The sequence below is a fragment of the Macrotis lagotis genome, chromosome 5, assembly GCF_037893015.1.
Source record: "Macrotis lagotis isolate mMagLag1 chromosome 5, bilby.v1.9.chrom.fasta, whole genome shotgun sequence".
Classification (NCBI taxonomy): domain Eukaryota; kingdom Metazoa; phylum Chordata; class Mammalia; order Peramelemorphia; family Peramelidae; genus Macrotis; species Macrotis lagotis.
In genome coordinates this window covers 85,066,919-85,211,097 of record NC_133662.1, presented here as the reverse complement: position 1 = coordinate 85,211,097, position 144,179 = coordinate 85,066,919, and the positions used below count along the sequence as shown (strand labels likewise).

General features: G+C 35.0%; 1 pseudogene; it reads right to left on the bottom strand.

Moving 5' to 3' along the window:
• Window positions 1-88,242: 88,242 nt before the first annotated feature.
• Window positions 88,243-133,553, bottom strand: LOC141489326 (G-rich sequence factor 1 pseudogene; annotated as a pseudogene).
• Between the last annotated feature and the right edge of the window lie 10,626 nt (window positions 133,554-144,179).

Sequence of the window (144,179 nt, the reverse complement as noted above, 5' to 3'; positions counted from 1 at the left end):
TACAAAATTTCCTTCCACCCATTCTTCCCACCCCCTTCCTCTCAGCAACAGTCTGGTTAGCATATACAAATATAATTGATAAACATGCTTACAGATTATTCATTTTCCATATGAGAAAATTTGATTAAAGGAAAAGAGATACATAAGAGATAATTTTTGTAAAATATTCATCAGATTCTGAAGGGTTGTTTTTTTTGCTTTTGTTTTGTTTTGTTTTTCTTCCTCTATTTGAGAATAACATTGTCCATAGCCAGTCTCATAGTTGTCCTAGCTCTTTGACCTGCTCAGAGGAGTTGCTTCCTTCAACATTGATCTTCTCACAATGTTTTTATTAATGTGTACATTGTTCTCTTGGTTCTGTTCCCTTCAATCAACATCACATCCAATAACTCACTCCATGTTTCTCTAGAGGATGACCATTTATGGTGTCCTACAGAACAGTAATATTTCATAGTATTCATATACCATAATTTATTTACACATCCCCCAATTGATTTGCATCCACTCAATTTCAAATCTTTTGCTTCTACAAAATGAACTTCTATGAATATTTTGGAACATGTGGAACTTTTCCTATTTTTTTATGATTTCTTCAGGATATAGACTTAGAATTGGAATTACTGGGTCGAAGGGAATGAACATTTTTATTGCCCTTTGGGCATAGTTTCATATTGCTCTCGAGTATGTTCGATCCATTTATGACTTCACCAGGAAAGCATCAATGTCCGAATCCTCCACAACCTCTGCGACATTTATCATTTCCCCTTTTTTCTCATCTTCCCAATCTGATAGACATGAGGTGATAACTAAGAGTTGTTTTAATTTACATTTCTCTAATCAGTAATGATTTGGAACATTTTTTCATATGATTATATATCGCTTTAATTTCTTCATTTGAAAACTGTTCAGATTTTTTGTCTATTTATCAATTGGGAAATTGCTTATAACCTAATAAATTTGATGCAATAGAAAATTGAAATAAGACCTTTATCAGAATTCCTTGTTGTCAAGATTGTTTCACAACTCTCTGCTTTCTTTTTGTTTTGGCAGCATTTATTGAATTATTGAAAAAACTTCCTAATTTAATATAGTCAAAATCATTCATTTTGCTATTTATAATTCTTGTTTGGTCATAAATATATCCCCTTTCCAAAGATCTAATAGATGCCCTTTACGTCTAAATCCTGAGCCCATTTTGACCTTATTTTATTATAGGGTGTGAGATGTGGGTGGACACTGTTACTTAGTGAATATGAGACAATGCTTCTTCTCAATGAAACAAGCAATCAATCAAACTTTGATTGATTGTAATTTGATTAACAGTATTTCTTTCAGGTCAGACAAAAGGAGTATAAATTGACACATTATAAAGTGACTTTTTGATAAAAAATTGATTTGAGTACAAGACACAGAAAAAACAATAAAATCATAAAAAGGAGAACCCAAGGCATTAGTGTATAAATACCAGATGAAGAGGTACAAAAGCCTAATATAGTAGAGGGAAAGAAGGGAAGATTGGAAAACTGAATAAATCTTATTCAAAAGATTTGATCAGAGCAGAACTAACATACATTCCCAATAAGGATTAAACATCTATTCTAGTCTACAGAGAAAAAAAAAAGGGAGGGGGATGAAGGGAAATAAAAAGGAAGAAGTGCCTGATAAAAGGGAAAGTGAAGGTGAAAGTGAAAGTAAGCAAAGTTAAAATTTAAAAGAAAAGTTAAGGGGAATGGAAGCAAAACATTTCTGAGAAGAAACCAAAGGAAAGTAAAGAGAAAATTATCAATTTTCCTTTTCTTTTTTTTTTTTTTTTAGATTTTGCAAGGCAATTGGGTTAAGTGGCTTGCCCAAGGCCACATGGCTAGGTAATTATTAAGTGTCTGAGGCTGGATTTGAACCCAGGTATTCCTGACTCCAAGGCCAGTAAGTGCATTATTCACTGCACCACCTAGCTGCCCCTAATTTAATCTTAACTGTAAATATGAATGGAATAAACTCTCCAATAAAACAAAATTGGCTAGCAGAATGTATTAAACACCATAATCATAAAATATATTGTTTACAAGTACCACATGAAGCAGAGAGATACACACAGGAAAAAAGGCAAATGACTGGAACAAAATCTTTTATGCTTCAGTAGAAGTAAAAGAAAAATTAAGTCACAGGTAGCAAATCTGAACTCAGAGCCAAAATGAAAATAGATGCCATTAAGAGGAATAATGAAGGAAACTATATCTTCTAAAAGGTACTATAGGCAATGAAATAATATCATTATTAAACATATTTGCATCTAGCATTAAAGCATCCAAATTCTTAGAGGAGAAGCTGAATTACATGGAGACATAGACAGCAAAACTATAATAATGGGAATCCTTAGTGACCCTCTCTAAGAACTACTAACCACAAACTAAATAAGAAAGATGTATAGAATGTCAATAAAATCTTAGAAAATTTAGCTGTCATAGACCACTGGGAGAAAACTGAATGGGGATAGAAAAGAATATACCTTTTCCATTAAGTTCCTGGCACCTACACCAAAAATGACCATATACTGGGTCACAAAAACATTACAATCAAATGCAGAAAGGCAGACATAATAGAAAGCTATTTTTTCATATCACGATGAAATAAAAAGTACATGTAATAAACAACCCAGTAAAGATTAATCAAAATTAATTGAAAACTATATAATTTTAATTAATGACTGGATCAAAAAAATAGAAATAATCAATTGTTTCATCCAAGAAAATGAAAATATTGAGACATCATACTAAAATTTATGGAATGCAGCCAAAACAATTTTAGAGGAGATTTTATATCTCTAAATGATTATATGAATAGAATAGAGAAAGAGAAGATCAATGAATTGGGTATAAATCTAAAAAAAACTAGAAAAAGAATAAATAAAGATATCTGATTCAATATCAAATTAGAAATTGTGAAAATCAAGGGAGAGATTAATAAAATTGAAAACAGGAAAAATATTTACTTAAAACAAAGTAGGTTTTATGAAACAAACCAATAAATAGATGAACCTTTGGTTAATCTGATTTTCAAAAAAGTGACAGAAGAAAGGCATGGATGATTCAATCTTAGTAAAATTCTCAGCTAAGGTATATCAATATTAAAAATAACAGAAATTCTATGATTACCTCAATAGATACTGAACAGGTGGGCAGAGCCAAGATGGTGACAGGAGATCTTCTCTAAGGTGCTCTCTCCTAAAACTTATAAACTAAGGACTCTAACTAAATTTTAAAGAGACAGAATCCAGAGGAATCCAGTGATGCAGTTTTCCAACACAAGGTAACCTGGAAATGAGCTGAAAGACTCTGCTCCACGGGGTTGGAGGGGTAGCCTACCAGAGCAAAGGAATTTCAGCCTCCTGGAGAGAGCCCCAGTGCACTGGGAGCCACAGCTCACAGCAGCGAGGGTAGTTTCTTGATCTACACTCAGGGAGCACCTGGCACAACTTGGGGGGATGGGGGGGACCTCTTCCAGAGCAAGCGTGTAAAGCCCAGCCCTCAGTGCATTCAGTGAGCAGCGTGGCTGCAAAAGGCCAGATCCATGAACCAGAAGCAGGAGCAAAGGGAGGCAAATGGAGATCGATGGCTGAATTCTGTTCTCTGTCCCTGGAAAAGGACTCTGGGGCTCTGAACACATTCAGACGTCTAGACCTGGCATAGAAAAGCAGCCCCACCCCCCCACCTCAGCCCTGTGGCAGGGGGGTGCACTTATGGTCATTCACAGACCAGGAGGGAAGACAGAGCCTCATACATGGAGATCCTTGTTGGGGGGGGTGTCCCAATAATACTCAAAAACTCAGTAAGCACCCCCAAACCAGGCACAGGCTGGAGAAATGAGTAAGCAGAGAAAAAAAGAGGAACATGATTGAGGAATACTTTGCCTATGATCCCAAGAAGGATCAAAAAAACTCAATCTGAAGATGAAGAAGTACAAGCTCTTGCATCTAAAGTCTACAAGAAAAACAGAAATTGGACTCAGGCTAGGACAGAGCTCAAAAATATTTTGAAAATGAAGTGAGGGAGATAGAAGAAAAATTGGGAAAAGAAATGAGAGAGATGCAGGAAAAACATGAAAATGAAGTCAGTAGCTTAGTCAAGGAGATCCAAAGAAATACTGAAGAAAATAATATGTTGAAAACCAGTATAGGCCAAATGGATAAAACAGTTCAAAAAGTTATTGAGGAGAAGAATGCTTTAAAAAGCAGAATTGGCCAGATCTAAAAAGAGATCAGAAAGCTCTACTGCATGACCTAGCTGTCCCCAAATCCTTCAGATGTAGAATGGAATGGAGGGAGGCTACCGATTTTATGAGAAATCAGCACACAATACTTCAAAACCAAAAGAATGAAAAATTAGAAGAAAATGTGAAACATCTCATTGAAAAAACAACTGATATGGAAAACAGATTTAGGAAAGATAATTTAAAAAATTATTGGAATACCTGAAAGTCATGATCAGGAAAAGAGCCTTGACATCATTTTCAAAGAATTACTATGGAAAAAGTGCCCTGATATCCTAGAGGCAGAGGGCAAAATAGAAATGGAGAGAATACACCGATCTTACAAGTAGCCAGAATGACACAATTCCAATATCATGGAGCTGCAGTCAGGATCACACAGGGCTTAGCAACAAATACATTAAAAGCTCATAGGGCTTGGAATATAATATTCCAGAAGGTAAAATAGCTCAGAATGCAACCAAGAAACAAATACCCAGCAAAACTGGACATCCTCTTGCAGGGAAAAAAACAGACTTTCAATGAACCAGTGGAATTTCAAATGTTCCTGTTGGATTGTCCAGAGCTAAACAGAAAGTTTGATCTTCAAATACAGGACTCAGGTGAAGCATAGAGAGTGAAGGAGAAGGGAAAAATATGAAGGACTTAATGATGATGATCTACATTTATTCCTGCATAGAAAATGATATTGATAATACTCATATGAACCTTCTCAGTTAATAGAGCAGTTAGAAGGAGCTTTTATAGATGAAGCATGGGAGAGAGCTGAATTTGAAGATATAATGTGGTGTAAAAATGGAGTCAATAGCTAAAAGGGAAATGTAATTCAAGAAAGAAAAAGCAGAGGTGGAATAAGCTAATATATTTCATATAATAATATTTTTATTACAATGAGCTATTGCAATGATATGGAAAGTGGGAAGGCAAGGGGGAATGAGGTAATCTTCACTCTCATCAGAGGTGGCTAGGAGAGGAAACAGCATATATACTCAATGGAGTATAGAAATATGGGGGTATAGAAATCTGGAGTAAGAAGCAAAGAAGGGGATAGGGGGAAGGTGGGGATGTGAGTGATGTAGGAGAGGATGGACCATGGGGGGAGAGTGGTCAGATATAGCACATTTTCTTTTTTACTTCTTGCAAGGAGCTGGGATTGGATGGCCTCTCTGGGACCATAGGGCCAGGTGGATGCTGGGCCTAAAGGGTGGTATGTTGGATCAGGGCTTCTTGGCCCCAGGGTCAGGAATCTGTCTGCTGCACCACTCAGCTACCCTACAGCAGAGACAGAGTGAAAGGAGAAAGAAAATATAGTATATAGTAGTGGAGAAGTATGAATGGAGTTGCGATCAGCAATGGCAACAGTAGAAAAATATGGAAGTAACTTTTGTGATGGACTTATCTTAAAGAATGTGATCCATCTGTGACAGAGCTGGAGTTGTTGGAACACAGACTGAAGCAAATTTTTTATTATTATTACTTTGAGAGGGCTTTGCAGGTCAAATAGGGTTGGGTGACTTGCCTGGGTCCACACAGCTGGATGATTATTGGGTTTATGAGGCTGGATTTGGACCCAGGTCCTCCTGACACTAGAGCCAGTGCTCTGTTTGCCACCCAGCTGCCCCTATTATTATTATTATTATTATTATTATTATTATTATTATTGCTATTTTATTTTATTTTGGGTCATTTTTTTTGGTTTTTGCAGAGGCATGGTGTTGGGGTGGCTTATGCGGGGTCACACATTTGGGTGATTTTCAGGAGGTGGCACAGTGGATAAAGCACCGGCCCTGGAGTCAACAGTACCTGGGTTCAAATCCAGCCTCAGACACTTAATAATTACCTAGCTGTGTGGCCTTGGGCAAGCCACTTAACCCCATTTGCCTTGCAAAAAAATAAACCTAAAAAAATTAATTGCAAAATAAATGTTTTTGACTATATTAAATTAAAAACATTTTGTACTAGTAAAATCATGGTCACCAAGATTAGAAGGAAAACTGAAAGATGGAAAATAATTTCACAGTCGGGCTTTTGAAAAAGATCTTATTTCTAAAATATATAGAGGATTAAATCAAATTTATAAGGTTGCAAGTCACTCCCCAAATGATAAATGTTCAAGGGATATGAACAGACAGTTTTCCAATGAAGAAATTAAAGGTATATGTATATATATATATATATATATATATATATATACATATATATATATTCATATGAAAAATGTTCTAAATCATTACTGATTAAAGAAATGAAAATTAAAATAGCTATGAGAAACTACCATTCACCTATCCAATTAACTAAGACTACATAAAGGGAAAATGATCAATATTAGAAAGGTTGTGGGAGGATCTGGACAATAATACTTTGTTAGTGGAGTTGTGAATTGATCCAGCCATTCTGGGCAAGAGCAAGAAAACTTATCATACCGTTGGTCCTAGTAATTCCAATACTAGACCTTTATTCAGATGAAATCATAGGAAAATAGGAAAAGTTCCACAAGTTCCAAAATATCCATAGTAGCCCTATTTTGTAGTGTTCAAGAATTAGAAATTGAGGGGATGTCCATCAATTGGGGAATGGTTGAACAAGTTTTAGTATATGAATGTTATGGAGTACAATTGTTGTATAAGAAAACATGAAAGATCTGACTCTTGAAAAGGATGTAAAAAACATACAGGGACTGATGCTGAGCAAAAGGAGCAAAACTAAGAGAATATTGTTATGTTAACAAAAACATTGTGATTTGATCAATCCTGTTGGACATACCACCCCTCCATAGTTCAGAGATCTAGGATAACCCTGGGAAACTTATTGTGGACAATACTATTCACATACAGAGGAAGAAAGGCCAAACAAAACAAAACAAAAGCTGCAGAATCTAAATGAAAGTTATGTCTACTTTTTAAAAATTACTCTTATGATTTTCCTCCCTATCCCATGGTTTTCTTTCTTTTCCTTTTGTCCTAATTCCTCATACAGAAACTAATTAATTTATCCATGTTAAACAAATGGATCTGTTCAATGTTCATCAGATTGTTTGCTGAGGGGTTGGGTGTGGGTGGTAAGGGAGGTTGGAAGGATATCATGTAACAAAAATATGCCTATGTGTGTAAATAAATGTTCAAAAATTTTCAACCTTGTAATTGGAATAAGAAAATAAATTATCATTTGGGAATCAAAATGTTCATAAGAGGTGCTAATCTGAAAATCACTGATTAAATCACAGATTTGACTTTACTATTTTATATTAACAAATTGATCATTGTTTTCCTGCATATTATCAAATATATTGGAAGATTATTAAAAGATATTTAAGTAGACAAAATATTGTAATAATAAATGTTAATTAGACTCTTCCCCATCTCTCTAAAAGATCCTCTTGTTCTCCCTTTCCGAAGAATAGTTTTCTAAATAATTCCATTGGTGGGGCGGCTAGGTGGCGCAGTGGATAAAGCACCAGTCAGGAGTACCTGGGTTCAAATCCGGTCTCAGACACTTAATAATTACCTAGATGTGTGGCCTTGGGCAAGCCACTTAACCCCATTTGCCTTGCAAAAAAAAATCCATTGGAAAGCGTAAATCACAGGGCTAAGAGAGGGGACAGAAAATCTGCTAGAACTCCAGAAAGTTTCAAGTTTCAATGATTTTATATATATATGTGTGTGTGTGTGTGTGTGTGTGTGTGTGTGTGTGTTTATGTCTGTGTGTGTGTATATGCCTGTGTGTATACACATATATGTATATATGTATGCATATATATGCAGATAGAAAGATACCTACATATATAAATATATAGACCTATCTATAGATAGATACTATATATATGTATTCATATATAATTTTTAAAATTCTGAATTTCCAGAGGAAAGTATGTAATCAATTTAATATATACCATTCTTTTATTAATCCCATGTACCTCAAGGATCTTTCCTGAAATAATTTAAGGAATTGATGAAGAGATCTCATTTATCTTCTTATTCAAATAAGAGAAGAAATGAGGAAATGACTAAATGGCCATTTAAACTTCCAAAATTGAGTTCAATTCCAGTTTCCCAGAAGATCATTTAAGTGACTCACATGTTTCTTAATTTATTTGCATGTAAAACATCCATGCTAAAGTGACCATTATCACAATATATACACAAACACACACACACACACACACACAATCTATAAGAAAATGTGAAGTTTGAAACCATTTGATCCTTCACCTCAGTGGTTAGTACTACCATCAATCATAACCCATCATTTTTTGAGAAAATCCAATCCAGGTACAAATCAAGAGAACTTATATACTCTACATTATCTCAATCATTTTTTTCTCTCTCTCTGGATCAAGCATTCTTAGATCTATAGAATTTGAATATTCATCATCCTCTGAGCTCTCAGCTTTGTAATACAAATCATCATTCACCCCAATTAAGAAAATGTTTTAGTGGGGCGACTAGGTGGCACAGTGGATAGAGCACTGGCCTTGGAGTCAAGAGCACCTGAGTTCAAATGTGACCTCAGACACTTAATAATTACCTAGCCATGTGGCCTTGGGCAAGCAACTTAACCACGTTGCCTTGAAAACTCTAAAAAAAAAGTTTTTAGTAAACATTTAGCCTCAATGAAACAAAGAGGGAAAAAAGAGTAATTTTTATCAGTGACAAAAATGTTCATTGATTTAATACTTGGAGTGGAAATATTGCTTTTAAAAAATCCAGTTAAATCTTATTTTAGTGCATCAGAGAATTCATTTGTAAATATTCTGGTTACCTAACTATTCTCCAAACTTTTAAATGTAGAAAGAACTATCCATGGATCTTCACAGACACAAGTAATATAAGGATTACCTATGGTAGTCTTACCAAAAGGACAGGTTCTACTGGATTTCCTACCCAATGGTAATTTATTTGTCTTTATTTTTATATTGTCTTGTTTAATGAAAGAGGAGGATCATATACTATCAGTTACATGTGGGAAGAGTCAGTTCCCACAGAGTTAAACAAGGGTTTCTTCTACATCTGTGACTGACTACATTGCTAAAATGTTTCAAATGATGGGCACAGCTAGCACCATATGTGCTTTCAAGCTCACAAAAAGCTGTATGACTGATAAATTCCTTCTAAAACCATTCTTATTCATTGAAGGGTGCTCGTAGAGGCTAATAATGTGGCAACTATCTGCCCCGTCTCCCTTCAAGAGTTATTGAGATAATAGAATATCAGTGTTGGTGGAGAATGGAGAGGTCATATCATGTAATCACCTTTCTCCATATGAAATAATGTATGTTGAAGTAGTTTGTAAATTTGAAAGTGCTTTAGAAGTGTAAAGTATCAAACAGTGTAATAATATATTAGTTCACTCATGATTGCTACTTAATATAAACATTTCAGATCTTCATTATTGAAAGATAGTAATTATTTTGAGAAAAGATATCATTTGTATTTTATTACTGATAACTTATTTAACATGGATAGCCTCCTTTTCTTGTAGCCCAGTGCTTTGCCAGCATTTTCTTTAATCTTATCAGATCTCTCTGATTTAATTGAAAAGTCAATTCAGAAGAATGTCATTTTTCTTGCATCTCTTCAAAAAAGTAATATAATTAATATTATGCAAAATAGAGAAGATTCCCAGAGTGCTAGGCACTCTGTATGAGAAATCCCAAAATTAGGAATTGTAGTCAACATAAATAATTGACATCTATATGACCTAATTAAAATTGATTAAATTTCTTTGGGGGGGAATAACTATAACAAATATAGGATTTCATAGCCATACAATTACCAAGATATCTTTGGATAGTCAAGGCATTTTGCTTTTTTTCCACCAAAGAAAATGTTAATATGTGAATGGGAAATTGTGAAATGGCTCCATAATTGATGCTGTATTTTTATTAAGAAAACTACAGCATATGAAACAGCATGAGAGTAATAGGAAAGATGAGGATTTGAAATGTAAATGAATTTGCATAGATTTAAATTCTCTGGGAATGTAAAGAGATAACTGTTAATAATTGAGGATTTTAAATTTGTTTAAAAAAGTTTTTAAAGAGATTAATATCTATTTTTAAAGTAAAACTACTTTAGCATTTATAGAAAGACAAAAATTTAGAGACTAATTAGTACAAAGATATGTGTCAGATTGATTTAATGTGAAATATCCCCAAAAGAGAAAATATCCATTATATTCAGGTCTTTCCATAAATGTTGAAAGACAATGAAATCAGTTGGAAATTATATTTGTTAGCCATCTGGTCAGAGGTGAGTGCCTATATTCCCCATGGAAATTCAAGTTCTTTAAGGAAGTAGACAAGTCCACTGACCTTTGTGAAAAGTATACCCTCTTGATAATGGAAATAGTTTTAGACATGCCTACCCATGCCCTCCTCATAATGAGTCTGGAACCCTAAATCATCATAGAACTTTTCACCAATTATTTCTCAGTTCAATATAATTCAAGCAACAGTTACCAAATATCAAATACCATTGTATCTGTCTTGTTAGTTAGGAAAGCAAATATAGAGAAATTCCAGTACTTCTCCTAAAGTCATAAAGACGTCTTGTAGGGAAACATGGTTCATGTACAATTGACTCTAATAAATCAGAGGAGTAAATAATCACAGAGGAAAAAAAACAAAGAATTAAATATTATATAAAAGAATAAGATCATTGATTGGGAGATTTCTGAAAGATTCACTGAGAAGTTAGAATTTAAACTAAGTGTTAAAAGATATATACCAATTCAACAGCAAAGTTGAAAAAAAGTAAAAAATAAATTATTTTATTAAAAAGAAATGTGACTAGGATACCAACTTACAAACTATCCAAGAATTTTCATTTAAGAACAGAAGAAATGAGGTGAAAGGGGGATATTCCAATCATGAACAACAGTTTTCAGATGCTATGTGAATATAAGATCTGGGTCAAGCTCATATACTAATCAGCTCTTTTTAATGAGAATCAAGTGATACTAGTAAAGGAGAAAAATAAAGATTTAGGTTGCAAATCTATTTCCTACTCTTCTTCTTCCTCCTCTTCATCCTCCTCCTCCTGCTACCACTTCTAGCTTAAGGTTATATAATATTCATTCTGTGTTGTTTAGTGTGCTAATATCCTCACAATAACCCTGGGATATGGTGCTTTTATCAAACCCATTCTATATATGTGGAAACTGAGACAAACAGAGGTTTACTGAGTTACCCAAGTTCACAAAGACAAAAAATGTGTGGAGCTGGGTTTTGAATTCTGGTCTTTCTGACTCCAGGCCTAGTGCTATACACAAATGACTAGCTAGCTGTATTACTCTCTACATCACTTAAGAAAAAGTCACTTTTTCCTTCAAGTTTTTAATATCTCCCCTAGTAAAATAAAAATGTACTTAAGAACTTCTGAGGCTTTTTTAGTAATTCTAAATCTGCATAAATTCCCCTTATAACAGTCCTAGACCAGCAAATTTAATGTACCTATTTGGTTCTAATTTCCCAAGTGATTTTGCAGCATGGGGCTTACATACATGCACACAAACAAACACACAGAAAGTGAAAATGCAATTTGAAAATGCAACTGCACTGGTTTTACTAAACTGAAATCCAACATTTCTTTCTTTCCCTTTCTTTCTTAATACTTGCTTGTCATTTGAAGATGGCTACACAGAGCAAGTCCAAAAGTCAGTGCAAATAACCTCAAGTTCTTATAACTACTTAAATTCTCAGAGAAATGGCCACTGTTGCTAAAAATTATAGCACCTACACACATGCCTATGCCACAGTTATACCTATAAGAAAGAAAGAGAATGCTAACACCTGGGGGAATCAGAAAAGTCCTTAAGTACAAGACAGGTCTTTAAGAAAGCTAGGGAATTTATACAGTAGCAGGGAAAAGGAAATGAATCTCTGATAAGAAATATCCTAGCTAAGTGGAAATGAAAAGTAAAATGTTGTATCTAGGGACTAGTTTAACTGAAAAACAAAATGATAGGTGGAGGAGAGCATTATGGTATAAGATTGGCAAGTTAAGTAGGACTCATATTGTAGTTACCTTAAATCACCACTAAAGAGTTTGTAATTTGTCTGAGAGATAATTGAGAGATTAATGAACTAGATTTGGGAAGTGGGGGCAATGACATGGTCAGATAGGCATTTTAAGAATGTAAAGACAAAAATGAAAGACTGCTAAAATTAAATAAATGGAAAGAAATGATTTGTTGTAAAAGACGATGTGGAAGAGGAATCAGCAAGTCTTTGCAATGGATTAGACATGAAGATCATAGGACAACCAAGGATATCGCTAAGTATATAAAATTTGGTAACTAAAAGTACTGAGATACTAAAAAGAGTAAAGTTTAGAGGATGACTAGATTTGGGGAAAAGAATTGACATGAGCTTAAACTCATGTCAGTGTCTATACACAGCAACAGAGCTGAAATTATCTAGTAGACAAGCAAAATTATGAAAATTGAATTCCAATGAGATATTAGATATTACATATAAAATGTCTGAATTACATTTAATCATGGCTAAGTGTAATTGAAAGGCAAAATGTTGTGCCTAAGGACTAGTTTAACTGATAAAACCATGAATACAACTAAGAGGATTGGCAATGAGTGTCCAGAGTAAAGAAGTTAGTCTTATCAAAGGTGGTCTACAAAACATGGTCAAATAATATTGGAGTATTGTATTTTTTTTCAGGAGTCACATTTTAGGAAAGAATTTAATAGCACTTAGATAATATAAATTAGATTGATCCACATGCTGAAAGGCATTTACATATTGCAAAATGATCATCTGAAAGAATAGGGGATATTTAATATAGAGAAGAGCAGATTTAAGGAAGATATGATAGTTTTCTCCAAGAATTTGAAGGGCTGTCTTATAAGAAAATGTATTAGTTCTGTTCTGCTTGATTCCAGAGGAAAGAATTTGGGGCAATAAATCAAAATTACAGAGATGGTGAGTTCAGCCCAATATAAAAATTAGATATTTATTCAAATGGAGCAGAGGTAGTAATGTTCCATTAATGAGTAATCTTCAAGCAGATTGGCAACTTGTGTTGTATGTGTTAAAATGACCTTTCTAGAAAGGATTTTAGATGGTCCACAGTCTGCTGATTATCTGCAATTCTGTATTTCAAAAATAGTAATTTTATTCTAACCCTGATAGTAAATGGATTTGACTCCATCCAGACTTTCAACTCATAAAAAAGAGAACAACCAGCAAGCTTGAAGGTCAGATGAACTACTCTGGAGATTCTTTTACTTTGCCAGTATAAGCCAAGGGGTGCTAAGCTGTTCCACTTCTCTTGCCACTAAAATCGCATGTATGTATGTACATGTGTTCCACTATTAAAATGTGAAAGAGGGCAGAGCCAAGAACACTGCATAAAGGTAGAGACTCATCTGAACTCTCTCCCAAAACCATCCAAATATCATTAAATAATGACTCTAAAGAAATTCTGGAATGGCAGAATCCACAAAAAGATGGAACAAAGACAACTTGAAAGATTGGCAGGAAAGGTCTGCTGCACTGGGGTAAGAAAAGAACCGCAGTCAGTAGGTACTAGCCCAGCAATTCAGGAAGAGATAGTGGAGCAATTGAGTCAGGGCAAATGGTGATGATTTCCATATCTTTTAGTCCAGAGACTGCTAGGAACAACTTAGGAATTCAGCAAGAAAAGTCTCACAGAAGAATGAGAGTGGAGTACAGTCTTCCTGGAAGAAAAATTATTAAAGAAAGATATCATATCTCCCTTAAATCTGCTCTTCTCTATATTAAGTATCTCCTATTCCTTCAGATGAACATTTTGCAATTCACAAATGATTTTCAGCATGTGGGTCAATCTCATTTAAATTATCTAAATGTTACTGATGTCTTTACTAAAATGTGACTTCTTAAAAAATACATTCCTCTCAATATCATTTGACCATATTTGTAGAACACCTGTGATAAGACTAATAACTTCTTCACTATGGATACTCATTGACAATCCTCTCTAAGTTGTCTTCATGGTTTTTTTTAGTTAAACTAGTCCCTATGAACATCATTTTACCTTTCAACTCCAGTTAGCTATGCTTAAATGCAATTCAAACATATTTATATGTGATATCTAATATCTCAGTGAAACTCCATTTTCATGTTTTTGCCTGCCTACTAGATATTCCAGCTCTTTTGTTGTGTGTAGACACTTTAAACTCATGTCAATTGTTTTCCCCTAATCTAGTCATTCTCTAAACTTTTCTATTTTGTGAATATTTCAAACCTGGCCCCATCAAAACAGGAGCAGTCCTTGAAAGCCATTGAATCAGCACAGGTAGTAGCATCTTCCAAAACTCTCAGTTCACAGATGATAATGGGGTAGGAAGGAGATTATAAGGATATCTTTGCTATCACTGATAGACCCCTGTTGCTTTGTCTATGCCTGGATCTGGATCACATTCCTGGGTTCCAGTGCCAGGAAGAGGTGAATCAGAAACACATAAGACCTTGCTGTCTCAGGGATGCCAAGGCCCTCATCACAGGTGCAGGAGAGAAGGGATTGTTTGCAGCCCCCCACAGATCACAGCATAGACATAGATAGAAGTAAAAACCATTCCTTAGATCATAATACCTTGAAAAAACTAAAAGCTTGAAAATCCCTTTAAGTATCTATTAAAATAAGTGCAAAAACACATAACCAAATACAAGAACAAACACCTAGAAGGTTGGGAAGGTTCAGTCTCCAGCTTGGAAGAACCTTAACAAAGAGTTAAAATCAAATTATAGCCCCCAAGAAGTTAACAAACAATAGAAGAAAAAATTTAACACAGAAAGTAACTATGCAGATAACAAAGATTAAAATACATACAGAGAAGAAGGTAAAAATGTCAAAGCTCCTCTATTCAAAGACTTCAAGAAATATATAAAATGGTCTCCGGTCAGGAAGAGCTCCAAAAGCATTTTGAAAATCAAGTAAGGGAGGAAAAGGGAAAATTGGAAAGAAAAATAAGAGTACACAACCTATTCCAAGATAAGATCAAAATGGATACAGGATTCAGACATAAAGGACAAGATTATACTAAAACTAGTAGATCAAGGAATAGTTTGCCTGTCAGATTTATGGAAAAGGAAGCAGTTTATGACCAAGGAAGACATGGAGAACATCATTAAAAAATAGATAATTGTGATTACATTAAATTTAAAAAAAATGCCCAGACAGAACCACTACAACAAAATCAAAAGAAACGTAGTAAATTGGGAAACAATTTTTACAACTAGTATTTCTGACAAAGGACTCATTTCTAAATATATAGAGAGAACTGAGTCAAATTGATTAAAAAAAATACCAAGCCATTCTTCAATTGACAAATGGTCAGAGGATATGTGGAGGTAATTTAAAGATAGGGAAATCAAAGGAAATCCATAGTCATATGAAAAATTGTACTAAATCATTACTTATTAGAGAAATGCAAACTAAAGCATCTCTGAGCTAACAACTCACACCACTCAGACTGTCCAATATGACACTAAAGGAAAATGATCAATGTTGGAAGGGATGTGGGAAATCTGGGACACTAATACATTGTTGGTGGAGCTGTGAACTCATCCAAACTTTCTGGAGAGCAATTTGAAATTATGCCCAAAGGGCAATAAAAATGTGCATACCCTTTGATTCATCAATGCCTGTACAGGGTCTATACCCTGAAGAGATGATGAAAAAGGGTAAAAGCATCACTTATACAAAAATGTTCATAGCAACCCTTTTTGTGCTGGCAAAGAATTGGAAACTGAGTGAATGTCCATCAACTGGAAAATGGCTGAACAAATTGTTGTATATTTATATTACGGAACACTATTGTTGTATTAGAAACCAGGAGGACTGGGAATTCAGGGAAGCCTGGCAGGATTTGCATGAACTAATGTTGAGCAAGACTAGTAGAACCTGAAGAACATTCTACAATATAATAGCGAAATGTGTTTGATGATCAATCTTAATGGACTTGCTTATTTCATAAGTGCAACAATCAGGGACAATTTGGGGTTAGCTGTGATGAAGAATACCATCTGTATGCAGAGAAAGAATTGTGGAGTTTGGACAAAGACTCTTATTGTTAATTAATAAAAACAATGTTATCTCATTATGTAATTTTGCTATCTCTTATATTTTATTTTATTTTTCTAAAGGATATGATTTCTCTCTCACCAGATTCAATTTGCATCACTGTATACCATGGAAATAATATAAAGACTATCAGACTGCCTTTTGTGGGGGCGGGTGGGAGGGAGGAGGGAAACAAGATTGGGGGGAAATTGTAAAATTAAAAAAATAAATAAATACAAATAAATAAGTAAAAAAAGAAAAATGAGAGTAAATTCAGAAAATTATGAAAAATGAGTCAGCAGCTTGGTGAAGGAGACACCAAAAAATACTAAAGAAAATATCATCTTATATACTACTCTGGGCCAAAATAGAAAAAGAAGTGCAAACATCCAATGAGAAGAAAAATGTCTTAAAAGGCAGCTTTGACCAAATGGAAAAGGAGATATATAAAACTCACTAATGAAAAACATGCCTTAAATTTAGAATGAAGCAAAGGGAACCTCATGACTTTGTGAGAAATCAAGAAACAGTACAACAAAACTAAAAAAAAAAAAATAAAAAAAAGAAAAGTTAGAAGACAGTGTGAAATATCTCTCAAGGAAAATAGCTGACCTGGAAAAATAGATCCAGGAAAAATAATTTAAAATTGTTGGACTAACTGAAAGTTAAGATAATAAACAAATTCTATACATCATCTTTCTAGAAATTATCAAGGAAAAATACACCGTAAGGCAAAATAGAAATTGAAAGAATCTACTTCTGAAAGAGACCCCCCAAATGAAAACTCCTAGGAATATTATAGACAAATGACAGTGTTCCCAGGTCAAGGAGAAAATTTAGCAAGCAGTCAGAAGCAATTTAATTATTATGGAACCATAGTCATGATAGCACAAAATTTAGCAGCTTCTACATTAAAGGACCCTAGAACTTAGAATATAGTATTCCAGAAGGCAAAAGAGCTTAGATTACAACCAAGAATAAACCACTCAGCAAAACTGAACGTATTCTTTCAGGGGAAAGATGAACATTCATTGAAATAGGTAACTTTCACTCTTTCCTGATGAAAAGATCAGTGCTGAACAGAAAATTTATTTTCAAAAATGAGATTCGAGAGAAGTAGAACAGGTAAACAAGAAAGGCAAATCATAAGGTTTGATGTTGACCTACTTTTTTCCTTCATATGAAGATAATACTGTTAATTCATGCAGATTTTCTTATATATTATGGAATTAATGAGCATGTATAGACAGGGTAAAGTTATGATTTCAATATAAAATGAAATACATTAAACAGACGGACTTAAGGTATCACATAGGAATGTTCTGGAAGAAAAGGAAAAAGGAAGAGAGAAAGGGAAAATTATTACACACAAAAGAGGCAAGAAAAACTTTACTTCTAAAATGGAAGAGGAGAGGGGAGGGGGAGGGAGGAGGAGGGAGGGAGCTTTACTCTTAGTAGAATTGGTTCAGAGAGGGAATAACATACTCACTAAATGTGGTATCTACCTTATGCTTTAGAAAGTATCAGAGAAAGGGGATGAGGGAAAGGGGATGTGATAAAAGAGAGGACAGAACTTCTTTGGACAGACTGTGAAAGGAGAGAGAAAATAGAATATATATTATAGTGAAGGGAATATAAGGGAGGGAAATAGCAATAGTAACTGTGGGGAAATAATAATTGACCAGGTTTCTCTGATAAAGGTTAAATGTCTTAAACATAGAAAACTAAGAAAAAATTTTAAACACTTCTAACATAATAGCTCTGGTTATCAGCTCTGACATACTCTCAAGATGTTCTTTTAATACATAGAACATTTTGTTGGAAGAAAACCTAGTATAACCATTTGTTCTTAATCATTCTTCCTTATGAGGGAATTTTTTTACCTAGCTATTGCTTATAATAATAATGCAGTTCTCCCAAATTCCTGAAGGCAACAGCTCTTAGAATTATTCCATTTGCCCTATGTGTTCTAAAAATAGCGCCAACCTCACAGGGCTGTGAGGTTGTGATGATCAAATAAGATATTTTAATGTACATAATACCATTCCTGACACATGCTTGGTTTTTAATAAATTACTAATTCACTTCTCCAAATCCATGATCATATTTGTTCAAATAAAGAGGTTGCTTTATATTATGCTAGAATCTAGATCTACTATGCATTTGTGTCTCTGTTTCCATAGAAATATATCTTGCATATGAGAACACTGAGTGTATCAGTTTCCAAAATTTTCAGTCCTCATAGCCAGACACTTAAGCGAAAGTGGGCTCAATATATCTTCCAATTTTTAATATTTTAGAAAGATGAGGACAATTTGAATTAGAATGACTAGAATGACTCAAAAGAAGAAACTAATGATGGGATAACTGATGATAGAGTAACTGCTATCTCTATGCCCTTTGTCTATAACAAGGAAATATTGATGAAAGTAAATATGACACCAGAGGAGGAGAAGAGAGAGATAGAGAATGAAAATAATTACTGATCACTGTGAACTTACATAGAATTGGTAATAAAGATCAATTTATGAAACATAAAAGCTGAAGTACTTAACTGGGTGGACATTATCTAAAATTCAGAGATAAAGGCTGCTTATAGTTTGTTGATATATACATTAATATACCGAAAGTTTTTGTTTGTTTGTGCTTCCTGTCTAAATTAGTAGATATGTATGTTGATGAGCACCATTTACTAGAGTTCAAAGATCGATAACAATTATAAGGGATAGTGAGTGGGATCAGAGGTGAAATGAATACTTTCTGGGAGCTAAAGGGAACTTGCAAAATGGGGAGAAAAAGCTGTGGATAGGGCGTGACAAAGCAATTACCACTGGCTATGTGATGATGGGAGTTATTTCAACCTGGGGAATCCAACAATAGAAGTAAATTACAGAGCTCAGCAATATATATGATGACTGATTTGAATAATAGTGGGAAAGCTGGAACTATACAATAATAATAATATGAAGAGTGAAACACCATTGTTGGATATAGAAAACTTGAAGCTATCAGTGAGGTCTGGGGTTTAGGGTGGCAATTTAGCTCACTGGTGGCATTTTATGGCTTTTCCAGCAAAAATTCTACCTCTTTTTCTCTATGTGTAAATAAATAAACGCATACTTTGTGCTTTCTAAATATGGATACTTATAATTTAAGCTGTTAACTATACTTGGAGTATAAGAAAGTAAGTCTCTACATTATCTGCTTAATGGCAACCATACAGACAATTAAGAGGTCCTTTGAAATGACCAATTTCTTGTTAGAAATAAGCATTTGATAAAAGAAAAACAGGTGCCATAAATAACTTATTAAATTTGGGGTCCATTTTTTTGAAGAGGTTCACATAATAGTTAACTAAAAGAAAAACTGAGGTGAAGAAAGATGTTTCCCTGGTATTTAAGAAGGTATTTATTGTGCAATGGAAGTTCAGTTAATATGCCACATCTCCAATAGTGGATGGTAAATAAATATAGATCTCTCCCAGTTTAGATTCAACAGGAAAATGAACTCTCTTTGATGCATGCTACATTCCAATTAAGGAACTGAAAAACTCTGAAATACCAATGCAGAAGTAAATAATGCTTGAATGACATTAATTAGTTGGATATGGAGCCAATGTATAAGCAAGGATGATCCACTGAATATGTACATATGATTTTCCTATCAAGGAGAACCACTGGAAGAAAATAGCTGGAGTAGTTTTATCATCTTATTTACATTTTGCTTCCTATCAACCATTTCCTGGGGAAGAATTTTATGCAAATGCAAGTGTCCAAATTTAATAGCAAACAGATCACAGAAGTGTGCACTAGCTATATAGGAGAAAATTCTTTTAAAAATATTTGGATTGTGAAAATTAGAAATGAATGAAAATTTTAGGGAAATTATTTTCCCAATATGTATAGGGAATGTGTTTTATGGGAAAAATAATGAAAATAATGGTAATGTTTATAGAATTTTGAAGTTTTAAAAGAAATGCAGTCTGGAAAATTGAGTAGAATCTGACTTCCAGTTCAAGAACTTCTGCATCCAATTTCTGCCTCTGGCATATATTACCCAGACCAAGTCTTTTCACTTCTCCCTATTCAAAGCACCTCTTTCAGGTTCTAGGTTAAAGATAAGTAAAGAAAGTTTTTTTTTCTCAATGAAGTAATTCCTAAATGAAAGAAACCACAAAGATCAAACTTTAGTTGATTAGGTTTACAAAGTATTTTACATACATAAGCTCATTTGGGATAAATGGAATTTACATATAAGTTAATACCTCCATTATATAATAATAATAATAATAATATTAGTAAAACTGACAATTCTGAAGTAAATGAAGAGGCTATATTGATCCATACTACTTGTTTAATCTTGGATAAATTGCCAATCTCTCAGGGATAACATTTTAAATTAAAGAATAGTTGTGTAACTGTATTGGTAGAGGGAATTTTTTTCACCAGATATTTCCCTTATTCAGCTAAAATTATAGGGTTGGGAAAAATTGTTGTTGATAATATTTCATGAAATATCAAAGTAAATGACTAAAAACTTTTTCTTTCCTAGATCAGATACATTCCATATCATCAAGCTTTAGAAATATAGAGGCTATAAGATTGTATAATTGAGAAATTTTTGTACCTGTAGTCAGGAAGATATGAATTCAGCTATAACTTTAGACAGGTATTATCTATGTGACCCTGGAGAAGACACTTTGCCTCAGTTTTGCCTATTTCCTTACCTCTAAAATGAGAAAAACATTGGCAGCTATTTCCTTGGACTGTGAAGATAAAATAATATATGCAAAACATTTTGAAAACATTAGAGTACAATATGTTTTCTAGGTGGTCAGTCATTCTTTTAAGTCCAACCCTTCTTGACCTTATGAAGGGTTTTATTGACAAAGGGCAGTTTGTCATTTGCTTCTCCAGAAAGCACTATATACATGCTAACGAATACTAAGATTCATATTATTTAGACTAAGATTTAAGTAGTTTATTAAGAGTCCTCTGGTCTTCCCTACCCCCCCTGCATTTTAAAGTTGAGAAAACTGAGGTCCAAAATTCAAATCCAGATCATTTTTGCTCTAAATTCATTACTTTTGAGTTTGCTATTCAATATTTTACCATATTATTTTGAATTTCAGACATTTCTTTTTTTTTCCTGGATTTGCCTGCATTTATCATTTTCTTTGTTTACCTGTTTGGATAGTTTGGATAGATAGATATTTTACTCTGAGTTACATATTTTTTCTCTCTAACCCAGATCATAAATTCTGAATATTAAATAAAACCAAGGCATTTCTGGCAACATGAGATTCTTTTGCATACTCAAATCATCTCCAGCAAACTAAATTACTACATCATACAAGTTTTTAAAATGGACTTTCAGAAGATGTCTATATATAAATGGAATTGTTGCAACTGTTTTCCCCAATAATTCACTTTTTTCTGGTACTACCCAGGTTTCTGCTTTACATGGTCAGGAAGAGTTGTAAGCTTTAAAAGATGCTATCATTACCTGTTCCTTAAGTGTTCTATGTTCCATCACTTCATAACTTCATCATTCTTTAAGTTGTCAAATAATAATTCTTAAAGAAATTCATCAAAACAGTGAAGGAGCAGCAGTCATGTGCCTCAGTAAACTCAGAAACAGTCTGACAATTCAGGGACCATGAACACTAATCCTACTTTTGTCGACATTAACTTGTCATTTGACCTTATCACGTAGCCTCATCTGGCCCCTTTTTTCCCAACTTTATATAATTGGAGATGAAAACATTGATGTTATTTCCCAAAGAGATTATAAAAAGCAAAAAATCAACAAACTTTGTGCCTGTAAAATACATTGCAAGTTAGAAAATGCTACATAAATGCTTAATAATAAAAGTTACAGATGCCCATGGTTAAATAAACTAAACCACTATCAATGGCAACTCAGATGAGAAAAAGAAATACTCTATTCACATGTTGAGTGAATTCAGTAATCTCTTCTAGTAAATATAAAGGACCATTCAGGCATCACATATAGTCATAAAGGCGTTGTAATGGATTTCATCATGCAATTACTCACTGTATGACCTGGGTAAGTCACAATCACTTATAACTTCTTTGAGCCTCACTTTCCTCATCTGTAAAATGGGAATCATAAGAATACCTTCCAAAAAGAGTTGATTCATACTATAAAGATGATAAAGTTTTGAGTTGGTTATTGTTAAATTTTATGAGGAGGATGAAGAGGGAAGCTACCTGATAGAACAGTGAGTGTCAGTCAGTCCTTCCACAATCATTTATATCATGGTCAATTAGTCTCAGACCTTGTAGGAGTGGGGGGATGGAAAGAGGAAGGCAGAACAGTGTATACCTTCAAGGAGCTTATATTCCTAAAGGAGAAAAAAAATTCTCTCTTTTTTTTTGGACAGATCATTCCCCTCTGAATTTTTTGTGCTTATGTTCCCTGCTGAGTGCCAATGGAATAACAACAATAATTGTTAGTTAACAGCAATAACTAACATTTATTTAGCACTATTCAAAACACCACATAGATTATCTCATATGAATCTAGTAATAACCTGGGGAGGAGAAAGAGGATATTTTAAAATTGTTTTAAGAGTTGAAGTAATCTAGTGTCAGATGTAGTGACTTGCCTAAGGTCACACAGCTACTAGGTAAAGTATAAATGCTTGCTATTTAGTCTCAATTTGACTTTTGTTGCTGCATATCAATATAGTTAATTTTCTCAAGTAATCCTGCTGTCTTGATTACAAATGCTATTTAAAATCTTTGATCATCTCTTCAAGATATCTCTACTCCAACTGAGTTGAAGACATTATATCCTTATCTGAAAGAAGTCAGCTGTTTATTACCAGCAAACTTTTAGTCCATTGAAAATAGCATTAAAATCATCATCAATTCTCTAGTGTTTTGGCCCTATCCTTATTCAGGAGATCACCATGCCAAAACAGGGCCCTCTACGTGTCCTCCAAGTCCCAATTCCTTCTGACTCCTCCAAGAAGTTCTCCTTGCTATCTTCTCTCCCTAATGAATTTCAGCATTTCCTTAAAAACTTGGTCCTTTTGAATAACCTACTAAAATGCCCAATACTTCAAATTCTCAAAACATCTTCAAACCATGCTCTCAACTATTGTTCCTTCCAACAAACTTATAGCAAAAGTACTCTTTAATCAGTAGCTCCACTTCTCACCTCCCTCTTTTGCCACCAATATAATCTAACATTCATTGTCACTATTCAACTGAAAATGCTTTCTTCAAAGGTATCTTTATTCTTAAAATTAATTACTTTTTCTCAGAATAAAGTGTCTGGAATGCTGGAACACTTATCCACCTCATTCTTCTGAATATTCTCTTGTTTGGGGGTTTTCTTAAGATTGCTTGCCAGGATTCTCTTCTTACTTTTAAAAATTGATCCTTCTAATCCAAAGGCTCTAGATTCTGGGATAAGAACTCACTCTTTAATAAAAACTGCTGGGAAAATCGAAAAGTAGTATGGTGGAAACTAGGAAAAGTCCCACATCTCAAACCCTATATCATGATAAGGTTGAAATGGGTACAGGATTTAACCATAAAACGGGACACCATAAGCCACCTATGAGAATAAAGAATAGTTTATCTGAGGGATCCATGAAAAAGGAGGGGGAATTTATTACTAAAGGAAATATAGAGAACATTATAAAATGCAAAATGGATAATTCTAATTACACTAAATTGAAAGGTTTTGTGCAAATGAAACCAATGCAACCAAGATTAAAAAAAGAATGCAATAAATTTGGAAACAATGTTTACCACTAGTGTTTCTCATGTAAGACTCATTTCTAAAATTTAAATAGAACTGAGGTAAATTCATAAGAATATAAGCCATTCCCCAACTGAAAAATACTCAAAGGATATAAAAAGGCGATTCTCAGATAAAGAAATTGAAGCTATCTATAGTCATCTGAAAAAAATGCACTAAATCATTATTGATAAGCAAAAGAAAAATTGAAATAACTGAGGTTTCAACTCATACCTATCAAATTTTCCAAAATAACAAAAAAAGGAAAATGGTCAATGTTGGAGGGGTTGGGGGGATGAGTAGGACACTAATGCATTTTTGGCAAAGTTGAGAACTGATCCCTCCATTCTGGGGAGCAATTTGGAACTATGTCCAAAGGGAAATAAAATGATGTATACCCTTTGACCCATATACTTTGTCTCGTGAAAAAAACATAAGAAAAGGAAAATAACTCAACTACACAAAATCATTTACAGTAGTTCTTTTTGTAGGAGCAAGGAATTGGAAATTAAAGGGAAGTCCATCAATTGGGGATTGAGCGAATTGTGATATATTAATGTGCTTAAGTACTGCTGTTCTGTAAGAAATCATGCGTGATCAAACTTCAGAAAAGCATGAAAAAACTTGCATATACTAATAATGAGTGAATTGAACAGAAACAAAATAAAATTATAAACATTAACAACAGCAATGGGTGTTGATGGACTTATCCTTCTTAATAATACAGTGATCAAAAACAATTCTAAAGGACTTGTGATGGAAAATACCACTGAAATATGGATCAGAATTCTGGAGTCTAAATGCAGAAAAAAGAATAGTATTTTAAATTTTATAATTTTGTTTTAGGGTTCTTGCCTCTTACAGTTTTTTTTCCCTTTTATACTGATTCTTTTTTCACAATGCCTTAATATGCAAATATGTTTAACATAGTTATACATATATTACCTATATTAGATTACTCACTGTCAAGGGGAGGACATATGAAAAGGAGGGATGAATAAAAATATAGATCATAAAACCTTACCAAAAACTGAATATTGAAAACCATTTTTGAATGTAGTTGGAAAATTAAATGGGTTAATTTTAAAAATATATATTAAAATTACCATTTTTGTAATTTATTTATTTTTGAATTTAACAATTTTTCCATAATGTCACTTCCCTTCACCCCCTCAACTCCCACAGAAGGCAGTCTTATAGTCTTTATATTGCTTCCATGCTATACATTGACAAAAATTGAATGTGTTGAGAGAGAAATCAAAGCCTCAAAGAAAAAAAAAAGGATAGCAAGATTACATAATAAAACATTTTTTTTAAGTTAAAGGTAATAGTCCTTGGTCTTTGTTGAAACTCTATATTCTTTCTCTGGAAATAGATAGGATTCTCCATTGCAGATAACCCCAAATTGCTCCTGATTGTTGCACTGATGAAATGAGCAAGTCCATGAAGATTGATCATCATAGGGGCAGCTAGGTGGCATAGTGGATAAAGCACCAGTCCTGGAGTCAGGAGTACCTGGGTTCAAATCCGGTCTCAGACATTTAATAATCACCTAGGTGTGTGGCCTTGGGCAAGCCACTTAACCCCGTTTGCCTTGCAAAAACCTAAAAAAAAAAAAAAAAAAGACTGATCAGCAACCCTATGTCACTATTACATTGCACAATGTTCTTCTGGTTCTGCTTGTCTCACTCAGCATCAGTTCTTTCAAGTCTTTCGAGGCTTCTTTGAATTTTCATCCCTCCTGGTTTCTAATAGAACAATAATGTTGCATAATGTTCATATACCACATTTTTTTCAGCCATTCCTGATTGATGGATATTCACTCAATTTCCAATTCTTTGCCACCACAAACAAGGCTGCCATGAATATTTTTGTACAAGTGAGGTTTTCCCCTTTTGCATGACCTTGTCTGGGTATAGACCCAGTAATGGTATTGTTGGATCAAAGAGTAAATATATTTTAATGCCCTTTGGGTGTAATTCCAAATTTTTCTCCAAAAAGGTTGGATGAGTTCACAGATCCACCAGCAATGCATTAGTGTCTCAGATTTCACAAATCCCTTCCATCATTGATCATTCTCCATTCTGGTCAGATCGACCAGTCTGAGAGGTGTGAAGTGGTATCTCAGAGATGTTTTTATTTGCATTTTATTAATCAGTAAAGATTTAGAACAATATTTCATATTACTATGGATTGCTTTGATTTCCTCATCTGTAAATTGTCTCCACAGATCCTTTGACCATTTGTCATTGGGGAATGGCTTGCTTTTTTAATATAAATATGATTAGCTCTCCAAATATTTTAGAAATGAGTCCTTTGTTAGAAATACTAGTTGTAAAAATTGGTTGCCAATTTACTATATTTATTTTGATCTTGTGTACAGTGGTTCTATCTGTGCAAAATCTTTTTAATTGGGGTGGCTAGGTGGTGCAGTGGATAGAGCACTGGCCCTGGAGTCAGGAGTACCTGAGTTCAAATCTGGCCTCAGACACTTAATAATTACCTAACTCCATTTGCCTTGAAAAAATCCTATAAAAAAGCTTTTTAATTTGATGTAATCAAAATTATCTAGTTTGTTTTTAATAATGTTCTCCATCTCTTCCTTAGTCATAAACTGCTTACCTTTCCATAGATCCTTGATCTCTTAGTTTGCTTATAATATTGTCTTTTATGTCTAGTTCCTGTACCCATTTTCATCTTATCTTGGAATATGGTGAATGATATTAGTCTCATCCAAGTTTCTGCCATACTAACTTCCAATTTTCCTGACAGATTTTAATGAAGAGTGAGTTTTTATACCAGAAGCTGGACACCTTGGGTTCATTAAACAGCAGATTATTATAATCATTTCCTGTTACCTCTTTTGCACCTCATCTATTCCACTGATCTGCCACCCTTCTTAGCCAACACCAGATAGTTTTGATGACTTATGCTTTATAATATGATTTTTCATCTGGTAGTGCTAAACCACCTTCTTTTACACTTTTTTTCCCCTAAATCTCTGGAAATTCTTCAGTTTCCAAAGGAATTTACTTACTTTTTTTCTAGTAATTTTTTGGAATTTTGATTGGTAGGGCACTATATATCAGTAGTTTAATTTAGGTGGTATTTTCATTTTTATCACATTAGCTTGTCCTATCCATGAGCGGTTAATATTTGCCCAGTTATTTAAATCTGATTTTATTTGTGTGAGAAATGTTTTGTAGTTGTTTTCAAAGAGTTTGTGTGTCTGTCTTGGCAGGTAGACTCCCAAGTGCTTTATATTGTCTGAAATAACTTTAAATGTGATTTATCTTTCTAGCTCTTGCTGTTGTATCTTACCAGTAATCTATAGAAAACTTGAAGATTTATGAGGGTTTATTTTATATTCCATGACTTTGTTACAGTTGCTTAGTCTTTCTAATAGTTTTTTAGATGATTTTTTATTTTTTTTTAATTTTTTTAGGTTTATGCAAGACAAATGTGGTTAAGTGGCTTGCCCAAAGCCACACAGCTATGTAATTATTAAGTGTCTGAGAGCAGATTTGAACCTAGGTACTCCTGACTCCAGGGCCCATGCTTTATCTACTGTGCCACCTAGCTGCCCGCTTTTAGATGATTTTTAAAGGATTTTTTAGGTATACCATCATGTTATTTGCAAAAAGTGTGAATTTTGTTTCTTCCTTCCCAAATCTAATTTTTTTTTCAATTTATTTTTCTTCTCTTATTCCTGAAGCTAACATTTCTAACAGCATAGAATAGCAATGGTGATAGCAGGCATTCCTTGTTTTACCCCTGATCTTATGGGGAATGCCTCTAGCATATCACCATTGCATATAATGTTTGTGGATGGTTTGAGATAGTTACTGCTAATCATTCTAGGAAACAATCCCTTTATTCATATGTTGTCAAATGTTTTTAGTAGGAATGATTGTTGTGTTTTGTCAAAGGCATTTATAGCATTTATTGATAGAAATCATATGATTTCTGATAGGTTTGCTATTGATATAATTAATTATACTGAGAGTTTTCCTAATATTTAACAAACTCTGCATTCCTGGGATAAATCCTACTTGATTATAATGTATTATGCTAGTTGTAATCATGCTGCTAAGATTTTATTTAATATTTTTGCATCTATATTCATCACGGAGGTTGGTCTATAATTTTCCTTCTCTGTTATGACTCTTCTTGGTTTAGGTATCAACCCCATAATGGTGTCATAGAAAGAGTTAAACAGTGTTCCGTCTTCACCTATTTTTATAAAGAGTTTATAGAGAATTGGCACCATTTATTCCTTAAGTGTTTGGTAGAATTCACATGTGAATTCATTTGGCCCTAGGGATTTTTTTGTTAGGGAGTTCAAGAATGGCTTGTTGAATTTCTTTTTCTAAGATTGCTGTATTTAGGCATTTAAATTCCTTTTCATTTAACCTTGGGCAACTTATAATTTTGTAAATATTAATACATTTCACTTAGAGTAAAACATTTATTGGTATATAGTTGGGCAAAATAATTGCAAATTATTACTCAAATTTTCTCTTCATTGGTAGTGAGTTCAGCTTTTTCACTTATGATACTAGCAATTAGGTTTTGTTTTTTTATATTTTTAATCAAATTAACTAGATGTTTATCAATTTAATTGTTTTTTCATGAAACCAACTCTTTGTTTTATTTATTAGTTGAATAGTTTTCTTGCTTTTGATTTTATTAATTTCTCCTTTAATTTTTTGAATTTCTAATTCGGTATTTAATTGGAAGTTTTTAATTTGTCTTCTCTAATTTTTTAGTTGTATGTTTAGTTCATTGGTTTCCTCTTTCTCAAATTTATTCATGTAAGTATTTAAAGATATAATATAACCCCTGACAACTGCCTTGGCAGTTTCCCATAAATTTTGGTATGTTGTCTGGTTATTGTCATTATCTAGAATGAAATCATTAATTCTTTCTATAATTTGCTGTTTGTTCCACTCATTCTTTAAAATGAGGTTATTTATTTAGTTTCTAATTAGTTTTAGGCCTATTTCTTCATAGCCTAATATTGCATGTGATTTTTATTGCATTATGATCGGAGAAAGATGTGTCCACTATTTCTGCCTTTTTTGCATTTGATTATAAGGTTTTTATGCAAGTTCCCTGTACTGCAGGGAAAAAAAAGTATATTCCTTTCTATTCCCATTCAATTTCCTCCACAGAGCTATCATGTCTAAGTTTTCTAAAATTCTATGTACCTCTTTAACTTCATTCTTGTTTATTTTATGGTTAGATTTATCTAAAACTGAGAGTGGGAGGTTGAGATCTTCCACCATCTCCTCCAAGAATTTTGATGCTATACCACTTGGTGCATACATATTTTGTACCAAAATTGTTTCATTGTCTATGGTACCTTTTAGAAGGAAATAGTTTCCTTCCTTATCTCTTTTTTATTGTTTGCTTTATGTTTTAAGTTTTTGGAAGTCAATAGGGTTAAGTGGCTTGCCCAAAGCCACACAGCTAGGTAATTATTAAGGGTCTGAGATCAGATTTGAACTCAGGTACTCCTGACTCCAGGCTCGATGCTCTATCCACTGCACCTCCTACCTGCCCTTCCTTCCTTGTCTCTTAATGAGATATCTAAAAGTATGAAAATTTTTCACCCATGTTTTCACCTTATTGGATAGTGATTTTTTTTTCTTTTCCTTTTTTATCTTTTCATGTGTCTCTTGATTTTCTTGTCTGAAGTACAGATTTTCTATTTAGTTCTGATCTTTTCCTCAAGAAAAATTGGAACTCTCTTATTTTGTTAAATGTCCATCTTTTACCCTGAAAGAGAAGGTTCGATTTTTCCAGATAGAGGATTCTTGACTGAATTACAAGCTGCTTTGCTCTTTGGAATATTACATTCCAGGACCTTTGTTTCCTTAATGTTGATGCAGACAGGTCCTGTGTAATCCTTACTAGGGCTCCTTGGTATTTAAATTGTTTTTTTTTTTTTCTGGCTCCTTCCAGATTTTTTTCTTTTATCTCATAGTTCTGGAATTTGTGCATAATAGAGAAGCTTTTCTGGAAGATATCAATGTATTCTTTCAATAACTATTATTCCCTCTGGTTCCATGATATGAGGGTCATTTTCCTTCAAAAGATTTTGAAATATTGAGTATCCTCAATGAGTTCAGGAAGCCCATTGATTCTTATGTTGTCTTTTCCAGGTCTATTCTTTAGATCAGTATTTATGTTGATGAAGTATTTTACATTTTCTTCTATTTTTTTCCAATATTTTGGTTTGTTTAACAGAATCTTATGGTCTCATGAAGTCATTAGCTTCCACAAACTCCATTCTTTTTTAGAGAAGAATTTTCATCATTTACCTTTTGCAATTCCGTTTTCCAATTGGTCAATTCTATTTTTGAAGGAGTTTTCCATTTGCCAGTTGAGGTTTTGAGAGAATCATTTTCTTTTTTGCATTTGCCCAATTGAAGATTTGAGAGAGCCATTTTCTCTTTGAAGATATCCAATTGTATTTTCTAAGGATTTGTTTTCTTATTGCAAACTAATAATTTTCTCTTTTGCCTTCCTGATCTCTTCTAAGAAGTCTTTCTGGGCTGGAGGTAAATTCATATTTTCCATGGAAGTTCTCTCTGAGTTAAGGTCTTTGTCTTCAAAGTAGCTTTCAGTGGGCCTCCCCTTCTGCTGGCCTTTCTTCATTTTCCCAGGATCTTGTATTGGGGGTGGGGCTGGTTCAGGGACCTCTGGTTTTGAAAATCCTATAGTAACTTAGTAACTCCAAGTGGGCCAGCCAATAGGTGATGCTAGAAGCTTTATCTGGAGTGTCTGTGAACTTGATTTGTGACCCACTCCCTAGGCCTGGGTGGTGGGGGGAACAGCAGGGTCTAAATTATCCCTGTATAATGTGGACTGTGTCCTTGAACTATTCAATTAGTCTCGGTATTGAGAGAGATCTGCTGTCCTCACCTGAGCCTTGGGTGGGGAAGAAGGGCGGCTGGGGAGGTTATTAATGTATTTGTTCTGGGAAAAGTCCCTTTATCTCACAGGGACTGGTGTGGGGAGGGGGCTCAAATGGAAACATGAGAACTCTGTTGAAAATACTAGGCTTGAAGTTCTGGTCTTCCAGGTCAGTGGAGCTGACCAGATTATGTCTAGCCACTATGCTGGAGCTCTCCCACCCACTGCACTGCTCTCAAAATTTGACTGATCACAAAGCTAAAGCTTCTGAGGCTGCTCTGACGTTAGTATGGGTCTCATTCCACTGACCCTGTGCTAGCTCTCTGCCCCAGCCCCCCAGCTCAACCACATTCACCTGAGACAGATCTTGTTGGTAGATATTTATCTCATTTCCTCTTTCTGAATTTTGTGGATTTGAATTCTGTTAAGAGGCATGATTCATATTAATTTTGAGGGAAAGGCAGGAGACCTTAGCACAGTTCCTAGCTTCTCACTGGCCAAAAATGATCCCTCTTAGTTTTATCAAATCATCACTGAAGTCTCAGATTCCTGTGTAGTACCACATCTCCTAAAACCTGTGTGGTTGTATTCTATATTTATATTCTATTTTTTCATTCATCAAGTGTTTTCATCACCTCAGAAATTAACTATTATTGCAGCAAATGGGAACCCTAAATCTCTATATTCCATGTATATCTCTTTTGAATTTCATTTCCACATTTATCTACTAGATATTTTAATCTAGTTACACAAATTCTATTCAACCTGTCTTACCAAACTTCTAAGCTATCTTGAGCTGAAAAATTGTTTTACTTCATCTTTTTGTGACTTCTGTTACTCTAGAATTTTTTAAAATCTTTATTTAAAGGGATTTCAGGGGTTTAGGGGAGATCTCAGGTGATATTCACCATCTTGGCTCCTTGCTTTGAGTTTCTTAGAAGTCAAATTTTTCTATTTAGCTCAAATCTTTCCATTAAGAATGTTTTATACTTCTTTACATGATTTGATATATATTTTCCCCCCTCAAGGATTATATTCAATTTAATTGGGTACATTTTTCTTGATTGCAATCCAAGCTTATTTGTCTTCCAGAATATCATACATAATACTTAACCTTGTGACACTTGAATAAAAAAATTTCTAAATATTGTATGTTTCTCAATGTGACTCCATAATATTTTAATTGTTTCTTACTGGCTGTTTGTGATAATTTCTCCTTGACCTGGGAGCTATGGAATATGGCCAAAAACATTTCTGGGACTTTTCATTTTCAAATCTCTTTTTGGAAAGCAGTTGCTGAGCTATTATTGTCAATTTCTAATTTATTCTCTTGTTCTCATATATCAGGGAAGTGTTCCTTGATCATTTCTTGAAAGTCCCTTTTATACCATGGCTTTTATGTAGTCCAATAAAGCTTAAATAATCTCTCCTTAAATCTATTTTTAGGTCAATTATTTTTTTCCAAAGAGATATTTCACATTTTTTCTTTTTCCTTCTTTTAGCATTGATTATTAGGCTTGTGGCATTATTAGATTACAGTTAATTTCTAGTTTTTAAAGAATTATTTTTAGTGGCCTTTTGTACCATTTCCTCTATCCTACTTTTTATTTTCTTCTCTGAATTTCTATATGTCTTTTAGTAATTGACTAATTCTTTTTTAAATTATATTTTCTGTATTGTTGTGTCTCTTTTACAAATTTATAGATTCACTTTTCAAAATGTCTTATATCGACTTCTGGCCAAGATGGCAGAGAGAAGATTGGCACTGTGATAAGTGCTCTCTCTATAACCTCAGAAATTACATGAGAGAAACCTCTTAATAGAAATTTGATCAATAAAACCAAGAAAGAGAAGCTATGAAAAGAAAACCTACAAAGAAGGTCTGTCTCACAGGAATGTGGGTGAACTGGGAGAGGAGAGCAAAGGATCAGCTCGGGAAGGAAGCTGAGGGAAGCCTGAGGGCCAGCCTCAACCATGGAGACTTCGGTGAGTTGTGGTGCGAGATCCAACTTTAGCTTCAGAGTCTTTGGGGAGGGAGGGGCTACAGAAGGGTGAGTTCCAGCACAGAGTGTCACACTACACCTGTAAAACAACCAGCTGGACAAGGGGCCTGAGCTCCATATTTTTAGCAGAGCCCTTTGCCCAGAACAAACAACAAACAACCTCTCCCACCAGCAGCACCCCCTCAAGGTAACAGAGTTCACTCAGCAGAAATAGATTAACTGCCTCCCCCAGGGCCCTGCTGCTGAGGACCTCAAACACTCCAGAGAAAGCACTCAGTTCCCCCTACTGGTTGTACATTGAAATTACTATGCCAAGTGAACAAAGCCTCAAGAATCTTCAAAAGCAAACTTGTGGGAGCCAGCCCCCCCCCAACTAAAGATCCTAGAAAGATGGAAAAAAGGCCAGAGAAAGGGGGGCACATGGAGAAATACTTAGAAGAGACAGATTATAACCAAGAGAGACCTAGCACTGCTGAGGAGAATATGAATTGATCTCCAGCCCAGAAACACTTCCTTGAAGAAATCAGGAAAGAGTTTAAAAAGCAATTGAAAAAACTGGGAAAAGAAACTCAAGAGAAAATTAACATCTCGGCGGCCCTGGGCCCTCTGGCCACCGGCGTGCAGCTGTTGCGCACGAGGCTCGCTGAGGTCCCTCTTCTCCGATGCACCCAGAGGACATTGGCCTCCCAGACCTCAGGGGAACTCAAAGTGAAGAACGTCTTAAAGGAGAAGTTTCCTCGGGCCTTGACCATCAAGGTGGCTGTGGGGCCATGTATGAAATCCATATGGAGTCAGAAGAATTCAAAGACAAGCGAAATGTACAACAACATCAGATGGTTAACAAGGCACTAAAAGAAGAGATTAAAGAGATGCACGGACTGAGAATATTCACTTCAGTTCCAAAGCACTGAAGCTGAGGCTGGAGTGGGGCCCTGCTGCTGACGCTGCTGGATCTGTATCCCAGGAGGCCACAGAGGCTGTTCTCCCCAGAGTATTTTCCCTCGAATGTCTCTTGTGGTTTCCCAGCCATCTCTCTGAGTTCTCATGGTCGAGAAGCCTTTGGGTTGTTAAGATATTCATTAAAGGAAAAAGACTCCATAACCTTGGAAACCTTCTTTTTCTGCCCAAAGTCATTGGCTCTCTCTGGAAGCCAGGCAGTTTTCCACCTTCTGCTGGCTTGGAGGTTTCCATCCCTTCCAGGGTCACACACACTGGTACCACAGATCAGAACCAACTTGTCCATCAGACTCTTGGCATCATCATGTTAATACCCAAGGGAAGGCTGCATCCCAGCTACTTTTAGGTGGGCACCTATTGCCTGGGGGGGGGAACTAATTTAAGCTTATTTAATAAAACATTGAATGGCAAAAAAAAAAAGAAAATTAACATCTCACAAAAAGAAAAGAAGTCCTTGGAAAATACAATTGGGCAAATACAAAACGAGAGTAACTCTCAGATCTTCAATTGGGCAATGCAAAAAGAAAATGATTCTTTCAAAAGTACACTTGGACAAATAGAAAAGTCCTTCAAAAATAGAATGGATAAATAAAGAAAAATCTTCTCCAAAAAGGAGTGGAATAAGCAGAAACTAATGACTTCATGAGACAACAAAATTGTGTTTAAAAAAAACCCAAAAGATCGAAAAATAGAAAAGAAAATGTAAAATACCTCATCAGCAAAACCACTGACATCAAAAACAGATTGACAGGAGAACCTGAGAATTACCAGAATTCCTGAATACATTAAAGAGAAAGCAAGCCTGTACTTAGTATTACAGGATTTAGTGATGAAAAACTGCCCTGATATCGTGGAAACAGAAGGCAAAATACTTAGTGAAAGAATACATTGATACCCTCCAGAAAGAGATGCTAAAATTAGATCACCTAGGAATGTTGTGGCCAAATTCCAGAGCTACCAGGCAAAAGAAAAAAATCCTACAAGCAGCCAGAAAGAAAAAATATTAAGTACAAAGGAGCCACAGTAAGCATTACACAGGACCTTGGCCACAGCAAAATTAAGGGATTGAAGGGCCTGGAATGAGATATTCCAAAAGAGCAAAGTAGCTTGGAATGTAACCAAGAATCCACTATTTGGCAAAGCTGAGCCTGCTGTTCCAGGGGAAAAGTTGGACATTAATGAAATGGGAGACTTCCAAAATCTCATGATGAAAATACCAGAGCTAAATAGAAAATTTGTACATCAAGCAGGAGGCTCAAGAGACACATGAAAAGGTTAAAAAAACTGCTGTCCAATAAGATGAAACTAGCTATATATACAAACACACTTGGGAGAAAGAGACTCATAACTCTTGAGAATTTTAACTCTAATTGAGAGAATATATAGAAGTGATGGATACTCTTAACTTTTCTGTGACTCAGATAAAAAGATTTAAAAACAATACCTCCTTAAAAAGGGGGGTAGGAAGGAGAAGGGAGGAAGGAGGGAGACTGCATGGGGTAAATCTCATTACATCAAGAGGTGAAAAAAACCTATTGCAATTGAGGGGAAGAAGAGAGGAGGTGAGAACCACCTGTGTCTTCATCTCATTAGACTTGGGTTAAAGTTAACTCAGAAACTCTTAGTTAAGAAACTTATCTTACCATTCAAGCATTAAAAGGGGAAAAAGGTGGGGGAGGAAGGGAAGAGGAAGAAAAGGGGTACTAACAGAAGGAAGGTAAGAAGGGGAAAAGGGAAAAGAGAAAGCAATTGGAAGAGGGTTGATATAGGAGGACAAACACTCTAAAGGTGGCTGTATTCAAAAACAAAACACTGAGGAATATGGATAAAGTGAAAAAAGAGGAAAAATAAAAACAGAAGGAAGATAGCATGGAAAGCAATAGTTAGTAATTGTAACTTCGAATGTGAATGGAATTAACTCTCCTTTAAAACATAAGCAGATAGCAGAGTGGATTACAAACTATTATCCTACAATATGCTGCTTACAAGAAACTCATTTGAAGCAGAGAGGTACATATAGTGTAAAGGCTAAAAGGTTGGAAAAAAATATATTTTTCTTCAGCTGAAGTGAAAAAAGCAGGGGTAGCAATCATTATTTCAGACAAAACAGCTTCAAAAATATATAGTGTGAAAAGAGATAAGGAATGAAACTATATCCTCCTAAAAAGTACCATAGACAATAAAATAATTTCAATACTAAATATGTATGCACCAATGGGACAGCATCCAAATTCTTAGAAAAGAATTTGAAAGAGCTACAGAAAGACATAGACAGCAAAACTCTACTAGTGGGAGAGACCTCAACCGCCAGATCTCAGCTTTAGATAAATTGAAATAAAATAAAGAAGAAGGAAGTTAAAGAAGTAAATAGATCTAGATATGATAGACCTATGGAGGAAATTGAATGGGGATAGAAAGGAATATACTTTTTTTTTTCTGCAGTACATGGAACTTACACAACAATTGAACATGTACTAGGACATAAATACCTAATGAGCAATTACAGAAAGGTACAAATAGTGAATACATCTTTCTCAGATAATAAAGCAATAAAAGTCACATGCAAAACTTGGACAGGGAGATATAGACCCAGAACTAATTGGAAACTAAATAACTTCATTTCAAAGAATGAGTGGATCAAGCACCAAATTATAGAAAGAATCAATTATTTCATCCTAGATAATGACAAAAATGGAACAACATACCATAAGTTATGGAATACACTCAAGGCGGCTGTCAGGGGTTATATTACATCTTTAAATGCTTACATGAATAAATTAGAGAAAGAAAAATCAATGAACTAAATATGCAACTAAAAGAAATAGAGAAAGAATACATTTAAAAACCACAATAAAATACCAAATCTTTAAAGGAGAAATTTATAAAATTGAAAGCAAAAGACTATTAAACTAATAAATAAATCCATGAACTAGTTTTATGAAAAAAATCAATAAAATTCATAAACTCTGGTCAATTTGATTAAAAAATAAAGAAGAAAACCAAATTGCTAGTATAATAAATGAAAAAAGATGAATTCACCACCAATAAGAAGGAAATTAAAGTAAAATTCAGAATTATTTTGTCCAACTATATGCCAATGAATTTGACAATCTAACTGAAATCAATGAATATTTACAAAAATATAAATTGCCCAGATTAAATGAAGAGTACATTAAAAACCTAAGTAATCCTATCTCAGAAAAAGAACTTCAACAAGTAATTATTGAACTACCTAAGAAAAATTCTCCAGGGCCAGATGCAATCACAAGTCAAGTCTATCAAACATTTAAGGAATAATTGGTTCCAATTCTATATAAACTCTTTGGAAAAATAGGTGATGACAGAACTCTGTCTAACTCTTTCTATGATACCAATATCATTCTGATACCTAAACCAGGAAGAGTTAAAAAAAGAGAAAGGAAAATTTTGACCTATCTCCATGAATATAGATGCAAAAACTTAAATAAATCTTAGCAAAATGATGAGAACAAGTTATCACTCAGATAATATATAATAATCAAGTAGGATCTATCACAGTAATGTAGAGTTGGTTCAATATTAGGAAAACTGTCAGTATAACTAATTATATCAATAACATACCTATCAGAAATCATATGATCAGATCAATAGATGATGAAAAAAGCTTTTCACAAAATGCAACAACCATTCCTGATAAAAAACACTAGAGTGTATGAATAAATGGTTTGTTTCTTAGAATAATAAGCATTATCTACTGAAACCATCAACAAGCATTATATGCATTGGAGATAGGCGTTCCCAATGAAATCAGTAGAAAAACAAGAGTGTTCATTATCACCACTACTGTTCAATATCATATTAGAAATGTTAGCCTCAGCAATAAGAAAAGATAAAGAACTTGAAGGAATTAGAATAGAGAAGGAAGAGACAATATTCTCACTCTTTGCAGATGACAAGATGGTATACCAAGAGAATCCCAAAAAGTCATCTAAAAAGCTACCAAAAATAATTTGCAACTTTAACATAGTAGCTGGATATAAAATAAGCCCTCATAAATCCTCAACATTTCTATATATAATTAGCAAGACATAGTAGAAAGAGCTTGAAAGAGAAATTCCATTCAAAGTAATTTGAGACAAAATCAAAACCTGGGAGTCTACCTGTCAAGTCAGACTCAAAAACTTTTAGAAAACAATTGCAAAATTCTTCTCACGCAAATAAAATCAGATTTAAATACGTGGGGAAACATCAACTGTTCATGGATAGGTTGAGGTAATAATAAAAATGACAATTCTACCAAAACTAAGCTACTTCTTTAGCACCTTACTAATCAAAATTTCAAAAAAAAAATTCTTTAATGAGTTAGGAAATGTTGTAAGTAAATTTATATGCAGAAATAAAAAGTCAAGAATTTCCAGGGAATCAATAAAAAAAGTACAAAAGAAGGTGAGCCTAGCCTTACCAGATCTCAAATTATATTACCAAGCATCATTCTTCAAGACTGTCTGGTATAGTCTAAGAAATAGAGTCATGGATCAATGGAGTAGACTAGGTACAATAGGAGAAAATGATTATAGTAATCTGCTGTTTGATAAACCCGAAGAGTCCAGCTATTGGGATAAAAATTCTCTATTCGATAAAATCTGTTGAGAAAATTGGAATTTAGTATGAAAGAAACTTAGATTAGACCAACATATCACACCCTATACCAAGATAATATCGAAATGGGTACAAGATTTAGACATAAAAAACGATACAATATTATCAGCAAACTAGAACATCAAGGAGTAGTCTGCCTGTCACATCTATAAAAGGGCAACAATTTATGACAAAAGAAGAGATAAAGAACATCATTCAAAGCAAACAAGATAATTTTGATTAGCATTAAATTAAAAAGCTTTTGCACACACAAAACTATTCTAAACAAGATCAAAAGAAATGTATTAAATTGGGAGAAAATTTTTGCAACTAGTATTTCTGACAAAAAACTCATTTCTAAAATATACAGAGGACTGACTCAAATTTTCAAAAAACAAGCCATTACCTAATTGACAAATGGTCGAAGGATATGCAAAGGCAATTTACAGCTGAGGAAATCAAAGTAATGAAAAGTTGTTCCAACTCATTACTATTAGAGAAATGCAAATACCACCTCACACCTCTCAGACTGACCAATATGACCAGAAAGGACAATGATCAATGTTGGAAGTGATGTAGGAAATCTGGGACACTAATACATTGTTGGTGGAGCCTTAAACTCATTCAACCATTCTGGAGAGCAATTAGGGATTATGCCCAAAGGGCAACAAAAATTTGCATACCCTTTGATCCAACAATAACACTACTTGACCTATACCCTGAAGAGATTATGGAAAAGGATAAAACATCACTTGTACAAAAATATTTATAGCAGCCCTGTTTGTGGTGGCAAAAAATTGGAAACTAAGTGGATGTCCTTCAATTGGGGAATGTCTTAACAAACTGTGGTATATGTATGTCATGGAACACTATTGTTCTTCCCTGAATTCCTGTCCTTCCTGCTTTAAACCAGCCTGGAAGCATTTGCCTGAACTGGTGCTGAATGAGATGAGCAGAACCAGAAAAACATTGTATACCCTAACAACAACATGGGGATGATTATCTACCTTAATGGACTTGCTCATTGCTTCAATTCAACAACCAGAGAAAATTTTGGGGTATCTGCAATGGAGAATTCCTTCTGTATCCAGAGAATTATTTACTTTGAACAAAGACCAAATGCTATTTCCATCAAATTAGAAAAAACCCTATGCTATATTATTATGTAATTTTACTATCTTGTAATTTATTTTTCTTCCTTAAGGATATGATTTCTCGGTCATTCAAATGATATAAGTGTATAACATGGAACCAATGTAAAGACTAGCAGAATGATTTCTGTGGGGGGGTGGGGGGAGGGAAGCAAGAATGGGGGGAAAATTATAGAACTCAAATTAAATAAAATCTTTCCTATTAAATAAATCTTTCCTATTAAATAAAATCTTTCTTATATCTCATTACCCCAATTACTTTATGTGTTTTCTAGAAATTCTTGTCTTGTGTCCAAGTCACACTTTTACTAGTTGCTTTGGTTATGGCTGTTTGAATTTATTTTTTTCTGAGTTTGTTTCTTAATTTCCCCTGTCACCCTAATATTTAAGCTCAAGTTCTTTTTGTTTTTTATTTGCTCATTTTTTCCTAGTTTATTTATTTATTTTTTTGGTTTGTTTGTTTTGGCTTCATTTTTACAAGTCAATGGGGTTAAGTGACTTGCCCAAGGTCAGAAAACTATGTAACTATTAAGTGACTGAGGTCAGATTTGGTCAAATTTGAACTCAGGTCCACCTGACTCCAAGGTGGTCAGTGCTCTTTTCACTGTGCCCCCTGGTTTCTCCTCTCAAGTTCATTTCTAAAATTTTACCATTATGTCAAAGTTGGAACTTCCCAAACTTCAGTCATTTCTTCCTCAAAGATAGCTACAGGGGTCCATAAAGTTTCAGTGTTCCAGGACAGTGTGATATAAAGAGAGGTGTGGTCACTGTTCTTCTGGCCTTAGCTCTGACCTTTAACCAGGAAGAGACTTTTTAACTGCCTGTAGGTACAAGTCTTGCTACTCTTCTTGACCTTGGAACTGCAATCAGATCTTCTGCTCTTCCATATCTATTGGTTCAACTGCTCCTTTCTGTTGTGGAAATGAAACTGTTTGTGGTGCAAAGTGCTAGTATATCTCTTTGAACCAGAACTGAAAGTAGATAATGCAACAAGTTCCTGAACCCAATGCCTGCAAAGAACACACTGTAATCTTTTTCTGATTAGTTTTCTGACCTCCTTACTAAATGTTGGCTGAAAACTCATAAAACTGCTACTGTACTTATTGCCATGGAAGCCCAAGCTACTGCTTGGGTTGCTAGGTGTGGTTTACTCTGAATTCTGGGCAGATCAACATTCCTTGTGAGACTCCTTTCCTTCTTACCTCCTATGCATTGTTGGGACTGGAAAACTTTTTCACTCTGACATTTTATTGACTCTGCCATTCAGAAATCAGTTGGAGGTAATTTTTAAGGTTTTTCAGAGGGGAATGTTGAGGGAATTCAGGTGAGTTCCTGCTTCTCCCCCACCATCTTGGATTCCAATATTCACATTTTCTAATCACAATGCTATCACTTTTTCAGAAGCCTGAAGGATATTTGCTCATTTTTCTGTATACTATTGATAATGGGAAAAAAAACAGGCCAAATAATCTATTCTTCAATCTATGTCAATGTCTTTAAAGGATTTGATCCCCCTCTGGATAACAGATATCAAATCAATCAATTTTAATCTACAATCATTTAATAAGTAGGTGCCATATGCTAGGTATTGTACTAGTCATTGGGGGGAAAATACAAAAGTAAAGCATTTCCTGCTCTCAGTGGGTTTATGTAATGATAATTATGATGATGATGATAATTTATAGAGGATTTATTCTGTACTACATATTGTTAAGTAGTCTAGAAATAGTATGTAGCTCGATTCTCACAATAATGATAGAAAGTAAATATTATCCCTATTTTACAGAAGGAGAAACTGAGACAAAGTTTAAGTAACTTGCCCAGGGTCACATAGCTAGCAAGTATCTGAGACTGAATCTCAGATGTTCCAAACACCAGACTAAGAACTCTATGCACTGTAACACCTGGCTGTTCCCTTTTCCCTATGGAATATTGCTAGTTCACATATAAATTGATCCAAAATAAGTTTGCATAAAGTATATATGAAATAATTACTAGGTCTTTTGATGGAGAATGGGTGACATAATGGAGAGAATGATAGGACTAGAGTCAGGAGAATGCATCTTCCTAATCGGAAACTGAGATTCTGACACTTACTTACTGTGTTACTCTGGACAAGTCACTTAATCCTGTTTGTCTCATTTTTCTCTTCTGTAAAAATGAGTTGCAGAAGGAAATGACAAACCATTGCACTATCTTTGCCAAGAATACCCCCAAATGGATTCACAAAGAATTGAACACAACAGAAATACTGAAAAACCCAAATTTTGTGGGGAAAACACTAGTAGTTAGAACTTGACCTGAATAGACATCATATAGGAAAATCAGGTTTTTCCACATAGGGAAAAGTGATGGAATTGGAAACAGAGGGATTATGCAGGTTTGAAACTCATTTCTTCAGTTTTACTTCCTTTGAGATTTTGGGTAGTGCTATATGGATGATTCTGGCATACAGAATGAGTCAGTTTTCAGGACCAAAATAGGGAGATCAGTGATGAAGTATTGTGCCTGCTGTATGTAATACTTGATTTCAAATGCAATCTCAGATACTTACTGGCTGAGTAATCCTAGTCAAGTCACATAACCTATTGCCTACCTCAGTTTCTTCAACTCTAAATTTAGGATTATAGTAAAACCTAACTCAAAGGGTTATTGTGTATATGAAATGAGATTATATTTAAAAAGCACTTAACACAATTCCTAACAAAATAGATAATTATTAATATTTATTCCATTTCCAGTCCTGTTAAATAACTCCTAAAATATTTATCTTCAGTGGGAATATTCTTTGGTAGTAAATTCTTTGGTCATTCCTATCTATGAAATAAATAATTTTAAAATTATGCAACTATAGAAATCTTCAATTTGGAAAACTTGAAAGAGCTATACTTGGAAAAAAAGGAAAACCTCATTTGAGTTTTGCTTCAGACACGTACTAATAGATATTGACTTGTACTTTGGCAAAAATATAACCTCTCAGTTCTTCCAAACAACTCTCAAAGTGTACACAATGTAGAGAAGATGATAATACTCATAGCTAAAAGGAGTTTTCTCCTTGAGATTTTCTGGGACCAATGAAATAAGAGGTATGACTGAACAAATAACTATCAAATGAGGCCATGAATTTGCGTGTGTGCCTTAAGAACATTCTTCAACTATCTAAGGAGGATTTCTCAAATGCACACACTGCATTCCTAGATAGGAAACTTGCTTGAAATGTAAGCCAGGCTTGTCTGGGTATTTGCAGTTTGCTAAACCTAGAGGTGTACTGAGGGACCTTTGGAGCATATCCTGCTTGTCTAAAATGTAGGTCTCTTTTTTCTTCACCATGTGGTTGGGTGTAACCACCATTGGTTGGTGATTTCCATCTTTGAATTTGGTAAAACTGAGAAGTTCACATTTTCTGCTCCTCTTTTCACCCATTCTTTGCTGCTTTGATCAGAGAAGCCACAGTAGTTAGAACTCAAGGCCTAAGGAAGTTTTAGATTAGACCTGGGACTGTGCTATTTAAGAACAAAGTTAAAATATTACTTTAATAGGTATATTCATAAACTTTAAAGTCTTTACCCTCCCCAAAGAATGAGATGGTATGTAGATGTGGGAGTGTCTAGTAGATATTATACTTCCTACATATTGGATGTGTAAGTGTGTAAAATTGTGATTCTATCTTCTGAGTCAGTAGTTAATCTGAATGTATTTGGCTAAATATAACTGGAGTAAAGGGGAGCCTTTCCTGCATTTAGGAGAAGTCGTTATAGAAGTTGGAGCCATGAGGAGAGAATCAAGATGTTTACCCTCAATCCCCTTACACAGATAGAAAAACAATGGAAGAATGGTGAAAATGGAATCTAACTGTACCTTCCACAAGTGAAAGTCAGTGAAAGGTCAGGTAATCTGAATTATAAGTAGAAAGAGGAATTTCACTTTTAGAAGGGAACCATTGGGGGAATAATATAACAATATCACATACCTGACGAAAGTTTGAATTCAGATTTCAACTCATTTCTTTCCTATTCCTGGACCAGTGCTAAACATGGAGGTACCTGGAGGGTTCTTTGGAGGATGTCCATATTGACTTACATGGAGAACGCTTCATCCTATATTAATGGGTATAGTTGTCTCTTTCATATGTTGAGGAAAGATAAAAACTCGTTTGATGTCCTAAAGAAAAGAAACAGGAAAGCCTGCTTTGGCCTGTCATGCAGGTAATCTGAGGTTTCCATAAATTAAATTAAATCACCATAGTACTAGAAATTTCATTCATCTTACAATCTGTCCCAATGTTCAAATGCTGCTTATGACCACAATATGTTTCATTCATAATAAGATAATAGCAGGCAGGCCAATGGATAAACAATAACCAAGGGAAAACAAAAATTAATGGAATTAATATTTGAACTTAAAAATCCTATTATAGTTTGCTAAAGTTTCCATTTAGTCATTGAGGAAAGCTACTCTTAAAATAAGACTAACCATAACCAATTTGGAAGTCTATACACAACTTAAACACCTATTTTAGATAAAGAAAAAATTGAGAAACTATTACATTAATGGGACTGTCAGAGCTCAATTACATGATCTCTCCATCTATAGCCATTGAGAAATAGAAGGGGAAATACCAAAATATATCTAAGTTATTACTATTTTCAAAGAAATGAGATACATTCTTGAAAAATTCTGATCTAGGAAATTATTCTAATTAATTTAAAATTTGATATTCCCAGAAATACAAACCTAACTCCTCTCTACAACCAAACTTAGCTATAAGGGTGGGTGATAAGGAATTGTCCTTGAGCCACATTGAGGATACAGTCCTTTAATGAAAAAATGTTCCTCCTTATTCTCTTAGCATAGAGTTCATCAACACCCAGATGTTCTGTCAGACAGGTCCTCTTTGCAATGTGTGTTTTTAAGAGGTATCACATATTATCACATCTTATAACTATTTGCAATTTGTCAAGATATTAATGTGTCTCTCATTTCTATATCTTTGTATAACTTGTCCCTAATGCCTAGAAAATATTTCATTCCTTATCTCCATATCTTATGAATTCCCAGATTCCTTCCAGCTTAGCTTATAAGTTCTCACTGAATGAATTTACAACCACAAATCCAATGCTGGTGATTTGGGAGTTTTCTTTAAATGGAGATTCTGAAAGAAGTAATCCTATTAAAAGGAAGAAGCAGCAAGGGCTGAAGAAACTTCCTATATGTGAATCCCAAATCTGTAGTGAGCTTCCAGAATGAAGAGGTTTCTGGATCATAGCAGGGAAAATCTAAAACAACCTAGAATGAAATGACATATAATAGGCCCTTAGCATGTTGATTTATTAGACTGATGAATGTCAAGGGACCTAGTCAGATAATTTCTTATGAAAGTCAGCCGGGGTACCTAGGTATTTCTTCCATTCTCTTTTCCAATATGTGCTCTACTGTCTCTATGACAAACTTCTTTATGTAAGGGACATTTTATCCATATCAGCTGAATAAATAATGCATGGATTTTAATTATATTTGTTCCCCTGCGCACATTTGGTTTTTAATTGTCTATGATAATAAGAACCTTAACTATACATTTTAGTATTAAATTGTTCTATGTATTAGCTTTTTCTTTCCAACTAGAGAGCTCTAGGTACCAAAGATTGGGTACCCTACTTGTTTAGTATGCACTAGATTAGCTACTAGTGTCAAACAAATTGTTGTCAAGAATTCAGATTAGCAATTTAATCAATTCAGGAGATTCTAATCAGTTCAGAGACTCTCTTGAGGCTTCTGAAGTCTATACATCCATGTTCATATAGGTAATATGTTCAAATGTTGGACTTGAACCAAGGTATTCGCATCTTTAATTCCATTGTCAGCAATAATCTATCATACTGCCTATCAGGACAAATAGATGCTTAACCATTTTTGATACTGTACCATAAAATACAGTAACCATCTTGAAAATATTTACAAACTACATCTTTTTGCTGAAGTTTTTATAAGGAATCCACACTGAGAAAGCAGGGTAAATTCTTTTCTGATAAAAGCATTTATGCTGATTCTAATTACAAACTATATAGAAAATAACAGTGAAATAAACTCCACATACTTTACAATTAAAAGTTTCATTTGAAAGATGAAAGATTTCAGAAAAGTTATTCTACATCAAATCTACCATGGAAAAAAAAGCACACTATTGTATCTAAATGTAATTGGGTCTATATTTCCCTTTCAAAAACAGTATCATTCTCTCATATTATGATTCTTTCTGATCAGCTGATCCATAGCAAATTTATTAGCTTTTTAATTTCAAGCTTTAATTTCTCTATTTGTCTGAGCTTCTTAGAATTTTAGATCAGTAGTTCCAAGCATTAACTTTATTTTTTTGTATTTTTTCCCATTTGGATTAAAAAAATAGGTTTCATCATTTTTCTCCCTCTTTTTTTCTCCTCTCCTCCCTAAAACAGCAAGTAATCTTATATAGGTTATACATGTACAGTCACAAACATTGTTGTTCGATGATTGTCTCCTCTCTTTTGTCTTTTCATAATTCTTAAGAGGAAATTTGTTTAAAGACCTGTAAAGTTTAAGTCTTTCATTTTCACTTTTTAACTGAATTTGGGTTATGTGAAAGATTTTTTTTAGGTTTTTGCAAGGCAAATGGGGTTAAGTGTCTTGCCCAAGGCCACACAGCTAGGTAATTATTAAGTGTCCAAGGCCTGATACTTTCAAAACTTCTCTCTCTCTCTCTCTCTCTCTCTCTCTCTCTCTCTCTCTCTCTCTCTCTCATATTTTAAGTTTTGCACTATTCATAGGACTTGAAATGACCTCATTTTTTCCTTATGATTGGGGAAAAAATATTTCCAATCAATTACTTCATCATGAGTAATTCAAGTTGATGTTCAGTTGTTTTCAACTGTGTCCAATTCAATTTGGGGTTTTCTTGACAAAGACACATGAATGGGTTATCATTTTCTTCCTTAGATCATTTTGTGGATGAGGAAGTGTGGATAATAACTAGCCCAAGATCACAAGCTAATTAGTATCTATAGTCAGATTTGAACTCAACAAGATATCTTCTGATTCCAGGTCCACAATTCTATCCAGTACATCACCCAACTGACCCAGAATAATGCAAGTGAGGAAAGCAAAATGCTGAGGTTTTTAGAAAACTCATTTATTGGAAGTACATAATCATGGATTAACTTTATTTACTGCATTGCCACAATAAAGCTACAGTAAATTATAAAGCATATTAAATAACATCCAACTTTGTGGTTATAATACTATAAACAGTTGCAATGATAGAGCAAAATTAAAATAAATTAAAATAAATAGCAACTGTCAAAGTAGAAATTGTCCATCTGAGCTCATAGAAGAAAACATCAATATAAATACTGACCAAATAATCTAAACAGAAGCCCTATGTCAACCTTTCAATCATCTCTTTTGATTGCAGTAGTAAATTTGGTCACATAAAACCTGATGATTTGTAGCAATTGTGAGTCCTTTTTCATCTAAACAATCAATTGTATTGACTCACTGTGAATGATTTAATCACAAATTGATTTGATATAAAGCCTAAAAAGATCTGTTTGCCAGTTTTGTTTCATAATTTAAAAGAAAAGAATTATAATGAAAATTTTATTTATCTTCAAATTTTTCAAAGAGATAATGCTATTCAATAATTCCTACTAGAAAAATGCTTTAAAATGGTATAAATCTCAATATCTCCTTATTGTCTCCAAATAGATAAAAAAAACAGCACTGTCATCCTCTAGTGGGGACATTCTGCATAATAGTCATTTATTCCCACTCGTACATAAATTGTTAACTAAAAAGTGAAACTTACACCTGAATTTACTCCCTAAATTTAAGTATGTCCTAGCATTTTTTCTAGAATGAGGTTGAAGAAAAGTAAAAATTTATACCCACACACATTCACAATATCTATAGGTAAGTATGCACTTGCACATTCATGTATGTGTATACAGATAAATATATTCACATATGTATATATATATATTATATATATGTTATGAAATAATAAAACAAAAGACAATCCCCAAATAACAAGGAGAGAAGGCCATTAAAGTGAAAACACTGTTTGTTTCAATATGAAAATTTATCTCTTAGAACATAAACTAGAAGATTTGAATTCTAATAATAATTTTCCAACTATCTTTATGACCTTGGAAAAGTCACTCACTCCACATTCTGTCAGTTTGCTCAATAACAAAATATGAAAGCCATATTTGCTGATTTTTCTGTACTATTCAGGTCAAAAATATTTTTTTCATAGATATTGTCTGACTTATACTGTCAGCATGTGTTTCAAATGAGTTCAGAGAGAATAAATTTCCAATATGGGGTGTTTCTGTTTGTTCTATCAGTTGCATTCATTAATACAGTCTGACAAGAGAAAATCCACAAAGAAAAAATATTTAAAAGGGAAGGTAGACAGGCCATGCAAACGAGAGCTCAATTACAGAAGTGCTATCTTCAGGAGGCTGGAGTCATGCTCTTTAACATTCTAAGTGATTGGTTTGTGCAGTGAACTAAATCTGAGCAGTTCTAATGTTTGAAAATGTAATGACTTAAATAGAAATACTAACGTCTCCTTCAAGGTCATGAAACAGTTCCTTGGTCTTGGAAAACATATAGTTTCTGTGAGTTCCTATAGGTCATGCTTAGAATCCTCATGAAAACATAGGGCTAGGAACCATCAGGGCAGCTCCTTGCATCCTAAACTATTAATAGCTATTGCTAATCAAACAGATTAATTAAAAACAGAAAACCCACCTTTTGATTTTCCTGTGCATTTGCATTTGCAGAATTTACTTTGAGTCAATTCAAGGGTTACCTTCCTGATCTTTAACACTGCATAAAATTATGCCAAAATGTCTAGGACTGAAATTCAAAAGGTCTTCATAACAGAAGGTTAATTAGAAATCTGGAAATAGCTAAAGGTTGTCAAGCATAACCCAGGTTACCATTAAAGGAGTTTTTAAAAAGCTGCTACCATTAAGAACAGAGCTACTCTTACTAGTTACCTATATTAAGATTTTTAAAGGAAGATTCTAAATCATGCATTTGGAATCTTTCCAATAAAATAAAAATAAAACATAAGGGTCCAAGCTATCTAATGTCCAGTTGTCTGTCCCTTTTGGAGGTTTGAGAGCAAGCTATCAAAAACATAAGGACACATTTGTGAAGCATATTCTGGTCACTCTCTTGTCTATGAATTGCCCCTAGATTGGTTATGTGGAATAAAAGGAAACTACCAAAGGCCCAACTGAAGAGATATTTTTCCAACAATTACTGGACCTTTATCTCGTTTTTTTCAGAGTGGAAAATCTTCATCTATTAAATGTGAAAGGAAGGAGTCTCTTTGAGAGGAGAATGGGAATATGATGCCCCAAAAGGTCTCACATCAGCAAAACAAAAATGACATCTTATATGAATAGATAACTGAATAGATAAAATAACTTACAGGGTTATTTTAATCACTTGCAAAAATGTCTCCCAGACATGAAACATTAAAGAATAATAGCATCAAAAAATGTATCTAAAAGCCAGAGAAGGATGAGACAATAAGAGAAACAAAAAGTTACTCAAGAAGATTTAACAATACCTGCATATAATCTTTTTAGGTTTGGAAGGCTTAACTCATTCAATATTACCTCATTCTGATTAGCAAATTGGCAGGGTAACATTTAGCCCAAAAAAGTAAAGCTTTGCCTAATCAGTTTTACAGTATAATATATGGAAGGAATAGGAGAGAAGCTAGAGAACTCCAAGTAAAATTTTAGCCAAAAACTGAAACTTTATTGAGTAATTTTAAATGGAAGATGGAAATGCAAATACCCAATAAGAGACTATGATCATATATTCTAATTACCCTGGGGAAATGAATGTCCTCATGAATGTATGATCATCTCATTGTCTCCCAATAGAAGTGGAAAGCTTTGCATGACTGTCAAAGACATGGGCTTGAAATATCAGCAGGGTCCCTTAAATGGCAGATGGAGTGATCCTGTGGAGAATGTGAGGGTAGCAGAAATTGTTAAATAGAAATTCAGCTACCCCCAAGGCAGGATCAGCTTAACACAGCAGGCTACAAAGGTCCAGTAGTTGACAAAGGTGGGAATTCTTAGGACATGACAAATATGGTAGAAATCTTAATGGGCATTTGACTTTCTGACATCTATCCACAGGACTACAGATACTATGAAGTGTAAGAGTGATTCCAGAATGGATGAATAAGGTATCCAATTTAATGTAATAAACATTATTAAGTACCTACTATGTTCCAGACCCTCTATTAAACTCTGGTAATATAATAAAAAGATAGATATTCCTCACACTCAAAGAGTTTAAAATTTAAAGGAGAAGACAATATACAAAAGAAGGAAGGTGGAGATATGGTGTGGTTGACAGAGACATTAAGAGATACCTAGTGTTAGAGAATATAGTCTGCGGAATTGAAAACAGGCAAAGGATTAGATGCATTGTGGAATAAACTGTGAATTCAAATTTCTGTCCTTTATAAAGGAAAGTCATTAGAAGAAGATTGATGAACTGTCTTCTAAACCACCAATCAGAAGAATGAGGTGACTGAGAAGATGATCAATCAAGGCTAGAGTAAGGGGCTAGATGGTGAGTTTAGAATTAATAACCTGTTTTTGGCAGCATCATTATATTTCTTGAAGCTAAGTTCAGGAAGGGAAGCAAAGTGGAGTGAGGCATTAAAATATTAGTTCAAAAAATCTTAGCATAACTGAGTTATTACCCAAAATATGGACCAAAAGGGAAAATGTAAGAAGGAAGAAAAAGTAAAGATAGTGAAGAAGGAATTAAAATGAAATTAAGAAATATGTATATATGGATTATATATATATATATATATATATATACACACACACACACACACACACATATATGCGTGTGTTGCGTGTATTTCGTTTAAAAGTTTCATTTGAACTTTCTTCTGAAAGTTATTCACTTCTGATACCCAGAATTCTCTTCTACATAAATGAAGGAAAAGAATGCCAGAAAGACTCCTGTCACTAAGATGACATAGTGCAGAGAGCAAATTTCAATCAATAGAAGATAGGGTGTTAAATTTAGAAAGCTATTCTCTGCTTCTGTTCTATATCATTTTTAAAAGATTTTATTTATACTGAGTTTAATAATTTTTCCCCTAATCTTACTTCCTACCCTCCACCTCCCACAGAAGGCAATTTGCCAGTCTTTACATTGTTTCCATGGTTTACATATCTAAGTTGAATGTGATGAGAGAGAAAGCATTTCCTTAAGGAAGAAAGTTAACGTATAAGAGATAGTACAATTACATAATAAAATAATGGGTTTTTTCCCCTAAATTAAAGGTAATAGTCTTTGGTCTTTGTTCAAATTCCACAATTCTTTCTCTAGATTCAATGGTATTCTTTATCACAAATACCCCCAAATTTTCCCTGATTGTTGTACTGATGGAATGAGAAAGTTCTTCAGGGTTGGTCATCACCCCCATGTTGCTGTTAGGGTGTACAATGCTTTCTGATTCTGCTCATCTCATTCATCATCAGTTCATGCAAATACCTCCAGACTTCCCTGAATTCCCATCCCTCCTGGTTTCTAATAGAACAACAGTGCTCCATGATATACATATACCACAGTTTGCTAAGCCATTCCCCAATGGAAACACATTTATTTGATCCCCAATTCTTTGCCACCACAGATAGGTTTGCTATGAATATTTTTGAACGAGTGATGTTTTTACCCTTTTTCATCATCTCTTCAGGGTATAGACCCAGGAGAGGAATTGCTGGATCAAAGGGTATGCACATTTTTGTTGACCTTTGGGTGTAGTTCCAGACTGCTCTGCAGAAAGGATGGATGAGGTCACAGCTCCACCAACAATGTATTAGTGTCCCATATTTCCCACAACCCTTCCAACAATGATCATTGTCCTTTCTGGTCATATTGACCAGTCTGAGAGATGTGAGGTGGAACCATTTCTCTAATAGGATTTTCATGAGACTATGGATTGCTTTGATCTCCTTATCTCTAAATTTCCTTTGCATGTCCTTTGGCCATTTGTCAATTGGGTAATGGCTTTTTTTAAAAAAAAATTTGACTCAGTTCTCTGTATATTTTATAAAAGTGTCCTTTGTCAGAAATACTAGCAGTAAAGATTTTTACATTTCTTTTGATCTTGGTTACAGTGGTTCTGTCTGTGTAAAAACATTTTAATTTAATGTTATCAAAATTCATCTAGTTTGTTTTTAGTTATGTTCTCCATCTCTTTCTTGGTCATTAACTGATAACCTTTCCAAAGATACTTGATCTCCAATTTTTATTATAATATTGTCTTTTATATCTAGATCTTGTAACCATTTTGATTTTATCTTGGTATAAGGTAAGAGATATTGGTCTCATTCAAGTTTCTGCCGTACTAATTTCCAATTTTCCTGAGTTTTTAATGAAGAGAGAGTTTTTATACCATAAGCTGGACTTTTGGCATTTATCAAAGAGCAGATTACTATAATCATTTCCTTCTATGTCTTTTGCACCTCATCTATTCCCCTGATCTACCACTCTATTTCTTAGGCAATAGCTGACAGTTTCAATGACTGATGCATTATAATATAATTTTAGATCTGGTAAGGTTAAGCTACCTTCTTTTGCACTTTTTTTCCATTGAATCCCTGGAAATTCTTAACTTTTTGTTCTCCATATTAATTTACTTACAAATTTTTCTAACTCATTAAATTATATTTTTGGAATTGTGATTGGTAGGGCACTACCAATTTAAATCTGATTTTATTTGCGTGAAAAGTGTTTTGTAATTGTTTTGAAAAAGGTTTTCAGTCTTCCTTGGCAGGTAGACTCCCAGGAATTTTAGATTGTCTGAAGTTACTATGAATGGGATTTCTCTTTCTAGCTCTTTCTGCTGTGTCTTGCTAGTTATATATATACATATATAAATCTTGAGGAATTATGAGGGCTTATTTTATATCCTACAACTTTGCAAAAATTGTTAATTACTTCTAGTAAGTTTTTAAAGGATTTTTTGGATTTCCATAGGTATACCATCATGACATCTTCAAAGAGAGAGAGTTTTGTCTCTTCTTTCCCAATTCTAATTCCTTCAATTTCTTTTTCTTCTCTTATTCCTTAAGATAATATTTCTAATACAATATTGAATAGTTGTGGTTATAATGGGCATCCTTGTTTCACTACTTATCTTATTGGGAATGCCTCTAGCCTATCCACATTCCAAATAATCCTTGCTGATGGTTTCAGATAGATACTGCTTAGAGGAACAATCCATTTATTCTTAAAGTCCCTAAATTTTTTTGTAGGAAACAGTGCTGTATTTTGACAAAAGCTTTTTCAGCATCTATTGATATGATCATATGATTTCTGATAGGTTTGGTATTGATATAATTAATTATACTAAGAGTTTTCCTAATAGTGAATCAATCCTGTATTCCTGGGATAAGTCCTAATTGATTAAAATATATTATCCTAGTGATAATTTGCATTAATTGTTTTGTTAAAATTTTATTTAAGATTTTTTCATCTATATTCACCAGGGAGATAGGTCTTTAATTTTCATTATCCATTTTAACTCTGTTATAGGTATCAGCACCATATTGGTGTCATACAAAGACTTAAGCAGAGTTCAGTCTTAACCTATTTTTCCAAAGAGTTTATATAGAATTGGAACCAATTGTTCCTTAAATGTTTGATAGAATTCACTTGTGAATCCAGCAGTCCCTGGAGACTTTTTCTTAGGGAGTTCAATAATGACTTGTTGAATTTCTTTTTCTGGAATAGGGCTATTTATGTTTTTTAAATTCATCTTTATTTAAACTATGTAACTTATATTTTCATAAATATTTATCTATTTAACTTAGATTGTCAAATTCATTGGCATATGGTTGGGCAAAATAATTCCAAATTATTACTTTAATTTTTTTCTCATTGGTGGTGAATTCTCCTTTTTCATTCATGATTCTAGCAAATTGATTTTCTTCTTTCATTTTTTTAATCAAATTGACCAGAGATTTATCAATTTTATTTTTTTTTCACAAAACCAGTTCTTCTTGGTTTCATTTATTAGTTCAATGGCTATCTTGCTTTATATTTTATTAATTTCTCTTTGAAATTTTAGAATTTAGAATTTGGTATCTAATTGGAGGGTTTTAATTTGTTCTTTCTCTAATTTTTTTAGTTTCATATTTAGACCATTGATTTCTTCTTCTCTCTCTAATTTATTCATGTAAACATTTAAAATTATAATATATGCCCTGACAGCAGCCTGAGTGAATCCCATAGGTTTTGAGATGTTGTTTTCTTATTTTCATTATGTAGGATGAAATAAGTAATTCTTTATATAATTTGTTGCTTGATCCACTCATTCTTTAAAATGAGGTTATTTAGTTTCCAATTAGTTCATCTATATCTTCCTGGCCCAATACTGAATATGATTTTCATTATATTATGATCTGAGAAAGATGACTTCACAATTGCTTTTATCAAAATGATAATTAGCTTTTTATGGTCTAGTTTATGTTCAATTTTTGTGTAAGTGCCATATACTGAAAAAATACATGTTTATTTCTATCCCTTTTCAATTCCCTCCATAAGTCTATCATATCTAGGTTTTCTAACAATCTATTTACCTCCTTAACTTCCTTCTTGTTTATTTTATGATTACATTCATCTAAATCTGAGAGCAAGAAGTTGAGGTCTCCAACTAGTAGAGATTTGCTGTCTATGTCTTCCTGTAGCTCTTTCAACTTCTCCTCTAAAAACAATGTATACGATAGCATTGGGTGCACACATATTAAGTATTGAAATTACTTTTTTGTCTATGGTACATTTTAGGAGGATAGAATTTCCTTCCTTAACTATTTTAAAGTTATCTATTTTTCAGCTGCTTTGTCTGAGATAAGGATTGCTACCCCTGATATTTTTTCTCTTCAACTGAAGAAAATAAATTTTTCTGCCCCTCTCCATCTCCCCTTCCCTCTTCCCCTTTTAATCATTCTTCCCTTAAATTTCAATTTCTCTTAACATTTGAAAGGTTAGATAAATTTCTTAACTGAGTGTAAGTTAACTTTGAGCCATGTCTCATAAGATGAAGATTCAAGTGGTTCTCACCTCTTCCCTTCTTCCCCTCTATTACAATAGGTCATTTGTACCTCTTAATGTAATGAGATTTACCCCATTCTATTTCCTCTGTCTTCCCATCTCCTTAATGTCCCCCCTTTTAAGGAAATATTGTTTTTAAATCATTCTATCTGAATCACAGAAAAGTTATGAGTGTCCATCACTTCTGGCTAAGTATATTCTCTGTAATAGAGTTACAAATCTCAAGAGTTATGAGAATTTCACTCCTAAATGTATATATAGCCAGTTTCATCTTATTGGTTAGCAGTTTTTTTACCTTTTCATGTGTCACTTGTGTCTCCTATTTGATGTTCAAAATTACTATTTAGCTTTGGTCTTTTCATTAGGAAATGTTGGAAGTCTCCCATTTCATTAAATGTCCATATTTCCCCTGGAAGAAAAGGCTCAGCTTTGCTGGATACTGGATTCTTGGGTGTATTTCAATCTCTCTTGCACTTCAGATTATTTCGTTCCAGGCCCTTCAATCCCTTAATGTTGACGCAGCAAGGTCCTTTGCAAACCTTTCTGTGGTTCCTTGGTATTTAAATTGTTTCTTTCTGTCCGGTTGCAAGATTTTCCCTTTTATCTGATAGTTCTAGTATTTGGTCACAACATTCCCTTATGTTTTCATTTTTGGATATCTTTCCAGTGGGGATCAATGTATTCTTTCAAAATCTATTTTGACTGCTGGTTCCATGATATCAGGGCAGTTTTCTATCACTAAATCCTGCAATATTGAGTCCAAGCTTTTTTGCTCTTCAATGTTTTCAGTAAGTCCTATGATTCTCAGGTTCTCCATTCCTGATCTGCTTCTTGAGGTTAGTAGTTTTGCTGATGAGGTATTTGATATTTTTTTTCTGTTTTTTTTCGATCTTTTGCTTTTTTTTAACAGAATCTTTTTTTTTTTCATGAAGTGATCAGTTTCCATAGATTCAATTCTTTCCTTTTAGAGTAGAATTTTCTTCATTTACCATTTGCAACTACTTTTCCAGTTGGTCAATTCTATTTTTGAAGTAGTTTTCCATTTGTTCAAGTGTAGGTTTTAGAAAATCATTTCCTTTTTGGATTTGCACAACTGAAGATCTGAGAGAGTTATTCTCATTTTGTACGTGTCCAATTGTAATTTTCAAAGGATTTGTTTTCTTCTTTCAAGGTGTTCATTTTCTCTTGAGTTTATTTTCCCAATTTTTACAATTGCTTTTTAAACTCCTTCCTGATTTCTTCAAGGAAGTCTTTCTGTGCTGGAGACCAATTCATATTCTCCTAGGTTGTGTTAGATGTTGCTGCATTAAAAACTATTTCTTACACATATTTCTCCATCAGCCCCCATTTTTCACTGGGCTTCCTTTGTCTTTCTAGGATCTTTTGTTGGGGGGGGTGTCTCTCATCAGTTTGCTTTAGAAGACCCTAGAGGCTTTGTTCACTTGGTTTAGTAATTCCCAATGCCAGACAGTAGGGAGCACTGGTTGCTTTCGCTGGAGTGTTTGAGGCCCTCAACAGCAAGGTATGAGTTGATGTTGAACAGTGTGCTGAGCCCTCAGGGAGGTAGTTAATCTCCCTCTCAGTTCAGTGAACACTGTTTCCCACACCTGAGGCTGAGGGAGTGGGCTGTTGTTTATTGTTTGTTTTGGGAAAATTGATTCATTGAAAGTATGGAGCTCAGGTCCCTGGCCCAGCTGATTTTTCTCCAGGCATGCTCTGAAACTCTCTCTGCTGGAACTTGCCTTCCTGTAGCTCCACTCCTCCCAGCCAAAGATTCCTCCGCTAAATTTGGATCTTGCACTGGCCACTCACCAAAGTCTCTGTAGTTGAGGCAATTCCTCTGGATTCCCCCAGTTGCTGTCCCTGTGGTGACCCTCTGCTCTCATCTCCTGCTTTACCCATGGTTCCCTGAGACAGACATTGTTGGTAGCAGTTCTTCTCCTTGTTCCTCTTAATTGGGTTTTGTGGATCGAATTTCTGTTAAGAGGTTTCTTTCATGTGATTTTTAAGGGAAAAGAGGAGCACTTAACACAGTGCCTGTCTTCTCTAAACCATTTTGGCCAGAAGTCATTTTTTTTCTTCTTTCTTCTTTAATTTTTCCATTATTTTTAAGTTCTTAAAATGCATTTTGTGGACCTGAGATCAATTCATGTTCCTCTATATTTCTTTGGTTTTATTTATTTATTTATTTTTGTATAAATAATGTTTTTATACATTACTAAAATATTCTTGTTTAAGAGTAAGCATAATACCTCCTCTCCCCAATAAATATAGACCCTCATGAGCAATAAATAAAAGAAAAAAAATTTAAATAATAATAATAATAATAATAATGATAATAGTAGTAGTAGTAGTAGTAGTAGCCAGTTGGTGCAGGGAACAGAGCACCAGCCCTATATCTAGGAGCACTCGAGCCAAAATCCATCCCCAGACACCCAACGATCACCCAATTGTGTGACCCTGGGCAATCCACCCCAACCCCATTGGCCAGCAAAAACCCCAAATAACCGCAAAATAATAAAATAAAAGAAGATTAATAATAATAATAATAATATTAATAGTAATAATAATAATAAAAGTAGGGGCAGCTGGTGGTGCAGTGGACAGAGCACTAGCCCCAGAGTCAGGAGCACCTGGGTCCAAATACAGCCACAGACACCCAACAATCACCCAGCTGTTTGGCCCGGGTAAGCCACCCAACTCCATTTGCCCTGCATCCTCCCCCCAAAAAATAATAATAATAAATGTGTTTCAGTCTGTGTTCCAACTCCTCCAAATCTGTTGCAAGTGGATCATATTCTTTATGATAAGTCTATCACAAAAACTACTTCCTTATTTTTCTACCATTGCCATTGCTGATCGCAACCCCCTCCTACCAAACTTCCCCACTACTATATACTATATTTTCTCTCTCCTTTCACTCTGTCCTTCTTCTTAAATGTGCTGTAAGGTAGCTGAGTGGTGCAGTAGACTGATCACCAGACCTAGGGCCAAGAGGCCCCAAGCCCACATACCACCTCTAAGCACCAGCAACCACCCGGCCCTGTGGTCTCTTGCAAGGAGTAAAAATGAAAATATGTTATAGCTGACCACTCTCCCCCATGGTCCACCCTCTCTTCCATCACTCACATCCTTACCCTTTTCCCCTTCTCTCCTTCTTATTCTAGATTTCTAAACCCCATTGAATAGATATGCTGTTTCCTCTCAGAGCCACCTCTGATGAGAATGAAGGTTCCCTCATTCCCCCTTGCCTTCCCCTTTCCATATCATTGCAATGACTCATTGTAATAAAAATCTTATTATATGAAATATCCTAGTCTATTCTACCTCTCCATTATCTTATTCCCATTACATTTCCCTTTTAGTGACTGAGTCCATATTTACAAAATATTATATCTTCAATTTTAGCTCTCTTCTGTGCTTCATCTCTAAAAGCACCTCCTACATGCTCTATTAAATGAGAAGTTTCTCCAGAATATTATCAGTATCATTTTTCTATGCAGGAATACATATAGTTCATCATCATCATTAAGTCCCTCATATTTTACCCTTCTCCTCCACTCTCTAAGTTTCACCTAAATCCTATATTTGAAGATCAAATTTTCTGTTCAGCTCTAACCATTTCAACAGAAACATTTAAAATTCCCCTGGTTCATTGAAAGTCCATCTTTTTTTCCCTGGAAGAGGATATTCATTTTTGCTGGGTAGTTGATTCTCAGTTGTGTTCTGAGCTCTTCTGCCTTCCAGAATATTATATTCCAAGCATGACATGCTTGGAGTGCTTCTTAATGTAGTTGCTGCTAAGTCCTGGTGATCCTGATTGCAGCTCCACAAAATTTGATTTGTGTCCTTCTGGCTGCTTGTAATATTTTCTCCTTGACTTGGGAGTTCTCAAACCTGGCTATAATATTCCTGTTTTTTTTTTGTGGGGGAGGGATCTCTGACTCAGGGAGTTTGGTGGATTCTCTCAATTTCTATTTTGCCCTCTGCTTCTAGGGTATCTGGGCAATTTTCCTGTAGGAATTCTTTAAAAATGATGTCAAAGTTCTTTTCCTGATGATGACTTTCAGGTATCCCAATAATTTTTAAATTATGTTTCCTGAATCTGTTTTCCAGATCAGTTCTTTTTTTCATGAGATGCTTCACATTTTCTTCTAATTTTTCATTCTTTTGGTTTTGAAGTATTATGTCTTGATTTCTCACAAAATCAGCAGCTTCCCTCAGTTTCATTCTACATTTGAAGGATTTGTTTTCCTCAGAGAGCTTTCTTATTTCTTTTTCTGTCTGGTCAATTCTGCTTTTTAAAGCATTCTTCTCCTCAATAACTTTTTTGAATTGTATTATTCATTTGACCTTTGTTGGTTTTTAACATGGTATTTTCTTCAGCATTTTTTTGGATCTCCTTGGGTAAGCTGCTGACTTCTTTTGATGTTTTTCCTGCATCTCTCTCATTTATTTTCCCAATTTTTCTTCTATCTCTTTCACTTGATTTTCAAAATCTTTTTTGAGCTTTGTCATGGCCTGAGCCCAATTTTCATTTTTCTTGCATTCTTTAGATGCAGGAGCTTGATCTTCCTCATCTTCAGATTGAGTATTTTGATTCTTCTTGGGATCATAGACATTGTGTTTCGCAATAATGTTCCTCTTTTTTCTCTGTTTACTCATTTCCCCAGCATATGTCTGGTTTTGGGGTGTTTATTGAGCTTTTGAGTTTTATTGGGACACCCCCCCCCTCAAGGATCTCACTGTGTGAAGCTCTGTCTTCCCTCCTGGTCTGTGATTGACCACAGGTGTACCCCTCTGCCACATGACTGAGGTTGGGGGATCTGCTCTTCTATGGGGGGCCTAGACTGTGATCAGGATCTGAATGTGGTCAGAGACCACGTGAGAGGACAGACCTTGGAAGTCTCTCTCCACTCCTCTGCCTAAGCTGAGTACTCAAGACTGAGTTGCCAGGGGACTCCTGCTTACTGGCTCTGCCTGCTTCAGGTTCCTGGATCTGGGCTGCAGCAGCCATGAAGCTTGCTGTGTGCCCTGGGGGCTGGGCTTCATGTGCTTGCTCTGTCAGAGGCCCCCCGCAATTTTCCAAGTTGTGCCTGGTGCTCCCCAGGGTATAGGTGAGGAAACTGCTCCTGCTGCCATGAGCAGAGGCTCCCAGTGCCCTGGGGCTGACTCTGGGAGGCTGAAGTTCCTTAGTTCTGGTGGGCCGCCCTTCTAACCCCGTGGAGCAGAGCCTTTCAACTATTTTCCCGCTTACCTTGGGCTGGAGAATTGTCTTACTGGATCCCTCTGTGGGTTCTGTCTCTCAAAAATTTAGTTTGAGTCCTTATTTTATAAGTTTTGCAATATTAGAGACAATGAACCTAAGAGAGGATCTTCTCCTGTCACCATCTTGGCTCTGCCCCCCACCCCATCTCATATTACTCTTAAAGGCTTCACATGTAGGTATTTTGCAATTGTCTTATGTGCTTTGTGTTTTCTTCTTCCCTGTTGTGACAGGTACTTCCTGTGATCAAGGCCCTTTTTGGTTTATTTGCTCATTTTTTAAAAAATTGAATTCTGCTACTAGGGTATATGAAGCTCTTTCTTAAGGTTCTTGTTTTGTAGAGCAGGGGTATTATCACTGGCTTTCTGTGCTGCTGAGCCTCCAACTGCACTAGAGTTACCTGGCCAAAGTGTAGTTGTACCAGTGATCTGGTCTCACAATTTGCCTTCCACATTGGGACTGAATTCCTCACCATTGGGCTATTGAGGTAGAAATGAAAGGTCTTTTTGCTGATTTGTGCTGAGAAACGGTGTCTCCCTTTGGTTTTGATTTGCCTGCTCCCTGTACTGGGTTGCCTTCCCCATTTTACCCAATGAGACCTACCTTTCCTAAGATCTTTCTAAGATACATTAAACTGCAAAAAATGTTTCACACCATCGTTTTGTGTGTTCTGTTACTCCAGAATCCATTTAGAAATTTGATTAATGTTGTTTTTGAGGAAATCAGGAGAGCTCAGGCAACTGCATGGCTTCTCCCCACAATCTAATCTTACCACTTCCTTAAGGATTAATTTCATTATATAATTGAAAAGTATAATCAAATTATCCATCCTAATCATTTTGTTATTCAAAGACTTTTAATCAGTACTAGTAGAAACAAATGACCAACTCAGAAGATTAAAATAGGGCAGTCTTTCTTTTTACCTGAGGTATGAGATAAAGAGTTAAAACTTTGAGTAATAAACTATATATATATATATATATATATATATATATATATATATATATATATAGTTCATGTAAAGGTCAGACCTTGCTTCCTATGCACTCATTTTGGAAATGTCAAATGTACTGGATAAAGTACAACACTCCCATGGATTCATGATTTCATTTGTATGAGTATTTTCAGTAGTGATGTAATTTACTGCTCAATCACACCCCATTTTCTGTGATGCTTAACTTTTTCTTTCCCTTTGGGAGCTCCTTAAATGCTCTAGAGGTCTTTGATCCATAAACAGGAAAATGAAAAGCAAGGCAAAGTGAGTCTAAAGATAATGTGAACCACCAACCTCAGAAGAATTTTACCATTTCAAGAGTGTTAAGGGAAGGGATGATAGAAGAATTGTTGCTTGTCCTTTGTTCTCAAAAAAAGATCATGGCATCAGATAAGTGATGCCATTACATGCAAGTTAGTCAGACTTAAGTGAGTGGGTGCTGTAAGGAATCATGGGCCTCTCTTTCTCCTCCAATGTCATATGGGACCATTGATAAGAAATAATCAGAATGGAGATGACCCTAAATTGGAAGATAGCAGTCCCTGATTAATTACATTGACAGGGACTTTAAGACACAAAGATTTAAATAAGAAGAAACAACTGCAAAAATATTCTAGATGCAACTCAATGTCAGAATTATGAAGAAATCTAATATTGGAGAAGAAAACAAACAAGGGAAAGAAAAAAAGAATACTACATAACAGAAAAAGGGGTTTCAAAAGACTATTTATCATTGCTGTCCTTTATGCCTAAATTCTTAATAATTATATCAGTATGCTACTTAACCATTTCAAGGATATCCTTATAAAATGATAAAATTATTATAGGGTTTGTAAATCACAAAATATCTATATTCATACAATTTTTGAAAGGTACAGGTAGTATAAAACCTGATCATTTGTTACTTATAGAAAAATTGATAAAATCATTTCCTATTTATTCTAGAACAAAGAACAACCTTAAGAATTCTTCTACAACTAGTAATATCTTGTAAATACATTTAAATTATACAAGAATAATTAATTGATGCAACTAAAGACAGAAATATGTTCAATGACCCTGTACTCATTTGTATAAAGTATAACAATTTCAAAGAAAACAAGTCACAGAGAGATATATATTCACCAGATTTTTAGTGCTCTAATGATGAATATCATCCAAATAGTATAACAGTTCCCAATACATTCAGTGATCCTTTAGATACTACAATTTTTAGATAATATAATGACTTCCAACTAGTCATTCCCAGTTATTCCCAGAATATTATGGAACCTCATTAATGTGATCCACATGCAAAAGAAGCTTTTCTAAAAATATATACAGGAAAATAAATGAATGAAAAAATATGCCTTATCAATATTTTCTGGGGCCTGAATCAGGTCAGTGGCTTAGTAGTTTAAACTTGATATTGAACAAAATGAGACATTAATTCAATAACCATTCAATATTTAGTAAAAGGATATTTACTTAGCTATTGAAGGAGATGAATGGTCATCAAAGACATCTTGAACACACTGAAGGCAACTCAAGCTGATTCAGTTGAATGAAGTTCCCCTACATAAATTGACCACTTTTTCCTACTATCTATGCAACAAAGAGTTCCTAGAATTTCCATTTGCTTTGTACTCAGGTAACCAGGAATTGATGTCAACAGACTGAGTCTTTGGTACCCTAAATCTACCAAAAATAGTTTCAAAATCTTTTTAAGAGAAAAAAAAAAAAAAAAACCAGGGCGGCTAGGTGGCGTAGTGGATAAAGCACCGGCCTTGGAGTCAGGAGTACCTGGGTTCAAATCCGGTCTCAGACACTTAATAATTACCTAGCCGTGTGCCCCTGGGCAAGCCACTTAACCCCATTTGCCTTTCAAAAAAAAAAAAAAACCTAAAAAAAAAGAAAAGAAAAAAACAATAGCTAAACTTACAAAGAAGGGCTGGTGAGTATGGTGCTCCTATTGGACTTTATGAATTAAAAAAAAAGTTTGACAACTAATTGTGTACTCATTCAGTAATATATTTCATATAGAACTTAAAATGCAAAATGAATTAGGTCCAGAATTAAATATACAAAAGATAATTCACTCAATTGCTCTTAAGAATTTGTTCATTGCTTTCAAAACCCATGCAAATATTCATATTTTTAAGAAATACTTTTCCATTAGTGATGTTTCAATTTGTGAAACTTAGTTTACTGTGTACACTGTAAAGAATCAGAGTTTTATTTGTCCTAAACTCCAGTGACAAAGCATATGATACCTGCAAATAATCAGTTGATCATCTAGAAACTATTAAATGTTTACTATGTAGGAAGTAGTAGAGATATAAGGGAAGGAAAAAAAAAAAACAAAAATAAATAAACAAAATAGTCCATGCTTTCATATAACTAACAAGATAGATTGCAGCATATTTCTTGTGAAAACCTAGATGGTTTCTGTCAGTTTGTTTAATGCTCTGTTTAGAGATCCATGTACAAGAATCTAAGAAAAAAAGGTGTGAATTTGAGGGAAGAGAAAAAAACACCTTTATCACAGATTCACATTAATATTCAAATAAGATATATATGTAGATATAATTAATTTAAATAGGAGAAAAAGTAAAATACAAATTACTGTTAAGATTGAGAAAGAAAAGCTAGTTTAGTATCATATATTTAGAGAAAATATAGTCATTTAATCCAATTTCTTCCTATTATAGTCAAGTCTCAGTTGTGGGAATGATTTGCCAAAAATTCCACAAATAATAATAAGCAGCCCAAAGATTCAAACCCAAGTTTTCTTACTTCAAATTTCATACTTCTTTCTGTGCAACATGCATCTTTCTATACACCTCAAAAATGACAATGGTTTAATTAGTACTATGGAAAAATCATTATTTAAAAGTATAACATGAACAATGTAATTTCTTTTGATTTTTGCTCAGTTATGCTGTAGTTCCCCTAATTGTGATTAGACCAATGCCATCTGGAGTGAAGCCACCAGAAGGTAGTGGCTAAATCTCCTTTGGCTAGAATTCAAACTATCCATAAAGCATCATAAACAATTTAAACCACAACTCATGATTTTTCTTCCCTTTTTATTTTTGTATCCTTGAAGGTTTTATTGCTTTCTGTCCCCTATCCCTTTATATCATTGTTCTATAGTATTTTATTTCTGTTTTGCATAAAAGAATGGAACTTTCAAGCACAATGAGATAAATACTGCAGAGAAAAGCACAGTAAAACATGAATACTGGTTTAAATACTGACAGTAGAATTGTAAACTGCTTGAGTATCCAAGTCAAATAGCTTTAGTCAAATATGATCCAAACTCTCTAAGCTTCTAATTCAAATTTGCTCCCCAATGCTTTATATGCATAATCAGAGTACTGCAGATTACTAAATCAGACCCTGCCCTAATAGAAATCAGAGAATAGATGGCCATTTGCTTGAGAATGTTGTTTGCTAAATTCTTGGCTGTTTCCATTAACTGGCCTCTAAGATTTTCTAACTCAAAAAAAATATGATATTCTAAAATATCATATAGTTTGCATTTTTTGTTTTTGGCTTTTATGAAGAGGGGAAGGAAGGGACATTTAGACCTATATATGGTTCCATCGATCTGAGAAACTACACATAAGGAAGTTTAGTCCACCCATGCATGTCAGCAACTTGTTTATGATTTATGATCTTAGAGTTTTGGGGGAACATGAAGGATTTGGTTGACATTCCTGGCATCACAGTTCTAATATGCACTGTAAGCAGACCTTGAACCCAGGTGATTGTATCTAAGATCTACTCTCTGTCTAACATATAAAAATACATATTTAATGCACTATACTGATACCCTTTCTGGTGCTCAAAAACAATGAGGCAACTTTATCATTAGAAAGAGATCTGGCTTAGGAGTCAAAAAACTTGAATCTAAATCCCATTTCATCTCTTGAACAATCTTAATATAGCTGCCAAAATTCTCTCAGAGTCAGTTTCCTCATCTGTAAAATAAAAGTAAGGAAATATATGATCATAAATAAATCATTCAATTCTTCATGATTCCATGACTTTATCTTATTAATCAGGCATACCTAACACAGTACTATTCATTATTAGCTTTTCATTATTGCTGTATTTAGTGATAAATTTATTACCAAGCCATGAAAAGTCAAGGAAGCTTGGGGTAACAACCTTTAAAACAGGGAGTGAATAGAATGGAGTTCCACAGCAAAGTTGTGAGTCTTCTTGTCCCAGCAGTGGAAGAAAGGGTGAGAAAAAGCATGATGGGGTTAGCAATTCAAATTCTTCAGTCTTAGTTAATCAGTTTGTTACTAAAAATAGATCTCTTCTTATCCTGCACCATGAAGGCAGCAGATATTGCTTTATTTTTCACATATAATTCCACTTTAGAGAGATTTGGCAGGTTATGAGGACTGGAGAAAATATTTAGAATTTCATTTCATTTTTTACAGGATGTGTAAGTCACAAATCCATTTTTAGAAATTATTTGGATAGTTTAGAATTCCTATTATGAGAAATACTAAGTGATGAGTTCAGAATTATTTTATAAAGAAGGTAATCTGTCATATAGAGAAAAACACTAAGCAAAGGTTTACAAGATTTGTTTTTAGCCAGTCATCAATCAATAGCTATCTACTAAATCTCCTTGAAGTTCCAGGCACTGTGGTAAACACTAAAAGCCACTAGGACCTTAACTTCTAACAAATATACTCCATGAACTATAAATTACACACATCTCAATTTTCTTATTTATAAAAAGTGGATTGAAATAAGAAATTTCTAAACACTTTTCCAATTCTATAATTATACTGGTTCTTTAGCCTCTTCCAATTTCAGCTGGGTGGTTGGTTCTTGCCTTCATCATTGAAGAAGACCAAAAATGGCATCACTACATTTGAGACAAATTGCAGTATTTGGAATGTCCTATCAGAGGCTGGGCTCAAATAGTTCATGTGAACACCTCGAGTGCTTACTCTAAACTTATATATGTCATGTTTGCTTTGAAATGCTTCAATTCTGCCTTTCTCATAGAGTGTGGCACCCACACTAATGAGGGCATGCCATACTGGGCAGTCCTATGCCAGTTTCTCACATACTGTATAATCAATTCTAAAGTTCATAAGAGAGACTATCGGGGTGTCTCTATATCGTTTCTTCTGACCCCCTTGGGAGTGCTTGCCTTCTGTGAGTTCTCCATAAAATAGTACTTTTGGCAAGTGTAGTTCTGGCATTCCAACAACATGTCCAGTCCACCGTAGTTGTACTCTCTGTAGCAATGTTGAATGTTTGGCAGTTTAGCCTAAGAAAGGACCTCATTGTCTGGTATCTTCTCCTGCCAGGTGATCTTCAGAATCTTCCTAAAATAATTTAAATGAAAGTGGTTTAGTTTCCTGCCATGACACAATATAAGTGTGAAGGGCAATATAAGCCCCTCTTCCCAGGCATACAACAATGAGGTCAACACAATGGTTCTGTAGACCTTCATTTTAGTGGTTAACCTTTTCTCTCCCACACTTTCTTTCAGAGTATCCAAAATATTGAATGAGTTCTAGAAATTTGAGTGTGAACCTTACTGACAATGTATACTTCCCTGGAAAGGACACTGCCAAAAATATGAACTTGCCCCCAGTACTTAAATCTTCTCCACTTATTGTTACCAATGGTTCCACATATTGATGGTGTGGTGCTGGCTATTGTGTTTTCTTTGTGTTAATTGTTAAACCAAAATTAGCACAAGCAGCAAAGAATCAATGCATATTTGGTGCATCTCAACTACAGAGGCTGCATTAGGTGCACAAACATCTGCAAACAGAAGATCATGCACCAACACTCCCTCCACTTTAGTCTTGGTTTATAACCTTGTCAAGTTGAAGAATTTACAATCAGCCATGTTAATACTCAATGAAGGTATTTGATAACATGACTGAAAATATCATCTGTCTAAAAAGCATGGGAACAAGGACACAGTCTTGTTTCACTCCACTGGTAACTGAGAAATCTCAAAAGCATTGTCCACTATCCAGAAACTGGTCATTCATGGTGTCACAAAATTGTTGCACAATATTAATGAACTTCTCTGGGCAATGAAATTTTGACATAATTTTCCATAAAGCCTTATGACTGACAGTATCAAAAGCCTTAGTCAGATCTACAAATATTGTGCATAGATGTCTTTTCTGTTCCTGGCAGTTTTTTTGGAGTTGTTGGGCAGCAAATGCCATAGTGACTGGAAGTGACCATCTCCCAAGTGATGGATCAGCCTATTGAGAAGGCCTCTGGCAAGAATCTTTCTAGCAACAACTTAAAGAAAAATATCCCTATGATTGCCAGAAGACAATCGCTTACCTTTGCCTTTATAGATCTGGATGATGGAGGCATCCTCGATTTCTTGGGTAATAACATTTTCAAGAAATATAGCTTAGAAAATTTCAGTAAATGTTTGGATGAACAATGGACCCCCTACCTGGTAAATCTCAAGTGGAGTAGAATCAGAACCAGGTACTTTGCCACTTTAAATGAACTTAATGGCATTCAAAAATCTCTTCTTCAACTGGAACATTAGCTGGAGATTGACTGACTTCAATGTGAGATAAACTGTCAGTGGCTTCTGCATTGATTGGTGATGATCTGTTAAGAAAACTATGGAAGCATTCAGGCCAGTTTGCTAGGATCATGTCATTTTTCCCTTTGGTATGTTTTTGTATCTCCTTCACCAAGCTAGTGAATTGGTCTTCATGATTTTCTTCCATTGCTTTCATTTCTCTCCCCAATTTCTCCTCTTCCTTCTTTATTTGATATTAAAATTTTTTGAGCTCTTTCATAGCCTGAAACAAATTCCTATTTTTCTTGGATACAGAAGTTTTGACTTTGTCATCTTATGAATGTATATTGTGATCCTTCATTGAACCAAAGAAATTGTCTATGGTCAGATGTTTTTTCTGTTGCTTGCTCATTTCCCCAGTCTCTAACTTGATTTTAATGTACTTCTCAAGCTTTTGCATGTTTTGGGGGCACCTCCAAGGGACCTTAATTCCTTCAGAGTCTTATGAGAGGTTCTGACTACTCTCCTAAACTATGTTCCAGTCAGTGGATGATCACAGGCACTCCCCTCTACCCTAGAGTTGTGAAGGGGTCCCTACTCTCCTCTAGCAGATTGCGGCATCAGATCATGTCCTGTATCTTAATATGAACAAAGTAACAGAGTACTGTACCAGCGATAGCAGAGAGACCTCTATAGTCTCCCCTGACTCCCTTAACTTCCAAGGGCTGAACACTGTAGCTGCTGGGTGACTCCCCAGGTCTGCTTCTGGTTCCCCTGGGTGGAACTACCCTGAGACCTATATTGCACTGGGCTCCATGATCACTCTGGTGCCACAGAGTTTTCCCACTGACCTTCCCAATTATCCTTGGAGATCCCTATGCTGAGAGGTTTGGAAACCACCTCCATTGCCACAGACGCAGTCACCACCCCCAGGGACCCAGGCAACCCATGGGATGTTCCTGGAAAGCTAGAGCTGATTTGCTGTGGCATGGTGTGACCCAAGCTTTGCTAAAGCCCTATCTGACCCTGGTGGAACAGACCTTTCCCACGCATATTCCAAGTTGCCTTAGACTAGAAAAATGTTTCACTCAGTGTTTCTGTGGTTCTGCCACTCTAGAATTTGGTTAGTGTCATAAATTTAAGGCATTTGAAGTGTTCTGAGAGAGAGCTTCTGGGAATTCCTGCCTTCATGCTACCATCTAGGCTCCACACCCTGTACATTACTTTTTTTGGATTTAAATGCTATCTTCTTAAAAAATGGATGAACTATCCTGATGGTAAGCTCTCTAGAATTCTTGTTTTTAATTTAACAACTTCTGTATTCTCCAACATTTTCATCAAACCAGTCTTGGTGTTTGTGAGTGTTCTCTGAAAGCTTCCCACTCTTTTTCTGCCCCACTGTTACCAGTTGTGTGTTGGCTCAGTTTTCCCTCCAAGTTAGCAACAATCTGTCCCCACACTGATAGACACTCTAATCTCTTAATATTAATTCTTCCAGTAGCTATTTTGCCTTGGGACCACTGCTTCAGTTGAATTGAATATTTAGCTTGGAGAGGATGAGTCTATGATCAGTCCAGCACTCTGCACCACACATTGCCTTTGTCATTCTCACAAACTGTGTGTCTCTTCTCCTTACAATTACATTTTCTATTAGATGCAAATGTTTTCTACAAGTGTGCATCCTGGAATATTAAATTGTATTTAGGTAAATGGAAGACAGTCATTGTGATGAGAAGGTCATGAGATGCACAAGTCTTCAGTAATGGGGGACCATTGCTGCTGCTGTTTCAAACTCCATTCTTCCCAAGGATTCCCTCCAATGTCTGGTAATCTGAGCCTACGCTAGTATTAAAGTAACCCAATATTATAAACTTATCCTCTTTTGAGACATTGATGATAAGGATCTCCAGGTCTTCATAAGATTTTTTTTACTTCATCAGGGTTTGTCAAGGTGGGTGCTAAGGCATGGATTATGGTGGCATGTCATTTTCCTGGAAGAGGCAAATTCATTGTCATGAGTCTGTCTTTTACACCGTTTGGTAGGTATTCAAGTTTGATGGCTAGGTTAATTTTGAATGCAAAACATACCCCAGTTTCATGGTGCTCGCCTTCACTGCAGCCACTCCAGTAAAAGGTGTATCCAGTTCTGACTCCAATTAACTCGATGTCATTTGCCAGCCTTGCTTCCCTCAGGGCTGCTATTTGGATGTGATACCTGTGAGTTTTCTTGAAACAAGAGCTGTTCATCTTTCAAATCTTTTGTACCTTGTGTTGTCTAAGAGTGTGCTCATGTTCCATGTACCAATGGTAAATGGAATCTTCTTTGAAGAAGTTTTTTTTTTTAATTTGTGTGTGTGTGTGTGTGTGTGTGTGTGTGTGTGTGTGTGTGTGTGTCTTGACTACACTGTGGGATTCTTACCTGCTGTCACAATCAAGTCAGGATTAGTTAAGGAAAAAATTTTTTAGGAACCTTTTCTAGTCCCTGCCTCATATCAGGAGGCAAGTAATGTATCCTTAAAAGGGCTGCTCACTTGCTTGGGGGTTGCCAAATCTCACTGCTGCTGTCATCTTCCCATTCCACCAGTAGAAAACTTCACATGCTTCGAAAAGACATCCCTCTCAACTCTCTAATGAGCTTGAGACTCCCCCAGTTACACTCAACCTGATTTATTCCCCAGTTACACTCAACCTGATTTGTTCCACCTGAGAAAATGGTTTACAAAGCTGTGGCCACTGTGCGTGCTACAACTTCTTGGAACTACAGGTGAGAAATCAAAGGTGGAAAGCAGTCCTCATACCAGACTTCCTTGAACATACCCTACACTCCAGCTAAAACTCCAATATGTGTAGACATATGCAAAAAAGTAATTTAATTTTTCTTCAATTATTGGTTACTATTTTTATGTATAGATCATTGAATTGAATCTTTGTGATCCTCTGGTAGATCAAGAAGGAAAAATATTTAAGTTGAGATTACTATAGACATATTTATAATTTATTTTCACAATTCTTTAACTTAAATGTAACCAAAAGATGCAGGTTCACCAAGAGAACTTTTTTGTTGTACTGAGAACTCATCTTTGAATTCACCAAATAAAGAACTTCATAAGCTTGCTCAGTAGCAATCAAACACAGTACTGGGAAAAATCTTAAAATGAATGTTCATGCTACCTCACAGATCCTTTCCACTGTGATGGGTATTTTTGTTGATCTGAATTGTACATTAAATATAAATAAATGCTAGAAATTATTTTCTTAATGTAATGCAAACTTGGCTTTGATGTAGGTGAGGATGAGAGATGGAACTCTCTCCTCCTAGTAGAAGACTTGAATTTACAATGTCCCTAGTCCTTCGTTATTTTAAGATAAACCAGAGTTTTGTTTCTACTCTGAATATTTGATTCAATTTTGCACTGCTCTGAGTTCAGTTCCTAGTTGTGGCACTAAATTACTAGGTAATCTGGACAGATCATTTTACAACTTTTGACCTTAGTTTCTTTTCCTATAAATTGAGATTGGTGATGATCTTGAAGAGACTTTTTTCAGTCCTAGAACAATGTGACCTTCAATATTCAATGTTAGATTCCACTTCTTTGATATTTTAATCTTTGCAGTACAATTATCTTCAAAATTGTAGACTGAATGAATTATCCAAAGAATATGCTGTATCCATTCATACTCAAAGGTATGAATTTAGACAGAGAAGTGTAAACTTAGAGCAAACATTAAAATGCTCTCAAATTCTCATCTTTCCTCCCCAAGCTCCCATCCTCAATTAAAATGATGCATCATTTGGTATTTTCATTTCTTTTTGTTTGTTTGTTTTTTGCAAGGCTGATTTCCATGAAAGTTAAGTCTAGTAACTTAATTTAAAAACAATTCTGTCTTCGACCTCTAGTTTCATTTCTCTTTTGTGTTGTTTTTCTACATGTTGACTTCATGCCAGACTTTACTTGGAACTGTCTGGCCTTTGTTAATTTTTGTTATTCACCAAATATTATTTAAGCTGAAGTCTTTGCACTTAATGCTAACAGAAGGCAGCATGAGCTATCTAAATGGAGCATTAGGGAGAAGGGCTGATGGATTACAAATTTCCACATTTCTACCAACAGAAATGAATCTGAATCCATCAATTGGATTCCCTTATGCCCAATTTGGGGAGTTCAGTTTGTGTGTATCTGTCAAAATATTACATTAAATGCCTAGACGAACAAGTTAAATTAATTTAATTTTGCAGCTTGCTTTGATTGGGTTAGGCAAGTCCTGGGCAGAAAGAAAGCTCAGAGGAAAACTACATTTACACTAATATTTGTGGAGGGAGGGACAAATCATGTAAGGGCTGCCTTCGGCCAACTGATCCTAGAAAATTCTGAAAATGGAACAAGGGTGAAAAGGGAAGTGATGTGTCCAGGCTTTCCTTATAATTTCCTCACCCATCATTCACTTAACACTTATCTAATATCTCTCCAAAAGGAAGAAAGCCTAGAAGTGAATAAAATTAAACATGAATAAAGGGCCAGTACACATACAATGCAGAACAGATTAGTTAGGGCAACCCAAAATGGAAAGGAAAAGGGAACAATAATCCTGCTGTGTAGATATATAACACCTTTAATTTAAACACTGTGAAAAACCTATACTTTTGTAGGACAGTTCTCTAGAGGGTTTTAAAGTATTTTGTGGGTAAAATAAAGAGACTTCAGAAAAAAGATTTCAGGGATAAATTCTAATTTGGGCTTTTTAAGAGACATTTGACTCAATTCAAAATGAGATAATTGAGTGTCTCACATAAAGTTCAAAAAAGAAATAAAATCAGAAAGAAAGATGAAAATTTAGGAAAGATATTAAATTGTAAAAATGGGAGTCAAATAACCTTGAAAGGTTTCTTGAGTAGCACTTGTATTCTGGGATGTTCAGTGTGGGCTCAGACCCAACTGACTTTGCAATTGTCACACTATTGTGTTCGACACCTTTTCATTCTTGAATGTCATATGGACTGCATAAGGGAATGTGCAAGTGGCCTTACCAATATCAGGAACAAAAAAGTTAAGTGCCATTTATCTCTTAGAATATATCTATTATTTTTGTTCAAGAGATAACTTTAAAAATGTCTAGAGAAGAAAGACAAAGTAGATCTGTGATGAACATTACTAATATGACCATTATATGAGTAACTTTTCTGTTATATAAAACTATTAATATAGATGCTTCATTACATTGGACATAATTCAACAAGTAGTGTCATCTATGTTGCTGCTGCTGTCACTTTACCAAGCCCTGGTGATACAGAGAAAATCATCTGATTCCTGCCCTTAAGGAGTTTACTTCAACATTATTTTAATTTAATGTTTCTATTCAAGTACCCACATAGCCAGGATGAATAGGTAGTATGAAGTAGTAGAAACAATGTTGCTCTACTATTACTACCTTGCATCTCAGGGACTCTCTTCAATTTTACTAGACTGTAAAGTTACTCATGAATTGATGTTAATCTTGTCGTTTCATTGCCTACTATAACATCTTTAACACAGCAGACCCTATATATAAGTGTTTTGTTTTGTTTTCGTTGAATTGAATTGAAGCAGTATGACTCCTTCTAGCAAGATATTTAATAAACTTGCAATCCAAAAATCAGAAATTAGCATTTTGATTGTGATTTTTCTGTTCCCAATGATAATTTGTTGACTTAAATCCCTTCCTATAAGTTCTTTGAATATGTTAACTGAGCCTGGCTCTTTGCTTTGAACTGAATAACCTTGGAAATTTCCAGTTTATGAATTGCAATTACAAATTTTAAATACACTATCTATAAAGTACTGGTCCAAAGGACAAATGATAATATTAGATAACTTTAATTCAAACAAATAAGATTTTAGTAGTAAGATATGCATGAAGCTATTTAATAAATTTGCTAATTGTTCTTCCCTGCTGAGAAGAAAGATAAATGCACTCTCTTAGGGGAAGTATATTATTCACAGAGAAAGAAATGATCATAAATCACTGGCAAACTTAGATAGATAATTAGTCATTACTCTTCCAAGTTCTCATCAATAATTTATATATGTGTGGATTATCTATTCTTTCAGAAATCTAGCTTTTCCCTCACTACCAGGCCACTCTAATTCTCCTCTTCTAATTAATAAATTCTCTAGACAAGATCTGTCACTTTTCCTACTTCCCCACTACTGCCTCAACAAACTCCTATTTGTTTGACTTCTCTCCCAAAAATGCATGGTAATTTCTTCTTTCACGCTATATATTGTCTTTCTTTTCTGAGCCCAATACTGAACTCAGTCAGAGGTTGATGACATAAAGAGTAAGTAATGATTGACTTACACGGTTTCCCAAATCAGTCTCTTTAGGACCTCACAGCAATCTGGCCATGGAAGAAGAAATCAAGGCCAAAAACAATATTTAGTGCTTTATGACTGATATGACACTCAAACATTCAAAATGCTTCTCTGCACTATGCTTCTCTTTTCAATGTTTCTGACAACGTGTTAGAGAGTATAAATTGCATTTATTATTTTTGATTGTTTAAAAGCTTAGATTGTTGTAAGGCTGCTAACTGAATGCCATTCACCCATACAAATAAGGGGTGGACTTTCTGGGTAACAATCCCTGACACATAAGAATACCCACTCTTGAACTATATATTCTGTGAGAGGAATTAAGGCAAATGTGATCATTTCTTTTGAGATGAGAATTCTATAAGGAATTAATTAAGCCTCTTTGGCCAGAGTGAAAAATGTCAGGAGGCACGCACACATAGCCAGTTGGGTGATAATAGAGGGAACATAATGGGAAAAGAGTGATTTTTTCAATGATTTTCTTTTGCAATGTGTCTTCACTTTTAATTTTGAGATGTGTAACCCTTTTTATGGTAAATGACAAGATTACAGCTTCCTTTTTTATAGACAAGTGTCACATAGTGTATAGTGTGCTACCCTTGTTCTCAAGAAGAAATGAATTTAAATGAATTTAAACTCCCGATCAGGTCCTTTCTATCTTTGTGACCCTGGGAAAATCATTAACCTTGCAGAGTTATTGTAGGCTCAAATAAATTCAAGAATATAAAATTCATTGGCTCCCTATTGCCTACAGGACAGACCATAAACTCCATTGCTTGACTTTCTATATTTGTTAAAAACCTGATCTCAAACTGTCTGTCTATCCCTATTATTAGACACCATTCCACTTCTTGGACTCTAGGACAGACAAACTGATTTATATTTCTGCTTAATAAATGTAGAATCAATGATTTACTGATAAAGTGCTAGTAAAACAAAGCAGAAAAGTGAGTTATTAACATAAGCACTAAATTGATATTTAAATTTTAAGTATTAAATTACTATTTAATACTTAATAACATAAGTATTAAAAATATTTTTTGAACAGGAATTTTTTAATTTTTTTGCATACCATAGACTGTTTTGCCAATCTGGTGAAACCCATAGAATTTTTTGGAACAATATTTCTAGTTTCAAAATAATATTCATGCTATATATAGCACTACTAACAATAGTAAGAATAACAACAATAGAATTCAGGTTAATAATTCCATTAGAGGACAAACCATTTTCTTTCCCCAATTGAATATCATTATCTTCTGTAAAATGTGAGAACTAGTATAAATGCTCTTATTTTCTTCTAAGAAAAAGGAACTTTCTTGAAAAAGATCCAGAAGAGTGTATGAGAATGGAAGGAGAGATTCAGAATTGTATATAAAATATCATCCATAATTTTTTAAATTCTTTTTTTATTAAAGATATTATTTGAGTTTTACAATTTTCCCCCCAATCTTACTTACCTCCCCCACACCCACCCCCCATGGAAAGCAATCTGTCAGGCTTTACTTTGTTTCCATGTTGTACATTGATCCAAACTGAGTGTGATGAGAGAGAAATCATATCCTTAAGGAAGAGACAAGAAGTCTAAGAAGTAACAAGCACAGATAATAAGATTAAGATATCTGATTTTTTTCAAAATTAAAGGGAATAGTCCTTGAACTTTTTTTATTTTTTAATCTTTTCAATTTAATTTAATTTTTTAATTCTCATTTTGTACAATTTTTTTTTACATTAATAAAATATTCTTGTTTAAGAGTAAACAAAATACCCCTCCCTCCATAAATATAAACTTGCTTGGGCGATAAAGTAAAGAGGAGAGAAAAAAATTAAAATTAACAAAAAATAATAGAAATAATTGTAGGTATGGCCAGGTGGTGCAATGGACAAAGAACCGGCCCTGGAGCCACGAGCATCTGAGCCCACATACAGCCCGTAGACCCAACAATCACCCAGCCGTGTGAAATGCAAGCCACCCAATCCCCACTGCCCTGCAAAAACCTAAAAGAAGAAAAAAAAAGACCCAAAATAAAATAAAATAGTAAAAACAGTAGGGGTGGCTGGGTGGCAGACAGAGCATTGGCCCTTGAGCCAGGAGCACCCGGGTCCAAATCCAGCCTCAGAAACCCAAAGATCACCCTACTATGTGGCCCCAGGCAGGCCACCCAGCCCCTTTGCCCTGCACCCTCCCCCAAATAATAATAATAATAAATGTGCTTCAGTCTTTGTTCCAACACTAACAACTCTGTCATGGGTGGATCGCATTCTTTATGGTAAGTCCATCACAAAAGTTACTTCCATATTTTTCCAACGTTGCCATTGCGGATCGCAACTCCCTGCTTTCTTATTTCTCCACTACCATATACTATATTTTCTCTCTCCCTTCACTCTGACTCTGCTGTAGGGTTGCTGAGTGGCACAGCAGACAAATCCCTGGTCCTGGGGTCAAGAAGCCCAGAGCCCCCATACCACCCCTTAGGCCCAGAATCCACCTGGCCCTATGGTCCTGGACAGGCCTTCCAATCCCAGCCCCTTGCAAGAAATAAAAAAGAAAATGTGTTATATTTGACCACTCTCCCACCATGGTCCATCCTCTCCTCCTTTATTCACATCCCCACCCCTTCCCCCCTGCTCCCCCCTCCTTATTCCAGATGCCTATACCCCATTGAGTATATATGCTGTTTCCTCTCCTAGCCATCTCTGATGAGAACAAAGGTTCCCTCATTCCCCCTTCCCTCCCCCCTTCCATATCATTGCAATAGCTCATTGTAATAAAAAAAATCTTATTATATGAAATATCTTGGCCTATTCCCCCTCTCCTTTTTCTTTCTCCCATTACATTTCCCTTTTTTTTCTATTGACTCAATTTTTACACTATATTTTATCTTTGAATTCAGCTTTCTCCTGTGCTTCAACTATAAAAGCTCCCTCTACCTGCTCTATTAACTGAGAAGGTTCATATGAGTATTATCAGTGTCATTTTTCTAGGCATGAATGCATGTAGTTCATCATCTTTAAGTCCCTCATAGTTTCCCCCTCTCCTCCGATCTCCATGCTTCACCTGAGTCCTGTATCTGAAGATCAAACCTTCTGTTCAGCTATGGCCATTCCATCAGGAACATTTGAAATTTCCCTGGTTCATTGAAAGTCCATCTTTTTCCCTGGAAGAGGACATTCAGCCTTGCTGAGTAGTTCATTCTTGGCTGCATTCTAAGCTCTTTTGCCTTCTGGTATATTATATTCCAAGCCCTACGAGCTTCCAATGTAGTTGCTGCTAAGTCCTGTGTGATCCTGAGTGCAGATCCATGATATTTGAACTGTGTCCTTCTGGCTGCTTGTAATATTTTCTCTTTGACTTGGGAGTTCTGGAACTTGGCTATAATATTCCTAGGGGTTGGTTTTTGGGGTTCTCTTTCTTGGGGGGGGGAATCGGTGGATTCTCTACATTGCTATTTTGCCCTCTGCTTCTAGAATATCAGGGCAATTTTCCTGCAGTAATTCTTTGAAAATGATGTCAAGGCTCTTTTGCTGATTATCACTTTCAGGTATTCCAATAATTTTTAAATTATCTTTCCTAAGTCTGTTTTCCATAACAGTTGTTTTTTTTCAATGAGATATTTCACATTTTCTTCTAATTTTTCATTTTTTGGTTTTGAAGTATTGATTCCTGATTTCTGTTAAATTCATCAGTCTCCCTGAATTCTATTCTTTGTCTGAAGGATTTGTTCTCCTCAGAGAGTTTTATTATCTCTTTTTCCATCTGGTCAATTTTGCTTTTTAAAGCATTCTTCTCCTCAATAACTTTTTGAACTGTTTTATCCATTTGACCCAAGTTGGTTTTTAGCATGCTATTTACTTCAGCATTTTTTTGGATTTCCTTGACTTAGCTGCTGGCTTCATTTTCATGTTTTTCCTGCATCTCTCTCCTTTCTTTTCCCAGTTTTTCTTCCAACTCCCTCATTTGATTTTCAAAGGCTTTTTTGAGCTCTATCATAGCCTGAACCCAATTTCTACTTTTCTTGGAGTCTTTAGATGCTTCCTCATTTTCAGACTGAGTATTTTTATCCTTCTTGGGATCATATGCAAAATATTTCTCAATGGCCTTCCTCTTGTTTGACTGCTTGCTCATTTTCCCAGTCTGGGCCTGTTTTGGGGTGCTTCCTGAGATTTTGGGATACTCCCACAAGGGTCTCAGTGTATGATGCTCTGTCCTCCTTCCTAGTCTGTGAATGATCATAAGTGCCCCCCTCTGCCACAGGGCTGAGGTGGGCGGGGCCCTGCTGTTCTATGGCGGGGCCTAGACTGCTATCAGGATTTGAATGTGGTCAGAGCCCCAGAGTTCTGTTCCAGAGGCAGAGGACAGAGCTCTGCAGTATCTCTTCACTCCCCTCCCTCAGCTCAATGGGCTCATGCCCTGAAGGCTCCTGCTTACTGGCTCCACCTGCTTCTGTTTCTGGATATGGGCTGCCAAAAGACCAAGCTGCTAGCTGTTTGCCCTGAGGGTTGGGCTCCACGTGCTCGCTCTGGCAGAGGTTCCTGGCTGTTCCCCAACTTTGTGCCCTGTGCTCCCCGAGGTGCAGCTCAGGAGTCTCCCCCCGCTGCTGTGAGGTGAGGCTCCCAGCTCCCTGGGGCTGCCTCCAGGAGGTTGCAGTTCTTTCGCTCTGGCGGGCCACCCCTCCGACCCGTGGAGCAGAGCCTTTCTGCTCTTTTCCAGGTCACCTTGAGTAAGAGAACTGCCTCACTGGGTCCCTTTATAGTTTCTGTCTCTCGAAAGTTTCGTTAGAGTCCTTAGTTTCAAGTTTTATCAGAAAGCACCTAAGACTTGATCCCTTCTTGTTGCCATCTTGGCCCGCCCCCCCCCCCCCATCTTCCTTGAACTTTGTTCAAATTCCATGGTTCTTTATCTGGATACAGATGGCACTCTCCTTTGCAGACAGCCCAAAATTGTTCCCGATTGTTTTACTGATGGAATGAGCGAGTCCTTCAGGTTTGAACATCACCCCCATGTTGCTGTTCATCCATAATTTTTTAATAAAATGGATGAAACTGATGATTGATCCGTACCTGTCTGGAACTACTCATTGAGTTGGTCTGCTTTTGTAGCTTTTTAAATGGACTGAGAAATAGTGCAGATAGGAGGTGTTGTTGAAACAGGCAGTCCACTATGTTACAATTGTTATTGGCTCAGTAGTTGGAAAAGGAGGAGGGGTCATTCATAGCCTCTTAGGATTCTATCTCTTCTTGGTGGAATGAGTTTTAAATGTAATCTAGTCTATTTTAGAGTTCATGTAGTATATATCCTTCATTTTATAGTTGAAAAAATTCCATAACTATGGTCGTTTAAAATGGCATATCTAATTTATTTCCATGAGAACTGGACCTAGATTGAGGCAAAATATTAATTTTAGTGAAACAGAACTAGCTTTACTTAGAGTACAAATTATGAATATGGGAAATATACTAAAGTAACATTTAGGGTAATAAAAATGGAAGAGAAGTAACCATCATTCTTCATAAAAAGTTGGACAAGGAGGTGGCTAGGTGGCGCAGTGAATAGAGCACCAGCCCTGGAGTCAGGAGTACGTGAGTTCAAATCTGGCCTCAGACACTTAATAATTGCCTAGCCGTGTGGCCTTGGGCAAGCCACTTAACCACATTGCCTTGCAAAAACTAAAAAAAAAAAAAAAAAAGTTGGACAAGGCTCAATTTGACAATCTAATCTGGCATGTGGCCATCAGTTTTCAAAAACTTCATTTACATATTTATGAATATGTATAACTGCAATTGTATAGACATGTGTATGTGATATACATGTGTATATGAACAGGTATACAATGTGTCATGTACGTATTTAATGAACAACGAATTAAAATCATTTATCAATATGGAATGTGTGTCTATTTGAGCATAAAAGATGATACACATTACCCAAAATATAATATGACATATAAACATATATGTGAATATATTTATGAATACACACATATGCCACATATTCTAAAATTATTAGCATGCACTAGGACATTTGAAATAAACTGCATATTTGTTTGCATCTGTATATAATATGCATGTCTCTCTATCTATAAATATTTTCATAAACGAATGTGAACATAAAGAATAGTATTCCATAAATTTAAAAGAATTCAAAGCTGAAATTTACCATCTTCAACACTCAAAGCTAAGACCTTTGAGAAAGAAGACATAACTAATCAGTTCCCTCATCTAACCTACAAGAATCCCAATAATATCACAGTACCTAAATGATTCAAGGACTTCTGTGACCTCTTTTCCCTATGTAAATAATTCCCTTTAACATCTGTAAAGCCAGGCAACCAACCATATTAATAAATATCATCGTCTTTGCATTATGAAAGATAAAATGGTGGCTGATTTCTAAGGTTTAAATACTCACACTGAAAATACAACAACTGAATCTCAAAAACTCCAAAAGCCTGCTCTAGCACAGACTCAGTTGGGAAGAAAGCTCTGTAGCAAAAGACAAGAAGTCATAGGATTATAGCGTCAAAGGTCAAGATGCAAAAGTAACCATAGTATCTGTCTATTCCAACCTCCTCATCTTACAAATGAGAAAAATGAAATCAAAGAATAACTTTTCCAAGGTGACAAAACTAGTAAACTTCCAAAAGATTTGAACATGTTTATCAAGACTACAGATTTCATGTTCTTTCTTCTGTGTCAGACTATTTCTAAGCATTTTTCTTCATTTTGCCCTGTGGTATCAAGGAGAATTGGTCAAATTCATCTTCCAAAGGAAAACTCTTTAGATGATATCTCAAATAATATATTTCTCTAAAATGTCATTTTCACACATGCACACACACACACACACACACACACACATATATGTGTGTGTGTATATATATACATATATATACATATATATATATATATATATATATATATATATATATATATATATATTTAAACTTTCTTATTCTCAGCTGTAAGGTAAATTTTTGTGCACAGAGCAGAAAAGTGGTGAGATTTTAGGGGCATTGAAACAATCATCTCCCTAAAAACATTTCCTGAACAAACCCATGGCTTTTCTCAAAACCTACTACCACTATCAAAACCACTTTTTTGATACAATGTTCATAAAATCCTCGTGAACATATAACTATAATGTGAGAATGATAGCACATTAATCAATGTTATTTTTGGTCAGTCATTTCACTTGTATTTGACTCTTTGTGACCCTGTTTGGGCTTTTTTTGGTAAGGATACTAGAGCAGTTTTCCATTCCCTTAACTCATTTTACAAGCCTGAAAATAAACATAATTTTTTTCATTTTGTTGTTTTTTTCTATTTATTTATTTATTTATTTTCATCCACATGCACATGTTTATTTTTTTAAAAATTTCCCTTCCCAACCTGCACCCCTCAGAGAGGAACAGTCTGGGTTAGTATTGACATGCATATTTTTGATAAACATATTTCCCGATTAGTTATGTTGGTATGAGGAATTATAATTAAGGGAAAGAGATACATGAGAGACAATTTTTGTAAAGTTTTCATCAGATTCTGAAGGGTTGTTTTGTTTGTGTGTGTGTGTGTGTGTGTGTTTTGCTTTGTTTTATTTTTCTTCCTATGCATGGGGATGATATAGTCCATAGACTGTCTGATACAGTTTTACTAGCTCTTTGAAATGTTGAAAGGAGCTGCTTCCATCAAGGTTGTTCATCTGATAACAATTTCTGTTGATGTGTACATTGTTCTCTTAGTTCTACTGCTTTCACTCAGCATCAGATCCTGTAAGTCATTCCATGCTTCTCTAGAGTCCAACCATTTATGGTTTCTTATAGAACAATAGTATTTTATAGTATTTATGTAGCAAAACTTATTTAGCCATTCTCCAATTGATGTGCATCTCCTAAATTCACAATTCTTAGCCACTAGAAAAAGAGCTGCTGTGAATATTTTGAAACATGCAGCACTTCTTATTTTTTTTATAATTTCTTCTAGATATAGGCCTAGAATAGAAATTGTTGGATCAAAGGGTATGAACAATTTTATTGCTTTTTGGGCATAGTTTCATATTGCTCTCCAGAGAGATTGGAGTCATTCCCACAACCTCAACAACATTGATCTATTTGCCTTTTTCTCATCTTGGTCAATCTGATAGGTGTGAGGTGATACTTCAAAGTTGTTTTAATTTACATGTCTGTAATCAATAATGATTTGGAGCATCTTTTCATATGACTATATATATATATATATATATATATATATATATATATATATATAATTTCTTCATTTGAAAACAATCTGTTCATATCTGTTGACCATTTTTCAATAGAGGGATCACTTGTGACCTTAGAAATTTGAAGCAATTCTTTATATATTTTAGAAATGAGACCTTTATCAAGACTACTAGTTGTGATGATTGAATCCCAGCATTCTGCCTTCCTTCTAATTTGGTCAGTAGTGAATTTATTAGTGCAAAAGTTTTTTTTTAATTTAATTTAGTCAAAATCATTCATTTTGCTGTTTATAATGTGCTCTAATTCTTCTTTGCTCATAAATTTATACTGTTTCCATAGATCTGATAGATAGACTATTTCTTGGTCTTTTAATTTATCTATGATATCACTTTATTTTCCTAAATCCTGCACCCATTTTGACCTTATTTTGCAATAAGTTGTGAAGTATGGATCTAGGCCTAGCATTTGCCATACTATTTTACAGTTTTCCCACAAATTTTTGTCAAATAGTGAGTTCTTATCCGAGAAGCTGATGTCTTTAGATTCATCAAATGGTAGATTACTAAAGTCATTTACTGCAGTTTTCTTTGAACCTATGCTAATCCACTGATCCATTACTCTATTTCATAACCAGTACTCTATTTCTTAACCAGCACTGTGATTTTATAGTATAGTTTTACATCTGGTAGGGCTAGTTTACCCTGCTTTACATTTTTTCCCATCAGTTCCATTGGTATACTTGACATTTTGTTACTATTTTTTCAGACTCAGTGAAGTAGTTATTTGGTAGATTTGATTTGTATGGCACAGAATAAGTAATTTAATTTGGGTAGAATTGTCATTTTTATTATATTAGCTCTATCTAACCACGAGCATTTGGAGTATTTCCAGTTACATAGGCTTGAATTTATTTGGATGAGGAGAGCTTTATAATTATGTTCATAAAGTTTCTGGGTTTGTCTTAGGAGGTAGATTTCCAAGTATTTAATGTTGTCTACAGTTATTTTAAATGGAATTTCTCTTTCCATATCTTGCTCTTGGACTTTGATGTTTATTTATAGAAATGTTGATATTTATATGGGTTTATTTTATACCCTGTTAGTTTTCTCAATTTGTTAATTGTTTCAAGGAATATTTTAGATGAATTTCTCATGTTCTCTAGGTATACCACCTTATCTGCAAAGAGTGAAAATTTTGCTTCCTCATTGCCAATTCTGGTTCCAACAACTTCTTTTTCCTTCTCTTATTGCTACAGTTAGCATTTTATTTTATTTTTTTTTTTAGTATTTGCAAGGCAATGGGGTTAAATGGCTTGCCTAAGACCACACAGCTAAGTAATTATTAAGTATCTGAGGCTGGATTTGAACTCAGGTACTCCTGACTGCCAGGCCAGTGCTCTATCTATGAGTCCACCTAGCCGCCCCCTACAGCTAGCATTTCTAATACTGTATTGTATAGTAATGGTGATAATGGGCATCATTGTTTCACCCCTGATTTTATTGGAAATACTCCAAGTTTATTCCCAATACAGATAATATTGTAGATAGTTTTAGATAGATACCATTTATTATTTTATGGAAAATTCCATTTATTCCTAAACTTTCTACTTTTTTAAATAGGAAAGAATGATGTATTTTATCAAAGCTTTTTTCAACATTTTTTTTTGTTTTTTTCAAGGCAAATGGAGTTAAGTTGCTTGCCCAAGGCCACACAGCTAGGTAATTACAAATCTGAGTCCAGATTTGAACTCACATACTCCTGACTCCAAGGTTGGTGCTCTATGCACTGTGCCACCGAGCTGCCCCTTTTTCAACATCTATTGAGAGAAACAGGTGATTTTTGGTTTTGCTATTGTTATATTTAATTATGTTGAATGTTTTCCTAATGTTGAACCATCTCTGCCTACCTAGTATTAATCCTACCTTATCAGAATGTATTATCATGGTAATAACTTGCTGTAGTCTCATTGCTAAAATTTAATTTAATTGTTTAATTTAAGGTTTTTGCATCATTTTTCATTAGGGAGATTAGTTTATAATTTTCTTTGTCTGTTTTGTTTCTTCCTGATTTATACATCAATACCATGTTGGTGTCATGAAGGGAGTTTGGCCGAACTCCTTCCTGTCCTATTTTTCACATAGTTTATATAGAATAGAAATTAATTGTTCCTTAAATGTTTGCTAGAATTCACCTGTAAATCTGAGTGCACCTGGAGACTTATTCTTAGGGAGTTTATTGATGGTTTCTTCAATTTCTTTTTTTCAGAAATGGAGTCCAGAATCTGTGTTAAGTGGTCTTAGCCAAGTTTGTATCTTTTGGCCTCCATACAATAACCATGCAAGGGGTAGATGGGTGTATCATAGGGCTGCCTAGCACCAAATGCTAGCAGGGGGATGGCTTCTGGGAATTCGACCTTTTCAGAGCATACAGATGGATTTTACTGAGCTGCCTCCTGCTGGCCACCACAAATACTTGTTGGTAATTGTAGACCATAGTAGACCTCCTGGGTAGAGACCTTACCTCTTTCAAGGGCAACTGCCCCCATGGTCAGCAAAATTCTGCTTTAACAAGTATGGTATGGTGGACAGGATTGATTCAGATCAAGTGACACACTTTACTTCCAAGGTTCTCCAGTCCCTGGCTCAAGCCTTGGAAATTTCCTGGGAACTTCATACTTCCTGGCATCCATCCTCCTCTGGCAAGGTGGAATGAATGAGGAAATTAAAAAATAGTAAACAAAGTTGTCTCTTGAAACACAATTACCTTGTAACAAATGCCTACTCCTTCCATTGTTAAGGATCAGGACAAAAGCTAGAAGGGTCATCAGGTTATCCCCTTATGAGATATTGTATGGCCGTCCATTTCTTGCCCCAATTTAACAATGGGATCCTAGTTTAGGTAATAAGGCTAAATTTGTCAGGGAATATATAAAGGTACTGACCCAACATTTGAAAGACATTCAACTAAAAGGACTTATTGCACAGACCCCTCTTTTAGGGTTTTCAGTCCACGAATTTGAACCAGGGTATTGGGTGTTGATCTGGATGTGGAAGGTGGAGAAATTGACTCTGAATTGGGAAGGACCATTCCAGGTTCTCCTGATCTCAAACACTGCTGTGGGGACCCAGGAGCAAGGTTGGACCCACCATACCAGAGTAAAGAGATTTGTAAATCCACCAAAAGAATGGACTGTGGACTATGAACCCAAGAATAAATTGAAACTGCATTTTAAGCCAGTATAGGACTAATGGACTCTCCAACACCTTGCCTAGGAGGTGGAGGATTCTTGGTATTCTCCCCTTTATTATGATTTTGTTATCACTCCTTTGCTTCCTAGCTGGTATAATTACATATAATATAAGGGATTTCCACGTGGGAGCCATTCCTTGGTGTAATTACAGTGTCACTCCCTGGGGCTGGCCCCCGTCACTTTCTAGGCTCTGGTCAAGACTACAATCCTGCAGAAATGTGCCTTAGATATCATGTTTTGAGAGTGTCCTTCTTAAATTTGAGCCTACTGTTATATCAGGCCTCAGTTTTAGACACCTTCCTTGAAGAGGAAGACACTTTTCAGAACTTAATTCAAACCATTGCTAATACTTTCAATGTAACTAACTGTTGGATTTGTGGGGGGCCTCAAGGATTGAGCACATGGCCATGGGTGTTAGTTCCACTTGAACCTGCTTGGTTATTGAGTAAAAAGTCCTTAGTACACAGTGGAACTGGATTTTGGAATGAGAAGGAAGAACACCAATGGCCATTGGCAGAATTTGTGACAGGGAGATATTGTCTTAACCAAACTGGGAAGGGACTTGACTTAGGACAAAATAGTTGCAAGTGGATTTTCTCTACTAAGGCTGACAATATACAATTAGTGCCAAAATCTGGAAAGTATTAGGGCCATTGGGATAACATCCATGTACAGTGTAATGATGGCACCTGGGTTAGATATCATACTGGAAAAATGGATGAGAATCATTGCCAATATATATTCAGTGGAGTGGGAAAGTAAAAAGGTGACCAATTCCATAGCAGAATATAAAAAGTATAAGCAGAACAATGCTCCCCTGATTACTCAGCTCCAAATTTGGAGATGGGTAAATGACAATGGATGAAAAGGGTTCTTTATTACTTTATAGAATGCCCTAAGTAGAGGTGGAGAACCTTGCATTGAGAGATGTAGCTAGGAGGAAGGGCCACAATTGTGGAAATGCCAGCACAAAAATGATGGGCAGATGAAGTGTGACAGAGGCTCTCTAGGGTATCAGGATATGCAGCATTACCCTGTAACAGAATATAATCAGACCAGGATTTTTCAGAAAAAGAATCCAGCTCTAAAAGGGCATTATTGGGTATGTAGGCAAACAGCCTATACACATCTCCCATTAAACTGGACAGATATCTGCTATATAGGATTAATTAGACCTAAGTTCTTTTTCCTCCTAGATCAAATAAGAAGTTCTTCAGGTGTTCAATTATATGATGACATAGGAAACCAGAAACAGAGTATAGATACTTCTCTAATGATAACTGGAGATGCTAATGGTTGGGGGAATGCCTGGCCCCACAAAAGATAATTAAGGAGTATGGCCCTGTTATGTGGGTACAAGATGGGAGTTGGGGATACAGGACACCAATCTATATGTTAAATAGAATCATTAGACTTCATGCTGTAGTTGAAATTATAACTAATCAAACAGCAAAGGCACTGGATTTATTGACAGATGAGAACACCCAAGCTAGGGAAGCTGCACTACAACACAGACTAGTGTTAGATTATCTGTTGTCTGAGGAAGGGGTGTTTGTGGAAAATTGAATTTGTCCATTTGTTGTATGAAAATTGATGACAATGGAAAATTGGTGAAAAGACATCACCACAGAAATTAGAAAAATAGCCATATCCCTGTCCAGACTTGAAACCCTCCTTTTAATACTTCATGGTGGGCTTGGTTCAGATGGAGCTGGTAGCATCAATTAGTGTGGTATGGACTTCTAGTATTAGGAGTCTTGATAATCCTCCCTTCCTGTATACCATGCATGATACAGTTGGTTACTAGTTCAGTTCATAAAAATCGTCCCTCAAATACTTTTGCCTGAAGACCAAGCCCGAATGCTGATGTTAAGGAGAGAAGGTTGAACTTCTGTAAGCCAAGATAGCAGAGATCAAGAAACTGAACAGCATTGTGAGGAGTTATTACAAAAATTCAATCAGAACAAGGGATAGAATGGGTGAAAAGTCAGCAGAGGATATAATAAATAAGAGGATGGATTGTGAGGGGCAAAAGTGCTGACGTTTCAGAAACAAAGTGCTAAATTAGACCTCATAGGCCTCAGTTTCTATTTCTCAAGAATCAGGTGAGTGTGAGAACCTGGATCTCCGACTACAAAAATCATGTCACCCTGACCATACAAGATGTAAACAAAGACAGACTCATCTGAGAAAGCATAGGTACACCCCCCTTCTCTTCGGGACCATCAGGTTTGACCAATTATTGTAAGGGTCAGAAGCAAAGAGGAAGGGGAATGGACTGTGGTTTTTGTGTTTTTTCAGCCCTGCTTCAGCTTTTATAATTCGGCTCTCTCTCTCTCTCTCTCTCTCTCTCTCTCTCTCTCTCTCTCTCTCTCTCTCTCTCTCTCTCAGTGTTAGGAACTGCCCAGCTTCTTGTAAGAACCAAAATAAATTTTAACACACACAACTAGGTTATTATTAACTATCTGAAGACAAATTTGATCTCCAGTACTCCTGACTCCAGGACCAGTGATCTATCCACTATGCTACCTAGCCACCCTATGAATCTTCACTTTTCTAGACAGTCAGTTATGGAATTTTTCGTCAAAGATATTAAACCTCCAGCCCCACCCCCCCCAAAAAAGTTTTCCTAGACAAAGCTGCTGATAAAACTCTGGATTCCATGTCCAAGATAGATGTGAAAATGAAATGCTTCTTGCTTCATCCTTGTCATATGGATTTGTTGATGTTCCTGGCAACTCTATTTTCCTTTTGGACAAGAATTCAGAAACAACTCAATATTCCTGTGATGCACACGGGACTGATTCTTGCCCATCCCAACACAGCGTCCTCATGGTTCTCAAAGTTCAGGTCGTCTTCTCCCGTAGCCTTCCCACTAGAGCTGTACTCCATTGTGATTTGAACATTTTTCAGCAGAGTGAAAATAATTTATAATATCTTGAGCATTAGCTTGGAAAGGCAGGCCTCTCATGTGAACAAAATGCATGATGTCAGGGTTCCAAAATCAGCAGCCTTGGGGAGTCTTCTCAAGGGCCTCCTTTGATAATTTCATTTCCTTCTTATTCTCAAACACTGTGATGGATCAGAGCTCCTCAGTGGCCTCATGCTCTTCGAAGTGCAACTCTGCTTCAGGCTCATATTTGGCAGGAGAAGATGCTGCTTTCTTTCCTTTGTGAGACCCGACATGAGTCTGGATTCCATTCTTTCTTCTCCAGAAGATTTCTATGTACCGGTTCCCAATTTCTTCCTTGCGTTTCAGAAGTGCTTGTTTGGCTATTTGTGGTTCTTCAAACTGCACATAGGCTTCCCCTCTTTTCCTTCTCCCTGGGTGGTCCATGACAAATGTTATGTCAATTATATTCAGACCTGCAAAGAAGTCTACAATGTCCTTCTCTTTGCAGCTTGTAAGGGAGTCCTCTCAGAGGCACCACTCTGTCCTTCACCACTGGGTTTGACTTGGCCTGAAGGCTCTTCATTAAGGTGTCCACATCTTCATTACTTATTTCATCAACTTCTCCATAATGCTGACCCATGTATAGGTGGTGTTTTTCTAAGGCCTTCTTTACATCCTGCTCCAACTCCAGTTCAACTAATGCACTTCCTCTGCATTTCCCATCTCTGTTTAAAAAGAAATGGATCCCATGTTCATCATTTTGGATTCTATAATCAGAGAAAAATTTAAGCACATCTTCTACAGTGCAGGACCATGATAATCCTTGGGCTCGAATGAGATAGACATTAGACATCATCCTCCTCCTCCTCTCCTAACTTGCATTGAGCCAACTCATACTCCAAGAGTAGTGGGAGGTCTTCCTTATAGGTATTAGAATCCTGGTTGTAGCCCACAGGAAAGAGACAGGTGACCCTGTAGAGCAGCAGGCAAGCAGCATCTGTGTGCCCTCTGCAGCTGCTGCAGTTGCAGCCACATCCCTGGAGCAGAGCCCCGAAGACTCAGAGTGTCCTAGTCATGGGCGCCAAGGCCGGCACGGGCTCTAGGGGTGGCTACAGTGGCAGCGGGAACTGTGAGAGAGTGGAATCCAGGGCTGGGCTGAGGGCGCCGGGCACATGCAGTCAGAGGCCTGTGGGAAGCTGGCATGAGCAACTTAGCAAACCATCCTCCATTTCCTTTTTCAACTTACTTTATAGGCCAGAAAATCAAAGCAAATAGATTTTAGTGATTTTATTAAATGACACAGGATCATGCAAATAATGTGTGTCTGAGACTGAATTTGAACTCAGGTCTTCTGGACTATAGGTCTGGCACTCTACCTACTGTACCACCTAGGTACCCACAATGAATGAAGACAACAAATAGAAGAGTTAGATGCAGATTAATAATGGAGGTGTGGATAGAGATAGCCAAGAATAGTGTAAAACATAATTCTAGAGAATTGTTTTCTTGCAAGGACCCAAAAGATTAATTTATCAGAAACTAAGAATCTCTGTTAAACAATAATCTAAAATAAAGCTGGTCAATTAGAAGTCAATAAAAGCAACCAATGTGAAGAATTTGGCAGGAGGGAGCCACTATCAATCCTTAGAAAAGAACAAGTAAGAGTATGAATCAGTATTTTGCAATATTTTGTGTCTTTTGGCCAGCAAAAAGACAAAACAAACAAACAAATTGCAAAATACTCACAAATTCAACGATATAGTGAAGAACATAATTTTACCTAGATTAATCTTCACACAACTTTAAGATAGTTATTTCATTTATTAAGTTCATTTATTAAGATAGTTATTTCATTTCATTTATGCCTCAAGTATTCCAACTTAGTTTCTATTTGTGTCCTTACTATCTTGGCATAATGTCTGCGTAAACAGACTCACCTTTCTGTTGCAGTGAGGCATGTTGTACTAATTTAGTGGAGGGAATAAAAATAGCTGTCCTTAAGAAGGATTCTAATCACCCTTTGAAAGAAAGATTTGTGAAGGAAAAGACTAGAAACAGGAAAGGCTATGTTGGAGGCAGCTGCATGAGGGAAAAATATGAATAGAATAGGGTTATCAATTGAACTTGAAAAAGAAGAGTTTTACAATTTTATAGATTTAGAGCTGTTCCAACCCCTTACTTTACTAGAGATTAAATTGACCCCAAAAGGCGTAAGGGACTTGCCCAAGGTAAGTAAACCCAAGAGCTATCATCAAAGATGAAACCCTTAAAATTGTTATTTGTATAGCCATTTATATACTGGAGGAAAGTTTTTATTTTTTTAGTGTGGAAAGTGAATAGCACCCACTGTAGCTTCCCATACTCAATTGTTCATATTCCCAGAGATGATTTATCATATGAACAGCACATTCATGATTTCCTCATGGGATTCTTCCCCACCCTAAATCTTACCTCTAAAACCAATCTTCCTCTTCTAAAGAAAAAAAGACGTGAAAAATGAAAGAAAATTTAATGTACTTGCAATGCAGCTGAATATAAAATTATGAAGTACCCAGATTACCATCAGAACTGTGGATGAGTATTGATTTTTCAATATAAAATGCCAAGAGATTGCCAGCATCAGGTTCTTTCCTGGTAAGAATTAACAAAAAGTAACATGTTGTTTTCCTTCAAGGACCTACTGAAATTCCAATTCTTCCATGAAATCACTTCTGATAGTATAAACAAGTATAGACTCTGCCTTCCTATTTTCTTCTGTTTTCTTCTAACTGACATCTGAACATTCATTAGTGAGCATTTTTTTGTTAATATAGTTCTGAAGGGAATTGGAGAGGGGGGCAGGGGGAGGGCATTTATATCAATTCTTGGTCAGGCTCTTGTTGAATATCATTCATCTGTATATATGCATATCACCATTACTGATGTCAAATGTCTTGTATTGTGAATGACCTCTATGATAACTTTTATTACATGACCACTGATCTAGACTATTTATTAAATGATACTTGGAATTAAAAGTTATTATAGCATAAAGGGAGAAATCACCTTTTTCTTCATAAACTGCAAGTGTTAAGACATTTTTTTCTTGGTTTTGGTTTGGATTGATCTCACTTAAGCTTGCATTCACCAGCTTCTAATCAATGAATTAGTAAAAGGCATTGTAATAAACAACTGCAATCCAATACACTAACAAATAAAAAATAACTTCTCCTAAAACATCTCCTGACTTTTCCATGATAGCTCACTTTATCTATCCAATTAAGCTATTCTTTTTTGACATTTTGCAATATCTCCTACCTTTGTAGATGCTTTAGCACAGAAATCATATCATTACAACCGCTATTTCTAGAAAGAACTTGTTAATTCCTCTACTCACCATTCTTATGCACTTCAGACCAAACCTCTCTTCTCTGATTTATGTGATGTTTCCCCCATCAGAATATAATTTCCTTGATGGTAGAGATTATGACTTTGGTATGAATATCTCATGTGTTTAACAGAGTGCATGGTAGGTATTAAACACTTAATTTTTTTCTTGCATTCATTTGGAATAAGATGCTGCATTAGTGAAAATTCATAATGTAGTTAAAACTGGATTAATTAGCTAGCTAGCTAGCTATTACATTTTGTAATGAGAACCATGCATAAACTCAAAGCAACCTGAGATCATGGCCTCACTTAATATTTAAGAGATTTTGGCTAAGAAATTTCAGCTTTGGATCTCAACTCTTCCATATACAAAGTGAAAGAATTTGACTGGATAATCTCTAACGTTCCATCCAACACTAATATTCAATTGTTTTATGATGCTAAGGATGGGGTTAATTAAATTTTGTAGAACATGATATGGAAAAATATCTAGAGGAAATCTTCCCCAACTTTTAGACTAATCCTTCCTAAAAGATCTGTTAGAATATGTAATAGCAGGGCAGCTAGGTGGCCCTGGAATCAGAAGGATCTAAGTTCAAATCCAGCCTCAGACACATAACTACCTAGTTGTGTGACCTTGGGCAAGTCACTTAACCCCACTGCCTTGTAAAAAAAACTAAAAAAAACATGTAAGAAGGATAGTACGAATTGTTTGTGGATTTCACAAATGAAAATATTATTCATATTAATGAAACCAAAGATCTAGTGAAGATCAAAATAAGCAATTTGGGACCAAATGCTTAAATGGGAAAAGACTTAGAAAAGAAAACTGAAACCCATAAAAGATTGGCAAATTTTGAAGTATTAAGCAATTAGTATGTAGGTGGCAGAGCTGGAATCAGATCCCAAATTCCCTTCCTTACTCCCAGTGTAATAGATTTTATAATATACCACAAAATCCCTTTCCAAGTAACATGTAAGGTATTAAACATCATATGTAGGTTTTTTTCAGCTTTTTTAAAGGTACAATGCTTCTAATTAATTTTTATTGAAGCAAGTAGAAAAGCAAAATAATATTCTGTAAATGAAATTTCATAGCATTATATTGTAAAAGCTCTTTGCCATCACCAGTTTCTCTGAGAATATGACTTGGTTAGAAACTGCAATCAGAACAGATGAAGCACCTTTCAACCCGAGTAATTACCTCCCAGGGTTCTACACCCTCTGTGTCCAACATATAACTGTGACTCATCATTAAAATATAAATTACTTTTCCTATTTTGATTTATTTCAAAAGAGTTTTGCAGGCATGACAGCTGATTAGGAAGCAGGGGGTAGAGGAAATAGGAAGAGTGTTGGCCAAGAAAGGACCGCCTCTTTGGTGTAGAAGTAGTGAGTGGGAATTAGACAGGGAAATAGAGGTGGGGAGAGGGAGAATAAAATGACAGCTGTTTCCCAAATCTATTCCATATCACATTTTTGCTTTTCTTATACTCTTCCTATGGGATACTCTAGAGTTCTAGGTTAATCTTCAGGACCAGAAAAGTCTGACTCGGGGCAGCTAGGTGGCATAGTGGATAAAGCACTGGCCCTGGAGTCAGGAGTACCTGGGTTCAAATCTGGTCTCAGACACTTAATAATTACCTAGCTGTGTGGCCTTGGGCAAGCCACTTAACCCCATTTGCCTTGCAAAAACCTAAAAAAAAAAGTCTGACTCTAACTTGGATGGGCTATTTTTTTCCTCAGAAACAATCTTACTTATAATTTCTTTTGTTCATTCTGCTTCCAAACATTAAATAGAACAGACCTTGTTCCTTGTTCATTCCTTGCCATCAATGCAAAAACTAAGAAAAACATAGCCAGAACGACCTTGTAGGCAACCTGAATTTTTGAAAAACAATAACTAAAGCAGATGCTTCTATCATATGATATATGTTTGATCTTTCTAATAATATTTCATTGGAAAGATTTGGCAAAGGGTCAGAAAATTCTAACAATTTAAAGTCAAAATAGGGAAAATTTGAAGTCCCAGGATACTCTAAAATAACTGCAACAAATTCCAATGATCTAAATCTGGCTTATGTTGCAATGAATAATCTTTATTTTAAATTTATTTTCCAAAGGTATTTATGTGTTCATACAAAAGCATGTGGAATCAGCCATAAAACTATATCATTTCATTTCATTAGCAGTGAGAAAGAATAAGAAAAAATTTGCTAATCTAGTCTGGTTCCCTCCCAAACATCCAAACCATCTAAGAGAGATTATCTCCTGCAATAATATTAAAGAGGAAAAAATTAATGTGGTTTTTCTAGTATTAAAATACATATAGGGCCCAGAAGATCTTTACTTCTTTCTAATGTCTATCTTCACTTACTCATTTCATCTAGGTAAATCCTTTTTTTCAGATGGAGAACATTTACAACAGAATTGGTGCCTGTCTTGTAATAACTTTAACAACATTACTGAGTTACACTTAAAAACCATCTTTTTAGTAGAATATATGAGACTAGCTCTAAAGTTTTGCTTTTGGAATGTATCTTGAGGGAAATTACTTATTTGATTTGAAAGGGTCAGTGTTATCCCTGTAACTAAAGGCTTGTGCACCGGGCATAGGGCTCTTATGTATTATGCTTCCATTTTAAGAACTCAAAGTGGTCTGTTCATTATTACTCAATCGTTTCTCACCTTCATAGGGTACAGGTCAGAGACCCATGGTTATTAAATTGCAGCTTCCCAAGGATCCTATTTCTAAAGAAAATATCACTATCATTGGGCTAAGACTGCAATGGTGATTCCACATTTTCCTTATTAAAGGAATACACATAGAACCAATATGGTCCTTCTTGCAAGTCATATAAATTTATAGACATGAATGCTACACCTATAGGGCATTGTCTGAGAGAAACACAAACCCATTAAATTATGTATAACCCATCTTATGAATTAACATTGGTCACTCAGATATCAAAGAGCACTAGAATGACCTTTGAACAACTGCATGCAGGAAATATAAGAGAAATATTGTTCCCCTCAAACCAAAAGAGGAGAGGCATATATATTTAGAAGACACAAGAAATTTTTACCCAAAGTCAAAGGGTTTCCCCAATTGATAAATGATAAAAGGATATGAATAGACAGCTTTCAAATGAAAAAAAAACTTAAGCTATATATAATCATGTGAAAAAAATTCTCTAAATCCATTATTCATTAGAGAAATGTAAATCAAAGCAATGAGGTAGCACCTCAAACTTATCAGATTGGCCAAGGAAAGAAAAAGGGAAAATGATCAATATTGGAGAGGTTGTGGGTGGACGGGAACATTGATGGATTGCTGGTGGAGTTGTATCCAGATCCAACCCTTCTGGAGAGAAATATGGTACTATGCCCAAAGAGCAATAAAAATGTTCATTCCCTTTGATCCAGCAATTACAATTCTTGGTCTATATCCAAAATAAATCATAAAAAATAGGAATAGACCCACATTTTCCAAAATATTCATAGCAGCTCTTTTTGTAGTGGCAAAGAATTAGAAATTGAGTGTATGCCCTTCAATTGGGGGATGGCAAAACAAGTTAATGTACATGAATACCATGGGATATTATTGTTCTCTAAAAAATTATAAATGGTTGGACTCTAGAGAAGCATAAAATGAGTTTCAGGATCTGATGTTGAGTGAAGGGAGCAGAACCAAAAGAACAATGTACACATTAACAACAGCATTGTGATTTGATCAACCTTGATGGAAGCAGATCCTCTAAGCAGTTCAGAGAGCTAGGACAACCATATTAAAATGCCTATTGACAATATTATGACCATGCAGAGGAAGAAAAACAAAATAAAACAAAACAAAAAGAACCCTTCAGAACTGATGAACACTTTATAAAAATTATCTCCTATGTATCTCTTTGCCTTAATCCTAATTTCTCATATCAAAAATAACTAATCCATAAGCATGTTTATCAATAATATGTATGTACAATACTAACATGACTGTTCACCCCAATGGGAGGGGGTGGGAAGGGAAGGTGGAAGATAATTTTGGAACTTAAAAAGATACATATGTATATTGATGAAAAAATAAATAAATAGTTCTGGGGTGGAGTCAAGATAACAGTGTGAAGCTAACATTCTCCCTACCAAAGATTATTGATACCTCTATTCTGACATACACACTACAAATCCACCAAGAAAAAAGAGAAGATTCAAAGAAGTTTTCAACTTCGTGGAGGATCTTCAGTGAAGGTCTGTCTCTCTGGGGGAAAAGTGGTAGTAAAGTCTAGGATGCAGAAGAATGGGATAGCCTGCAGAGGGCATCTAGCCAAGTGCTAAGTGTCAAGTGGAAAGTATCTTGAGGGAAATTATTTTATTGGATTTGAAAGGGTCAATGTTATCCCTGTGACTAAAGGGATACTAGATAGTAAGCCACCTGTGCAGATTCAACCCTAAACAAAGTCTGAACCCTGAGAACACTGGAGTAAAAGAAAGGACTAGGGCAGGAACAAATCACTGTTGAATCAGAATCTGGTTATAAAGGAGGGGGAAAAAAATCCTCTGCACTGGTAAGGCCTGTATTGAATAGGTAGCATGTTGTCCAACAGCAAGTCAGGGATCTGACTCTAGCCCCAGAAACAAAAATCTTGGGTGTATACTCTCTGTACCCCAGGAGCAGAGCTAAAACAGCAAAGATGAACAAAAAACTAAAAGAGTGCTCCATATTGAAAACTACCCTACAAAGATGCACATGTCTAAAGAAGAAAGCAGTGAACATTCACTCACAGGGGAAGTATCCAAACAGTCTATAAATTGGACTCAAATGCAAAAGCTCCTTGAAGAGCTTTAAAAAATCTGTTGAAAGTAAAAATAACAAAATGGAAAAGGAAACACGGAAGCGAATTTAAGAAAATAAAACCCCCAAAATTAAAATTTCACAAATAGAAATAAATGAATCTACAAGACTACAAGATTCCATGAAACAAAATTAAAAGGTTGAAAAAACAGAAGAAATTTTAAAGTCTCTTTTAGGGAAAATGAATGACCTGGAAAATAGATACAGAAGAGATAATCTATGAATCACTGGACTAGCAGAAAGCCTGGGTCAAGAAAAGAACCTGGAAAACATCATGCGGGAAATTATAAGGAAAAACAGTCCAAATCTACTGGAACAAAATTACATTATAATCATTGAAAGAATCCACAGAACCCGTCCGGAATGAAACCCCGGTATAAAAACTCCAAAGTCTGTAATAACCAAATTCCAGAACTCTCTTTTATTTGTAAAGGAGCAAATATTACAAGCAGCAAAAAGAAGACAATTCAAATATAAAGGAAACAGAATCAGACTCACACAGGACCTATCAGCCTCAACAAGGAAGGATTATAAGATCTGTAAAAGCATAGTTCAGAAAGCAAAAGCCCTGGAATTACACCTAGAATGTACTACCCTGCAAAATTCACCATATACTGTCAGGAGAAAAATGGATGTTCAGTGAAACAAAGGACTTCCAGAATTTCTTGACACAAAAACCAGAATTAAACAGAAAATCCAATTGCCAAATACTTGACTCAAGTTGCATAAAAGGGGAGGAGGAGTATTGGAAATGAAATAGTACTGTGCATTTGAAAAGTCAGAAGAACTACCAGAAGGACCAGTGACAGGAGTTCAAGGCAGAGATTGGCATAACCAACTTAAAGTAGCCCAGCAGTGGATCTATCTAACAATGAAGATGTCATTCTCTGAAAGCAAAGGAGTAACTCATTTGTTTGCTCTGCCACACCTGGAAGCGACCTTGTTGATGGAAATGTGTTTGTTTTTTCTTAGCAACCTTTAAAGTTTGAATCCATTCTCCTTAGGAATAGAGTTTAGGGGATGTTTGAATATTTATTTTCCTTTATATCTTCTCAGTGAGACAGCTGGATGGCAGAGTGGGTGGAATGCCCTTCCTGAAGTCAAAAGGACATGAGTTCAGATGTGACCTCAGAGGCTTACTAATTCTATGACCTTGGACAAGTCACTTAATCCTGATTGCCTTGTGTCCAGGGCTACATCCAGTCATCCTGATTCATATCTGGCCACTGGACCCAAATGGCTCAGGAGGAGAAAGTGAGGATGGAGGCTTAGCATAGCCCTCACTCACTCAGATCCAATTCATAAGCCTCACCTCCCTCAGTCATGGTCTTCTTTGAAAATGAAATATAAACATTAGATCTTGTCAGTAAATTTCTCTTTGTAAAGAAAAATATTTTGAAAGAAAGTCAGAAGGTTGCTGTTGATTTTATTGTCATTGTTGTTTCAATTTAATCATAGCTACTTGTTCTTAGTCACAATGAAGTAATCCCACTGAAGTTTTACTCCAATGTCTCATCATGGTACATAGGTATCCTTTGATTTTTTTCAAAGGCTACACTATGAAATCATAGATGAGCTTAAAAAAAATATTATCTGATGTCTAAAACTCAAACCATGCAAATTCGAAGAAGGAAATTCCTAGATTTTTTTCCTCATCAAATGGTGAACAACTTATGCAGCTAGCTCATCTATTAAAGTACATTGTGATTATAAGTAATAGTGGAAGAACTAGTCAGGTGAATGAAACCAGCTTTATGAACAGAACATTGCTTTGCTTTCTCTTCATGAATAATTGACCCATAAAATCAGAAAATCCATGAAAGACTGCACTTTTGATGTGCTACTGTAAATCATTAAGTTGATAATCATACAAACAGTTAAGCATAATAATAATAATTCTTCAGCCATATGGTTTATAATTACTGAAAGGGGGCCTTGATAAAACTCCTTAGAGTTAATATAGTTTTCTTTTTTAAAAGTTTTTAAAGAATTATTTAAATTTAAAATAAAAAAGTGAATATACAAGTCAGAAATGTGTTTAATTTCTTTAATAATGAAAAATACAAGTGTCAAGCCTGAGACCCCTCCTGTAGAACCAGATTAAAATTTCATTACAAAATGTTTAACCAAGTAAATAAAATATAAAATAGATAATGGTAATATGGTTTTCTAAGTCAATTCCCCTCCTTTACACATCTGTTTCCATTCAACTTTGACACAACACCCAGTTAAGGTGAAATTTCACAGCAGTGCCTTAAAATTAAAATAGGGGTCATAGGTCCTCAAGAAATTTACCTTAGCATCCAGGCCTAAATAGAAGTAGCATAAGGTTTTTTTTGGTTGTCGTTTTTTTTGTTGTTGTTGTTGTCGTTGTTGTTGTTGTTTTATTTCTGCAAGTCAATGGGATTAAATAACTTGCCCAAGCTCATACAGCTAGGTCATTATTAAGTGTCTGACGTTGGATTTGAACTCAAGTCCTCCTGACTCCAGAGCCCATGTTCTACCCACTGTGTCATCTAGCTGCTGCCTGGTATAAGTCTTAAAGATATAACTACAGGTTAAAATTTCTAGCATCAGCATTATTATTGATGTTTCATCACATACTTCTTTGAATTAAAGGTGGATGATCTATGGGAGATGCTTCCTTGTAGAGCAAAGAAACTGATGAAGCCACTCTTAATTGAATATCTACCTTCCTAAGAATTGTTCCATCTTATTAGACATACTTTTAAATGACCTTACTTGCGCTAATTTGCTACTTTTTATGGTAGAAATATAAGAATTAGCTAATCTTTAATGTTTGGTCTGAAAAGACTTTTTGAGTAGTGGATAAAGATGACTACATTTAATGAGTTTTCCCTTTGGTATCAATTACTTTCAATCCAGGCTTGAGTTATTGCTGTAAGAGTGGGATAGTTATTTAGAGGAGGAATACCTTTAAAAAGATCAAAGATATTTAGAAAATTTATGTATAAAATAGAAATACTTATTTTTCGTTCAGTTGTTCTGACCAGATCTTTAAATTAAAAAGCAACAAAATTCATGGTTGGCTTAAGAGATGAAACTTCTGCTCTCAAATTATTTGGACTTTGCTTCTGATATTGACTTTTAGAAGATAAAATAAGCCATTCAGAGGCAAGCAGTCTGGGAATATAAACATCAATCCTATTTTTGACAAGTAATTTAATTCTAGTGATTTGCTGAAATGATGTGTTCTTGGGCTAGTTTCACATCCACTTTGGGGATAAATGCAATATATTAATTAGGCTTTGGGCAAATAACAAGCCCAACTTGATGCTAACTTTGGAATATCCAAAGGGGCCAAATTCTCAGTGAAGTTACCAAGGCATTAGTATTGAAAAATTGCTAGAAGAAACAAAGGAAAAAACTACAAATTAATTTTCAAGGAACTCCTGCTCTAAATGGGAATTATTGTCAGGAAACCTTTTGCAAACTTAAATGAATAATAATTAATAATTTAATAATATAACATTTAACACATACAAAGATATTGTCCAATCATTTGCTGAGATTCAGTGAACCAGCTCCTTACCCTGAGTGACTGAGGGATTGGAACCCCACAAAAAAATCTTTTTTGTAGCTGAAGAGATATAAGAAAGAATTGATGAGATGTTGAAACTGAACTGCAGAAGGTACATCCTGTGTAATCTTCCTTCTTCCCTATTAACCACTGCTATCTGGTCTTTTTCTACTTCAAGCATCTCATTATCTGACACTGTCCTATCTTGAGTGATTGATTTTCTACATCTGTGTTTACTTACTTCCTATGAATAAATAAATAAATGAATGAGTTAATGGATGAATGAGGGGATGGATGGGATGGATGTCAATAAGAGCTTACTATGTATAAAGCATTTTGATACAAAATGAAAAGACATTCCCTGATATTAATAAACTCATATTCTAATAAGAATGACAACATATATGGGAGGTTCCTCTTGCAAGTCAAGAAGAAATAACCCACAATAATATAGCACACAATGAGTCCCAAGGCCCAATGCTGTTCTGGCATTAGCTCTAATTTGATGCCATTTCCATTGATAAAAGCAAATCATATTTCTATATTGTGACATGTGACAGTCTCAAAAAATTTGGTGATATAAACTTTATTTTTGGTTGAAGGCTTAGTTTTTGTGATTTTTATCTCTGGCAGTCAACTTTGACAGACTTGATATCCATATTATTTACTTCTCAAGATCATGGCTAAGAGAGACAATTAGAATAATTGTTATCAGGGGCGGCTAAGTGGCGTAGTGGATAGAGCACCAGCCCTGGAGTCAGGAGTACCTGAGTTCAAATCCGGCCTCAGACACATAATAATTACCTATAATTACCTAACTGTGTGACCTTGGGCAAGCCACTTAACCCCATTGCCTTGCAAAAAAAAAAAGAAATAATTGCTATCACCAAGGTTTCTGGATTTAAGATCTTACAATTTCTCCTTCAGGTTCTGAGGAATGATGGTGGTCAAGGTATAAATGATTGTTTAAATTGATTGACATATGGCACTCTATTGTATATCCCTCATTTTTAAATGATAATTTTTCAATAATTACCTCTTGGTAACTACACTGAGGTTTTGGCCCCTTGGGATATTCTGAAGTTAGCATCAAGTTGGGGTTTTGTTACTTGCCCGAAGTCTAATTAATATATTGCATTTATCCCCAAAGCAGATGAGAATGTATGTTACTTCATTTAGCTTGGCTTGCTTGCACCAAGAGTGGCAATTGGTTGAGCGTTGTTACGGATACCTGACCTCTTTTCCACAGAATTTGTTTCCCCAGTTACCACCCACCATAACAACAATGTCAGAACATTTCCAATTTGTATCTATGATACTTTTTACTAAACTGTTAGAACTCCCAAATGCTCAGGCATTCCCTTATGATAATACTAGTTCAGCTAATAGTCCATCTAAGAATATAAAAGAAATAAGGGTACCATGTGTTATTGGATATCTGACATCCAGACAGAAAAATCATGCTTGCTCTTCCCCACCAGGTAACTCATAGCACTTCTCAGTTCCCTTCCCAGAAGGAAATAAATAAAAAAAAAAAGAAAATCTAAGGAAAACACATAATTCTTGTTCCATGAACACTCAACTCCAGTTCAGTAATTCTATTTCTTTATATTTAGCATTTCTCAGTCAAGCAGAAAAGCTTGATCACCACACAGTTCCAAGCTGTTACTTAAGGGGCCTCACAAAACATTCTAATATCACTGGATTGAAAACATGCAAATATTATAATCATTGCCTCCTCTATAGAACCTCTACACATGGTATACCATATCTCTTTGTTCTAAAGAAACTATTCTCATTGGTCAGTGCCTTCATTGCATATTTCTCTCTATCACAATTAATATAATCTTAAAAAGTCAAGATATCTTAAGTCCTTCAAACAACAATGAAAACTAAGAGTGAACAGATCAATCTAAGAGGAATAAAGTCCTTTGATAATTGCAAAAAGATAGATGATACCACATAAGAAATATCTTCTGGGGGTGACTAGATGATGCAATGGATAGAACACTGGTTCTGGAATCAGGAGTGCCAGAGTTCAAATCTGGCCTCAAACACTTAATAATTGCCTAACTGTATTGCCTTGGACAAATCACTCTACCGCATTGCCTTGCAAAACCAAAAATAAAATATTGTCTGATTGACTGAAAGAGAAATTGCAGAAAACCTAGGATAAAATACAGCTAGAGAGTGCATAGTGACTCAATTCATTGGTGGCCTTAATCTAGATGACTCCTGAGAGGGAATTAACCCTGTGCAAGAGGATAAATTTTTCCTTTTTACCCAGGTCACCTCAATGAATAGGAGATGACCTTGTAAACTTCAACTGTAGAAGATTTTGAGTTCTCATCAGTGTTTATAGTAGAGTTCCTTCAGCATCATTGTCTGGCTCAGAAGTTGAGACACACATAAAGCACAAACTAGACTCCACAGAAAATGCAGTTTTATCCATCATGCTCCTTTGGGTGGAGGCAGCTTTGGACACCTACGAAGGCACCAACTCTTAGAATACTGAAGTAAATTAAAGCAAGGAGAATTTCAAAAATATTCTCCAGGAGGATGATACTCCCAGGTGCCAAAAATTATGTGATAGCCTTTGCCATATGTGATCTCCACTTGAGTGCTTAAGTGTTTTCAAATTTTAATGTTTAACTAATTTTTCTAAGAGACCTTGTATGTTCAAGACAAGAATCATCCCCAGCTTGGTGGGATGGGGGGAATGCATTCTTTTTGGTAAAATTGTTCTAGGTATGCTTGCTTGGCAATTTACAAATAATATTTAAATATGACTGATAATCTATTGAAAGCATATCAGTGGACAGGAACTTTAGGAAGAATCCTAGAAACTCCATCTACATAGAAACTACCTTCTACTCCATCAGAACACTGAGGTAAAAAATTCTTCAATTGTTCAGAGACATGTTCCAGCAATGGAAGTGTTATTTTGGAAAGTTAATTTGGTATGCATATATGCATATATTTTCATTCATTTGTATGTGCAGATATGAATGTATTTGTACATAATCACTATACTCAAATATTCAAATAAATATATGATTTTATTCTTTTGGATATTACCTCAAATAATACAGTTGGTTGAACCTATTCATTTCTGTCCATCTTATAAGATTCTTGTCTTTGCTTTCCTATAGGGGGGTCAACACACCATGCTGATAGTCATTTTTTGACACCATATATATATAGAATAATGAAGCAAGCCAACTGCCCAAACTTATGTTTTCAATGTAACTAATGCATCATATTTTTTGCTGATGCATCTCTGCCATGATATCTTTTATCATAATTTCATGATATACTTTTACTACTCTGCTTCAAAATTGCTTCATTAAAATATGTTTCAGTGTACTGACAATCTTCAAATTCCTATTCATTACCATCTGGCTAAAAAATATTTTCAGTTTTGAGAATGTAGTGATTCATGATTCATACCCATACAATATAAAATAAATAAAGTCTTTGTTTTGGTGAGTTTTTTAAGTCTATTTTTCATGAGAAATCTATGGTAATTGAGAGAATTTTATAACATCCCAAAGTCAATCCAGTCTTCCATTCTTCTTCTGTTCAATTTTCATTCCAGTTCACTGGTCACTTGCATTTTATGGTCCAGATAATCAATGGTTCTTAATTTGGGGTTACCTAGGTGGTAGAGTGGGTAAAGTACTATGCCTATAATCAGGAAGATCTGGGTTCTAATGTGCTCTCAATTATTAGCTATGTGATTCTGGGCAAGTCATTACACTTCCATCTGCTCCAGTTTCTTTAACTTTAAAATGGTGATAATAACACATATCTCTCAGAGTTTTTATTAGGATCAAATGAGCTAACATTTGCACAGTCCTTAGTATAGTTCCTAATACATAGTAGATGATGAACAAATGCTTATTTCCTTCATTCACATATATTGATATATGTTAGTATAATAGGTTTATTTTCAAATCCCATGCATTTTATTATATGAATTTAAAATGTTCTCCCGAGAAGGGTTTAATAGGTCTCAGCATAATGTCAAATGTGTCAATGACAAAAGGATTTAGAATTACTAATTTAATGGACATCATAGACTGGTCCATAGAATTCTTTTGTGGTGAAATTGCCAAAAAAAAAAAAAGATGAGTTGTTTTTCTTTGTTTTTGAAATTTTATTTATTTAAGGCAATTATTTAAGGCAAGGTTAAGTGACTTGCCCAAGGTCACATAACTAGGCAAAGAGGAGTTGTTTCCAAGAGGAATGAGAGAAAATATGTGACATTCTAATTCATAGAAGGTAGTAAATTTGATTTCCCTTTACTACATGATAGTATTTGGGTTTCTCAAGTTCTTAGAGATCAGGTACAATGTGTCCTTCAGGATTTTTATTCAATAAATGGGACAGAGTTAGATACATACAAAATTTAAATTATACTAATAAGGATTTATGGAATTTTATTGCTTCTCTAAATAAAGACTTGAGTCTCTATAAAATGAGTCATCAACTCAAGGAAGCTTCTAGTATCTTGAAAAACCTAATTAATCACTATGCTTCTGAGTGCTGTACAGCAAAACAAACTAGGAAAATACACATAGAGAGACACATGAATACATACATACATAGTAATGACACCCTTATGGATATAATGAATAACAATAAAACTGAAAAAGTTGAATAACAAAAAATAAAATATTTAATGATCAAGGTTGACTTCAAAGAAGAGATATAACAAAGCATCTTCCCTTTGTTTCTTTGAAGATATATGGGGCTATACACAGAATACAGTATTTGGCATTTTATGGTTAATTGATTATTATGCTTTTTGTTGGATATTTTTGATGTTTGAGACCTCTTTCTTTGGTTTTATGCATACATACTATTATAACATATCATATGCATATATATTATATACATATATATATTATATATGTATATATATATATATATATTATATATATGAAGGAGGGCTTTCTGAGAGGGGGTTCCATACTATATATTTGAATGACAATAGACAGTTCACTTAAATATATGATGTCCTGATTTCAGATCCTGCTCTGCAGTTTATTTGCCTTTAATGATGATAATGACATATGTACTGTCTTTCTGGCTCTGGGTCTCATTGCATGAAGTTGTTGGACTCAATCTCAAAAGTTCTTCCTGGCAATCATTTTCTTATAAAGCATATATTATGAGAGTAAAATCACAATATTAAATCTAATCCAAGTTTTCTTTGAAATCTAAATGCAACAAAATTCACATGCTCTGAAGAGGCATTCTATACCTCTAGTCGTCATCTTCCCATATGTCTCCACACAAACTTCTAAAACAAAATGTGCATTTTTCTTCTGTATAGTAGAGCATTCCTAGTTCAGTTATTAAATAACCTGAGTTTGTTTTCTGGTTCTAATAATTAGCAGTTGATGACTTTCAGTAATCATATGGATTCTCTTTTGAGATCATCATTCATGTCAGGATATTGTAGAGTGATTATTCTTCAATCATTACTCAACAATGCAGACATTGAGAACCTCTCAAACACTGGTTTTTTTCTGCTACTGTTCATCAATAATGTGCAGTTTCCAGATGTGAAAAATGAATGTGTATTTGAAAGGCATTTGAGAAGTAATAGTCGCTATTGCTGCTGGTATAGTAACAGAAAGTATCAGAGAATGGTATGTAAAACTCTTTAAAAATCTTAAATTATTTTAACAGTGTGTATAATACTGGTTGTTGCTGTTTAGAATGCTTTCATCTCCAGTAATTATTTTGGCCATCAACATCATCTAAAGACATTTTAAAGCATCTGAAGAATGTAAAAAGGAAGACTTTGTAAAGAGCTGTTAATAATGCTTAAGTTTCTGACCAAGCCATTGCATCCTTTGGCAGAGGGTATAATGATCCATGCGCTCTAGTTTCTGTCTGTTATTGGTAGTACCAGAGAGCCGTTTCCTTCATAATTTCCCTCCCCTCTCCCATTTTTAAGACATTAAATGGCTTTTAAAACATGTGTGTGAGGATTAAGGGGAAAGAGGCAATTATAGGAGCAAATGAACAAACTGAGGCAGTATGCCAAAATGGTGAATATGAAATCAAAGCAAACTTTATAGAAGTGGATGGCAATTCTGAGGTGGAGTGAATGAGGCTGGGAATTTATCAATACAAAATTAACATATTTGATTGCACAGGACTCAAAGTCATTTGTTAACCATGATGAAAACTCAGTTAATTAGGAGGAAGTTAATCTAAAGTTATTAACAATAGCCAGAGTCTGGCATATAAACAAGTCACTTAACCTCTGTTGCAGTTTCCTTATATGTAAAATATAGATTAAAAACTCCTGCTTACTGGAACTGATGTAATGATAAAATAAGTAAATATTTATAAAGCTCTTTTCAAATATCATAATAATATGCAATGACTTTTATAATATAAGCAAACTGGGTAAAGTACTCAGAAGAAATTTTATAACATGAAGCATCAGTGATGGGCAGAATGGATAACTCAAGTTCAAGGAGCAACAGACTGACAAGCTTAGAGCTCATTCCATGAAGATTTGAAGACAGTATCAAGTTTGACTACTCATTCTTATGCTGACAGCATATATATGTTTAAAAGCTGTACATCTTACTCATTCACAATATACTTTATACCTCATATTTTTCAAAGTTTTAATATGACTATAAAATATAATGTACTGATAACATATTTTATTTTTATTCCCAAATCATCAGTTTCATAAAAATAGCCAATATTTAGTTCCACTTTTTAATACATATATATATATGTGTGTGTGTGTGTGTGTGTGTGTGTGTGTGTATAAATAGTGTATATAAAGCACTTTATTTTTCTTTTAATCCCAAAACAAAACTCTAGAAAAAATGTATATATACTATCTCCATTTTACAGGAAAGGGAATTGAGGCTCAAAAATATTATAAATTCCATCAGTCTGTAGAAGTGAAATCCTAACAATTTATATTTAATTTTTTTATTTACACATTACTAAAATATTTTTGTTCTAAGAGTAAATATTATCCCCCTCCCATCCCAAAAATAAAAAAAAAACTCATGAGAAATAAAGTGAGAGAAAGAGGGAAAAAAATGCTTCAATCTGTGTTCAAATATCATCAATTCTGTCTCTGTGGTGGATCACATTCTTTATCACAAATCCATCAGAGAACTTACTTCCATATTTTTCCACAGTTGCTGTTACTGATTATAATTCCCTCCATCGAATCTTCCCCACTACCATTTATTATATTTTCTTTGTCTATTCACTCTATCCCTCTTCAAAAATTTACTGTAGAACAGCCAAGTGCCATAGTGGACAGAGCACAAACTTTGGGTCCAGAAGACCTCAAGCCTACATCTCATGCCAGAGATCCAGCAACCATCCAGTCCCTTAGTCCCGAACAGGCCACCCAATCCCACTACTTTACAAAAAGCAAAAAGAGATAATGTGTTTTATCTGACTATTCTCTCCCATAATCTACCCTCTCCTTTATCACTACAAACCCCTCTTGTCCCCTTTCTCTCTTTTTTCCTCTAGATTTCTATACCTTTCCTCTCTGAGCCATTTATGATGAGAATGAATCTCCCTCATTCCCCATCATCTTCCCCTCTTCCATACCATTGAAAAAGCTATTTCTTGACTGTTTTTACATGAAATATCTCAGCCTATTCTACCTCTCCTTTCTTTCTCCCAGTACTTTGCCCTTTCACCCATTGACACCATTTTTGCAATATATTCTATCTTCAAATTCAGCTCTCTCCTGTGCCTTGTCTATGTATGCTCCTTCTAAATGTGCTAATAAATAAGAAGCTTCATATGGGTTTTAGCCATAAAATTTTCCCATGCAGGACAACAAGCAGATCAACATCCTTAAATCCCTCATAATTTACCCTTCCCATTCACTTTCTCTATACTTCACCTGAATCTTATACTTGAAGATCAAACTTCTGTTCAGTTCTGGATGTTTCTATAGGAGCATTTCAAATTCCCCCTGTTTCATTGAATGTCCATCTTTTCCTGTTGAAGAGGATGTTCAGCTTTGCTGGGTAGCTGATTGTCAGTTGCATTACAAGAAATTTTGTCTTCCAGAAAACTATATTCCAACCCCTACAAGCCTTTAATGTAAACACTGCCAAATCTTTTGTAATTTTGACTGTAGCTACAATTTATTTGAATTGTTTCCTTTGTCTGATTGTAATATTTTCTCTTTGACTTGGGAGTTCTGGAACTTGGCTAAAATATTCCTGGGGTTTGTTTTTTGGCACTCTTTCAGGAGGAGATTAATGGATTCTCTCAATTTCTATTTTACCTTCCCTTCAAGAATATCAGAGCAATTTTCCTGTAGAAATTCTTTTAAAATGAAGTCAAGACTCTTTTCCTGATCATGTCTTTCAGGGAGCCCAGTGATTTTTAAATTGTGTCGTCTGGATCTGTTTTCCAAATAAGTTGCTTTTTTTCAGTAAGATATTTCACATTTTCTTCTAGTTTTTCATTTTCTTAATATTGAATTATTGTGTTTTGATTCCTCATACAGTCATTGACGTAATTTAGCTCCATTCTACATTTTAAGGAGTTGTTTTCTTCAGAGAATGTTCTTATCTCTTTTTCCATTTGACCAGTTCTGCTTTTAAAGTCATTCTTCTCCTCATTTAACTTTTTTGAACTGTTTTATCCATTTCACCTAAACTTGTTTTTAACATGTTTGCTTCAGCATTTTTTTCCATCTTCTTGACTAAGCTGCTCATTTGGTTTTCCTGTTTTTCTTGCATCTCTCTCATTTCTCTTCCCAATTTTGCATCTACCTCCTTTACTTGATTTTCAAAATCTCTTTTGAGCTTTGTCATAGCCTGAGCCCAAATTCTATATTTTTTGGAGTTTTCAGATGCAGAAGCTTGGACTTTTTAATTTTCTAAGTGTATATTTTGATCCTCCATGCGAACAAAGTAATTGTCAATGGCCAGGTTCTGTTTACACATTTCCCCAGCCTGTGCCCTAGTTGGGGTACTTCTAGAGCTTTGAGTATTATTGGGATACCCCCGCAAGGACCTGGGTTCCTTCACAAGCACACCTCTCTGCCCTGGTGCTGTGAGGAGGGTCCCTGTTCTATGAAAGCATGGGGACCCAAATTGTGACCAGAGTCTGAATATGGACAAAGCCCCAGAGTCCTGTCCCAAGGACAGAGGATAAAACTCATCAGTTGCCCCCCCACTGCCTTATGTTCAGTGGGCTGAGCACTCTGGAAGCAGCTGCCGGGTGGCTCTGTGGCCCTGCTTCCATTTCCTGGAATCTGAGATGTACTAAGATCTGCTCTGCCCTCGCCATGCCCTCACACTTGTAAAGGTTTTCCCCTGATCTTTCAGGTTGTGCTTGGTGCTCCCTGGGTTTGCATGTCTGGAAACTGCTTCTGCTGCCATGAATCAGCAATACCAGGGACCCAGGCACCCTGCAGGCTATTCCCAGAAGTCTGGAACTCCTTTACTCTAGCCTGCTACTGCCCCTTCCAACCATTTGGAATAAAACCTTCAGAGTATCTTCCAGGTAACCTTGGACTGGAGAATTGCCTCACTAGAACTTTCCATGGGTTCTCCTCCCTTGAAAATTTAGATGGAGTCATAATTTTAAGGTTTTTGAAATATTTTGGAGAGAGCTCCAAGAAAGGCTGTTCTCCTGATGCCATTTTGGCTCCTCCCCCAATACATTTTTTTTTCTGAACTTAAATGAGCATATAACAAAATCACTCTGCATTTAAGTGTGCCAAGTACAAATTTTGTTCCATAAATAATATATTCACCAAGTAATTGTAAGCTCTTAAAATCATGAAAAACAGACTCCAGAATACTATTCTCTTTAGAACTTTGTTAATCTTCAGAGTGAATCTCATGAATTTTTATATTACTATTTCATAAATCTAATTTGAACTCTGTACATTGTTTCTTATGCTTACAGGCATTTAATTCCCAGTAGATTTACCAGTCACCTTCATGTACACAACAACCATAAATATTATCTATGTAATAGATCAATAGATTGATCAATTGATAGATAGAAAAATCAATCAATAGATTGAAAGATAGATGATAGACACATAGACAGACAGATGGATGAATTAAGGTTTGGGAAATACCCTATTTCACGTTGTGAAGAAAATGAGATTATAATTTATTCACATATATGTGTATATATTCACATGTATGTATATATGGTTCATCAAACAGTCAAACAACAGCCACTTAGTAAGTTCTTGTATTTTCCAGTTTGTACTTGATGGTCATAAGTAATCAGAAAGGTTGTCAGTCCACCTCTTTGTCCATTCATCTGATTGGGCAGAAAAACAACAGAGTAACTGGAAAGTTAAAAATATCAATGCTTGGTTTAATTTTGATAAGGCTATTTAAAGAAGGAAAAGTAGCATAATGTATGGCTTTATTTCCCAAACTGAATAAAAGCAACTCTTTTCTTAGAATCTCTAGAGAGAGAAAAAAACCTTAGCGGCCATTTATTCTAAAACTTTCAATTAGTTGATGAGGAAATTGAAACCCTTGGAGGTTAGTGCATTGGCCCATATTCAAAGTGATAATTCATATTGGAAGTAGTATTCAAGCTGAGAGTTTCCTGGTTGCAAGTCAGGCAATCTATCCACTGAGTAATGCAATCTCTCATGTAAACAATTTAGCATTAATTGGCTAAATGAGTAACTCAAGCTCTGACTCCTAGATTTTGGATAAAGTGATATTGACAGACAATGGCCTCTAGTATCAAGAGGCAACCTTACAGGCACCTGGAATACCAAGAACTCCTTCTAGCTCTAACTCACTATGGACATATTTCATGTCACTGTTTATCTTTGGGGTGAAAACGGACATGTTTAAAAAAAATCTACCTAGAAAAATTTCTAATTGAGCACAGCTTTTGGTAGAATGAAGAGCACACATCATATGTGATTCCAGTGTCTGATGCTTCACTAGCTGTAAGACTCTGGGCAAGTCACTTAATTAGAGCTGTGCCTTAGTCACCTCCATAAATGAAGATCAAAATAACAAACATACTACTTGCCTTAAAAAGGGTGTTAAGCAAAAAACTTTAAAACCATTAGATTGTTTTTAATACCATATAGATATGAAAGCATCAGTTAAGAATTAATTATGAAGTATTTGTTTATTAATGAAAAATGATTTTCAAGACGATGGATTTTTTCTTTGAGTAATCTCAAACATCTTCACCAAAATTAATTTAACTATCTGAGTCATTATAAGTGTGAGAAAAAAAGATAAATATGCAAAAATAGGTCCATGACTTCATTTGGAGTTCAGGAGTTTTAAAGAATTATTTTTGAATTAAAAATAAATTTATTTGCAAGGAGAGAAAACAGTAAAGTGCTGGATTTGAAGTCAGGAAGATCTAAGTTCAATTCTTCCCTAAAATAGGTAGTTTCTATGTGATCCTAGACAATCCACTTAACATATACCATAGGAAAGTTACTAAAATCTAACTACTAAGTAATAGATGGGTTCAGTTATTTGAGAGATTTGCCACACTGGAATCCTCCCAAACTATAAAATACCCTATGTGTTATTGATTTATTTATATATTTGAAAAATGATTGGGATACTTTCTACTTAAACTATTTGCTATCTTGTTATGGGTGCGACTGGTTTCTCAAAGGGTAGAAGAGTAGAATACAAGGTTTAGCCATTTATATTAAGTTGGAAAATTTGAATATGGTTTTGAAATAGACTAAATATTTTGTGATCCAAGGATTATACCACCTAATTATTCATAGGATAATAAAAATAGAGCTAAAAGTAACTGGAGAGATTACCTGTAGTCCAAATTTTCCCTTTAAAAGTGAAGAAATAGGAGCCCAGAATGGCAAATTTGCAGGCTCATAGACATTGTAGTTTCACAATTCTAGAAAAGAAACAGATCATAGAGGTCAGCTACACTAAAACTCTTCCATTTATGTGTGAGGAAACGGAGGCCCCAAAAATAAAATTGTGTGAAAGGTCAGACATAGGATTTGAATATAAAACCATTGATTGAAAAATCAGTGGTAGCACTGCAACCAAGATCAAAAGAAATGTAGTAAACTGGGAAACAATGTTTACAACTAATGTTTCTGACAAAGAAATCATTTCTAAAATATACAGAGAACTGAGTCATATTTTTTTTTTAAAAAAAGCCATTTCCCATTTGACAAATGGTCAAAGGATATGCAAAGGCAATTTACAGAAGAGGAGATCAAAGCCATCCATAGTCATATGAAAAATTGCTCTAAATCATTACTTATTAGAGAAATGCAAATTAAAGCTTCTCTGAGGTTCCACCTCACAACTCTCAGACTGGCCAATATGACCAGAAAGGTTAACAATCATTGTTGGAAGGGTTGTGGGAAATCTAGAACTATTACATTGTTGGTGGAGCTATGAACTCATCCAAACTTTCTGGAGAGAAATTTGGAACTATGCCCAAAGGGCAAAAAAATGTGCATACGCTTTGATGCAGCAATACCACTATTGGGTCTATACCCTGAAGAGATGATGAAAAGGGGTAAAAACATCACTTGTACAAAAATATTCATAGCAGCCCTGTTTGTGGTGGCAAAGAATTGGAAATCAAGTAAATGTCCTTCAATTGGGGCTTAGCAAACTGTGGTATTTGTATGTCATGAAACATGGAACACTATCATTCTATTAGAAACCAGGAGGGATGGGAATTCAGGGAAGCCTGGAGGGATTTGCATGAACTGATGCTGAGTGAGATGAGTAGAACCAGAAAAACACTGTACACCCTATCAGCAACATGGGGGTTATGATTAACCTTGATGGTCATGCTCATTTCATCAGTGCAACAATCAGGGACAATTTGGATCTGTCTGCAATAGAGAATACCATCTGTATCCAGATAAAGAACTATGGAGTTTGAACAAAGTTCAAGGACTATTCCCTTTAATTTAGAAAAAAACTGATATCTTATTGTCTGATCTTGTTATCTCTTATACTTTGTCTCTTCTTTAAAGATATGATTTCTCCCTCATCAAATACAATTTGGATCAATGTACATGGAAACAATGTAAAAACTCACAAATTGCTTTCTGTTGGGGGGGGTGGGGGAGGGAAGTAAGATTGGGGTGGAAATTTTAAAACTCAAGATAAATAAAATCTGTATTTAAAAAAAAGAAAAATTAGTGTTAGTTCCACTATACAACCAAGTGACTTGTCCAAAATCATACCGAACAAGTAAAAGAATGGAAATGGAAGAGGAAAGAATAATACCAAACAAATGTACTGACTGCTGTGAAACCTGAGATAAAGTTTGACTCCCCAGTATGAGAAATGTCAACAGGGAGCCACCTTGGCACAGTAAAGAAAATATTGATTCTGGATTCAGAAAATCTGTGCTTGAAACACCCCTCAGGTGATTACCATTGATATATTCTTTATCAGCGTATTTATTCTATACTAGCTAGAATAAAACCAGGATTTGGATTATATGATTTCTAAGATTTCATCCAAATTCTTTGCAATAGAGAATATCTATGGGTGTACTACATCATATATAATGTGAGAAGTGTTTGATAAATTGGTTAGTTTTGCTGAACTGTTTCACTCCACCCCCTTTCATTTTCTTTGCTATAAAATGAAAGATATATCACAAAAATATGTTTTACTAAAACAAAAGAGATCTACAGAAAATTTTGCTTGGAAAAAAAAGTAAACTTTAAGGATTTTAACTCAAATTTTTTGGCTCCCAATTTTTATTTCTTCTAGGATATCACCTTATCTCTTCCAGGTAATCATATCAAGGTTTTGTGGTTTGTTGTTTATTTTGTCTATAGCAAAACAATGAAGATTTCTTTTGATCATTAAAGTACATCTCCAAAAGAATACAGAAAGAAGAGGAAGAATAAGGATGAATACATCAACTGAGTTTGATATTATAAATTGTCAACCTGTCCATACCCTACTCTGCTTTAAAGTAGCAGGGAGATATATTTGTTTCATATATATACACATACATATACATATACACATATATATATACATTTATATGCATATGTATTTACTATATATATACTCTCTATATGTGTATATGTATTTTAGAGAGAAAGAGATGGAGCGACAGAAATACAGAAGCAGAGAGACAGAGAGAGAGAGAGAGTCAAGCTTCTTACTTTCTTTGAATTAGTTGATAAGTCATCTCATGCTTTTATGCATATCTATTCATCATATTTATGAATAACTATTTACTACATTCATGTACAACCTGTTTAGCCTTTCTCCAATCAGGCTTCAAATGTTGTTCCACTTCTTTATCTCCATAAAATAACCATTGTTATAAGTCTAATGGTGTACCTTGGACTTTGTGAATGACCCATTTGTGCCTAGGAAGGGATCCCTATTTAAAAGCATTTGAACATTTTAATAATTTTTTTTCAAATAATTACTGATCCACTTCCAATAGCAGTGTTTATATGAGACCTCTGGTTGGGGGGGCGGGTGTTCAATTTTGCATATTACCTTATGTCTAAAAGTATTTGGGACACAGAGAAACTCTTAATTCACTTCTTCCAGTCAAGGCTGATATATTTCTTTTTTTTTAGGTGTTTTTTTTGCAAGGCAAGCAGGGTTAAGTGGCTTGCCCAAGGCCACACACCTAGGTAATTATTAAGTGTCTGAGACCAGATTTGAACCCAGGTACTCCTGACTCCAAGTCTGGTGCTTTATCCACTACGCCACCTAGCCGCCCCTAGGCTGATATATTTCAAGTGACATATTCTTGGTATACAGACATGCAATTCCAGATTTCAACTAAGGAGATGGAAAATGTAGATAAAACCAAATTTGATGATATATGCTTGGGGAAGAACTTGACTAAATGTAAGTTCAGCAAATGACTAGAACTGAAAAGAATATATTACTGTATCCAGTTGATCTGGGTATAATCATAACTTTATCACTGACTAGCAAAAATTAAAGTGAATGTAAAAGTTTTTTTCATAATTCTATAATGCTAAGTGGCCCAAAGGGGAATATATGTGGTAAGACATAAGTCACAGATAGAAAAAAAAATAGTGAAATTTTCAGGTAAAATTTAAGTTTATCAAGTGCTCATTAAGTATAATTAATTATATATTGTGTTATCCATATGAACATACTGAGGTTTATACAATAATGGTTGTGGAGATCAGGGGTGTCAGAATTATTGGGATGGGGAAAATATAAAGGTTTCAGAGTGTATTGAGTGAGGAATTAGTTCATGAAGATTCTATATCAAAAGAGAAGTCTATTGAAGGAGGCATGGGATTAGAATGATCTGGGGTTCCCTGTCTCAGGAGAAAGGAGACAGGATTCAAGATTCTCAACTGTAGATTTCCTCACTACACTCAACTATGAGGCCTCAAAGGGCACGTTGCATGAGCACATAAGAAATTTAACTAATTTAAGCATCTTTTTGCCATTTATTTCAAGACCAATCCATTGTGAATTTTTATTTACCGCTCTGACCAAGCTTCATTTTCTTTCTCGGTCCCATTCAATGAATTTGGAGCTTCCACATCTATTTCACTGATGAGCCATCCTTTTTATTCGAAGTTTTAGATAGTTTTCCTCTTTTTTCAGAAACTCTGAGAAGATATCCCAGTTATTCCTCTTCCAATTGTCACTTAATTGGTTATGTTACCACTGAAATTCCTTAGAGGCTATTCCTCTGTCTTCTTAAAGGTTCTTTGAGCTATGCTTCCTTAGTTTTATGTCAGTATCTTGATAAGAACACCCTGACAGGGAATCAAGTCATTTTCTTTCAGAAAAGAAAAAATAAAGGAAAAGTGGTAAAGACAAGTTCCACTGCCAAACTCTCTTAGGTAGATTTGCTAAACACATAATTAGGTAAACAAAATTTAACATAATCATTGGACAGAAGGAATAATCAAACAAATTGTTCTGAAAAAATTGAGAATGGAAGCTAAGAGACTAGGAAAGGGGAAGGCTACACCCTTATGAGAAATAAAAAAAAATGTGAAGGGTAGATATTAGCAAAAATGCTTTATGGTCATTTAAAGTATCCTTGGAGACAAGAGATAGCATGATGATTCTCAGCAAGTATATATGGTTTCCTTTAAAACTGAGGATAAAATCCTAAAGAACTCATAAAACTAATATTATCAAGTCTCAGTTTCCTCTTCTGGACAATGAAAATATTTGTGCAGAGGTCTAATGCAAAGGAAAGGAAATTTTATTTGAAAGTTAACAGGTAGAAATCAGGATTTTTGGAAAAGAAAGCCATGTGGAATGGTCTGAATAGAGCATGAAAAGAGATGCAATCTGGGAATTGGAGAAAGTAAAGCTTTTTGTGGAGGAAGAAATAGCAAATTTGTATGATAGACCCAATAGAATAAAATCAAGAAAAAGATCAGAGTGAAAAGCAAAGGACAAATGACTCCTGATTAAAATTTAAAATTACTTTTAAAACAAACTCTTTCCCTTAGGCAGCCAAGACTTGTAGGATACCATAAATATCAATGGGCTTGGCAATTTTCTGTTAGCATATAAAACATAATATGAATATATTTATTTTTTCTTATGGATATGACCTATGTCTTGCTTTTATATACAAGGTTCTGGCATGCCTTTTCTTTTCTTTTTCTTGTTTTTCATTAATTAATTTATTTCATCCATATGCACATGTATACTTTTAAGTTACAAAATCTCTTTCCACCTTCCCTTCCCACCCCCTTCCTCTAACTGGAAAAAGTCAGGTTAGCATTGTACATAGATATTTTGGATAAACAAGTTTACTAATTAGTCATTTTTGATATGAGGAATAAGACTAAGGAAAGAGATACAAAAGAAATAATTTTTATAAAACATGTACCAGATTCTGAAGGGTTGTTTTTTTGTTTTGTTTCTTTTGTTTTTCTTCCTCTGGATAAGGATAACTTTGTCCATAGACAGTCTAATACAGTTGTCCTAGCTCTCTGAACTGCTGAGAGGAGCTGTTTCCATCAAGGTTGATCAAATCATAATGCTGTGGTTAATATATCCATTATTCTGTTAATTATGCTCCCTTCACTCAGCACCAGATCCTGTAATTTATTCTATGCTTTCCAGTAATTTCCTTCGGACGCAGAATGGACTTAAAATAAGGAAGACCTGGGTTAAAATCCTATTTCAAATACATATTAGTTGTGTGACTCTTGGAAAAATATTTTGAGCTTGTAGAAAATGAAGCTATTCAATTCACATCAGTGTCTATAGCAATATCCTTTTACACAACTGAATAAAATGTAGATGTTCTCTTTTCTTTGTAATGTGGTTGTGTCTTACATGACCTGGAAGCAAAATAAGAAGTAATACCTCACACATATAATGTATTTAAGTTTTTCAAAGCATTTATCTTTTTATCCTCACAAGCACCCTATGAGGAAGGTGCTTCTATCAAACCCATTTTTGAAGATAGATAAATTAAGGTTCAGAAAAATTAAAAGAATTTTTGAGGGAGTCACACAATTCATAAGTATACAAGGCAATATTTGAGCTCAGATCTTCCTGACTCCAGTTCCAGCACTCTATTCTGCCAGTTTGACTCTACATAATGTTATAATGTTTTCATCCATCTCTTATTCTTTCCCCAAATGTTTCAGATATTTTTCCCATTAGCCAGAGGTTACCATGGGTAAATCAGATAAAAACCAAACTAAAGGAATCATGAACACAATAGTCAATAAACATCTAATTTTTAAAAAAATATTCTAATTTTTCCTTATGATAATGGTTACTCAGTTGATAATCAGCAATTTTCCTCTCATTATATCTTCTGGTAGTTGTCATTATTCCCATTTTTGCAGATGAGTAATATGGGCTTCTAAAAAGGTAAGAAGATGACTATATCCACACAACTGTTATGTTTCTGAAGGATTCTAATGTAGTTTGGAAGATTCTAATGTGTCTAAAGAATTATAATAGATATTTCTACCCTTAATCATTAATGTCTCTACACATTATTTTGCCCACCAGTTTATTGTGTTTTGATTTATGAACTTTATCTCATTATCCTATTACCATCTATTTCTTATTCTATTTCACTAATAGCTCATTACTGCAAAAACTATATTCAGTGTTTTCAGTGACTGATATAGCCTTTCCCCACAGATTTCCAAAAAAAATTTCCTTTTGAAGCCATAAACAAAAATTAAAAATCCAAGAATTCACATACAAATTCTTAATAAAGTGTCACTCTAATGTAATTTTATATTTTGATTGGGAGAAGATGACCACCAATTTGTGAAAGACACATAAAATCACTGCAAAGTTCTATAAATACAATTTAACCCACAATATTATGGGTTAGAGAAAATTGCTTCTGATAGCTTAGGAAAAGGGCAAATTGATATGATTATGTACAGTGACTGTGCTTTATTGATTATGACCAATCTCTTTTCCATATTTAAAATTGGAAGGGTAACTTCAATATGGGAATCTGGACATGTCGCATATTTTTTCTCTATTCATCTTTCCTACCTTTTTGAAGGAACAGTGGCAGTTACTTGAAAATTCATCATCTTAGACAAAATTTTTACAGTAGAAATAGTGAGCCCTTAAAATTATTTTACTTATTTTAAGGGATACAAGGAAGAGCTTCCTAAACATTTGGAACTGACTGCCAATGTAAAAGTTTGTTTACAATGTGATGTGCTCCAATGGAATGGAAAGCAAAGGATTAATGATATTCAGAGATGATTCAGAAGGAATTCCTTAATGGGTTGAGACCTTAGAGTAAAAGAACTTGCTAACTCTCAGATTGTGGGATTATTTGAATCTATCTTATCCTTCTCTCACTTGTAAATTCAGGCAAATAAAATTATTTCCCTCTAAAATTGCAAGGTAAATGTTATTAGGCATAATGTATGAGGTGCTTCCCTATCCCACTCACCCTGTGATGAACTAGAGTTTCAGTGAGATTAATTTAAGACTCAAAAGTGCCAAGTTCTACTATTCAAAATATATCCACATGAAATTTATGAGAATTTTGCCCAAAATTTATAAATATTTCTTCATTCCTTTGAAGTACATTTTTCCCACAGTCATTTAATTACCTTGCAAGAAATAGAGAAAGTTTATGGCTCAGTCAACTAAGTAAAAAGGCTAAAAAAAAAAGGAAAATGTGTTCTAATTGTGACTGCCACTGTGTTTGCCATGTGAGCTAGTAACAGTAATGTGTACATAAGTCTCTCAAGTCACAGCCAGCTCAGAGGCACAGGTAAAAAATTTTTTTTCAGAATAATCTAACCTTTAAATTTCTTATTCTTTCAACAAGAGATTGCTTCCTCCTACTGCCTAAGTGAAGCACTGTCAATTGAAACTCTAATAGAAAATGAATATTTCATTAAAAATATTTAGATAAAAGGACTCTATATTGGATGCCAACAGAGAGAAGGGAATGGTGAATGAGTCTATGAAAGAGAAAATATATGGTCTTTTAACAAAACTTCTGCTAGGTTGTTATTTACTGCTATTTGCTTTATATTTCTGCCTTGACTGTTTTCTTTGAGAACTTACTAAGTATTTATTTGCCATCCTCTTTCCTCACTCCCTAGTACAACTTTCTTCTATAACAATAGCAGTAAAAACTAGAGAAAGACCAATTACTTGGTAAGTGTCTGTCCAATGTTTGTAGAGGAAATTCTACTTGCTACTTTATAATCCTGATTCTTGTGTGCATACTTCTTAATAAGAAGATCAAAAAAATAGTATACCTTATTTACCTTATAGAACTCACTCCTGATTCCATTTCATGATTAAAGGCTTCATTTTAGAAACTTCTTTCTTCAACTTCCACACAATAGGTGCATAATAGTTATTTATCTAGTTTCAGATAACTAATACATAATTAACTCAATTTAATCAATGAGAGACACTTTTTACTCTTTCTAGCTACAAGGATATCAAAGGTATACCCCAGCAGATATATTCCCCTAAGGGTATGTATAAACTGATTTTTAATAAACTAAATTATATTTCCTTTTGAGTTTGTAATTTAGCGAAAATATTCCTTTGCCTTGCATGGAAAAAAATAATTATTTATTCTTAAACATTTAAATGGTAGAAATATGTAGGAAATAATGATTAAATGCAAAACAATAACCTTCTAAAACATGACTAATAAGCAAGTTAAATTTTGTATTGACTTATAAAAGTGTCATGACTATCAGTGAGGGATGGAAATGGGAGAAGCTGAATATCATTGGGAGAATGTTTTATATAAAAGAATGAAAAAAAAAAATCTTCTGAGGACAGTTTATTTGATCAGGTCTCTTCTGGCTTCTTTCCATGCATCTTTAGCACAGGTGTTGAATTTACAAATACATCAGAGACAATTTCGATCCTAGCCAGCTCTACTACAAAATTTATAGCCTGGCTAAATTATAATACTCTTTATCCCCAAACAGCCTGTATGCTTTCCCAGTTTTCTGTCTCTACCAATACTAGTCCTTACACCTTGAATTCTCTCCCAGTTGGTATTTCTTCTATTTCAAATTCAAACCATCTTTCTAGTCCAGCTTATTATGTCCATCACACATGTAATAAAGTTTCACTTTCTCTTTAAAAATTATTTTCTTTAAGGTTGTTCCCAAAGAAGCCTATGAGAAAGGAGTTCTACTCTCCTCTCATCCCTTTGTGTAGAAGTAGTTCCACTATGGATGTGGAACATGAACATTGCACATAATGTGGACTTTATATAATAAGTGATTTTTGAGGTAATTTTTCCCAATTATTTCATTCTTTCTTAAAATAAATATATAAGGAATGGGACAAAGGATATGTAGCAGTGGTAAAAGGCACATATAAAATTATTTGATTAATAGTCTAGTTATATTTTTTTAAGAATTAAAAGATGGAAAGACATAAGGTCAAATTTATCCTCAGATCTTTTCTAGTTGTACAATACTTAGAAAATTATTTTACTTTGATCAATCTCAAGTTCATCCGTTATAAAATGGAGATAATAATGTCACTTTTCTTCCAAGATTGTTTCAAGGATAAAGTAATAAAATACTTTTCAAACTTTAAAAAGCTACATAAATACTAGTTGTGATAATGATGAAGATGAAGTATTTCTGTGCCAAAGCCTCTTTTCCTTTATATGTAGGCTAAATCATCCAATAGAAAGGTAAAGTTAGACAAATATTACAGAAGCAAGACCCACCATATTAAAAAGTAAGAGAAAAAAAACAAGAGATTTCCACAAAAATTATTTTAAAATAAATTATGCTTTAAATCCTTCAGCACTTCCATTTAATCAGAATTGTGGGTCTTTGAAAACTTGTTCTGGTACTCATATAGTTATTTTATTTTAATTTTATTTGCCTACCTTAATCTAAAAATATTGAAATCTTAGTAAATATAAAGAAAAATAGTCACATTTAGTTTGGAAAAAACTAAGAGAACCTAGATAAAGTGAAGTGAGTAAAATATGGGAACAGACATGAGGGAAAAGATTACTTTGGCCATATGGGAATGGAATGATTGGAACAATGATGGATATGATGTTAGAGGAAGTACATTATGGAATTACTGAATGTGGCTTGAGCTCAGTTACAATTAATTGGAGGCACTAAAAAAAACAATTTGTGTGCTCTGCAAAGTGCCAAAGGTTTATCTCTCCTCTATTTTCATCAACAATATACTTGGCATTGTCCAAGCAAACTCATTTCAACATAGTTCAGTCACTTTCACATCACTCTCTATTATACTTATTAGCTTTGACATATCCCAAACCAAATTTATTACTTCGTCATGGTCTTTTGTATATTTTTAAAACCAAGATTCTTAAGCTTGTCACATGACTAGAAGGAATGCATCATAGACAATAGTATGTAGAGGAAAGAGCACTTTTTGCCATTTAGACAGACATAACTTGGCTGTGGTTGAACAATTTAACTTTGTGTATATACTAAAAGTATATTTATATGTACATATCTGAATATATAATTACTCCTACCATCTTTTTTGTCCCCCTTTCCTCCATTATTTCTGCTTATTATCTTCCTTCTTTCTCCATGAAAATTCAGGTAGTCCAATTCAACATCATCTGGACAATTTCTTATTTATTAGCCCTCTCCTTAAAATGCTATACACACATCTTAACAAGATAAATGATAAATGATCTGACCCCACAAAAGCACAAGTCTATCACCTCTGTACATCTGTCGTAATGAAGTCTAACATGTCAATTACATATTGTGTTGCATATCACATGATTTGTTTATATTAAGGTTTCAATCCAGGCTGAGGATGAAAGGAATTCTTCAAAATGGAGATAAATTTGAATTTTGCCTGAGCTCTTTGGAAGGACTGAAAAAGTTAGGTGACCTAGATTATATCTAATCTCAGGTTTTTCATATGGAAAATAAAAAAAAGACACTGTTTGCTTCATTGCAATATATAGAGATAAAGAAATTCATTTTAGGCTATTTAATTTAATCATAAAATATCACCCACATCTATTTCCAACTTTGTAAATCTTACCCATGCTTTAGAAAGTGGTATACCATTTTCACTGGAAACAAGTTCCCTTTCTCTAGGGTTCCACAACAATTTGTTCTATTTCCCTGTTTTTGCTTTTTTTGTTTGTTTGTTTGGGAAATGAAGAAGTTCAGAACCTTATTAGAAACAGGAGAGGTAGAATGTCATAATGCAAATAGTGCTAGTTTGGGGATATCAAAGGACTGGTATTTAGATTCTGTCTCTATCTTTTTCTTTATCTCTCTAAACTGAGTGATAACTCTAATATTTGGAGGTTTCAAGTAACCTCTATCTAACTTCTGGGATGTTATGGAACCTTTATTGAACCTCACAATAAAAAAAGCTTATCTTTTGAATTCATATCATACATTTTATATAAACTCATGTACTATTATTTTCTTGATTTTTGTTACTTGATTTATGCAATATATTAAAACATTTAATAAAATTTTGCCTTAAATGTGTCCAAAATTTGAAAGTTGCTCTGAGTAAATTGGGAGAAATATATGACAATGATAACTTAGCATCTAGATGAGGAAACAAAAAGAACCATCATGAAACAATAGGAAACACTAAAGAAAAACATTAAATTAAATGTTGGGCATGAAATTGACTCCAAGAGAAAAGGGATGTAATCTGGAAAACAATTTCAGTATCAATAAAGCAGGTGACATAGAGGCAGATACATACACTTGTTATTTTCATATCTCTCTCTCCTCTGCTAATTTCTAACTCTCTCACAATTTCAATCAGAATTGTATCTAAGAATCATTTCATCTGAAAGGTCAAGGGAGTTGAGCAACTTACTGAAGGCAAGCAACAGAAAGAAATGGAATTTGAAGCAAATTCCAATTATAAATCTAATAGTCTTTCTACTAGTGTTTAATTTTAAAATGTAGGAATTTAGGCTCATTTGAGTCATTCTCCTAATTAGCAGAAAACATGATAGAAAAAATATTTTAAAGTACTATAATATAGAAGAAGGAATTAACATATTTTCCTTGGTAAAATAGAACTAGTAATGGCAGGAAATCATTATTGAAGAAGAAAATTTTGATCTTAGTAAAGAAAAACTTGAAATACAAAGAGCCAGCTGCAGTGAGGTAGAGGGTTCCTTCTGAAAAAAAAATATCTTTATGGAAAGGCAGTATCATGCCTTAACAGGAATAATATAGAAGGCATTATCTATAATCCTCTCCATTATCAGGGATGTTATAGATCATATGTAAGTCCAAGTTAAGAGATAGAGGGCTTCTGAGGTCACCTACAACCCTAAAGTTTTTGTGATGAGCTCTTTACTACCTTGATAAACCAAGAGAGGAAAACTTTATTTATGAAAGATTAGCGAGAAGACTTCCAGCCAACATGGCAGAGAGAAGACATGCACCATATTAAGTGCTCCTCTTTCCCTTCATAAACTACATGAAAGAAAGCTCTTAACAGAAATTCGATCTGCAAAACCCAGAAAGAGAAGCTAGGAGAACACCTACCAAGGTCTGTCTCAGGGAACTGTGGGTGAACCAGGAGCAGAGGATCAGCATGGGGACAGCAGCTGGGGAAAGCCAGACAGCCAGCTTCAGTCATAGAGACTTTGGTGAGTGTCTGGTATGCAATCCAACTTTAGCTGTGTAGTTTTTGGCCAGGGGGAGAGGAGCTACAGGAGGGTGAGTTCCAGCACAGTGTTTCAGAGCACACCTGTAGAACAACCAGCTGGGCTAGGGACCTAAACTCCATGCTTTTGGTTAAACTCTTTGCCCAGAATAAACAATAAACAACCCCCTCAGGGCAACAGAGTTCACTCAACTGAAAGAGATTAACTCCCTTCCCCCAGGACTCAGCACATTATTCAAGGTCAACTCAGACCCTGCTGCTAAGGGCCCTAAAAGCTCCAGAGAAAACAACCAACACACCTCACTGGCCCACCCATCAAGTGAACAAAGCCCCTAGGATCTTAAAAAGCAAACCTCTGAGAGCAACCCCCACCACACACACACACACACACACACACACACACACACACGCACACACACACGCACACACACGCACACACACACACACATGCATGCACACGCAGACACAGGATCCTAGAAATATGAAGAAAGGCCAACTAACCGGGTGCCCATGAAGAAATACTTAGAAGCAATAGATTCTAACCCAGAGACATCTAGCACTTCTGAGGAGAATAAGAATTGGTATCTAGTCCAGAAAGACTTCCAATTTATTTATTCAGTGGACAAATTCGAGAACTAAAAGATAAAAGAGAAAATCCTGCAAGCAGCCAGACAGAAGTAATTTAAATACCAACCAGCCATAATAAGGATTACAGAGGACCTGATGGCATCAACATTAAGGGACTGAAGGTCCTGAAATGAGATATTCCAAAGAGCAAAGGAGTCTGGAGTGCAGCCAAGAATCTACTACCTCTCAAAACTGAGTCTTCTCTTCCAGAGGAAAATATGGATATTTAAAAATAATACCTGAAAAAGTTGGACAGTCAAGAGATGGGAGGATGTAGGAGACTGAATGGGGTAAATCTCATTACATCAAGGGATACAAAAGACCCATTGAAATAGAGGAGAAGAAGGGAGGAGGTGAGAACCACCTGAATCTTTATCTTATCAGACTTGGTTTAAACTTAACTTAAACACACACAGTTAAGAAACTTACCTTATCTTTCAAACAATAAAAGGGGAAAGGGGAAGGGCAGAAAAAAGGGAACTAACATAAAGAAGGAAAGAAGGGGAAAGGGGAAATGTGAAAGAAAGGGGAATAGGGTTGATTTATGAGGATAGACACACTGAAGGTAGCAATATTCAGAAACAAAACACTGGGGAATATGGATAGTGGGGGGGGAGGAAAAATATGAACAGAAGGAAGAGAGCATGAAAAGCAATAAAGACTTAACAATAATAACTTTGAATGTGAATAGGATGAACTCTCCCTTAAAATGTAATTAAATAGCAGAATGAATTAAAAACCAAAATCCTACAATATGCTGCTTACAAGAAACTCATTTGAAGCAGAGAGATACATATAGAGTAAATGTAAAAGGTTGGAGCAAAATATATTTTGCTTCAGCTGAAATGAAAAATCAGGGGTAGCAATCCTTATCTCAGACAAAGCATCTGCAAAAAATAGATAGTGTTAAAAGAGATGAGTAAGGAAATTATATCCTACTAAATGCTACCATAGACAATGAAGTAATTTCAGTACTAAATATGTATGCACCCAATGAGACAGCATCCAAATGCTTAGAGGACAATTGAAAGAGCTACAGAAAGACATAGACAGCAAAACTCTACTAGTGGGAGACCTCAATGTCCCATTCTCATGTTTAGATAAATCTAATCATAAAATAAACAAGAAGGAGGTTAAGGAGGTAAATAGATCATTAAAAAACCTAGATATGTTAGACCTATGGAGGAAATTGAATGGAGATAGGAATATACTTTTGTTTTTTCTGTAGTACATGGCAGGTAAACAAAAATTGTCCATGTACTAGGGCATAAAAAAACCTAATGATCAATTGCAGAAAGGCAGAAATAGTGAATATATCTTTCTCAGTTCATAATGCAATAAAAATCATATCCAATATTGGACCAGGGAGATATAGAGCCAGAACTAATTGGAAACTAAATAACATCATTTTATTTATTTTTTCATTTTATATTTTATATTTAATTATTCTCATTTTGTACAAATAATGTTTTTATACATTAATAAAATATTCTTGTTTAAGAGTAAACAGAATACCCCCCCAAAAAATATATATACTCACTTGAGCGATAAAGTAAAGGGTAGAGAAAAAAAATTAAAATTAAAAAAAAATAATAGTAATAATTGTAGGCTAGGTGGAGCAATGGACAGAGCACAAGCCCTGGAGCCATGAGCACCCAAGCCTACATCCAGCCCTGTATACCCAAAAATCACCCAGCCATGTGACATGCAAGCCACCCCAACCTCACTGCCCTGCAAAAACCAAAAAAAAAGAAAAAAAGACCCAGAATAAAATAAAATAGTAATAATAGTAGGGGTGGCTGGGTGGCAGACAGTGCATTGGCCCTTGAGCCAGGAGCACCGGGGTCCAAATCCGGCCTCAGACACCCAAAGATCACCCTACTATGTGGCACAAGGCAGGCCACCCATCCCCATTTGGCCTGCACACACATCCCAAAATAATAATAATAATAATAATAATAATAATAATAATAATAATAATAATAATAATAATAACAACAACAATAAAATGTGCTTGAGTCTGTGTTCCAACATCAACCACTCTGTTGTGGGTGGATCACATTCTTTATAATAAGTCCATTGCAAAAATTACTTCCATGTTTTTCCACCATTGCCATCGCTGATCGCATCTCCCTCCTTTCGTATTTCTCCAATACCATGTATTATATTTTCTCACTACTTTCACTCTGACTCTGCTGTAGGGTAGCTGAGTGTTGCAGTAGAAAGACCCCTGGCCCTGGGGCCAAGGGCACCAGAGCCCCCATAGCACCCCTTAGGCCCAGAATCCACCTGGACTTATGGTCCCGGACAGGCCTTCCAATCCCAGCCCCTTGCAAGAAGTAAAAAAGAAAATGGGTCATATCTGACCACTTTCCCCCCATGGCCCATGCTCTCCTCCATCATTCACATCCCCCCCTTCCCCCTGTCTCCCTTCTCTCCTTCTTACTCCAGATGCCTATACCCCATTGAGTATATATGCTGTTTCCTCTCCTAGCCACCTCTGATGAAAGCGAAGGTTCCCTCATTCCCCTTTGCCTTTCCCCCTTCCATGTCATTGCAATAGCTCATTGTAATAAAGAAAAGTCTTATTATATGAAATATCTTGTTCTATTCCCCCTCTCCTTTTTCTTTCTCCCATTACATTTCCCTTTTTTCTATTGACTCCATTTTTATACCATATTTTATATTTGAATTCAGATTTCTCCTGTGCTTCAACTATAAAAGCTCCTTCTACCTGCTCTATTAACTAAGAAGATTCATATGAGTATTATCAGTGTCATTTTTCTATGCAGGAATACATGCAGTTCATCATCATTAAGTCCCTCATATTTTCCCCTTCTCCTCCAGTCTCTACGCTTTGCCTGAATCCTATATTTGAAGATCAAACCTTCTGTTCAGCTCCGGCCATTCCAAGAGGAACATTTGAATTACCCCTGGTTCATTGAAAGTTGATCTTTTTCCCTGGAAGAGGACATTCAGTTTTGTTTGGTAGTTGATTCTCAGTTGTATTCTAAGATCTTTTGCCTTCCAGTATATTATATTCCGAGCTCTACAAGATTTTAATGTAGTTGCTGATAAGTCCTGTGTGATCCTAAATGCAGCTCCACGATATTTGAATTGTGTCCTTCTGGCTGCTTGTAATATTTTCTCTTCGAATTGGGAGTTCTGGATCTTGGCTATAATATTCCTAGGGGTTGTTTTTTGGGATCTATTTCTCAGGGGGATCAGTGGATTCTCTCCATTTCTATTTTGCCCTCTGCTTCTAGAATATCAGAGCAATTTTCCTGCAGTAATTTTTAGAAAATGATGTCAAGGCTCTTTTCCTGATCATGACTTTCAGGTATTCCAATAATTTTTAAATTTTGTTTCCTAAATCTGTTTTCCATATCAGTTCTTTTTTCAATGAGAGGTTTCACATTTTCTTCTAATTTTTTCATTTTTTTGGTTTTGAAGTATTGAGTCCAGATTTTTTGTAAATTCATAAATCTTCCTGTGTTCTCTTCTTTGTCTGGAGGATTTATTTTCCCCAGAGAATTTTTTTATCTCTTTTTTCCATCTGGCCAATTTTTGCTTTTTAAAGCATTCTTCTCCTCAGTAACTTTTTGAACTGTTTTATCCATTTGACCTAAGCTGGTTTTTAGCATGCTGTTTTCTTCAGCATTTTTTTGGATTTCCTTGACAAAGCTACTGACTTCATTTTCATGTTTTTCCTGCATCTCTCTCATTTCTTTTCCCATTTTTCTTCTAACCCCCTCATTTGGTTTTCAGTCTTTTTTGAGTTCTATCATAGCCTGAGCCCAATTTCTGTTTTTTTCTTGGAGTCTCTAGATGTAGGAGCTTGTGCTTCTTCATCTTCAGACTGAGTGTTTTGATCCTTCTAGGGCTCATATGCAAAATATTTCTAAATGGTGCTCCTCTTGTTTCTCTGCTTGCTCATTTTCTCAGCCTAAGCCTGTTTTGGGGGTGCTTCCTGAGCTTTTGGGACACTCCCACAAGGATCTCAGTGTGTGAGGCTTTGTCCTCCCTCCTGGTCTGTGAATGACTATATGTGCACCCCTATGCCATGGGGCTGAGGTGGGGGGGCCCTACTGTTCTATGTGGGGGCCTAGACTGCAATTAGGATATGAATGTGGTCAGAGCACCAGAGTCTTGTTCCTGGGGCAGAGCTCTATAGTCTCTCTTCTCTCTCCTCCTTAGCTTCAATGGCCTCATGCCCTGGGGGCTCCTGCTTACTGGCTCTGCCTGCTTCTGTTTCCTGGATCTGAGCTGTGGTGGCCATGCTGCTCCCTGTGTGCCCTGAGGGCTAGGCTTCATGTGCTCACTCTGGCAAAGGTCACCTGCTGTTTCCCCAATTTGTGCCCGGTGCTCCCCTGGGCATAGATCTTGAAATTCCCCCACTCCTGTGAGCCATGGCTCCCAGCACCCTGGGGCTGCCTCTGGGAAGCTGAAGTTCTTTCTCTCTGGTGAGCCACCTCTCTGGTGAGCCACCCCTCTGGTGGGCTGCCCCTCCAACCCCAGGGAGCAGAGCCTTTCTGCTCTTTTCCAGGTTACCTTGAGTAGGAAAACTGCCTCACTGGGTCCTTCTGTGGGTTCTGTCTCTTGAAAATTTAGTTAGAGTCCTTAGTTTTGAAGATTTATGAGAGAGTGCAAAAGACTCAATCCTCTCTTTCTCCATCTTGGCTCCACCCCCCAATAACCTCATTTTAAAGAATGAGTTTATCAAGCAACAAATTATAGAAATAAGTAATTATTTCATCCTAGCTAATGACTAATGAAACAACAAATCAAATCCTATGGGATACACTCAAGGCAGCTGTCAGGTGATACATTATATTTTTAAATGCCTACATGAATAAATTAGGGAAAGAAGAAATTAATGAGCTAAATATGCAACTAAAAAGAATTAGAGAGTGAACAAATTAAAAACCCTGAAATAAATACCAAACAAGAAATTCTAAATATTAAAAGAAAAATTAATAAAACTGAAACCAAGAAAACTATGGAACTAATAAATTAAACCAAGAGAGGGTTTTATGAAAAAAAGCAATAAAATCAATAAAACTATGGTCAATTTAATTAAATAAAAGAATAAAGAAAACCAAATTGTTAGTACCACCAGTGAAAAAGGTGCACCACCAATGAGAAGGAAATTAAAGTAATAATTCAGAATTTCCCCCAGTTATATGCCAATAAATTTGACAATCTAAGTGGAATGGATGAATATTTACAAAAATATAATTTACCCAGATTAGATAAAGAGGAAATTAAAAACCTAAATAACCCTATCTCAAAAAAAGAAATTCAAGAAGCCATTATTGAACTTCGTAGAAAAAAATCTCAAGGACCTGATGGATTCACAAGTGAATTCTAATAAACTTTTAAGGAAAAATTGGTTTCAATTCTATAAAAACTCTTTTGAAAAATAGGTGATGACAGAACTCTACCTAACTCTTTTTATGACACCAATATGGTGCTGCTACCTAAACCAGGAAGAGTTAAAACTGAGAGAGAAAATTATAGACCTATCTCCCTGATGAATATAGATGCAAAAATCTTATATAAAATTTTAGCAAAATGATTACAAGTTACCACTAGGATAATACATTAGGATCAAGTAGGAATTATCACAGGAATGCAAGTTTGGTTCAATATTAGGAAAACTGTTAGCATAATTAATTATATCAATAACAAAGTTATTAGAAATCATACGATCATATCAACAGATGCTGAATAGTCTTTTGACAAAATACAGCACCCATTCCTACTAAAAACACTAGAGAGTGTAGGAATAAATGGATTGTTCCTCAGAATAATAAGCAGTATCTATCTGAAACCATAAAGAAGGACTATATGTAATGGGGATAGGCTAGAGATATTCCCAATATGATCAGGGGTGAAACGAGGATGCCCTTTATCACCATATTATGCAATATTGTATCAGAAATGTGAGCATCAGCAATAAGAAAAGAAAAAGAAATTGAAGAAATTAGAATAGGAAAGGAGGAGACAAAACTCTCACTCTTTGCAGATGACATGATGGTATACTTAGAGAATGCCAAAAAGTCATCTAAAAATCTACCAGAAATAATTAGTAACTTTAGCAAAGTAGGATATAAAATAAACCCTCAGATAATAAATAATAAACCCTGAGATACCACCTTACATCTCTCAGACTAGCCAATATGAGCAGAAAGGACAATGATCAATTTGGGAAGGGATGAGGGAAATCTGGGAAACTAATGTATTGTTGCTGGAGCTGTGAATCCATCCAGACTTTCTGGAGAGCAATTTGGAATTATGACCAAAGGGCAACAAAAATGTGTATAATCTTTGACCCAGAAATAGCACTGCTGGGTAAAAAATATCAAGTGCAAGAATATTCATAGCAGCCTACTTTGTGGTGGCAAAGAATTGTAAAGTGAGTGAATGTCCTTCAATTGGGGAATGGCTTAGCAAACTGTGGTATATGTATGTCATGGAACACTATTGTTCTATTAGAAACCAGGAGGCATGAGAATTCAGGGAAGCCTGGAAAGATTTACATGAACTGATGCTGAGTGAGATGACCAGAAGCAGAAACCAGATGAGTACATCATAACAACATGGGAGTGATAATTAACCTTGATGGACTTGCTCATTCCATCAGTACAACAACCAATGACAATTTTGGGCTATCTGCAATTGAGAACACCACCTGTATCCAGAGAAAGAATTGTTGATTTTAAGCAAAGACCAAAGACTATTACTTTCAATTTAGAATATTATGTAATGTTGCTATTTCTTATACTTTATTTTTCTTCCTTAAAGATATGATTCCTCTCTCATCACATTCAACTGAAATCAATATATACCATGGAAACAATGTAAAAACTAACAAAATGCCTTCTGTGGGGGTGGGGGAGAAGGAAGCAAGAATGGGATAAAAATCTTGAAACTCAAAATAAATAAAATCCTTCTAAAAAAGATTACAGACCTTTTAAAAGAAAAATAAGAGAAAATGCTGAGCAGCAATGAAACCCAAAACTATGAAGTGCGTATTGAAATGAGAATTTAGACAGGAGAGACTATCAGATCAGGAATTTATTTTTCCCAAGAGGAGGAGTATACAGCTTATTGTCCCTTTTCCAACACACATTTAGAGGAAAAGACATCAGAATGGATAAGACAATATGTGGGTGATAAAAAAGATTGGACTTTGTTCCTTCAAGTCATTTTAATTTTCTTTATCCTTTTTGTTTATGATTTAGTTGGCAGTATTATTGTATTACAGTATCATTTCATTTCATTAGCAATCTTCCATCTTGCCTACATTTTTTCTTATCCCCAAGCTCCTTTTTTACTCACACTAAAATATGTTTCCTTTACATTCTATGAAATATTCCTTTGGTTGACTGATTTGCATACTATTAAGTCATCATAAGGAATTGGTTGAAAGTTTTAAAATACTATTATAGAGCTACTATAAACATAATATACTTCTCTCTCTCTCTCTATGTATATATATATTGAACAGTTTTGTAAATAATGTTTTAGTAGTTTCAGTTACCTAAGTCCTAAATGTGTTTTGACATATTGGTTCATAGGTCGTTAATATATTTTTTCTCCTGCATTCTTAAATGGAATTTCTCTTCCTATTGAAATTGATTGGTTGATTGACTGTTTCTCAATTATTGAAGTAGATCAAAATGACATCATTATGTTAAAGAAAAGTTACAATGTGTACAACTATGACTGAGAAAACCAATATGACCTTGGAACACAGGTCATGCACAAATAATCCATGGGGTGGGTACTGTAAACTTACAAATCTCGCATTTCCTTTGAGCTGCTTCAATTCTGTCTTGCTCATAATGGATAAGACCTTCTCCAATGGGTATCACATCATGAAGCACAGTCCTGTACCAGTGCCTCCCATGCTGGAAAATAAATTACAAAGTTTTTAAGACTGACCTTCAGAGTGTCTTTGTAAAGCTTTTTCTGACCATCATCACCTCTATGAGAGCCTGCCCTGGGTGACTTCTCCATAAAATTGTCCTTTCGGAAACTGTCTGTTTGGCTATGGAATAGCATGGCCTGCCCATCATAGCTGGGTTCTCTTTAGTAACATTTGAAAACTCAGCAGTTAAGCTCTGGAAAGAATTTCAGTTTCTGGTATCTTATCCTGCCAGGTGATCTTCAGAATCTTCCTAAAACAATTTAAATGGAAGTGATTCAGTTCCCTGATGTGGTGTTGGTAGAATGCCTATATTTCACAGACATAAAAGCAATGATGTCAGAACAATGACTCTATGGTTCTTCAGTTTGGTATTCAGTCTAATATCTATTTCCCATAATTTCTTTCAGAACCTTCCAAATACTGAGCTACCTCTTGCAATGTGTATCTCCCTGGATAGTGTGTTTACAAGGTAAGAGGACTTATCCACTCTTTTCAAAATTACTCTATTTGCTGTAACCAGTTAAGCCAAAATTAGTATAAGCAACTGATCCATACTTTGTTGCATCTCAGGTTCAGAGGTTGCAGGAATCCATAAACATCTGCAAATAGAAGATCAGCAGTCCCTCCACTTTGGTCTTGTCTTGAAGCCTTTTCAAGCTTAAGCTTTTCCATCAGTGCAATAGCTGACCTTGATGCTATATTCATCTTTAGGAATGACTTAGGGAAGTCATTTGATAACAAGACTGAAAACATGTTGGTAAAAAGCATGGGAGCAAAGACACAGTCTTGTTTCACCCCATTAGTGACTAGGAACTCATAAGCGTAGTGTCCACTAATCACAAACCTTGTACTTCTCCTGGATTTGTCAGGCAACAAACATATTATTAACTGTTCCTTGACTCCTTCTGAAGACCACTGGTCTTAAGATAGGTCATCATCTTCTAAATAAAGGAACAGCCAATTTAGTAAGATTCTGGTAAGAATCTTGCCAGCAGTGACTAAAAGTAAAACACCCTTGTGTTTGTCACACCAAAATCTATTCCCATTGCCCTTACAGAAAGGGACAATGCAGGCATCATTGAATTTCTGGGTGACAGATAACCTCTTCATGCAATCTAATATGAAAAATTTCAGTCAGCTTTTGTATGAACAACAGACTATACATTTGTAAATCTCAGCTGGGATAGAATCAAACTATGGTACTTTGGCACATGAAAGAGCCTAAAAACATTTAAAACCTCTTCTTCAGATGGAGCTTCAGCTAAGGCTGGATTGACTTCAACTTGTGATAAACTCAATGATGGCCTGTTAAGAACAATCTAGAAATGTTTAGTCCATCTCTTTAGAATCATGATCCTATAACTAATCCAGGTCCCTCCTTCAGAAGTGAGTAATTGATATACACCAAATATCCTTGCCCCATAAATAAACTTCAGAGCAATATAAAAGCATGTTGGATTATTACTATCCATGTAAAACTGAATTTCATCTATTTTCTTGCTAAATCAAGAATTCTGCTTTTCTATAAATTTCTGATGGAATTGTATGATGCCTTCTAACAAATGGATAAACTATTTTATTGATAAATCCAGTGGAGTTCTTGTTTTTCATTTAGCAATGTCTGTATTTCTCCATAATTTTCCTTGAACCAGTCTTGATTTTTACCAGATGAGCAAATGGAGTTCTGTAACCAATCTCTCAAGGCTGTCCATTCCTTTTCTGCTTTACTGTTGCAAACTATGTATTAGCTCAACTTTCCCTGCAAGTTAGCACTTGTTTCCATTCAGAGAAAAATTCTATTTTCTTGATGTTGATTCTTCTGATAGCCATTTCATCTTGTGACTACTGTTTTGGTTGAATGTAAATATTTAATTTGGAGAGAATTAGCCTGTGATCAGTCCAATGCTCTGCACCACACATATTACCTTTGTCATTCTTTAATCCTGTCTGTCTCTTCTACTGAAAATCACATATTCTATTAGATTCCAATATTTATTGTTAGAGTGTATCCAGTACATTTATTGGTTTTAGGTACATGGAAGAAGTGTTTGTCATGAGAAAGTCATGAAATACACAAGACTTCAGTAGTTAGTGACCATTGTTGCTGTTGTTTCCAACTCCATTATTCCCAAGGACTCTATATCATGTCTACTAGTCTGAGCCTTCTCTGGCAATAAAGTCACTCATAATTTCTTCTCTTTTTGTACTTTGATTGTAAGGGTCTCCAGGTCTTCATAAAATTACTAGATATGTTTTAACATACCCACACACTAAATTTGAATTAAAATATAACCAAAGAGCTTTTATTTTGTTTATTTTGTGGATCTTTCCTTTAAAATCAACATTCTAATTATTTCTTTATTGTTGATTCTCTAGAGTTCTCTAAATATTGGCACTGTTTGCAAATTTAGGTGCTATTATCTCTTTTAAGCATTTATTCACTATCTCTTTTCCTTTTCTTATTATTATAGCCAGAATTTCTAGCTTTAAGTTAAATATTCATAGAAACATTGAATCACTGGATCATTTCTTTGCTTCTGATCTTATGAGGAAAATTTACAGCAATCTATTTTATAAATAATGCCAATTTTGAATTCTAAGTTAAAAATGTTTATATTAATTCCTTTTAATTCTATATAATTTGCTTTTTGTAAATTGTTTTTTAACATAAGTGAGTTGTATCCTGTGTTCAAACTGTTTGAATTTAGTGATAAAAAATTTTATTAGACTTTCATTTTTGTAATTTATCATGTTTTTAGTTGTGATGAGGATGAACCATTCTTGAATTCTTAGTATAAATCTGTTCTTGTCAAAATGTTTAACCTTCTTTCATATTTTACTTTAATATAATTTTGTTACAGATACTGATTTGTAAATTACCTTTTCCTATTTTATATGTAGCTTTAATATCAGAACTATATTTATCTGAAAAAATTAGTCTGGTGCCTTTCTTTTCTATTTTTGCACACCATTTAACTAGGAATTTATTTTTTCTTTAAATATTTGATAAAAAAAATTACCATAAATAATTAGAGGACAATGGGTGAATGCTTCACAACTATTAGTACAGGAATAATTCTTAAACAAACAAGAGACAGAGGAGAGCATAAAAGAGAAAGCAAACACTTTTGCACAAAATAAGAAGGGAATCTTTCACTATGCAAAACAAAAAATCAAATTAAAAATAATAAAATATTGATATTTAACCCATATACAATTTGGATAGAGATAAACACATAAACTGAGTCTTGTGATTTTGTTATTCTAGGTGAGAGGACTCTTTCTACCAATGAATTTGTAATTCACAGAAACGATTCAATCCTAGAGAGTTTGCTGAATCATTAAGAGGTTAGATGACTTGTTAAAGGTTGCATAGCCAGCATGTATTAGAGGCAGTGCTATTCGAAACTTTATCTTCCAGGTTATGAAGCCAACTCCTTTATTCACCACAATAGAGTGTCAAACGTGTAGACAGAATGAGGCTCACAACAGTTTCATTCTGCTTGAAACAGATTAAAATGAAACTGGGAAATATTTATTAAATAAATTAAATTCAATGAAATACAGATATTGCTAATATGTGATTTCTAATATGTGTCACTATTCATTTTAAATGATTATGTCCCCACTTCTATTTGGGTTTATACATATGCATACCATCTATGTACATATCAAATATGTATATGAGTGTATAAATATGCATATATAAATATTTAGAGTAATGAGATTAATATTCCAATAGCCAGCAGTCAAATGTTATGATGTTTTCAAAAGAATTGAAAATTTTCAATAACTACATAAATGAGTTCTTCAAATTGATGTTAAGAAGGTAAAAAATAGTTATTATTCTGGAATATTATCTCATACCAACAAAACTGATAAAGATAATAAAAGATGAAAATAGTCAAAACTATTGGGGCAACAGGAAAAAATACTAATATATTGTATGTGTGGAAGAATTATGATTGATTTTATCAGTCTGGAAAACAATGTAGAATTGTGTGAAGAAAGTGACTAAACTGTGTATCCCAATTAGTCCAATAATCTTATTCCTAGGAATAAACTCCAGAGAAATTAAAGCCACAAAGAAAGGTCTCATATACACTAAAGTATATCGACCTATATTTTAATGTTAACCACTATAACAACAATTTCAGAAACATTGAAAACAAAATTATTTTCCATTGATCGTTAGGGTTAAACACATTATAATACCTGAATGTAATAAAAAAATAATTATAAGCCCAAACACAAAGAATTCAAATGGAAAGGCATATGAATATAGAGTGAATTAGACAAAACTAGGAACATAATATATATGACAAATGACAAGGAAACAAATCTAAATAACTTACAGTTGTGATTTACTGTGATCCTGGAAAAAATATATGAGAAAAATAACTTCTAAACTCTTTGAAAAATAAAGATTCGGGAGATACAGAATATTCTATTCGTTTTACAGACAAGATTACTGGTTGATTTAGTTTAGCTGTCCCCATCCCCACATCTCCCCCAAAAATACTCTCTTCTGAACTTTCCCAGTTTTGTTAAAGAAATCACCTTTGTCCCTATTATCAACATTTACAAACTCAGTGTTCCTCCTCAACTCCTTACTCTTAGTCACTCTACATAACAAATCAAATTATTAATATGATAATTTCTAACATTACAACATGTCCCATAAATATTCCTTTTTTATTTATTCACATAGCAATGATACTATTTCAGTACTTCCTCACTTTTCCCCTTATCATTATACTAGCTTTCTTGTTGGTCTTCCAGCCTCCAGATTGTCCTCTGTTTAAATTCTTCATCCATACAACTGTTAAAATGCATATTTAACCTAGGTGCTCCTTTGCAAAATTATGGTGACAAGTCCTCTATTTGTCACTTAAAATCCTTTATAATCTTCCCTCTTCCTACCTTTCAAGCCTTCCAAAATATTAGACTACACTGGCCCTGACTGTCTGAAGATCAGTCATGTAACATTTTATATCTCTTTCCAAATTCCCCTGGATTCTCAGGTACAAGAAGGGAGATTTGTAGTAAGGAGTTTAGATTTTGTGTAAATGGCTCCCCATCCCCACTGACTCTGTTCCTTCATGGGCAGACTTTGTTCCTTATACCCCACTTCCCTTTAAGCACTAATAGTTGGAATAACTTTTACAAATACATATCAACTTCAAGAAGTATAATCACAAATAAATAAAATGATTACCTAACACACAAGGAATATTTCTGCAAATTTTTTGTGCTATTTTAATGTCTTGGGAGAGCAAAATGATTAGGTTCATAGGTAAAATCAATTTCCTTAAAATACTGAGTCCCAAATTCAAGCACAAATCCTCTTTTGAGCTTAAGTCTCAGATACCCAGGCTTTTCCAGCTTTTCCTGCTTGCCTGCTAGTTACAAAGAGCTGACCACAATTATGACTCCAGTGTCTCCTTGATTTAGCTCCCAGGTTTTATGAAGGAACACCACAAGCAGCTAAAATTAAGGACTAACAACAAAGCGATTCAATTTTTATTATAGGCACCAAAGAGTTTGAACTGTATGATCCCTTAAAGTCCCTTCCATATGTAAATCTATGATAAAATTTCAAAAAGGTAATAGAAGGGGAAATCATAAAGGGAAAGAAGAGACTTATTCTTACTTCAATGGAAATTCCTTTTTAAAAAGTAATGGTGGGGGGGCAGAGCCAAGAGAGAATAGACTCTTAGGTGCTCTGTCTCTGATAGTTCCAAACTTATAAACTAAGGGCTCTAACTGAATTTTCGAGAGACAGAACCCACAGAGGGGTCCAATAAGGCAATTCATCAGCCCAAGGTAACCTGGAAAAAAGCCAAAAGTCTCTGTTCCATGGAGTTGGAGGGGCAGTTGCCAGAGTGAAGGAACTTCAGCTTCCCAGAGGCAGCCCCAGGAGCAGCGGTGGCAGTTTCCTGACCTACATTCAGGGAGCTCTGGGCACAACTTGAGCAAGTGCATGAAACCAGCCCTCAGGGCACTCAGTGAGCAGCATGGCAACATCAACTCAAATGCAGGAACTGGAAGCAAGCAGAGCCAGTAAATAGGAGCCCACTGGCTTGAGTGCTGAGGCTAGGGAGTGGAGTGGAGAGAGACTTCTGAGGTCTGTCCTCTGTCCCTGGAACAGGACTCTGGGGCTCTGACCCCATTCAGATCCTGATTGCTGTCTAGGTGGCTCAAAGAACAGCAGGGCCATACCCCACCTCAGCCCCATGCACTTGTGGTCATTCATAGAACAGGAGGGAAGACAGTCTCACACATGGAGATCCTTGTTGGGGGAGTGTCCCAATAATACTCAAGAGCTCAGGAAGCACCCCAAAACCAGGCACAGGCTGGAGAAATGAGTAAGCAGAGAAAAAAGAGGAACACCATTGAGAAATATTTTGCCTATGTTCCCAAGGAGTTCCAAAATACTCAGTCTGAAGATGAAGAAGCCCAAGCTCGTGCATTTAAAGACTCCAAGAAAAATGGAAATTGGTCTCAGGCTATGACAGAGCTAAAAAAAAGACTTTGCAAATCAAGTGAGGGAGATAGAAGAAAAATTGGGAAAAGAAATGAGAGAGATGCAGGAAAAACATGAAAAAGAAGTCAGCAGCTTAGTCAAGGAGATCCAAATTAAGGCTGAAGAAAATAACATGTTAAAAACCAGCACAGGCCAAATGGATAAAACAGTCCAAAAAGTTGTTGAGGAGAAGAATGCTTTAAAAAGCAGAACTGGCCAGATAGAAAAAGAGATAAGAAAGCTATCTGAGGAAAACAAATACTTCAGCTGTAGAATGGAACTGAGGGAGGCTGTTGATTTTACTAGAAATCAAGACACAATAATTCAATACCAAAAGAATGAAAAATTAGAAGAAAATGTGAAACATCTCATTGAAAAAAACAGCTGATCTGGAAAAGATTCAGGAAAGATAATTTAAAAATTATTAGGATACCTGAAAGTCATGATCAGGAAAGGAGCCTTGATATCATTTTCAAAGAATTCCTACAGAAAAATTACCCAGATATCCTATAAGCTGAGGGTAAAATAGAAATTGAGAGAATCCACTGATTTCCCCAAGGAAGATATCCAAAAATTAAAACCCCAGGAATATTATAGCCAAGTTCCAGAACTCCCAAGTCAAGGAGAAAATATTAAGAGCAGCCAGAAGGACACGGTGCAATTATCATGGAGTTGCAGGCAGGTTTACACAGAACTTAGCAGCAATTACATTAAAAGGTTGTTGGACTTGGAATATAATATTCCAGAAGGCAAAAGAGCTCAGAATGCAACTGAGACTCAACTACCCAGAAAAACTGAACATCCTCTTCAAGGGAAAAAGATGGACTTTTAATTAACCAGGGGGATTTCAAATGTTCCTGCTGAAATGGCCAGAGTTGAACAGAAAGTTTGATCTTCAAATACAGGATTCAGGTGAAGCATAGGGAGTGGAGGAGAAGGGTAAAATACAAGCAACTTAATGATGATGAAGTACATGTATTCCTGCATAGAAAAATGATATTGATAATACTCATATGAACCTTCTCATTTAATAGAGCAGGTAGAAGGAACTTTTATAGATGAAGCACAGGATAAAGCTGAATTTGAAAATATAATGCAGTGTAAAAATGGAGATAATGACTCAAAGGGAAATGTAATGGGAGAAAGAAAAAGGAGAGGTGGAATATGCTAAGATATTTCATGTGATAAGATTTTTTATTGCAATGAGCTATTGCAATGATATGGAAAAGGAGAAGGCAAGGGGGAATGAGGGGATCTTTGCTCTCATCAGATGTGGCTAGAAGAGGAAATAGCATATATACACAATGGGGTATAGACATCTAGAGTAAGAAGGAGAGAAGGGGGACAGGAGAAAGGGGGAGGATGTGAGTGATGGAGGAGAGGATGAATGGTAGGAAAAGAGTGGTCGGTATAACCCATTTTCTTTTTTACTTCTTGCAAGGGGCTGGGATTGGAAGACCTGTCTGGGACCATAGGGCCAGGTGGATTCTGGGCCTAAGGGGTGCTATAGGGGCTCAGGGGCTCTTGGCCCCAGGGCCAGGGGTCTGTCTGCTGCACCACTCAGCTACCCTACAGCACATTTAAGAAGAGGGACACAGTGAAAAGAGAGAGAAAATATAGTATATGGTAGTGGGGAAGTATGAATGGAGGGAGTCACTATCAGCAGTTTCAACAGTGGAAACATATGGAAGTAGTTTTTGTGATGGACTTATCATAAAGAATGTGATACACCCACAACAGAGCTGGAGGTGTTGGAACACAGACTGAAGACATTTATTATTATTATTATTATCATTATTATTATTATCATTATTATTATCATTATTATTATTATTGGGAGTTTGCTGGGCAAATGGGGTTGGGTGGCTTGCCTGGGGACGCACAACTGGGTGATCATTGGGTGTCTGAGGCCAGATTTGGACCACGGTGTTCCTGGTTCCAGGGATGGTGCGACACCTGACCTCCCTTTCTATTATTATCATTGTTGTTGTTATTATTATTATTATTATTACTATTATTATTATTAATTTCATTATTTTATTTTACTTTAGGTCTTTTTTTTTTTTTTTTGGCTTTTGCCAGGCAATGGGGTTGGGGTGGCTTGCCCAGGGTCACACAGTTGAGTGATTGTTGGGTGTCTGTGGCCGACTTGGGCTCAGGTAGTACTGGCACCCAGGCCAGTGCTCCATCCACCACCTGGCCGCACCACCTGGCTGCACCTATTATTATTATTATTATTATTATTATTATTATTATTATTATCATTATTATTAATAATAATGATAATAATTTTAATTTTAATTTTTTCTCTTTCCTTTACTTTATCACTCATGTGGGTCTATATTTTTTCAGGGGGGTATTATGTTGAATCTTAAAAAAGAATATTTTAGTAATGTATAAATACATCATTTGTACAAAAATATGTATATATAAATAAATAAAAAAGAAGTAGTAAACCATTTTCAGAATATATTCTTGATCGTTAACTAAGTATATTATATGAATTTGTATAGCTACATCTTCTTTATCTGTTTCAGTTGAGTCCAATTCTTTGTGACCCCATATTGAATTTTCTTGTCAAAGATACTAAAGTGTTTTGCCATTTCTTTCTCCAACTCATTTAACAGAAGAGGAATTAGAGGCAAACAGTGTTAAGTGACTTGCCCAGGATCACAAAATTAGTATCTGAGGTCAGATTTAAACTCAAAAAGATAAGTGTTCTTGACTCTACATTCAGTGTCCACTTCACCACCTAACAGTCCATCATATAACTTCAATCGACTGAGAAATATCTTCTATCTCAGAATAGTGATTCTCAAATATCTTGATCTCAAGACCCCATTAAACTCTTAAAAATTATTAAGAATTCCAAAGAGTTTTTGTTCATGCTACTTATATGTATCAAATATTGAAAATATGGAAATTAAAGTTGATAATATTGAAATCATTCATTTGTTTAAATTATCTCTTTACATGTTAATATAAACTATTTTATGAAAAACAACCATGTTCTTTTTAGAAGAAAGTAAGAAATAATAGTGGAATTGCTTGAACTTTTTTCAATCTCTTTAATGTCTCAACGAAAAAAATAAATGTTCTCATATTTGCTTCTGAATTTGGTTTCAATATATTTTTGATGCTGTTGTTGAAATATGCAAAGAAAATGCAACCTCAAGCAGATGTGTAGTTGGAAAAAAGTTAATTATTTCAATAGGAAAATACTTTTTTATAATTATGAAAAATTTTTGACCTTGAAGATCATGTGAAAGGGTCCCCAGAATCACTAAGAGTAATCACTAGAAAAAAATACTTTGGGTAACTACACCCTTACAATAGGTACCATTTTTTCATGGTGAAAAAACAGACAGTTCTATACACCATTAACAACCACCTGAGCCATTTCAGTATAGCAATTATCCTTTGCAAATGCTAATAATATAAGCAATAAAGAACAGATGGCAATAAGATTAGTGTTTCCCCTCCCAACCCAAAGATGCATCCAAAGTAGAACCCTGCTGAGGAGACAGTTATTACAAAATCTTTTTGTTAGTTGCCATGCCACTAACTGATATCTAGGGTTGCTAACAGTGCTTGCTAGAGACACGAATCATAATGGTATTGATGATTTCTACCATGGAGAGCAGTCTGAAATAAAATGCAGATTTATCTTCTACCCAGAGTGCCAGTGAACTTTGAGGATAATTTTTTCCAAGCTTTAAATAACCTTTCCTTGCTTCATTCAGGTCTCTATACTTTAGTTAGCATCTTCAAGGGCTCAGGTATGAGGCTGGAAGGAACATTTATAATAAATTTTCCTCAAAATTCCTCAAAAATATAATTGTTTTTGAGGCTATATTTTTCCTGAATCTCCCTTGGTACAGTCACCTGATAGAACCATTGAAAAGGGATCATGCAAACTCAATCTCAGTCATATAATTAATTCTCCTTTTTATTCAATTTTTAATCTTTTTTTATTTCCCACCTCCACCTCTACCACAACAGTTTTATATCTAGGATTGGAAATGATATCCAGAAGCATTTTTCCTCCTGGTCATTATTTTATTTTATTTGGAAAACACTGGATAGCATTTTCTCTGTGGACTGGACATAAAATAAATTTTTTTGAATTTGAAACTTTTAAAATGTAGATGCATTTTACATGTGTATAATTAAATGTCTTCACCAGACAATCATTAGGATACATGAAAACATGCAGTGAAAATAGAATATTTTTCCCTGACCTCCTGGAATTTATAATTTCTATATTCAGGTCTCAAGGAACAAACTATTACAAAAGGAGACACTTTGATAAGTATCGTATTTAAATCATTATTGTCAAAGGTCATCTACCACTCCTGATGTCATGATACCCTTGAAATCTTGTTAATGGATTAGAAGTCATTTGTTTGTGAATGAATGGTTTGGGTGCTACATAGTAATTTCAAAATGAAATTTACAATCAAATAATTTCTGGTAGATGGAACATAAAAAGAGCTATTCTGTGATTCATCTGATGAGTTATGAAAGCATTAGTCACTATATACTTAATTTGATAAGGAAAAGCAGGTGCTGGGAAATACAAAGGGTGAGATGCTAAGAGGCTAAAACCTACAGGAATTTGGCTTTGATTGTGATGGTCCTGGGGGAAGAGCAAAGATGGTGAAGCTGAAGCTAAAATTCAGTCTATCTCTCCCAACATTCCTCTACAAGCACCTAAAAATTAACAATTTTGGATCAATTTCTGGAATGGAAGAATCAGCAGAGGGTCAAAGTGAGTTTTTTTCAGCACAATAAAATTCAGGGGG